The 121,896-nt window shown below is 33.6% G+C and overlaps 9 protein-coding genes, 1 long non-coding RNA gene, 1 other non-coding gene and 1 pseudogene across 18 annotated transcripts; 4 read left to right on the top strand and 8 right to left on the bottom strand.

The window, feature by feature from the left end:
* Window positions 1-1,095: 1,095 nt before the first annotated feature.
* On the bottom strand, window positions 1,096-11,764 carry LOC129899600 (general transcription and DNA repair factor IIH helicase subunit XPD). Of its 3 annotated transcripts, XM_055974609.1 has the most exons (12): window positions 11,073-11,755; window positions 8,554-8,834; window positions 7,982-8,058; window positions 7,487-7,890; window positions 6,853-7,046; window positions 6,501-6,681; window positions 6,221-6,345; window positions 4,074-4,163; window positions 2,913-2,991; window positions 2,759-2,835; window positions 2,356-2,464; window positions 1,096-1,719 (listed from the first exon to the last, which is right to left on the bottom strand). In XM_055974609.1, the coding sequence occupies exons 1-12, from the start codon at window positions 11,610-11,612 to the stop codon at window positions 1,600-1,602; spliced, it is 2,277 nt and encodes a 758-aa protein (XP_055830584.1). In that variant the 5' UTR covers window positions 11,613-11,755; the 3' UTR covers window positions 1,096-1,599. The 3 variants fall into 3 exon arrangements, 2 of the variants coding, with proteins under 2 accessions (XP_055830584.1, XP_055830585.1); XM_055974610.1 differs by lacking the exons at window positions 1,096-1,719; window positions 2,356-2,464 and adding an exon at window positions 2,580-2,610 and having other exon boundaries at window positions 11,073-11,761; XR_008769559.1 differs by lacking the exons at window positions 1,096-1,719; window positions 2,356-2,464; window positions 2,759-2,835 and adding an exon at window positions 3,721-4,010 and having other exon boundaries at window positions 11,073-11,764.
* Window positions 11,765-14,154: 2,390 nt separating this feature from the next.
* LOC129899584 (uncharacterized) lies at window positions 14,155-18,477 on the top strand. 2 transcript variants are annotated; one of them, XM_055974590.1, is made up of 6 exons: window positions 14,155-14,291; window positions 14,534-14,662; window positions 15,048-15,170; window positions 16,299-16,556; window positions 16,666-16,830; window positions 18,031-18,477. In XM_055974590.1, the coding sequence occupies exons 1-6, from the start codon at window positions 14,247-14,249 to the stop codon at window positions 18,310-18,312; spliced, it is 1,002 nt and encodes a 333-aa protein (XP_055830565.1). In that variant the 5' UTR covers window positions 14,155-14,246; the 3' UTR covers window positions 18,313-18,477. The 2 variants fall into 2 exon arrangements, with proteins under 2 accessions (XP_055830565.1, XP_055830564.1); XM_055974589.1 differs by having other exon boundaries at window positions 15,045-15,170.
* A 4,338-nt stretch (window positions 18,478-22,815) lies between these two features.
* On the bottom strand, window positions 22,816-23,845 carry LOC129900809 (protein FANTASTIC FOUR 2-like). The gene has a single exon (XM_055975870.1). The coding sequence runs from the start codon at window positions 23,599-23,601 to the stop codon at window positions 22,972-22,974; it is 630 nt and encodes a 209-aa protein (XP_055831845.1). The 5' UTR covers window positions 23,602-23,845; the 3' UTR covers window positions 22,816-22,971.
* A 1,594-nt stretch (window positions 23,846-25,439) lies between these two features.
* Window positions 25,440-28,712, bottom strand: LOC129901159 (uncharacterized). The gene is made up of 2 exons (XR_008769772.1): window positions 28,495-28,712; window positions 25,440-28,000 (listed from the first exon to the last, which is right to left on the bottom strand). It is a non-coding gene; the product is annotated as an uncharacterized LOC129901159 (long non-coding RNA).
* Window positions 28,713-30,993: 2,281 nt separating this feature from the next.
* On the bottom strand, window positions 30,994-33,434 carry LOC129900308 (uncharacterized). 2 transcript variants are annotated; one of them, XR_008769595.1, is made up of 4 exons: window positions 33,345-33,434; window positions 32,197-33,122; window positions 31,290-31,356; window positions 30,994-31,152 (listed from the first exon to the last, which is right to left on the bottom strand). XR_008769595.1 is itself a non-coding variant. In XM_055975258.1 (3 exons), the coding sequence occupies exon 2, from the start codon at window positions 33,064-33,066 to the stop codon at window positions 32,200-32,202; it is 867 nt and encodes a 288-aa protein (XP_055831233.1). In that variant the 5' UTR covers window positions 33,067-33,122; window positions 33,345-33,434; the 3' UTR covers window positions 30,994-31,356; window positions 32,197-32,199. The 2 variants fall into 2 exon arrangements, 1 of the variants encoding a protein (XP_055831233.1); XM_055975258.1 differs by having other exon boundaries at window positions 30,994-31,356.
* Window positions 33,435-38,611: 5,177 nt separating this feature from the next.
* On the bottom strand, window positions 38,612-39,520 carry LOC129900567 (nuclear transcription factor Y subunit B-4-like; annotated as a pseudogene).
* A 5,019-nt stretch (window positions 39,521-44,539) lies between these two features.
* Window positions 44,540-47,099, top strand: LOC129898671 (glutathione S-transferase). Its single transcript, XM_055973301.1, has 3 exons — window positions 44,540-44,758; window positions 45,445-45,493; window positions 46,406-47,099. Exons 1-3 carry the CDS (start codon window positions 44,612-44,614, stop codon window positions 46,849-46,851), a joined length of 642 nt encoding a protein of 213 aa, XP_055829276.1. The 5' UTR covers window positions 44,540-44,611; the 3' UTR covers window positions 46,852-47,099.
* A 1,055-nt stretch (window positions 47,100-48,154) lies between these two features.
* On the bottom strand, window positions 48,155-48,225 carry TRNAG-CCC (transfer RNA glycine (anticodon CCC)). Its single transcript has one exon. It is a non-coding gene; the product is annotated as a tRNA-Gly (tRNA).
* A 3,365-nt stretch (window positions 48,226-51,590) lies between these two features.
* On the top strand, window positions 51,591-54,274 carry LOC129898672 (universal stress protein PHOS34). Its single transcript, XM_055973302.1, has 4 exons — window positions 51,591-51,919; window positions 52,673-52,767; window positions 53,137-53,258; window positions 53,961-54,274. Exons 1-4 carry the CDS (start codon window positions 51,739-51,741, stop codon window positions 54,046-54,048), a joined length of 486 nt encoding a protein of 161 aa, XP_055829277.1. The 5' UTR covers window positions 51,591-51,738; the 3' UTR covers window positions 54,049-54,274.
* Window positions 54,275-54,650: 376 nt separating this feature from the next.
* Window positions 54,651-61,289, bottom strand: LOC129898633 (serine/arginine-rich-splicing factor SR34-like). 3 transcript variants are annotated; one of them, XR_008769415.1, is made up of 15 exons: window positions 61,148-61,289; window positions 60,250-60,338; window positions 60,081-60,146; window positions 59,909-59,983; window positions 59,404-59,530; window positions 59,275-59,321; window positions 59,117-59,174; window positions 57,700-57,749; window positions 57,532-57,588; window positions 57,335-57,441; window positions 57,151-57,249; window positions 56,065-56,149; window positions 55,798-55,979; window positions 55,581-55,614; window positions 55,335-55,433 (listed from the first exon to the last, which is right to left on the bottom strand). XR_008769415.1 is itself a non-coding variant. In XM_055973256.1 (14 exons), the coding sequence occupies exons 2-14, from the start codon at window positions 60,331-60,333 to the stop codon at window positions 55,019-55,021; spliced, it is 1,125 nt and encodes a 374-aa protein (XP_055829231.1). In that variant the 5' UTR covers window positions 60,334-60,338; window positions 61,148-61,289; the 3' UTR covers window positions 54,651-55,018. The 3 variants fall into 3 exon arrangements, 1 of the variants encoding a protein (XP_055829231.1); XM_055973256.1 differs by lacking the exons at window positions 55,798-55,979; window positions 56,065-56,149 and adding an exon at window positions 54,651-55,022 and having other exon boundaries at window positions 55,117-55,433; XR_008769414.1 differs by having other exon boundaries at window positions 55,798-56,149.
* Window positions 61,290-77,802: 16,513 nt separating this feature from the next.
* LOC129898553 (DExH-box ATP-dependent RNA helicase DExH8) lies at window positions 77,803-102,523 on the top strand. The gene is made up of 14 exons (XM_055973133.1): window positions 77,803-78,064; window positions 80,122-80,299; window positions 82,769-82,942; window positions 83,134-83,281; window positions 90,980-91,294; window positions 91,874-92,020; window positions 92,097-92,277; window positions 96,140-96,420; window positions 96,515-96,637; window positions 96,759-96,903; window positions 96,971-97,239; window positions 97,319-97,510; window positions 100,255-100,779; window positions 102,013-102,523. Exons 1-14 carry the CDS (start codon window positions 77,905-77,907, stop codon window positions 102,226-102,228), a joined length of 3,054 nt encoding a protein of 1,017 aa, XP_055829108.1. The 5' UTR covers window positions 77,803-77,904; the 3' UTR covers window positions 102,229-102,523.
* An 857-nt stretch (window positions 102,524-103,380) lies between these two features.
* LOC129899319 (aspartic proteinase Asp1-like) lies at window positions 103,381-108,243 on the bottom strand. 2 transcript variants are annotated; one of them, XM_055974244.1, is made up of 9 exons: window positions 107,815-108,243; window positions 105,735-105,852; window positions 105,366-105,592; window positions 104,848-105,081; window positions 104,615-104,753; window positions 104,343-104,537; window positions 104,183-104,255; window positions 103,806-103,902; window positions 103,381-103,713 (listed from the first exon to the last, which is right to left on the bottom strand). In XM_055974244.1, coding segments are annotated over exons 1-9 (1,257 nt in total). In that variant the 5' UTR covers window positions 107,988-108,243; the 3' UTR covers window positions 103,381-103,712. The 2 variants fall into 2 exon arrangements, with proteins under 2 accessions (XP_055830219.1, XP_055830221.1); XM_055974246.1 differs by lacking the exon at window positions 107,815-108,243 and adding an exon at window positions 106,448-107,808.
* Between the last annotated feature and the right edge of the window lie 13,653 nt (window positions 108,244-121,896).

The raw sequence follows: 121,896 nt of genomic DNA, 5'->3' as shown, positions 1-121,896 counted from the left end.
CATACATAGACCTTACGTCCATCATGTGCAGGTAGGAAGACTGTTTTCGATAAACTCTCAACTCAAATAAAGCATTTCAAAGAAGGTAAGAGAAGAAAATACAGTAATGAAAAAATCATGATTGAACTACTGGATAAAAGAACAACATTGCATAATAATCTAACAATTTAAACAAATGAACATGTTATAATAGTAATGACTGCAGGTTTCTAATGCAGCAGCTGGGAGCAGTGCCACCAACCCACATCCTCAGGGAGCAGAATAAAGTGGCTGACATGCTGAGCAAGGAAGGAGCAAAGTCCACCTCTTTTGCAAAACCCCCCATTTTGATAGTTCCACCTGTGTATGCGGCTAAAGCAGTGTGGACAGACACAATTGGAACTATGTACTCCAGAAAACTTTCTATCTGTAATAGTCATGTACTAAGCCATAATGTGGCACAAACTCTTCTACCACTTCTCCAAGCAGAACTATGTTGCTCTAACTCTTTATATATATATAAAAATATTGATAAGAAAAAGTGTACAACGTTCGACTACCTATTATGTACTAAGCCATAATGTGGCACAAACTCTTACTTCTACCACTTCTCCAAGCAGAACTCTGTTGCTCTAACTCTTTATATATATATAAAAATATTGATAAGAAAAAAAGTGTACAACGCTCGACTACCTATTATGTACTAAGCCATAATGTGGCACAAACTCTTACTTCTACCACTTCTCCAAGCAAAACTCTGTTGCTCTAACTCTTTATATATATAAAAAAATATTGATAAGAAAAAGTGTACAACGCTCGACTACCTATTAATCTTCTACCCTGATCTTCAATCCCGTTATCCTCCTAACGAGAAGTATAAATACATGTATGAGCCACCGCACAACAAACATAAAATGGTAATAACATGGACAAAAACAGAAGAAGATATCAATAACAACAATATAAGTGTAATCCCCCATTTAAAGTCTAGAGAGGTAGATTGTACGCAGACTAATACCCCTACCTTTGCGGAATAGGGAGACTATTTCCGAGACCCTTGATCAAAAGAAACCGAAAAAGATATCAATGATTGGTTATATTAGCACTAAACAATAGGTCTATTGTCCATACATTTGAAACATATGCATAACACATTTTCAAACTGGATTCATCAAGTTGATCACTTGAGATGCATTGCAATTCATAATTGATAAACAAAATTTTCATTTGCCTACAACTGAGAATCAAACCTTAAGCTACACTGTTATATTTTTGCACGACAAACTTCACGACAATCAGCTTAGGTAGAGAATAAATACTTCATTCTATGCCAATAGACAAGAGACATCCATGTTGTGTTTAACTTAAAAACCTATTCTGACTTTCAAAAAACCAAGAAAGTTTCTATGAGCCGGAAATGTACAAGTTTGCATCATTTTTCAATTAAGTCTGCTCTACACGTATAGAAGTAGCCCAAAACTGAAGGTTGCTGCAAATCTTTAACAGGAATCAGTTCACTTCAAATTTTAATGGATGTAGTAATCGTGCTGTTCAACATATAGACACTGAAATTTCCCGGGAACAGATTGGCAAAAATGATTTCTCACTTAGTACGAGCACTTAAAGCAACATCTCCCCGTCAGGGCCAGTGATCATATTTTCCAAGTCTTCTTGTGACAGTAGAGTTTTCTTGCCCAGCGCACCGTTCTTATCATATGGTTGAGCCATTTTTCTCAAAAACTGCATTCAAGGGAAGGGGAAAAGATTGAAAATAGAAGTGCCAGTATCTATTAATGCAATCAAATTTGAGGCTCATGTCATCATCAAAACAACTACTCCTCGATTCCAAGAAACTTGGGCTCGACTATATAAATCCTCATTGATTCATGTCGATCAATTTAAGTTCACATCAGTCCAATATTATACAACATACCCGGTGTATCCCACGAGTGGGGTCTGGGGAGGGTAGAGTGTAAGCAGACCTTGCCCCTACCTTGGGACTAAGTAGAGAGGTCGTTTCCAATAGACCCTCAGCTCAAAGATCAGTCCAAAAAAAAAAAGATAGCACTAGAAGTTCTCTATATTCTCTACCGTTTGAGGCTTCTGTCATAGAATGTACAGAAATTTAAACTACTATGCTATCTTCCCTAGAATAGTCCAACCTTAACAACTTTCCGAATCCCAGCCCGCTTCCCCGTACGACCAAAGATAAGGACAAAACAGAACTATTTTTTTAATCAAGCAGGACAAAAAAGAAGATCCTCTGAAAGATGCATAACACATTTGATGATCCTCAGAATGGTTCTCTGATGCATCTGACTATTAACGGCACGCCGGAAACAGTTAACAGCAAAACATAAAACTAATCCCACTCACCTCTTTTGCTATATACACGGCCATGTCTGTACTTAAGTTCAAATGAGCATCCCGTAAATGTGAAAGTATCCATCCAGGCAACTTGGAACGCTTATCATGACGGCTATATCTGATCACAGGATACAAGAGGCAAGGCATCATTAGTATCTTGTTCCAATATATTTTTTGGTGTGTGTGTTAGGGGGGAGGGGAGCTAGAACATATTCAAGACAATATTTTCTTGGCATATCGTAAATTTGTCAATGACGGCTATATCTGATCACCATAATATAGAGAGTAGGTTAGTAATAGATAAGAGGTCGGGTAAAACATCACCAGTTGCTTGTGCATCATTTCTAAATTTTGTTTCACTTCCTAGTTTTTCTATTATTATTATACAACTGACACGGACAAAGAAGCAAACCTTTTGTCAGCAAAAATCATCATGCCATAATCTGCCTTTGAACGAATAACTCGACCCACACATTGAGCAGCTTGCCTCTGAAAATATATGGTAAATAATTAAATAACGGGGAAAAAATACAGATTATAAGGACTATAACCGAGTCTGGAAGTACCAAAGCATCAAAAGTCAAAAAATCGCCCTCTTTTATCTGGAAAGTCTCCCTCAGATATTCCAATCGCGCAAGCAATATTCTGCAATTTTAACACAGCTCAAGATGCAATATATAGCCTAAAAAGATAAAGTTCACGCGTCTCTATCAAGCATAGATTATCTGATTAAAAAGAGACAGCATCATTTTGATATTACATCAAATGGACGTGCCATTGAAACTTCCTTCCGATTAAAAAGAGAAACACTCTTTCATCATTAGCAGTGTTTTGGGAAACGAGAAGCGGAAAAAAGCCACGAGGGCTCGCTTCACCGAAGCGAGAAGCGTGAAGCGAAGCGCACGCTTTTTTCAAATAAAGCGCTATTTAGTATAAAAATAAAAAATATTAGATATGCATAGATAAATAATCAAGAACTCAATAGAGGTAACATATTAAGCAAATCTTTCAATTCTTAGATTAAAAAGTAACAAAATAGACACTAGAAATAGATACTGAATAAGAAAATACAACTTACTGCTAGCAAAAACAAAATAGTGACTTAGTCATAGAACAACAAAAAACAAAGGAAAAAAATAGAGACAGAACAGAGTAGCAAAACAGAAAAAGAGAAAAACCGAGCATATGCAGTAGCATTACAAACAGAGGAATCTTAAATCAGAAGAAATAAAAACAGAGTAATACTACTTAAGTAGCATTATAAACAGCAAATTGAAAAAAAAAACAAAAAAAAAACTAGTTACCTTGCGCAGCAGAGAAACAGAAAGAGAAGAAGAAAAGAAGAGAAGAAGAAGAAGTAGAAGAAGAACTAACGTAAGTATTTTTACAGAGTCCAGCAGCAGTCACACAAGAGTCCAGCAGCAATCGACAAAGGAGGGAAAATATTTGGTAAAACTTACGTAAGTATTTTTACATAAATTAAAAAAAAAAAAAAAAACCTAGTTAGCACTTATCTCTAAAACGCGAGCTTTTTCTCGCTTTTATAAAAAGCACGCTTCTCGCTTCTGGGACAGAAGCGCACGCTTCTTCAACATCGCACCGCTTCAAGGCATTAGAGCGATAGCCTGTCGCTTCGCTTCTCGCTTTAAGCGAGCGCTTCAGCGCTTTTAACAACACTGATCATTAGATCATAAGGAAAGTGAAACTTAACACATAGTTATACTAACCTGCTTAGCGTGTATTGGAATGGAACGCCAAACATGATAACAAGCCTGCCATAGTGTCTATCAAAGTCAATACCTTCAGCCACTTTTCCCCTGCACAGTAACACACGGACATCGTTAAGTCCAATGTCAATAGAGATATACCATCAATTTTGCACTTCATTTCACATCGTCATTGCTGCTAAAAATGATATTTGCACTTTTGCAGTTGATATAAACATTGAATTAAGTGGTCTCACGGAAACCTTACAAAGTTATCTTTCTAAACAACTCTCTCTATAGTTTAAACAACTTCCCTACTAGATAGATGGCAACAGTGCTGTCAAAGGTGTGTTTAAGCCCTAAAGCGAGGCTCCAAAAGTGTTGAGCGCTTTGCCTCACTTAATGTAAACTTCAGTGTCATCATCAAGGTTCTAAGGCACACTTTTCCTTGCCAATGGAACTCTTCTGAAGAGGCGACACTAAACAATTGATATTTCACTTTATTGTGATTTTATTTTTATATTTCTTTGTTCATAAATTTATCATTCATGCTTATAATTATTAGTTTTGGACTAAATATATATATTTTTTGTATTGTTTCTCCCTTTGCGCCTTTTTTATTTAAGTCCATGCTGTATTTGCACTTTATGCTCAAAACCCAACGGACCTTAGAGCTTTATTGCGCTATTTTCTTTTGATAACACTGGATGACAACCATTCATAACTTTCTGAATTTCCCTTATAAAGAGAGGAATCAAAAGAAAGGAACTAAAACTACATCAGCAATAGGTATTTTCCCTTAAAGGAAACACGACAAAGAGAAAGATCGAAAGTAATTATGCAATGGCAGAATTTTCTCAGCAATTTGAGCTAAGAATAATTATGTAACAAAAGTTTTATTCAAGAAGTGCACGTTATACAGTTTACTAAAACTACCAATCAAACTGAAATTTGGTTTTTCTGTTCCAATTTTTCTTTACTTGGGCAGTTTTGAATACCTTTTTCAAAATCTTGAACTTCCAGTCCAGTTTCAGTTTGAAATTCTTTTTACCATTAACAGATACATAGATACGTGCAGTAGAGAGCTGCCTTAGGTTTCATGCATCTTTATTTTACGCCAGAAGTGTAATTGTCTAATAGAAGCAGTAAAACAAAAACAAAGCAGAGAGAGAGAGAGAGAGAGAGAAGATGCAAAACCCAAAAATAGATTAGGCAAAAAGAAAACCAAACCAGACGCCAAAAAAATGGAATGGCTTTGAACTCATGTTTGTTCAAACATCAATTTCCCATTTTCAGAAGTAGGAGTTGATTCAATTGCTGAACGGAAGCAACGGAAACTGGCAGAAACAAATGAAACGCTGATAGTTTCTATGATGGTGAAGGAAATAGGAATAGAACGGTCAAAGTTAGGAGAAAGAAAGTATCTTACACATAAATAAATCAAACAAAAAAAGTCTACCCCGGCATTTAAAATGAAAAAAAAAACTACAAAAAGAGTTCCGAAACTAAGACTTAAGCCAATGTAATTCCATATCTGTTACAACATGGCAAACTTAGCCAAGGTAACCTAAAAGTTGTCTTCCAATTTAAGGAGTAATTTTGAACAAATCCTGTATCATCATTTGGCAATTAATCTAGCCAATAAGCTTTGGAAGCAGTCCGACATTGAGATAGACGATAACAAAGAACTAGGTCTAGAACTCAAAATATTACTCCCTCTGTTTCAATTTGTTTGTCTAACTTTCCTTTTAGTCTGTTTCAAAAAGAATCTCTCTTTCATTTTTTGACAACTCTTGAATTTTAACTTTCCACATGGCAAGTTTATGACCACAAGATTAAAGGGCATTTTGGTACATTCCACGAATCTTTAGTTTAAGACCACAAGATTCCAAAGTCTTCTTTACTTTCTTAAACTTTGTGCCAAGTCAAAACCAGACAAACAAATTGAAACGGAGGAAGTAAAACTTTATCACTTTATTTCTATTACATTCAAAAAGAAGAATAACAACAAATACAAAGAATTTAGTACATGTTCAAACCTGAAACAACTCACTCACTCACTTGCACATTTGAAACAAATTTAAGACTGGAAATTTGTGTTTGGCACAGAAGAAACAAGGCATGGAAATATAAAATTGTTAAATGCATAAACTCAAAAAAAGATTCACCTAGCAACTGAGAAGAAAACTGCACCCCTCCCACTATCACAAGCCCTGCGATAATTATCCAAAGCCAATGTAGTCTCTACAACATCCTGGGTCTCGATAAATACGAGTTTATGCTGCATTATATCCTGCATCATATAATGATGATAAGAAAAACAACAGAGAAAAGTAGCCACATGTGTGATAAGGCATTGTTGTTAAGCATTAAACATTGTTTAGTTCATAAAAAAGAGTGCTCTATCTGAAAGTTGAGAGGAGAACATAATAAAAGGTATAGTGGCACCTTTAATATTCCTGATTCATGCCAACTATTGACGATTCCGTCCATATAAGAGTAACTGACAAAAAAACAGACAACTCCATCTGGAACAACAGAAACCATTTCTAGCAAAAGCTTCCCATAATTTTTCTCAACGCCCGGATCGCTTCTCAGGTCATACTTAGTGCTTACAGGAAGCTGATCGCTGCAATTTAAGAGAAATACAAAACAAATAACATGAACCAAATTCTTCAACATAATCAAGCTACGAAACACTCAAAAAAGATATATGCTCTCCTTCTCATCCGCATCTTGTGAGTGGGTTGGGAGTTGAGATAAGTATTGTCATGAAGTCAACAGCTAGTCAAAGGTTTACCTTCCCCGCGTAAGGACCATTGGACATATGCAATCCCTTGTCAATGACATCTTGAAGCTTCGACTAACTACCGGATTAAAATTGAGAAGACGAGGATAGAGATCAATTGGACTGAGGGTCCCAGAGGTAATCACAACAGACTGGAATCGTTCAAAAACGGGCTTTATGGCAAGAGAGGCATCGTGACAGGTAAGCTGGCATGCCAAAATATTTCTGAGGTAAGACAATTGCGCACTAATGGTAAAGCAACTTAAAAAAATATCAATGGCAACTTAGATATCTTCCCAGTAAAATGCATTTCAAAACAATATAGCAACATTTTTAGAGACAGAATTTCATTACAGAACACATGGACTACGATTAGACTAATTAGATGCAATCATTACAAGAAGATTAATTAAAGAAAGACAAATTGATTCCACACTAAGGTAAGAGGCATCAGAATAGTAAGTTTCTGAGAACAAATAACAAAACCAGTGCACTCGAAAATCCAACATCTGAATGATAAAATGTTTAGAAACTAATAACAATAATCTCCGATACAGATTATTTAACTCAAGACAGATAAATCACAAACTTAGACTAGAAAGAGGTAATATAAGACAAATATGTCCCAAGAGAAGCAAACACGCACCTGCAGGACAGGATCAGGAATATGTGGCATCCTCTCGTCATATGGTTCAATTATAATGGAAAATCCCCGAGAGTACGTCCCAACCAACGTGGCAAGGTCACAAACAGTTTGAATATGCAGAAACTCATCTGTATCAGTTATCTCCAGGGTTAACATAAGGGAGTGAAGCCTATCATAACAAAATTTTAACATCTTTTGGTCAATTCCAACTTGTGTATTAATAGAAGCAACAAAAGCAACAGGACCCTCCTTTTCCACATTATCAGTCTCCAGACGCCCATTAAGATACTGGACAAATCTTCGCAAAACAGACAAGAAGTGCTCTGCTTTCCTTATGTTTCCTGGCACTGCTTCCTTCATGATGTCATCAGGCAAGGCAGGATTAGCAAGCCATACATCCTGAGCTGTACAAAGAAGATAGATGAGCAAGGACCTTAGTTTACTATCACTAGCACAATATTAGAAGTACATCAACAAACAGTTTAATCAACATACCAGGCAGTCTTTGAGCTAGACCCTCAACTAGACGATTATACTCAACACGCAGTCGACCAGCATCAGTAGCCTTCAGCCTTCCTACCATGCAAGATGTCAGCCAAACATGGGTATCTCGCAATCCTTTACTTTTCTTTTCTTCTTTTTTCTTTACATAGTTTCCTTTACAGGCTTGTGAAAGAGGGAGGGGGTTATAATAGATCATAACATCATATATACTAGATTGAACAATCTCCAAGGTATTTCAAATCATTTTTAACCCATAAAACTACGGCATAAAACGGAATTCAAATGCTATTAGCAAATTTATACTTCTATGCACACACGTAAGAATATGCAAACCTTGGTTCAGTGTGAAGGGTAGTACGGACATAATGTCACAGAAGATAAATCACAGTTGTCCTTTGGATTATGAAATGCTTTATAATGTTTTGATTTGCTTATATTGCATTATTGTTTTCAAAGAATCGTGTCATCCTTGAGTCATCGACAAGAAGAGGTAATTGTTTTTTGCTTGGTTGTTAAAAGATTGTCATTGACAAGAAGTGGTAATTGTCACAGAAGATATTTACCTTTCAATTTCCTGAGACATCCTACTGAGATTCCTTGTTGCCCCTTCAAGTGTTTGCTTCCTCACACTAACACTAAGTGCTTCAATGCATACATTGTCTATATTATGGGCCTCATCAAACACTACAACACACTCTCTCTCCATCTCCTTTGATATGATACCAGCAACCTTGGGATCAAGCAGGTATTGGTAGCTGTAAACCACAACATTTGCCTGTTGCACCATATGCCGCGCCAGAAAGTATGGGCACCAACCCTTATCCTTACCATACAATCTTAGCTCCTGCAAAAGTGCAGTTTAATCATCGCACAAGATCAAATGCAAACTTGAGCACCACCATTGACAGAGGAGAATATAAACAAGAAAACTAGAATCATATAAAGGCAGGATAAATTTTCTGGTCAAGAATCAATCTCCAGAGCATATAATGCAATCAGTAAACAAGTAATATCTCCTTTCACCACTGCAAGTACAAGCGCTTCCATATAACCCATTCTCAAGCCAAACTACATTAGATATAACGGATGTCTTTGTATCCTCCACAGATACAACAGAAATCCTGCACAAATGCAGTCTAACCTTACACACACACACACACATATATATATACACTTGAGAACCCATGTTAACAGAGAGATGTATGAACAGAAAAACTTGTTTCAAATATAGACAGAGAAATTTCTAGTCAAGAATCAGTCCATATAGCGTGGAATGCAGTGATAAAAACAGTTATATCTCTTCACCACTGCAAATTTAAGCTCTTCTTTATACCTGATTCTAATTCTAACCATCTTACGGGAACATATGCACCATCCACTTTAACAGAAAAATATAAACAGATGTTACTGCATACAACATAAATGCAATGCCAAGAATAATCAATTTATTTCCCCACGGGTGCAAGCAAAAATGTGTCTTTCACTTAACTCCGCCTATGTGAGCTGAAGCATAACCTGTAGAAGCATAAACATAGTCTAAATATGAACAGGAATTCAGATAGCTAACCCCAACAAAATTGGGATCGAGACATAGTTAAGCATACATTGAATCAAGAATGACAGTAAAAGTTCTAGTCAAGAATCAATGCAGTGAATTAACTAAGTCATATATCTCTTCACCACTGAAAATTCAAGTGTTCCTCTATAACCCCTTCTCAAACCAAATTACATAAGATATAACAGATGTCATTGTATCCTCCACAAAAGCAATGTCAAGAACAACCAATTCATTGTCCCGCGGGTACAAGCAAAAAATGTGTCTTCCACTTACTATAACCAGCTGAAGCATAAAAATAGTCTAACTATGAACCAGATTCATGTAGCTACTCCAATTAATTTGAGATCAAGGATAGTTAATACGCAAACTGAGTCCCCCAGTTTAACAGAAAAATATAAACAAGGAAACTCGACTTAATCATGACAGTAAAAGTTCTAGCAAGAAACAACATTTAAAACATAGAATGCAAAAAAAAAACTCTTCACAGCTGCACAGTCAATTGTTTCACTCTAACCCCTCCTCCAACCACATTAGATTATAGGCATAATAATAGATACAAAGACACTCAAATTAAGTAAGCACTCCAGCTTTGAGTATGCACATCTAGACAGCTCAACTCGTCTCGACCGTGTCAGTTGAACACTCCAACTTACAAAATGATCATCTAGACACCTCCAAGAAAAATTATGTTTCACGTCAACATGAGGTGTCCACGAGACACAGTGGGGACGAGTTGGAGTGTTTAGTTGTCAGTTGAGGTGTATAAATCTGCACTCTCAAAGTTGGAATGCTTACTTGTCAGCTGAGGCCAAGTTTGAGTGTTTGTTTATATATTATGTCTAGATTATATAGCATATGTCATTGTACCCTCCACAAGCAATGTCAAGAATAACCCATTTACTTCCCCTCGACGCAAGCAAAAAAATGTTATCTTTCACTTAACTATAACCATTTGAAGCATAAAAATAATAAATCACATTCATATAGCTAATCCAACTAATTTGGGATCGAGGCATAGTTAATTATACATTGATTGAAGGGTGAGAGAGAAAGAACTTGCGTTGTATAAACACCAGCAGGCATTCCACATTGATTTTGTCCTCCCCACCCTCCGACACACCTCATCTTCACTCACACCCCATAGCCCCATCCCCACCATCCCACACCCTCCTACCTCCACCCCACATCCTATAGTATTTGTCTAAAAAAAAATTTTTGCTTACGTACTGAACACATGAAAATAGTAAGAAACTCATTTATTTTTCTACAACAACACACCTAGTATAATCCCACAAGTAGGGTATGGGGAAGGTAGAGTTTATGCAGACCTCATTCTTCCACTTCGGAGGTAGAGAGGTTGTTTCTGAAAACTCACTTATTTTTCTGGAAAACATTTTCCTTTCATACCGAACACACCCTTAGTCTAGCTATAAACCGAATTCATATAGCTAACTCCAACTAATATGGGATCGAGGCATAGTTAATTATACATTAATTGAATGTGTGAGTGAGAGAGAGAGATACCTGCAAAGTATAAACACCAGCAGGCAAAGTTGAAGTACCAGCCTTATCAGCAGCATCATAATTCTCATAAAAGGAACAAGTAGGAATATTTGGATTTTCAGCAGCAATTGCTCTAACCCAACTAGCGGTAAGTTTCCTACATCCAGCATCAACAGAATCCCTATTCTCAGCAGAAACCACAGTTGGGTTTACACACAAATTCTTTCTTGATGACAACCCAATTGCCAGCATTCGGGCACCCGGCCCGAAATGCTTTAACTGATAATTATACAACAATTTAAGCTCAGCTAATGTTTTCTCCATTTCATGTACAGTTCTTGTACAATAAATAAGCTTAATTGGATTTGATGGTTTTGAAAGTCTGTAACTTGTAATTAAAGAAAGTAAGGCAATTGTTTTACCAGTGCCTGTAGGCATTTCAAGAAGACAATGCCCTTTTGCATCTAAGGCTCTTTTGAGTTCTAACATGTACTGATATTGTTCTGGATATATGTTATCATATGGGAAATATATTGTTACATCTTCTAATTGGAATTTCATCTTCTGGGGTTTGATGATTTTCTTGTTTTGTGATGAAAAAATTGAATCTTGGTGAGTTTTTTTATTGAGACCTAAATAGGAGTATAGAGAAATTTATGACAGTTCTTTAGACCCTAATGTTGTATAGGATTTAACATTGAAGCGGCAAAGAGGAGATAGGGGATGCGGGTGCGGGTGCGGGGTGGGTGGGGGGGGGTCTATATCGATTTGTTCCAATTTTGTACACTTAAATAAGGTTAATACTTATGTTTCAATTTATGTGATCTAGAAGGGACCCAATTTGATATCTTGCCTACGAATTTATGTTGTCAACGAGGATCTTAGTCCTTTTTCTTGTTGTTTTTCCGTAAAAAAAAATGCCTTTTAGTGAGAGCAGAATGTAGAAACATATCAAATTAAGACCAATCAATATCTGAACGTAACGGATTCGAACTTCTCCTAGAATAGTTTTCATGAATCATGGGTGGATCTTAACAGATTTTCCATCAGAGGACTACTACGACTATCGGCCACTAGATCGATGAAGAATCTCTCCAAAATCGGCTCTTTAATTAAGCCCATCTGATTCAAAAAAATGCTTTTGTCATATCCACGGTTGAACTCCTTTTTGAAACTGCCTTTGATTTTAGACTCGCAGCCCGCCTAGAAGAGCAATTCACTTTGTAGTGTTGTCACACAAGATAAGCACGCCGATAAATTTTGAGAGTCAAATTTATTTATTTTTATTTTGAATTTAGGCAAATATTCTTTAAATTTCTTTGAAATAATTTATATATTTAAAAAGTATAATAAATCATAATAATTAATAATTTAAAATATATATAAATAAATCACAATAATTATTTTTATTTGACGATTGAAAAGTAAATATGTCGAATAAAGTTTAGCACAGAGAATATACTTTTAGACAAGTGCTTTGGATTTAGGAGGATAACAACTTTTTTATTGCAATAATGATAAAATATATCTACTTTAATCATATATATCAATCTTAGTTAAAACAAACTTGAAATATCACTAAAGAGATCAATGTGTATAATTAAAAGAGATGACATAAATGGTTTAGTAATAAAAACAAACTATCTAACTAAACAAACATCTCTACCATATATATTGAATCCCACTATACTTTTAAATGGTTGCATAATCTCTTCCTCTTTCTCCTCCCGTTTCTCCCACTAGCTCTCTTCCCCTCACTCTATCCCTCTCTCTCACACTCTCCCTCTTTCTCTGTCTCTCGCCTTATTCTGCTCTCCTTTTCTCGATTTCTCCCTCTTTCTCTCTTTCTCGAGATTTGTGCTACATAATTAATATCAAATAATCATTGAAGGGCCACTAGTTAAGGCATAATTATATATATATGAATCTGATTAACTACATCTTCATTTTTGTCTTTTTATAAGTATTGATCTATGAACAAGTACACTGAACACTTCACAAATTTGATACCAGATAGATGTATTAATACATACATACACTAAATACATCACAGATACTAGTGCCTTCTTAGAATCAATATGTAATTATATATACACACAGATATACTGGATACATCAATGCATTTTTATGTTTGATAGATGAACTTGATATTAGATACACTAAATAAATTGATATACACAGATATATTTGATATATTAGTGCATATTTGTCATTGGAGACCCAGATACATTATATTGTGATACACAAATAACTATAAAACACAATTACTAAGAAATAAAGGGAGGAAGAGAAGTGAGTGAGAGAGACCAGATATATTAATCAGATATAGTATATCTAGAGGCAAAAATAGGGAATCTAGAGGCAACTTGGACAAAATAAATAATTATAGAAACTATCGACGTGTTGAGTAATTAGCACATATACTAGTGTGCTTTATAAAAGTTGCTATTTAGTAATTGTGTAGTTTCCTTTTCTTCAATATATATTACTATCTTTTGCTATTCATTTACTGCATTTGGTTTGTACCTTGCTATTTTGTTGTCGTATATTTTTTTGCTATCATGCTTCAAATTATTTTATTTTCTTTCGAGTTGAGAATCTATCCAAATAACCTTTTCACCTCATAGTAATAAAAGTAAAATTTGTGTATATCCTACTCACAGACTTCACTCATTAGCAGTGGCAGAGCCAGAGCCACATATATTTGAGGGTTGTTGACCAACTCCCCTTCATCAAAAACTTATATGTTATATATTGACACTCTTTGACTTCTAGCGATTTTACTTTTTTATATATTGACACTCCTTAATTGAAATTGTGACTCTACCATTTCTCATGAGAATACACTATACACATTATTTTTTAATTATTATTTATTCACATAATAGACTCTTGAGAATGTATGCAAAACCTTTTTCAAAACTTAACATCAAAATATCCAATAAAAATATTTTATCTTATTTCATGTACTTAATTGGAATAAATACATAATTCAAATGTCTAAATAAAATACAAAATAAACTCAACAACAAATGCAAGACAACTCTATGCTATTTATAACGTTGGTGTCTATACACTCTCCTATTTAAAGACAACCTCATCAGCTCCTCCAATACTAGCCGTTACATATTCAACTTTCTCTCTCTAAAACTTTACTTCCCCTCTCTCTCTCTCTCCAAATCCAAGAAAGTTCAAATGACAATCTCAGTAGAATCTTCTTCCCCTACATCTCTTAACAAGGTACTTTATTCATTAAAGATTGCAACTTTAGATTTGTTTTTCTGTTAATTTCTCAGCATCACAAATTCCATTGATTCTTCTTCTTGTTGTTATTGTTCATGCTTGTTGCTACTGTAGTCTTTTTCGTCTATCGGAAACAATCTTTCTATCTTCTTGAACAGATTTTTCCTTTAAAACCCAACATTAAATTACAACTTTAGATTTGTTTTTATAAAAATTGAATTTTTTTCCCACCATTTCAGGGTTCACCAAGCTTGATGGGTTCTTCATCAATTTATAGTCCATCATCAGATAAACGATTCTGGAGTAATCTTCGCAGCAGGGTAGATACTATTCTTGAAAATCGCGAAAATCACAACCCTGCTCAAAAGGTAAAATTTGGGCTTAAACTATTTTTTCAAGATTTTTTTTTGGGTATCTTTATTGTACTTTGATTTCTGTTACTATATGTTGTTCCTTGTACCTCGATTATTTTATTGTTTTGTTGTAGTTTCTGTTTTGTTATTGTCTTTTGTTGTTATTAAGTGTTGTTTCTTGTAATTCGTTACTTCTTTTTTGGATTGCTTTAACTGTCTTAACTTGAGCCGAGAGTCTATAGGAAACAGTATATCTACCTTTGAGGTTGGGGTAAGTTGTGCGTACACGCCACCTTCCCAAGACCTCATTTGTGTAACTACACTTTGTTTGTGGTTGTTGTAGTATTTGTTATTGGGTCTCAATTTTTGTTTAATTTTGTGTGAAAATGGTTTGTAGCAGCGCGATGGAGCAGAGGATCGATCGAAGAGGATGAAAGAGGATGCTATGCTTTTACTAAGAGGATTTGATTCTGTTTCTTGTTCTCTTTCACTGTTATCTGACAATCTGGAAAATGCCCTTCAGGTACCTCTTTGTTTCACTTTATGATTAAGCTTATAAGAGGATTAAATGTAGGATTTTTCCTAATGGCTTTACATTTTGATAATGATGTGATTTGTTGAAATGGATTTTTGGTTTGTAAAATTGAGTTTTTGAACTTGAATTTGGATGAGCATTTGTGCTTGTTAACCTCTTTTTATGCTTTTACTGAGCTTCGAAAACAGCCGTCCTACCTTGGTAGGAGTAAGGTTTGCGTACACTTTACCCTCCCTCCCCAGACCCACGTTGTGGGATTTTACTAGGTTGTTGTTGTTGTTGTTGTTATTGTTGTAGATGGGAATAAAAGAGAAACTGCTCATAGATACTGTAATGATCTAAACCACACCTAAATTATTACCTTTTCGCGAGTTTCATACCTCAACTATCCATTGTTTTATTTACCTACCTAAAATATCACTAAACACACCTCGATATTGAGTTGGCCTACACGCTCTTGTTGTAGAGTGGGAACAATATTTGGCCAACTCAGTATCGAGCTGTGTTTTACTAAAAGGAACAATAGATAGTTAAGGTATGAAACTCACAGAAAAATGATACTTTAGGTGTGATTTTGTTTGTATATGCATGTATATAGTACATACAGGATTAATGGTGTGATTTTTCATAGGCTTGTTGTTTTAAGAAGATGGGATTTGTCAAAAGAAGTTTTATTTTGCAAAATTGAGGTTCTTTTACACAGCATTTGTGCTTGTTAATTTTAAGAAGCATCTATCTTTTTTCCTTGTAACAAGATGTTGCTCGTAAATACAAGCATCTATCATATGTTGTTGTTTTTTACAGTTCTGTAATGTAATGTTTTGAGGCTTACATATAACGACTATATTTTGTTGAAGTTGAAAAATTGTATATTTGAAGTTGAAGCTTAAGAAGAGTATTTGGAAGTAAATACACTGTGTAATATAGTTGAAAAAATATAACGACTATATTTTGTTGAAGTTGAAAAATTGTATATTTGAAGTTGAAGCTTAAGAAGAGTATTTGGAAGTAAATACACTGTGTAATATAGTTGAAAAAATAAGTGTACAAGTTGAAATTATGTTTGGAAGTGCATACATCGAGTTATTGATCATGCATCCTGTAATTTTCTTACAGGGAGCAAGAGATCTAGCAAAACCACCCACGTTGACAGATATACTTCATTGCACAATGGAGAAGGCAAAATGTGGAGAAAACCAATCAAAGGAAGGTAAACAGGAGGGAGACGAAGAAAAAGAAGAGAGTGAAGAAGGAAACAGAGGATTGAAGAGGAAATTGGATGAATGCTCGGAGGATTCACAACAAGATGATGATACCAAAAAAGAAAATGGGCAGGTCTTAAATCAGATTGGGAAGTTCAAGAAAGCCAAAAATGTTGGTACCCCGTCTCTCTCATTTTTTCTTGTTTTACATTTCTCCAAGAATGATTATAGTTACTTTTGCATTCGTGTTCACAAGCTAACTTGAAATTATCTCTGTGAAGCTTGCGATTAGCATGGCGTCAAAAGCAGCCACATTAGCTCGAGAACTGAAATCGATGAGATCAGACTTGCACTTTATGCAAGAACGTTCTACTCTGTTGGAGGAGGAGAATAGAAGGCTTCGTGATGGCTATGACACGGGAATACCACCAGAAGAAGATGACCTGGTAATACTTGACATCCCCACTCAAATTGTTTACTATTTGATCCCTGATGTAATGTGAAATAGACTTAAGTTATATAAACTGACAGCATAATATATCATATGGTAGACAACATTTGAGTGATACTACTTGAAGTGTGACACTCAACTAATTGAACCGTGACACTCAAAATGTTTACTTCTTGAAGTGTGACACTTAAATTTTCTACTTGAACCGCGACAGAATGTAAAATATGCTTTGCTATAAACTGACAGTATCAAATGGTAGATAACATTGAGTGATAACTACTTGAACCTGACACTCAAAATGCTTATTACTTTGAACCGTGACACTCAAATTGTTTACTACTTGAAGTGTGGCACTAAAATTGTTTACTACTAGAAGCGTGGTACTCAAAATGTTTACTGCTTGAACCGTGACGCTCAAAATGTTTACTACTTGAAGTGTGACACTCAAATTGATTACTACTTGAACCGTGACAGAATGTAAACTATACTTTGCTATATAAACTGACAGTATCATAAGTGAAATAACATAGAGTGATACTACTTTAACCGTGACACTGTTTATTACTTTGAACCGTGACACTCAAATTGTTTACTCCTTGAAGCATAAAACTCAAAATGTTTGCTACTTGAAGCGTGACCCTCAAATTGTCTACTACTTGAAGCATGTCACTCATTGTTTACTACTTGAACCGTGACAGAATGTAAAATAAACTTTTCTGTATAAACTGACAGTATCATATGGTAGATAACATAGAGTGAGTACTCAGCTTGAACCGTGACATTCAAATTGTTTACTACTTGAACCATGACAGAATGTAAACTATATTATGCTATATAAACTGATAGTATCATATGGTAGACAACTTAGAAAGATACTACTTGAACCGTGACACTCAAATTGTTTACTGCTTGGACCGTGACACTCAAATTGTTTACTGATTGAACCATGACACTCAAATTGTTTACTGCTTGAACCGTGACAGAATGTAAAATATATTATGCTATATGAACTGATAGTAGCATATGGTAGACAACTTAGAGTGATACTACTTGAACTGTGACACTCAAATTGTTTACTGCTTGAACCGTGGCACTCAAATTGTTTACTACTAGAACCGTGACAGAATGAAAAATATATTGAAATTACAAAAATGTCTGCATCTAACCTACTGTTTTATTTTTAAAATTTGCTTAGGTGAGGCTCCAAATGGAGGCACTTCTAGCTGAAAAATCAAGGCTTGCAAATGAAAATGCAAACTTGAATAGGGAGAATCAGTGCCTTAGACAACTAGTGGAGTACCATCAGTTGGCCTCAGAAGATCTTTCCGCGTCCTACGAAGGCTTACTTAGAGGAATGGGATTGGAAATTTCATGTTCACCTGAGGAACATCCTGAGGCAAATGGTGGATCCGGAGTACGCAACAAAGATATGTATGGAATTTCCAAATCCCTTGATGAGATCTATAATGAAGAATGAAGAAATAATGATTTGAGTAAAACTGTTTTTTGCTCCTAGTGTAATCGCGCCAGTGGAGTCTCTAGGCCATGTTGTAATTTACCTATATCAAATATTGTAAATTTTTTGTTGTACCCTATGTTGCAAGTTGTTTTCTATTCAATGAAAGACAACAATTATGTTGTTCCTCCTACCATGCTTCTTCCTTTGGAATATTTGATTTGTAATTGTTTGAAGAAGTACTCGTATACGAACGTATATGTGACTATAGTTCTTCGTATCTGTACAATTTCCCTACGTTACATGACAGTGACGAATGTCATTCCATATTTCTTGCCAGTTTTTAATAATGTCACATACCAAACAGGCTTGTCTTACAATTTCTCGCAATGCCTTAACTTGACCTCAACTAACAACTAAACATGCCAATGTTGAAGATGTACATCTAGACCTCCAACTCGTTTCCACATTGTTAGCCTCTTTACCTCATAAAAGATAGGAGTAAACTTTGTGTACACCCTACTTTCTTCAAATTAACAGTTATGGATTGCATGTTGTATGTTATTATTGTTATTGTTGCTTCAGTGTGAGGTAAACACTTTAAGCTCTCACTTCTATAGAAGTAAAGCAAACCCTTTATGATTAATTAATTAATTAATTAATGTAGTTTAATTATTCCCCAAAAATATATTGCCCTTACCATTTCTTTATAACATGATTTATTTTTTCGGCTCTTTCTTTTTAGATTTTATATATATATATTGCAAAATTTCTCAGCCTCAAACTTACCAAAAAGGTCAATTTGGAATTGGAATTCCCTCTAATGCAAATCTTTCTCATGTCCCATTCATAGTATTCTTGTCCCTTTAACACCTCACCATATAAAAGTTGATGGATTCATATAAAAAAATTAACAAAGCTAGTGGATAAATTATATATACTGATGACACACACAACATGCAATATATATATATATATATATATATATATATATATATAAAAGCTTCATATTCTAGCTCCGTCTTTACAGTAATATATTTTTAAATATTTAGTAATCCAAATATTTAGGATTTAGTTAAATTTTAAAATTTATGAATCCATAATTCTAATCATTTTAAACTATTGATTTCTAAATTAATAGTTTATATATATGAATTTCTTAAGAGATAGTTATAAAATTTAAATCAACGTTATTGAATTCATACTTTGATTTATAACTCCGCCATCGAAACAAAAGTTATTAAATTTTCGTAAACCTATATATTGTGGTCTTGAAAATCAAATGATGATGTATAACTTTAGTTACACTTGTGGGGAGAAATGAACTTCAACAAAAAGTGTTTTAATAATTAATTACAGAAGTAGACACACCACAAGAAATTGTTTGGATTCTCAAGTATCCAGATGGCACCATGACCCCCGCACCCCACCCCAATACTACTCCTTTATGCCTCTTTAAAAGTGACAAAATTATATTATATTTATATATGTATAGAGAGACACAAAAGTATTGCCACTACAAGATATAAAATTCCAAATAAAAGTCATAAATATTACTCCTAAGATTCTGAGAGAATAAATTGCATAAATAACATAGAATATTTTAATTATATACAATAATATATCTAATATAATTTCACATGTGAAATATGATAAAAATAAAATATATATAAATTTATCCTTATTTTTATAAGGTAAAGAGGTTATTTTCATAAACTCTCGATTTAAAAAAAAAAGTTGTGAAGTAGGGTTGCAAGAATGAAAAGATATGATGAAAAATAGTAATAGACAAAATAAATGTAGTAATAGAAAATAATAAATAATTACTAAGGTTGGTCCCGCTCATCCCCAAAATGAAGTACGACGCTATTCAGCTATCAGCTAATGTTCTATCCTAATTTTCGATCTCCATAATATTTCTATATAAGATAATGCTCTCAGTAAGTTGAATTTGTATCATATCCGCTCTAATCACCTTCTTTCTATACACTGATAGTGTTAAATCTGTTAGGCATAATACATAAACAAATACTCAAATTTGGTCATAACTGGCAAGTAAGTACTCTAACTTTGAAAGTACACATGTAGACACCTCGACTTGATCTCAATTGATAACTAAATACTTTAAGTCGTTCTCATGAACCCCCAATATTCTAGATATATATTTATATTCAAAATTAAAGTATTTAGTTATTAGATAAGGCTAAATTGAAATATCTATCTACCTATTAAGCCTAAAATGTTAAATACTTTTCATGATGTAAATTTTTTGCTAAAAGCGTACAAATTTATTGTAAAATTGATAATATCACACTATTATTAAGAATATGGTTGAATTGATTTTAGCCCAAACAGTATATGGCGCCTTATCCATTTTGGGACAATGACACAAACTTTTACCATTTGACTAGATATATGGACAAGAAGAAAATATAAAACTAAAATTAAAGGCTCAATTATACTTTTGAGAATATTAAATCTATGACACTAATGAGGAACCAATCAAACTTATTCTTATGGTTTCTTTCCTTTCAAGTTTTTAATTTCTTTTCTTTTTTAAAATTTCAACAGCCATTCTAGCCATGGAAAATATTAATTTGTTTTTTTTTCTTTTGTTCTTACTTTATATTTTCTTGTCCTAGCATATTATAACAACTTAAATAAAATCTAGTCATCCATGGAACTTATCCACATATATTTTGTTTCCTATGTATGTTTCTGTCTGTTGGTAAGGTTGTCCTATGGACACCTTGTCAAGTTGACGTGATTGGGATCCGGAGCCATAATTTTGACTAAAGAGATTTAAAATATAAAGAACTAGACACACGAATTAATCGAAAGGGGTTCGATATTTACCATATATATATAAAAATTTATTTTAATCATATATAAATAGTATAATTTTCTGCCAAAGGGTGATTCAGATGAAGCCCCTAGCCACAAGGTGACTCCGCCACTGATTGGGACCAAATAAACCCAACCAATAATTAGGTTTCTTTTTGTTCTCTCTTTTTTTTTCGGATAGTCCACATCTTCACAAATATATTTATATCATCAAACCTTTCTTCGAGATAATGTCCAGATCGTTACGCTTTTCTTGCAGGTCAAAAAAATACTCTTTTATCACTTTAACCATTATGTTAGTACTAATGGTATTGACGAGTCAAAAACTTAACATTGGGTGCATTTTTGGCGTGATAGGTGGACGCCGGATAATTTTGTACAAATCTAATATTTTAAGATAGTTTTGGCTTTTTTTAAAAATTTATATACCTATAATTTTTTATATACATAATATAATTTTTCAACGAAAAATATTCAACTATCCATCCTTTATTGTACGTGCTACACCATTGCTGACATACAATCAAGAGGATTCAATTGAATCTCCTTCATCAAACAGTTATACCGTAAATATAGAGTAAAAACAAAACTTTATATATATATATATATATTAGAATCCTCATAGCATAAAGAAAAATACATAGCTATATTTCAAGTTTGACCATTTTGAATAACTTTTAATCCTTTATTAAATTTTTTTACTCCACCATTGCTCATCATGCAAAGTTTTTGTAATATTAAAATAATTCTTTTCACAATAACATACCAATTTTAACTATTTTTAATAAAAATTTTCACTTCGCCGCTGATCGCCCCCCTCAAATTTATGTAGTAGGATATAGTCCAGACATATAAGCACATGGTCATATGTGATATTTTCTCATCAAATTTTGGTGTGTATCTATGACAGTTACTAGTCATAGATATGCAAATCTAGTACATTAGTCCACTTGCATCTCTATATTTATATCAATATATGTTTATATATTTAAATTTCGTGCACTATCGATATAAAAGAATAAATGATAAGTAACATGTTATAAGTTATAACATGTTCCGACTTTAACTATTAGTAATAGTTTTCATAAACTGAATTTGTTTTAAACATTTAATATATATATATTTAATAATTCATTCTTGGTGCATAAATTAGTGGAGTGTTAATTAAGCAAAATAAATAATAAATGATAGTTTTTTAAAAAATATAAAAAAAAATTAAAAGACAAATAATACGGATAAGACGAGATTGTATTGAATTTGTGACAGGAAAGACGAACTTTTTCCTTCCCAATGATTAACACATGCAACAATTACTGGATGAATGTGACCCTTTGAAATTGATGAGACATAGTAACATTTCCACCAAATAAAATTAGGAGTGTTATCCTAAAAAATGGACTTTGTAGTGCACGAAAATAAATTAGTTAGGTCATTAAATATTGGACATCAAATGAATAAAAGATTTTTAACCAAAACCCCTTTTATACATTTAGTGGCAAATTCAATAATGAGTTTGTGAATTCGACATAACTATTAATTTTAGGGTCAAAATCTGTATATATATGTAAAAAGTATGTATAATCAATAATTGTAATTCATTATATCTACGAGGATTATTGTATGATTAATATAATTTCTCTATTGTACAAATTTAAATTACTCAGAACTTCGAAGCAAATATCAAATATCAAGTAGAAAATCAAAATAAATGGTAACTCATCACCGGTGAAAAGTTGAGATACATTCCCTAGAAGAAAAAGGGATATTAAACAACTAAATATATGGTAGCATTACGCTAAGATGGTTCGAACAACACCGTTATAATATATAGTATTTTTAGGAAATGGCGACCCAAAATTGACCCCAACTTGAAATCCCTTTAATTCTACTTCCACTTTTTTCTTTGCATCTTCTTGGTATTCCAATTTCACTTGGTAATTTTCTCCAACTATTTGTCTCTTCACCATTTTCAACTTGAGCAATTTTTGCAACATTATGATTAGTACCATCATTTCGCCACGAAAGCGTGAGCGTGCCATTAGCACGCTCTGCTTTGAAATAAGAGCTGCAGGCATGTATGCTTACAGCTCTTAACACTAAACGATCACCTTCACTATGAGATCTTATTCTAGTCCTCTCATTTCCACTGATTGAAGTCAGGGGAGGCGGGAAATTCACTGTCCTTTTAATTCTTTTCTTGAATTCTCGACATTTTGATCGTTGAACGCCACGAAAAATGTCCCTTTCATCCACGTTTTCGTTGAAATAACAACCCGTCTCGTTTCCTAAGCTCTCTGTGCACATCTCTAAGCTTCTCGTGTTCATGACGAGAGAAGATAGCTTCGTTGAGGGGTGAATGTAGACGTGATCGTCTTCTTTATAATCGGGTTGATAATGGTAGGAAGAAGGCTTGTTGAGGAATTGTATGAAGCTCCAGCTATTCACGTCTTCAAGAATTTGAGACATAGTGGAAGTTTTGATATACTAAAAAAACAGGGGAAAACAGAGAAATTTTTCTGTTTTTTAACTTGAAAACTGTGCAGTTTTTTGGGTGTTGAGAAAATAATGTGCTTAAAATGAGGAATTTCGAGATGTGTCAGATTTTAAATGGAACATGAAATAGAGTTTCTATTCAAACCGATGTATTAAAAGAAGAATTTTGTAAGTATTGATGACAGTAGCGCGACAAAGAGCAGAGTAATGTTAGATGGATAGAAAGGATAGGACATGAAAGAGAAGTGGAAGGTGCAAACTTGAATTTATAGGAGTGAAAAGCTACCACTTGGGGGTTTTGGGGCTTGGGGAGAGGGGAGAAGGGCTCCTATGCGAATTCAGAATTGAAACCTTTTGGATTTGGTCTTTAAATTTACCATTGAACCTATTTTGACATTATTAGAATTATGAATTTATAATATAATATTTTTTAAAAAATATTGAATTCAATTGAACTCGTAAAGAAGTTTTTTTATTTGCAAGAGGAGCAAAAAGTATTGATGTCACTAGAAATATTAAGCCTTTTATTCTACCACACATTTTATAATGAGGAAAGGAACAAGAAAAAGTTAAAGAAGTGGGAGGCTAGAATTATTTGAAATGGTTTCTTTGTTTCTTTTCATTTTCCTTTTTTTTTTCTTGAATTGGAAGGAGATGTTGATTTTTGCCTGGTTTTAATAGTTAAAATTTGGTTGGTAAGTTTTTGAATAAATGTTAAAAAAATAAATTTAAATATTTTTAAAAAAATTCACAAGTTTTATACCTCAACTATTTATTATTCTCTTTATCTAATAAATCTATCACTTCTTTTATATTAAAACACATATTGATGTTAAGTTAGTTAAATATTTGTTTTCAATCGACTACATGCGCGTGTATAAGCAAATTTAGAATTGGGCTGTATTTTAATACAAAGAGAAGTGGCAGTTGAGGTATAAACTCGCGAAAAGTTAATAGTTCATTAACTAAAATAAAACAATGGATAGTTAAAAAATGAAACTCGTGAAAAGATGATAGTTTAGATGTGTGTTTTACGATTGACTCTAAGTTTTATTTTTTTGAAAAAATAGAATTTAAAAAACGTGTTGATTGGTTAATTCTCTTTTGTCCATAATAAAAAAAAAGCAACATGATAATTTTCTTTAGCAAATGGGAAAATGATGCTTTTGTCCCTAAGTTATCGCGTTATTCTAATTTTAGTTTCTGTGATATTCAACTAAACATGTTTAACCTTTAATTAAGTAATGCAAGTCATTTTGATCTAATAACAAATCTCATCAAACTAAGTAAGAACACTATACACATTTAAAAAATTATGCCTTTTGCCATATACATCCATCGTCTAATATTTAACTAGGTTAAATTTTTTTGATTTATGTATAAATATTGTATGCTAACTTTCATTTTATTTTTGTGTGTCTACTTTTTAATATTTCTGATATTCCTTAATAAAATTTCTGATTTCCTCATTGCTTCTTTATCCCCTAAATATATTCAAAGGACTATTTTAAAATTTCGCTCAACCATAAGGTACCATTTTTCTTGCATTATTATAGTCTATAGATGAAATAAATGTAATAATTGAACTGTGATTTGGCATCTGTTTAAAGTTTGAAATGTCTTTTAGGAAGTTGATTCAATAAAAAACGATATTCGCATGGAATATTTACACCAAGTCAATACATACTATCACTGAATAATACGCTTTTATAGCCACCAAAAACAATAGCACATTGAGGACTATAATTATATATATAAAAAAGTCATTTCTCTTTTAATCGTTGTAATCAATTAAATAAGATCAAACAAAATGAAACGAAAGAAATATTTTTATTTATTATATTGTCCGAATTAATGGGAAAGAAATGTTACAATGTTGCAAATAATGTATAAATGGTAGAAGGTAGTAGGTACCCGTGAAATAGTCAAAGGTACACCCTAAAAAATATACAGTAACATTATGAAAAATTTCTAACAAACATGTTCATTTTTTATAAATCAGTAATGTGAACTACCATAATCTACACCTTGAAGTAACACACATCAGTGTATCTATACCCACATAGCCACTCTGAAAAATGCTTCCGCACCCTTGTCGGATCCTCCTAAATGTGTGACTTTCAAAGGAACTCACGTGCATCCGACAGTATTTTTTGAAGAGTTGGAGCAACATAATGCTCTGGCCAATTCACAGAGTTCAACAACCACCAGGATACTTTTAAGCAGTCTTAAGCTGAGATATAGATGAATTTCACTATGTTATTGCCTTTAACTATGTTGCTTGGACTTTCGAGAAATGTTGCCGTTATCCATTTTGAATCTTTCTTTTGGAGGATCCGACAAGCACTGGTGACATTTTTGAAGAGTTCAAGCAATATAGGCGTCGACAATCATCACAGTAAACACAAATAAGGCAATAAATGAACAAGGAAAATGAACTATAAAGATGGTACCACTGTGGTATACTGAAACAAAGTGTGAAAGAACTTTTGAAACCAGATGAACTTTATGTTTAGTTTCAACAAGGCAACATAAATAAAGCTCTATACAAGAGCAGAACAGCTCAGATGGTTCATATAGTCGACCCCAACACAACTACTGAAAGCGAGGAAATAGACCTCAATCACTCAGATTCACATAGATCAAAATGTATCCCATTGCAAGGATGAGACACAAATAAGTAGAAGAAAATAAAAGAAGAACAATAACAACATAGCCAGTGTAGTCCCACAAAGTAGGGTCTGGAGAGGATAGAGTGTACACAGACCTTACACCCCAAGAGAGGATGTTTCCGATAGACCCTCGGCTCTAGAAAAAACAATCCAGGAACTAGCAGAGACATAAAACATAAGGTGATTTTTTTCTATCTACACAAGTCTTTTTGAGCTGTATTGGAGGGAGAATGCAGGTAGAAGATAACCTGAGGTGTGCACAACCTTTGAAATTCGAGATGATCAGTAAGTAGTCGAACGTTGTCTAATTTCCCTTGTCAATTTTATTGTTATTACTCTCCTACTATCTTATTGTTGGATTTTATTATAACATGTTGTTTCCTTTGCTTTAATTATCGTATTATTTGTTATCGCTACTGTTCTTTCATCCATTATTTTCAACATGGTTTCTTCACTATTGTATTTCCTTTCATACCTGATTTGATATGTTTTACTTGAGCCGAGGGTCTATCAGAAACAACTTCTCTACCTCAACAAGGTAGGGGTAAGGTCTACGTACACACCACTCTCCCCATACCTCACTTGTGAGATTACACTGCGTATTTTGTTGTTGTAACAAATAAGCAGCCCGAGACATGTGACTATCATGAAAAATAACTATGGTGTAGGAGATAGACCTCAGATAATCAAATATGCATGTCTATAGAGGTTAAATGTCATTCAAAACTAACATAGTTCCCACTTATATCCCACACATACAAGAATGATCCCCAATTATTCTTTTTGGATTGATAAGAATGATACACAACTAAGCAAAAGAAACAACAAAACAGAATTCTAAAAAAGAAAGAAGAAGGCCTAGCAGAGACACAACAAATAAGGTAGATTTCTCATCATCAACCTAACTCTTAGTGAGTTGTACTTCCGGAGAATGCAAACATGCAGTTACGTGCAAGCTGATCAGATACCACTGTTATTAAAACGAGTTTTACCTTGTATAAACTGATAGTGTCCGAAGTACTTTTACCCTATCAAGTCTCACAAAAGATACTAACAAGTAATTGTCCAGATTTGGTAAATATGAAAAAGTGAAGTAGATTACCTACCAAAACAACTTAATTCAAAATATATTATAGCGGAAAAATTCTTTATACTATCAGTGTTATGAGTTAAAATTCTATTAAAAGGGATATCATTGTACAAGAATATAAGATAAATAGGTTTCTAATGTTATTACCTAAATCATTGGTCTGAATAATGAAATGCAAGGAGTGAGTTTTTTTGTATCAAAGCATCGGCATCATAGAGGAGAGGACATAGGACAGTTCCTTTAAATTAATCACCATCCAAAATGATGAATCTCAAATATGAAGTACTCCAAGTATATAACAGCGAAAGAGACTACCACCAAAATTATTACTTCTCAAGTCCAGCACCAGCTTAGCAATGTTGCTGAAGAAATGTGGAACCAAGTCATTGTCGTGTGATAATTCCAGAATATCACATGACGACTGAAGTGACTCGGTTCCACATCGCTTAGCTATTAGTACTAGATTTGAGAAGTAATAATTTCAGTAAGAATTCTCCACAGTTATATACTCAAAACACTTGATACTGAAGACCATTATTTCTTGAATGGTAATCAATTTGAAGACACTGTCCCTATGTCCATATCATTGCTGATTCAGAGCTTCTTCTACCTGCAAAACAATCGAAGACCGCATCGAATCATAACATGATGTTATGCTAACTATGCACAAATGAACCTTCACTGGTTAAGCTTAGAAATACTACAAGAAACACCCTTTATAGCAATTTTGAAGGAAAAGATACAATTTTGATTAAGCAGAAGTAAATTTGTATTAAAATTGCATCCCAGATATCCCAGATCAAGAATCCTTTACAGCAATATGAAAAAAAACATATGATTTTGATTAAACAGAACTTAGTAACTTTATATCAGAATTGCAGAGAAATATACTGTTTAAGCCAAGATATCCCAGATCAAGAACCCCTTTACAGCAATTTGAATAAAAAAGATATAATTTGATTAAACAGAACTAGTTATATTCAAGATCTGGAAAAGGGGGTGTGAAACAAAAGAAAGGTAGGGTACAATTTAAGCTTAACAAATCCCAGAAAGAAAAATCCTTCAGCAATTTCAAGAAAACATACACAATTTAGAGAAACATACTGTTTATAAGTTAAAAGATCTGAGACAAAGAACCCCTTTATAGCAGTTTGACTAGAAACTAGAAAGATAGGGTGAATGCACTGTTTAAGCTAGCAAATGCCAGAAAAAGAAATTCTATTTTGCAATTTCAAGGAAAAAAAACATCTACAATTGATCAAAACTAGTAAATTAACTACCAAAGAGAAAATTGCACAAATATTTGTGTGTGTAGGGATGATGGAGTTGGGGGTGGGGGGGGGGGGGTCATAAGGGGGGGAGTTATAAGAAGCGATAAGGAATGGTTCTTTTTTTTCCTTCTTTTTCTTGTTATGGTTGGGGTAGGTAAGGGGTAGATTGGCCATAAATAATTTTTGGCATAATACATTAATAAGTAAACATTTTTACTGTAAATATGCATATCTAGACACTTCAACTCATTTCTACTGTATCAGTGGAACACCTCCAACTTACAAAAATGATCATTTAAACTTTCAAAATTTATGTGTCACAGCAGTGTATAGTGAATAAGAGACACAATAAGGACGAGAGAGTACTTAATTGCCAATTGAGATCAAGTTGAGGTGTCTAGATATGCATTTTTAAAGATGGAATGCTTATAACTTGCCATGAGATCAAGTTTAAGCGTCTGTTTATGCATTTTGCATAAAATTTTTCCTTATATAGTTTTTATAGACCGAACCATTATTGAGGAAGGGAAATTAAATAGCACATGACAAGTCTTAATTTATGAAGGGCATGGCCAACTTACAAAAATTTCACTACTTTACGGGTTAATTACTTAGATACACTCTGGTTTGTAATATTAGGAAGAAAAAATTACACGGTATGACAAACCTTAATATTATATTACGCATTTAGGGTATAGTTTAAAATAATTACGGCTTTCCGCAAACATAGCTATCTATTTACGCGGTATGACAAATATCGTTTGCTAGATATACAAATATATATGTATATCAGTTACCATTATATAATTTTTTCGACAAATATAAATATACAATTCAACATATATATATATACAATTTGTCTCTCGCTCGCCTCTCTCCTCCCTCTCTCGATCTCGCTCACATCTCTCCTCCTCTCTCTTGTCAGATATGCAAATACATATATATACCAGTGTTTGTATATTTCGGTATACACATAATTCGTGTTTATAGAGTTTGTGTAATTCGCTATAGTGGTTTTATAATGGCAAATTTATGTTTGCCTTATAAGTAATTAGGAAAATTATACCCATATGAAATAATTATGCTTAAAAAGTTTGTCATATTTGAAAATTCCTCTATTAGGAATCTTACCAGATTTTTATGCGTCTAGATATGTCCAGATACATGTATTTCAAAATACATAGGGTCAATATTAGGTATAATTTATTCTAGATACAATGTATTCAAATTGATTTGCATGCATACATACATAAACAAATGTCGCTAGCCTCCCTCGCCTTCCTCCTATCTCGCTCGCCACTCTCTTATGTATCTGATATCCCAGATACATGTAAATCATACCAAATACATACATATACATGTATCTAAGATACATGATTATTTCACTCGTCTCCCTCTTCATCTCGCTGACCTCTCTCCTTATTTTTAGTTTATCTAATAGCAAAAATATATGTATCTAGGTGTATCTTCCTCAATATTAATAAAAAATTCTTAATTAGTGATAAAATATGTAATTATTTAAAAATATAAATAAAATTAGTATATATGATGTACGTCTAATAAGATAGTTTCTACTAAATAAAAAGATAGAAAGATCACAAATTAAAATAAAATATTAATAAGTAATTGAATGTTATCTCATTTTCCCGCACGATAGACTTCTATGATAGAAATTGGATATAAAGAGCTACAAGAAGAGAGAAAGGAATGATTCAATGCATTGACTCTTTTGGTTTAGGGGATAGTTTTTTCTTTTTTCTTTTTTTCTTTTTCTTGTTATGGTTGGGGTAGGTAAGGGGCAGATTGGTCATAAATATGTTTTGACTGGTATGATTTATAGACCGGAGAAATATTGAAAATAAAATTAAATTAAATAGGACATAATATGTCTTTAAGCACATTACTTTTAGATAAAAAAATATGAAAATTAACACATTAGAATAGATAATTAACAAGTAATATTAAGTATTATTTCGCTTTTGTATAGAATAAACTTAATAGCAATTTGGTGCACAAAAACATATTTCTAGTAGTGTTTCCCAAGTTTTCAAAAAAAAATAAAAAAATAATAATAATAAAATAATATATATATATATATATATATATATATATATATATATATATTTAAACAACGATAGACTTTTTTTCTATCATATTTCTCTCATATTTATTTTAATATACTTTACTTGAACTAAAAATTTATCAATAACAATCTATCTATCTATCTTTACTATATAAAAATATACTTTACATGAATTAAGAATTAATCAATAGCAATCTATTTTTACTACATAAAAATAAAATTACATATGCATCATATTATTTAAATTCTACTTATAAAATTTCAATACATATTATATTATCGCCTTTTATATTTAAATGGCAATTTTTTTTAAATGAACCACTTGCACTCCTAACTCGGTCGCATAATACAACAAAGACTAATAAGTCAAAAGGACACTAACAAAGTCAAGTTAGATTTGATGGAGCAACAACCTTCCCTTTGGTCCACCATAGGTGTCTGTCTAGTCATGACTAATTGCCAAAAAATGGAAAAATAAACTTCATTCATATCCACTTCTAAAAGATGCCAAAATTCTTTGTTTAAGTGACAAAAACAGATTAGCATGAAAAAAAGAAAATTCATTAAATCATCATCCCCTTGATTTATGGCTGCAAATGGCCCCTCACAACCCTGCATGAATAAAATGGGAGAAAATCATATATAGGAAAATAGAAGAGACAAAGATATAGCAAATATTTTCTTCTCATTTGTCTAATATTATTAGTCTAAAATTATGAAATATACATTGCTCGTATAATGGACATAGTAGCCAATAAAATGAGTAAACTATAAGATAAGACCAAAATTCAAATCTTGTTTTACGAGCTAGTGAAAGATGAGATATAAAGTAAAATATAATTAAGATACCAACAAGCAGACTCAAACATAAGGAATAAAAATTAACGTAAATTCTTTTTATTTATGTAAATCTTGGTATAAACAAGTTACCAGTGCATAATATACAAAGACTTCTCTCATATAGAAGTCATTGATGAAAATTTAAAGACGTGGCTTACTAATCAATAAAAAATATAATAAGCGAACATTATGAGAAACTACGATTCATATCTCGATATATTAGTGGAAGCTAATACACATAATAAAATAATTAAAGTACATGCAGCGTGAGTTGAACTCAAATATTATGAAAAAAATATTCTATTATTACCACTAAACTCTGAGCCTTGATTCACATGTAAAAGCTACAAACACAACAACAATATATCAAGCGTGGTTTCAAAAAGAGAGATCTGAATAACATACACGATTAAAAAATTATTATTTTTTCACTGACTATTTCCATTGATATTTTGATTGAAACGATGAGCGGAAAATAATATTTTTATACGAAAAAATTAGAAAGTGTTAACACTATTTCAGTGAAAAAATTGTTTTCCACAAAGTATTTTCCAAAAAAAGTTACAAACACAAACAAGAAAAGAAGAATTTATTTCTCATACATGTACTTACATGTTAGATGTCTTTGCCCTGTGTGTGATCAACTTTGCAAGCATTCTCCCTCAACTTTCTAACTCCACAACAGCTCTCAATAATGCAATTATCAAATATATGAGTTGTTTTTGGATTAGGACCATGAATCATCACACAAGTGTAGTCCTCTGAACTCTCCATTTCATCAAAATCCCCATAAGAACAATTTTTCACCTCAATCGAACAAGGTATTTCAACTTTGAGTTTTGCTCCAAATATAACAAGGGATTTTTCACTAGTTTTTTTAGGATCAATGAGAGCAAGTCCAATACTTTCTGATTCCATCTTGTTATTTGAATGTTCTTTAGTTATGGGGTTTGATGGTTTTCTATCATAACCAAAAGGGTTCCTAAGATTGTGATTTTGCATGTCATCAAGAGTCGAATTTGGGCTAATGACGCATTCAGCACAATACAGCCAACTTTTACTTGTTTGGAATTGAGGCGTGGAGTGTGGTGGTTTTCTATCATAACCAAAAGGGTTCCCAAGATTGTGATTTTGCATGCCATCAAGAGTAGAATTTGGGCTAACGACGCACTGAGGTGTTTTTTTTGTGATTGTCTTAATAGTTGGGGGCTTTTTAGTGATGGGGTTTGGTGATTTTCTATCATAACCAAAAGGATTCCCAATATTAAGATTTTGCATGCCATCAAGAATGGAATTTGGACTAGTGACAATTTCACCCTCATGTAATCGATTCCGACTTGTTTGGATAGCTCCGATATCAGATAAGCTTCTAGTTAAAAGGCCATTAAAAATTCTTGGAGAACCTAAGAAGGATGAAATTGGTTTATTTGTGTAATTTTGTGTGGAATTGGGAGAAGGACAATTAAAACTTTGATCAGCCATATATGAACTTTTGTTTGTTAGTCAATTGTCAGGATCTCCTCTTCTTGATTTGAAAACTGCAAATTAAAAGCAAGTAATGTTAGGGGGGAAAAGGATTAATTTGTGGTAAGTTATTATCAGCGTAAAATTAATCAATTATATTCATTTCATATTGAGTGTAAAATTTAAGCGGAAAAAAAATCATGATATTTTAACATATATTAAGAGTTAAGCTGACTTTCGAAAAATAAAATATGTGAGAATTATTTTGAAACGAAAGAAAATAACAAGAAACTTACCAAAAACAACTACCACTATCACCTTCCATGAATACTTTAAACAAAAGAACAGACAAAGTATGATTTTGTTAAAGAGAATTAGGCCCCTTGAAAGCCAAAGCTCCAAATTTATATCCAACAATCTATTTCACAAAACATTATATTATGAGTCCGTTTGGATGGGCTTAAAAAAAAATAACTTTCATTCTTTTAAAATTTTGAAATGCTGAAAGTTATTTTTATAAATAAGTAGTTGAGTATTTGGATAAAAGTGCTTATATTGAAAATAAGTGTTTAAATTTTAGGATTAAAAGAATAAAAAGGATAGTTTAGAAATTTAGCTAAAATATAAAGGATATAAAAGTAGTTTATATGATCAAACAAAATGACTTTAAGCACTTAGAAAAAAAAAAATTCTAATTTTTCATTTTTGACTGACTTTAAGTATTTTATGGCTTAAAGTTAGCATTAGGCAAACACGTCCAAAAACTAAAAAGGGATTTTAAGTTGATCCCATCCAAACGAGCTCTATATATTAATGGTATAAATAAATTGTATTTTACTTTATTTTTTAGTAAATTTTAGTTTTCCTATTCTGAAAAAGGTGTTTGTGTATTTTTGAGTTGATTTAATAATGTTAGTACTTATCTCTTTCATCATTTCAAGCAGTTTTTGACTTATCCATATTTTGTCCACTTTCGTGGGCCAACTAGACGGAAATTTCACGATATTTTTATTAATTTATTATTTTATACTGGTATAATTTTATTTTATTATTATTTATGAGTATATTTTATTGAGATCTGTTATAATTCATTTGTATATTTTATTATATAATTTGTGTACAGTATTGATATAATTTACTATATAATTTTTCAGTGTTTGTATATTTCAATATACAATCATTTGTAGATATAGCGTTCGTATAATTCGCTTTACAATTCGCAGTTTTTATATAGCATATATATATTTCACTATACAATTCGTGTACAACGTTTGTATAATTCGCAGTGTTTGTATATTTTGGTATACAATTAATTCATAGGTATAACGTTTATATAATTAGCTACAGCTTTTGTATAATAACAAACATAAATTTGTCATTATAAGTAATTAGGAAAACTATACTCATATCGAGTTATTATGCTTAAAAGGTTTGCCATATATGAAGTTTTTCTTATTTATTATAAGTATCTGAATTATGCTCGTTAGATATAATTTATCTAATTACGCTTCATAGCTATAGTTTCATTTGTTATGGATATTTCCATTTATATATTTCGCTTGCCAATATACAAATAAAGTAAGTATATACAAATTTTGTATTTATACATTTAGAAATTTTACAGAACTCCGATGTATATTTCACTAGCCAATATATAAACAAGGTAAATATATATAAATTATTTATTTATACATTTAAGAATTCTTCAAAATTTATTCAAATCAAATGTATCAACAATTTATATACAAATAGGATAATTATATACATAAACTAAATTTATGCGATTATAATTTCTTCATAACTTATACAAATTAAATGTATCAATAAATCGTGCACAAATAGTAAGTGTATGTATATACAAATTCTAGATTTATATGATTATGAATCTAATTGTACAAATTAAATAGCAATATTGATTAAACTGTAACTGTAATTAATAATCAACCAAAACTATGGCTTAAATATATAATAACTATTAAATATTTGTCATTTCGCAAAATTTCTCCTAATCTTTATTAAAAAGTTTATTAAGTATTTATAAAGATATAATTATAAATTCAATTATTATAGTTTTTAAATTTTAAATTATTATCAAAATAAATTTTAAATTTTGAATCCGAAGCGACCAACACATAATGACGCAAAAATCCCTCCATCTCGAACTGCTTTCTCTGCCACGCATCTCACTTCTCTTGTAGGCACGAAAAAAACAGTGTGTTTATTTTTTGTAAGAAAAAATTAATATTTATTATGTGGATAAAAAAAAATTATTAATCTTATATTAATAATGCTTTTAGTGAAATCAAATGAATTCCATAGTTTTTCCCTCATAAAATTGTAATGTTGCTTATATAGTTTCTTGCCTTTAATTTTATTGCTTTCTGTTATTTTTCGTGCTTCAATTATCGTATTTTTTATTATAATTATTACTATGCTTTGCTTTGTTTTCACTTTTGATAATTCCTTTGGACCTTTTTTTTTTTTTTTGAATCGACTCCATCAAAGATAATATGTCTAAGGCAAGAATAAGATCTACGAATATATTTTATCCCTTGGAGATATAACTTTATGAGGCTACTTTGACCTCAAGTATTATTATCTTTTATTTAAAAAATTTATACATTAAATATTTGAAATATATTTATAAAAAAAGATCTCGTGTAGGTATATTCCTTTTATTATTAGTAATAGTAGTATTAGGATGTCTTACTTTCTCCGATTTAATTTATATGTCTGGCTTTCTTTTTTAGTTTGTTTCATAAAAGATTTTTTTTTTCATCGTAACTCTTTAATTCTAAATTTCCACATTATATGTTTAAGACCAAAAAATTAAAAGAAACTTTAATACATTCTATATATCTTTAATTTTAAGACAACAATATTTAAAAATCTTCTTTACTTTCTTTAACTTTATACTAAATCATAACCAAAATAAATAAATTGAAACAATGGAAATATTATATTGGAAAAATTACTTAATTGAGTGCTTTTTAAAAATTAATTACTGATTTTAGCGATATTTTTTATTTATTACAATTTATAGCAATACATAGCAATATTATGATAAATCTATACTTGTATTAAAAGTGAATTATGCATACAATATAAATGTATTATAAGTGTTTTAAAATATATATTATGTTTGTGTAGTAAGAAATTGATACAATGTATTATCTATCTATAAAACTTGTATTATATATGTTTTATATATAGTTCTCTGCAATATGTATTAAAACTGTATTATAAATGTATTATAAGTGTTCAATATAAAAAAAAATTATTGCTATAGATGATAAATATTTTTGTATATTTATATAAGTTTCCCTATTATATTTTGTGTTATGGGCTTATTACTAGACACGACAATGGGCCGGATGATAGGAAGACTACAATCAGACATAGTATGCCCAATAGCCCAAGTCTCAACTAATCAAGATTCACATCGTGTAAAGCATATTAAAAAACGAAAGCATTTTTCATCGGAAAACGTTCTGTTCCTCATGTTCAACTAATTCGAATTAGTTTTGTATATTGCTTATTAAAAAGGAGTTTCTATCAGAAAATTTTCTATTCCAAATCGCACGTCCGATAATTCTAATTAAGAATGAAGACATTGCATCCATCTCACTGTGTTACTTGAGTTAATTATGGGATAATGCAAAGTAAAAAGGACATAGTCAATAGAGAATATATGTCATGTTAGCAAAAGTTTTTTCCTTAATTATGCTCTTGAATTAATTTGGGAAATATATCCCATTATACTAACAAATTGATTAATTTAATAGTAGTGATTGATCACCACGTCATTTTTTGACGTTTCGGGGTCTTAAAATAAAATTTTATGATCATTAGTATTTTTTATGTGTACTAATACATGATAATTTTTTCAAATTTAATTGATAGATCTCGATTGACCTGAGATTTAGTCGATCCATAGCGAATGATCTGGTAACCATCTCACCATAAACCTAACATCATTTTTATGGTGCTTCTGGTCATGAAACATGAATTTAATTGATAGACTCTGATTGGCCTGATATTTGGTCAGTCCATAAAAAAATGACCTAGTGATTCATATTCACCACGACAAATACCATCTTCTTGACATTTTGAGGTCATAAAACACGAATTCACCAAACACTTTTAATATTAACCAAACGATAGGTAAATCAAAATATGTTTATAAGCAAATTTAGCCGGCTTATACAAAAACACATTATAAATCTTCTAACATATATATCTTTTTTAAGCAGAGGCGGATCCAGGATTTTGAATCTATGGGTGCCACACTGCTATGAACAATAACTTATGGCAAAAACTCCAGCGTAGAGCAAGATAATACTTAATATTTATAAGCAAATTTGTGTACAAAATTTAGATTTGTTCAGTTGATTTAGTTAATATTTTACTTACAAGAGGTCTAGAATTCTAATATATTTAGTCACAATTCTTTTTACAATAAATTAGTTAACGATTTCTTGCATAATAATAAAAAAATTAAGACAATACACCCATAGCAGGGCTCAAACTTCCATCCCTATGGTGTTAAACCTAAGTTTTAACCACTGATACAATAAGGCATATTATTTCTAAGAGTACCTTGTTTAATATTTATACATTATTTCTAAGGGTACCACATTTAATATTTATATTTTCCTTATAAATATATATACAAATATATATGTATATACAGATTTTTAACCGAGACCACTGAATAGAGTGGCACCCCCCTCCGATCTACATAGATCCGTCCCAACTTTTAAGATTATATTTATTGTACAAGAGTAGCATCAAAGGTCATGTTTAATTTGGATAAAATCTTGAAATCACAGATACATTGTAATTTTTCTGTTTTAGTCCCTTTCAGTAAATATAATATACACACTTATTTTTTTTTCCACCTATGAATCTATCCAAGAATGCAAATCCTCACTTGGAGGGAGTGAAAACAGATCTTTTAATTTAATAAGATTTGAAAAAAAAACTTTGATAAAGACTTTAATAGTGACAAACTAAGCATTTTTAGAACAACTCAAATTTGTGGTCCTGGATTCTATTCAAAAATGAAACTTGATGATGCCATTTTACATGCCTAGTTGGGTAGTTGTTGCCTTTATTTTGTGAGTTTGTCAACTTTTATTTTGTGTCTGTGTCAATTTGTGAGCACTTTAATTAATTATATGCTAAATCTCCTACCAGCACAAGGAACAAGTAACTCTGTCCATAAACATTTTTAGCTAGATAGATGAAGAAAAATTACTTAACGTTTTTGTGTCTCTGCTAAAATTAGAACCCTAATTTCTTATAATTTTTATTCACATTATTAATCGCTAGATCACGCCTTTTAGTATGGTAAGGCTGTAAGGTTTTAGGCTCATCCTAATTTTCTCAGCTTATGAAGGATATAAGATGATCGATAAAGAGAAAAAAAACATAAGAACCCAAAATCAACAAAATCATGATCAACTGGAAATTCAAGTTAATTTACTCATCAAATCACAAAACAAGATTAACATTTCAGATTGTTTATGTCATAGCTTAAAGAAGTACCTAAGGTCCCATGTTCGAGCCTTATTAGGAATAAACAAACTTCCAATAGAGGAAGCATTTCTCTAACTTTATACAACGAGAATCTAGATTAACAGGGCCAGTAGGTTTCAAACACAAGATGGTTAAACCAAAAGAAAATATAGAGAAGGAAAAGAAGAAGATCGAAGCCTAAAAGATAGAAGAAAAACACAAGTTTTTTTTTTTCCATGAAAAATCGTTTGGATCAGAAACTCCTGATAGATAGCGCTCTCTTCACATGGCGCAAATTCAAATTAGTCAAACCAATAAATTTCAGATACTGAATGGTTATGCAAAAAAAAGAAAAGAGAAGAAGCCTAATAAGGTCTTGTAGGGAGAAAATTGTTTCCCCCCTTATGATCCATATTGGTGATTTTGAATGGAATTGTAGATCCCCTTTGTGTTAATTCATCATCTCTTTCCCTTTGATCTTCAATATTATTTCCAAGTCCAACATCTTTACTTTGGTTAATTCTTTCACCTTCTAACTCTCTATGCTTGTGCAAATACCTCCTCAATGGCTCAACATAATCATCAAAACCTAAACTTCCCAAAGACCAACAAATATCATCACCATTCAAAGTCTTTCTCTTCTCATTGTGACACTTGTCAGATGCTTCACCAGTCACAAAGCTAATGAACTCACTAACACATTCTTGCATAGTCTCTTTGGCTTCTTTTGAAATCTTGGCATTTGGTGGAAGAATTTGCTTCATAATTCTCCCAACATTTGCTATTGGCAACAACCTATCTTGCTCCTTATAAATCACTCCATCTTCACTGATTGAATTGTAATTAGAGCTTTTTTCTCTATCATATTTAGACCCTAATATGTTGATATTATTATCAACCATTTTTTTTTCTTTCTTTCTATAAGAAGAAACCTATAAGTACTTTGCTCCATTATGTGTAGGGTTTGTTTCTTTATAAGCACATATCTTGTGTTTTATTATGTTTAAACAAATCGTTTTAACTTTTATATACTGACTGTATAAAGGAATATTTAATGTTATCAGATGAATTGTGCCTAAGCAACAAAATATATGTACATGTCATAATATTATTGGTGTGTGTTATTAATCTATTTTTTATATTGTCGATGTATATAGGCTAATTTCTTAAGTATTATATCAGAGTCGTGCAAAAGTTAAAAACTTGTGATGCATATTAGAGTCGTACAAAGTTTAAAAATTTATGATATTGCTGAGAGATAAAATATAAATAGCATCTATACGAAATGTAATGACAGACAGATTCTCAATGATGCATCTTAGTTAGGTTATATTTCTATATGACTATGTTTTTCAAGGATGCTAAAGATGGTTTTCTAGACTTTATAATATGTGTATATAATATTGATTTCATCAGTTAGTGATAATATGGTCCCCCTCCCTCCTAATTAAGTGCTAATTAATCTTTTAAGTTGAAACCCTATGGTTTGATAACCTACTTCTAAGTAGGTTTTGACAGGGAATTGTCACTTTGGTTTCCAAGGAACAAGGGAGGCAATAAGTTATAATATAACATATATAGGTTTAGCTAGGTGGCATCCATGTGTTTGAATGTGGCAGGCAAAGTTGTTTAAAATAATGAAAAATAGGACACTAATTATTGGTGTTGATTTATTAAGTTAATTACTCTGTCCACCATTTACTTTTACTTGCTACGTATGCTTTTCAAGAATCAAATTGCATGAATTATTTTAAAATATATTTTTCATTATACTAATATAAGAAAAATTGCATCTTATAATAATTTTCATATAGTTTTTGAATATCTATATTTTAATTATAAAATATTAAAATAATTTAATTTAATTTATATATGAAGATTAGTAGAAATGATTCTGAAAAAATAAAAAATAATGCCTTTGCCTTCTAAATTATCTATCAAAAACTTCTAACGTCTTTCTCTATTATTATATATATAATTCCAATTCCAATTCCAATTCCTTTTCTTTTATTCTTTTTAGTTGCATTCTAGACTTGATCTTTATGTGTATTAATATCATCATTGAACTTATCCTGGTCTAAACTTCGATCATATGAAACTTTCATAAATGACTATTCTGTTGTTTGTCAAAACTGGGTTAAATAATTGTAACAAATTTAAAATATAAATAAATAGCGGTGTCTTAACAGGTTATCCTGTCAAATGGGACTAGCCCACTATTTTTCTTGGGAAACGTACATAAATATACTATATTAAAAAAATATTTATTATTTATAGCAATAATATTTTTTTTTATTGGACACTTATAATATATTTATAATACAATTTTAATACACATTAGCAAGAATAACTTTTAAAACTCATATAATACAAGTTTTATTCATGGATAATATATTTATCACATATTTTAATACATTATAATATATTGTGTCAATTTCGTACCAAACAAGTATAATATATTTTAAAATACTTATAATACATTTATATTACATGCATAATTCACTTTTAATACATGACAGATATATCATAATATTGCTATGAATTGTTATAAATAGTAATAAATAAAAAATATCGCTAAAATCGATAATTATTTATTAAAAAGTGTTTTTCTTGATAAGTTTTCCATTTTTCTTCTAATTTAATGGCCCATTACTAATCTAGGCCCAAATATAAATTTTCTTTTATATGGGGACTGGACATATAAAATTTTGGCCCATCAACACATTGGCATGCCCAAGACCAATATGCATCCCATCTATTTCCACAAAGGGCTATTGACATGTACTCACTCCCGAGTCCTGACTATTTTACTTGTCGTCCTTATCAAAAATAAATAGTTCAAAATAATTGTTATTTTAGAAAATCTACATATAAGTGAATACATTATACTCATTTTGCCTTTAGTAATAATTATTCTTCATAATAAGCAAAATGGGACTTCATGGGTTAGGCTTTAATAATTGGGCCACTTAGCTTCTTCATGATGAATGGTTCAATTTCCATTATACCTCCTCCTAGTAGATGTATATAGTTATCCTTAACAGCTTGTTTGGATGGTTGTAACTTGTATCTATTGTAATGTATTTTGTTTTTAATTTAAATACAAATTTATTTTAATTGTTATTTGAATTTTATTGTGTCATATAGTTTAAGTAATGATGAAAAATCTCATATTGTGTAAAGACCAATTTGGCTGGTATGATCGCATCATTACATTCTTCTTTTTTCTCGTTTTGAACTTTACTTATTATTTAATAATTTTATTTTATTATTTATCCTATTTTTTAATACTAGTTTTATTATATCTCCTACTTTTTTTGGTAGGTTTATCCTTCAAATTATTGATTTGTAACATTATGTAACGGCAAAAGATGATACGATCTTTCCAAAGATTGTATATTGAAATAATATGATAAAATATAATACGCTACATTATGAAAATATATGTAACAACCATTCAACAAGGAATAAACTTCCATACTTAGTGGAGAAGAGAACAAAAGTGAAACTCTTGATGGTACTTGATGGTACCTTTTTGAAATTATAATGCGAAATTTGATATGCGGAATAAGGTCAAATTTATAATGTCAATCAAATATAGTATCAATTTAATTGTGATATATTTCATCTTATCCCATTAAACTTAAAAATTGTACTCCATCTTTCTAATAAAATAAATTAATTCAAAATTATAAACTTAAAATAATTTAATCCGACTTACTCATATTTCAATTGTATAAGTAGTAGAATAGGAGAGAGTAATATAGTCAAAGTTTGAGGAAAAGTGGAGCACATGAAAGAGACTTCCAAGCAAAAAAGTGAAGAAATAAGAAAATGCCAATTTGTATAACGACTTTTATCCACCGACGTGGCCATTAGGTTAATAAAAATAATCTTTTATTTTCAAAATTTAAATTCGAGATTTTTTTATAAAAGCACAAAATTAATGACTTTAATTTTAGAAATTCTAACCCTGATGGAGTTGCGTGTATTTAGGGGCGTCAATCGAAATTCTTTCGTCAAAAAATTATACTATGTAATTAGATAAAAATATTTTATATATATTATGTATTAACATCTCTTGTCTTCTTCGTAAATTAACTTCTTTATATTTTAATAGTCCTTAATAAATTTTTTGACTCCACTACTATTCAAACTCAAAACTTTGAATTAAAGACGAAAAAATATGTGCTATAGATTATAAACATTTATTATTTATATGAAATGATAAATTGGTTGGCTCCGACTATCTTGTGGAGCCAATGCAAAAAAGAAATTACAGTATAATTTATCTTATTATAATATGTATTTTTTAATAAATAAACATTTTGTTTATTATTAAAGAAGAGATTTTACCGCTCACAATTCTTCATCAATTATAATATGTAATTACAACATGTTATTATGTTATATAATTTTAACATGTTATTATGTCCTTAAAGTAAAGATAAGATTGTGATTTTTTTATGTAATTTATAATTAATGAATTCGAATTATAAAATCAACTATTTATATTAATATTATATTAGAAAAGATTGTTTGCATCACATTCTTTAAGATTAGTTCCTTCTTTAAATTCGACATAAATGCGATATTTATCATACAACACTATACTAGCATATTATTATTGTTATTATTATTATTAAAATTATTATTAATTTATATTTTTGGACGTAGTTGATGACATCATTGCATTCTTGATAATATTCTGGAAGTTTCTGGCCCCACTGACCACTTACTCCTAAAAAATAATATGAATGCAAAATTATTGACTTCGTAAAAAAAAAGTTTAATTAATTCTACATGTGAAAGACTTGAAAAGTCTTACCAAAATTGAACACAACTCTTTTTTCTTTTTCTTTTCTTTAAATATTATTTTTATTTATATTTACACTGGCTTAACTAAGGAATATAATGATTTTTTTAAGAAAAAAATTCATATTTAATCAGAATTGAAAAAAATATTTAAAATTTAGTTAATTCTGACAAGCATCAAAGTAAATCAATTGTATAAAAAAGTAATTTTATTTTAATATGAAATTGTTCTCAATAAATAAATGTAAGAGAAACTTTCAACAATATCACCACACGTGTAGGACAAATACAACTTCCACCTACCACTACTTTCCATTAGGTCATTCCAGAAGGAAGGAGACAACCTTTTTTCTTTTATATTCCATTTGTTTCGTGTTCGATATTCACATTAATTCAATTAAATTTAAATTTTAAAAATAATAATTTAATATTAATTTTAAATATATATAATAAAATAATTAATTTATAATAAATATAGTCATATTTTATTTGTAATAAAAAAATATACACTAACTAACAATATAGCTTGTCAAAAGTCATAAAAATATATATTAATTATACAATATAATTTATCTATATACGAATTGTACATTAATTATACATAATGATACATTCAAAAAGTTGAATATAACTTAATTATATATGAAGAATACATTGACTATTCTATCTCGATCAACTTAAAATCACCTTTAAACAGTTTCAAAAATTTAGAGATAATTTTTTTCGATTTTTTAAATTTTTTGATATACAATTCGTTTGAAACGATTCACAATTTTTCATTCGTTAATTTTTTTTAGAAAAATAAAATGAAAAAGGAAGAGGATGAAGAAAGACAGAGAACAAACTAGCCATTTTTTATTTTGGTAATTAAGTTTATCAAATAACCTTTTGGCGTAATTTTTTAGAATTGAACTTTAAAAATTACGTTTGATCATATAAAGCAATTTTTTCATAAATTAGAAAAACACTTAAAAATTCTTTTCACTTCAAAATACTCATAAAAATTCAAAATCGACACCTAATGACTAATGTTAAATACTATTTTTCGTTTTAAATATATATATATATATTTTTTAAATACTCATAATTTTCTTGACCAAAAGGACCCTTACTTATTGGATCTATATATACTATACTCCACATGCTTTGTACTCATCATTCCACATTTTCTTATACACATATTTCATTTTCTTCTCACAAATTTTCTCTCTCTCTAGAAGAAAAAAAAATGGCAATTAAGGTTCATGGCCCTATGATGTCCCCTGCTGTTATGAGAGTTGTTGCTGTACTCAAAGAAAAAGATATTGATTTTGAACTTGTTCCTGTTAATATGCAAACTGGGGATCACAAAAAGGAACCATTCATTTCACTCAACGTATGTTAAAATTATACCCCCTTTTCTTTTATCTGCTTTTTTATTTACAGTTATTGGGTAATCGATACGATTTATCATACACATCTTTCAAGATAAATACTGTGTATAATTGCTTTTCTTACAAATATAAGATAAGACCGTGTATAATAGATTTGTATAATAAATTTTTATGATTCGGCACTTGTACAGATCCATACTTAGCGGGACCTTAAGTATTTTATTTTTTAACTATTTTTTATTTCATGTTTATCTCTTGCACCGAACGAGTTATTAGTGTATTGTGTTTTTTTTTTATAAAAAAAATGCATGCCCTGTTTTACGAGTAGATTCAATTCATTACATATAGTTTATAAATGTTTACTAAGGTTTGTAATAGAAACTAAGATATGTTATGAGTAGTTTAGTTTGAGGTAGAAGGTATAATAATTTTGAGATAAAATATAAAATTATTTTATCATGAGATTGGGTGTTAGATAATTTATTTCATTATTTTTGTTTTAGATTATTTATCCAATAGTAATAAAATAAATTATTTCATATATCCGGTGGGATCAAATTGTAAATCGAGTTAGTAAAAATAAGTCCATATAGATTCGAGTTGGAAATGGTGAGTGTAATTGTATGTACATAGCCTAAATCTTCTCATGAGTCAAATTTTGAATTATAATTTTGTTTGATTTATGCAGCCATTTGGTCAAGTTCCAGCTTTTGAAGATGGAGATCTCAAGCTTTTTGGTAAGTTCTCTCCATAATCTATGTGTTAAAGGTTTGCTCAATTCCCGAAGGTTGAGGGAGGTACTTGTGTCTTATATCACAAGTTCGATCTCTATGCTAAGTGAACTATGTCTAGTATTTAAGTGAAGAACGATAGAAGGACGGGTACATTGTCCCGGAGTTTGGAAGAGTTTTGTCTCCCCTAATTGTCATAGAAAAATACCAACATATCTAGTAGAATGTGTGCTGATTTTTATTCCTATTTTATCTTGTTGAGGTAGAGATTGTTTCTTATAAACCATCGGCATATAAGTATCACAAAATCTTGCAACCAATTCAATGAAAATCATCACATAATATCGAATACACTTGAAAACACACTTCTTTCTCTGGTTTTATGATGTTGATATATGAATTATTGTCAAAATTATACCATAACTCATATCATTTACAAGATTCAAGTAAATATTACTTGTATACTAGGTTCACCTTTGATTTAGTTGAATCATTAATCATATACTATGTTTTTCTCAAACTAATCCAACTAATTTGTATTTGTGTAAACAATAACATCCTCCTCGAGCTAGTGGTAAGGTCTATGCACACTCTACCCTCCTCAGACCCCTACTTAGTGAGATTTTACTGAGTATGTTGTTGTTGTTGTCAACAACGTAGCGAATATAGAATCACACTTGTGGGTCTGGGAGGGTGGTATCTATGGCCTCACCTCGATAGACCCTCTGCTCAAGAAAATTGCTTTCAAACAATCTTATCAAGAGAAAACGCTCCTATTTATCTTTTTCCTTTGAATTTGTGTCAACGACAACGTATCGAATATAGTTTCATAAGTCTGGAGAGGGTGGTAGGTATATTCTTACCTCAGGAAAATCGTTTTCAAACTATTGTTGATTTTGTGAATTATTGGCAATGCAGAGTCAAGAGCTATTACACAATACATAGCTCACACATATGCAGACAAAGGGAACCAACTCTTACCAACTGACCCCAAGAAAATGGCAATCATGTCAGTATGGATGGAAGTAGAATCCCAGAAATTCGACCCCGTTGCTTCAAAACTAAGCTTTGAGATAGTCATTAAGCCAATGTTGGGCATGGTGACTGATGATGCAGTCGTGGCGGAGAACGAAGAAAAACTTGGTAAACTTCTCGACGTATATGAATCTAGACTCAAGGATTCGAAATATTTGGGCGGTGAGTGTTTTACGCTAGCTGATTTGCACCACGCCCCGGCTTTGCACTACTTGATGGGGAGTAAAGTGAAGAGCTTGTTTGATGCTAGGCCTCATGTTGGTGCTTGGGCTGCTGATATCTTGGCTAGGCCAGGTTGGTCTAAGACACTTGAGTTGATTAAACACTAAAAGATTTAGTGGCGGATGGGTGAGTAAATGCGTTGGAAGGGGGGGACAACAGTTCTGCTAATACCCCGTAGGTTGAGGTGCAAAATATGGCCTATGTATTACTTGTAGGTTAATAAAGTTAGGCCATAAGTAACACTCTTTTGTAATTTTTTGCTGTGTCCTTTATCATTTTGTTTTTAGATGTGTGATTTCGAGTGTTCGTTGTATCGTAAGTTCTCTTTTATTGAATGCAAGCTTCTTTTTTTCAATAGCTGATTTTTGGTCTACTCTATTTTAATTTTGCAAAAAAAAAAAAGTTTCTTTCTCCTAGGAGTTTTCTTGTAAATATTTGGAAAAAAATTACTTTCATAATCTTTAAGGTTGAATATGATGAATGTTTACGATTAAACCAACTTCAATTAACCATTTCAAAGCGTTTATAGAAGATTTTTTTGTACCAGCTCCTTCTGCCTAGCACCATTTAAAGAATCTCATTTTTTAAATATAACTGATTAAATTAAACTGAAATACAATGATTTTGGGATATTATTTTTAATGGCTAAGGCCAACTTTTTTTAAAGTGACCACCACCACTATTATTAAGTTCTGGAATCTGGACATTGCAACAATCAATCACACATTCACACTCAAAGCCACTTGGTCAAACTTTAATGTCCACATATAATTCTTCATGAAAAAACTAATTTTTCAAATATTTTTTAATTTTGAATTTTAGATACTCGTTTTTTCAAATTCCGTTTATATTAACTTGTTCACATTATCATATCTAAATCTGAATTTGAAAAAAAAAAAAAGAGGATTGTAAAATTATATACATCTTTACCTCCTTGAGAATTTTATGATTTTTTCAAAGTCAACGAGCGTTGCTCAGATCTCAAAAAGGTGAAAAGCTTTATTAAATTGAATAGCAGACAGCAAAAAACCACTTGCAATTGTTTTAGCAAAGTTAAATGCATTTAAAATTGTACTCTCATCATTAACTCCTTTTTTTTAGTTTAGATGTATAATTTTTGCACTTTATTCTTTAAAAATGCAAAGAAAATACTAAATTGTGGTATAATTTGTTCTTGGAATCTATTTCCAACCTCATATACAAAAAAAATTAGTAAATTGAGGTAGTTGTCCTCAACCTAATTAAGGAGCTTTCGGAATTCAATAAAATCTTTATAAAGTAGATCATTACGAGTGTAACGAAACCTCTGTACCTATTGCACTAATATATTCTCTTTTACTCTCTTTCTTCATTCAGAAACATGAGAAAAAATTCATACAGAATACACCGTTAATAAAACTAAAAATCAAATGCGCATCCGGGGAATCGAACCCCGGTCAGTACCGTGGGAGGGTACTATGATACCACTACACCAGATGCGCTGTTTGGTAGGGAATGCTAAACAATTTATATTAAAACTTCAAACATGAAAATAAAAATAAAAATTTTACTTGAAAAATTTAGAACTGGAGTTGGAGTTATGATTGACCATATCTTTTGTAATAAGTATGTAAAATTTGAATGTAGTTTTTAAAGAGCGTGAAATATAATTTAAATGGGGTTGTATAGCAAAAAAATATATATATTAAAAAAAAGAAAGTGAAAACATGGTTTTAGTGGTTTTCAATTTGAAATTTTTGATGGCCAAATGCTATTTCAAATAAAGTGGAAAAAAATGGAATTTTTTTTTTTTTTTGGATGTAAGGTTGGGGTGGCTTGCTGAGTGAGACTGATAGAAAGGATGAATGGGAGGCAACCATGTATGGTAATTCTCGACCCTGTCTCTAAGGCCTTAGTAGCAACACTTTTTCTATCGATCGGCGTGACTCTGTTGGATGCTCCTAATCAATTGAACATGAAGAGGAGGAGTAGGAGTTTACTTTAAGGGCTTTCTCTCGTGAAAATGGTCTCTCCTCTCGATGTCAGCCCGAGCTAAGAGTTGGGCAGTTCTATTAAGGTATATAGAAAGCTCCAACCAGCTACTATTGATCTCATGGTCAAACGGGTAAATATAGATTTTTTCCATCCAGATAACAAGTTTCAGTAATAAATAATAACTGAAAGCGATCGAGAATCAAACATATCTTTGACATTAAAAAATGATATTTTAACCATCAGAACAGAAGGGATCAATAAGTCATATTTTGTATATCTCGGTTTCAAGAATATAAGAGGTACATTTTACTTTCATACGCAATTCAATACATTTTATTTGCACTAAAATTTTTATATTAAAGTAACTAAAAATCCTAATCAAATAAATGCATTCAAAAAGTAGCTCAATTTGTTTTTTTAATAATAATACAAGGTAACTCTATTGACCATAGTTTAGACATAGACAAAAGAGAGGAAACAATTTACACTCATAATAATATCATTCAAACTGAAAATACATCCAAAATCAAAGCTCGAGCAAGAGTACTTTTTTTAATTACAATCTATATACTACGCATATTTATCTTAATTAATAATTAAAATTATCTTATTACCCCCGCCCCTCTGCGCTTCTTTTCTTTCTTTTCTTTTCTTTTATGTGTTCTTTTTCTCTTTCTTATTTCTATCTACTTTTTTAATTTCTTTTTCTCTCTCTTTCTCCCCTTTTTTTTAAAATAATAATTAATAATCCTAATTTAAAACTAATTTAAATTATATCAAAACATTTAAAATTCACATATAATACTTGTAATATATTTGTATTGAAAATATTTTAATTATATATTCACCACATTCGTTTAAAGATGCCTATAATATGTATCATGTATTTATTTCAAAATGTATTATAATTATTGTTTATTTTTTCTCTTATTAATGGTGCTAAAATATATTATTATATTAAAAATATTTTAATTATATATTCACCACGTGCTTTGAAATATGCTTATAATATATTTAATTCAAAATCTATTATAATTATGTTTTATTTTTTTCTCTTATTAACGAAATATATTATTGTATTAAAAATATTTTAGTTATATATTCACCACGTGCATTGAAACATGCATGTAATATGTATAATATGTTCAATTCAAAATGTATTACAACTATAATTCAATATTATACATTGTTATGAATTCAATTATTGTTATTTCAATAAATATAATACATTTCTAACAAAGTAAATTAATTTGAATAGTACTAAAATGTTTGAAATTCACACATAATACTTATAATGTATTTGTGTTAAAAATATTTTAGTTATATATTCACCACGTACATTAAAATATGCATATAATATGTATAATATATTGAATTCAAAATGTATTACACTTATTATTTATATTTATTTTTTTATTGTGTTAGAAATGCATTATATATATACATATATTTATATAAAAAATTATTTAATTTAAAAAATAATAAAAATATTATTTCTATAATATTTAATTTAAAATTAAATTTTAAATTAGAATAATTAATTATTATTTTTAAAAGATGGAGAAAGAGAAAGCGAAAAAATTGGATAGAAACAAAAAAGGAGGAAAAACAGATATAAAAAAAAAAGAGAAGAAGAAGAGAGAAAAGAGAAAGTGGAAGAAAAAGAGAGAGAGAAAAAAAAGATGGAAGAGAGAGAGAGAGAAAATGACTGAAAAAATGAGAAAGAAATAAAAGAGAAAAGGTGTATTTATTATTTTTTTTATTTTGGATAACAAATTAATGCTATTTTTGATAATTATATGTATTACCTTATAATTCGTAATTAATATAATATAATATACTATTTATGTAAATTGGCCAAAAGAAAACACCTAACTGGATAAATATATACATAAATTAGCTATAAAATAAAAAATATACATTAATCAAACCAAGCCTCAACTCCAAACTATTTTCTCAAGTCTTAATTTATGTGACAGATTTTTCTTTTTAGTTAATTTTTAAAAAAAAATCATATTTCTATAATTAGAAATAATCATACAAATTTATACTACACAAAAAAAATTATATTTTTTAAGGAATAAAAATTAAAAACCATCACAAAATAAAAGTAAAAATGCAAATAACCCTTACGTACGAATTCATATCTACTAAATATTTATTATAATTTCAGTTAATATTTATATTTTGCTTCAAAAATATTAAAATTAATCGTCAAAGCCTAACTTCATAGTCGAAGATCCAGAGTTGTGTTTAATTAATGTAGAACATTCTACATATCGCTAGAAAACTATTCTACCAAACCATAGTGTAATAAGTCTAGTAGTAATTGATATTAACAACATTGTCCCTTTCGTTATAATTCATTTACACAGGGATATTTTTAACATAGTCATTTATGTTTTATTGAGAATTATGTGGATAATTATAAAGACATATTAATTAATGTGGTTACTCATTTTTTTTATTTTTTTTTTATTTTTTATCTGGTGTTTGATATCTGTATTAGAATCTGACTAATTTGAATTTGCGCCGCATAAGACCTCGAAAAAGCGCTTCTTACCCAAAAAAAACTCACATCCAAATTCGAACCCGAAACCTGTGATTAAGGAAGGAGTAACCTTATTGGTTGTAGTTCAAATATCTAAATAAAATAATCTATCATATATTTAGATACTCAATTTATTATAATTTAAATGTCTAAATAAAATTTATTAATAAATTTAATAGATAATTATAATGTATTCGATGTTAATTTGTTCGAGTGTTTACTTCTTTTAGTTCTTTTCTGGCATCATATTCTAGGGAATTCTATTCTTATCTAACTAGAAACTGAATTAGATTCCATCAGATAAGAATAAGAATATAATAAAACAAACCGATAATAAAACCTTTATATTTCGTGTTCAAATAGCTCACTTTTACTTTGCTTTTTTTCCATCAAATATCTTAAACAAATATTTTATTTTATTTTTCAAAAATAAAAAAAGAGAGAGTTTTGAATTTCAAGAACAGGAAATATGGGAGAGGAAAAATCAGTGATGGTGTTTGGAATAGAAGATAATCAACATAGTTTTTATGCATTAGAATGGACTTTAGATCATTTTTTTACTAATTATAATACTAATTCTGATTTTAAACTTGTATTAGTTCATGCTAAGCCAACTCCTGCTTCTATCATTGGTCTTGCTGCTGGTCCTGGTATGTCTTACTAATTTTTTTAATATTTTTTTCGTTTTATTTTATATGACAATATTCAACTAGATGTTGATCAGTTTGAAAAAGGTAAAAAGAGATTTTCAAGATACATATTAAAAAGTATTCTGTCTATTCTATATTAACTGAATTTATGAAGCTATGCATATATATTAAGAAAAATATTTAAAAATATAATTTAAATCATAATTTTTACTGTTGCCCTTTTGTTTATTTTTAAGTAGCGCAATTTAAATAGTGCATCTCCTAAAAATATAAAATTTCATTAAAGGAAAAAGCAATTATGGAAAAATTTCAAATATTTCTTTTTAATTTTAAACAGTTCAATTATTTTAAAAATAATTTTAAAATCCTAAAAATTCATAAGTACTTTTTAAGACTTTGGTTGTGTTTGGTAGGATGGAAAATGTTCTCTTGGAAGATGTTTTTCAGAAAAATAGGTGTTTTTTAATTTATTTTTTAGTGTTCGATACGTAAGTAAAAGATATTTATATATAATCTATAGACAAATATTATAGGAGACGAGGTGGTGAGAATGGGGGTTAACATGTAGGGGCGAAGATGAGGTATGCTGGAAATCATTTCCATAGGGAGGATACAATCAGTGTAAAATACTTGTTGAACTTTGTTTTCTATATTTTCACTTTAAAAAAAAGGTCATTTTCCTCATGTTCAAAGAACTTATTAAATCTATATATATATTATATCTTGATTTTACTTTTTTGATGAATTTTGCAGGGAGTGTGGAAGCTTTTTCAGCCATAGAGGCTAATTTAAAGAAAATTGCCGCAAGGGTTGCGGAGAAAGCTATGGAGATATGCAAAGCAAAATCTGTAATTTATTATCTTTTTTAATTATTATTAACACAATTATTTATTTTTAAAAAAAGTTATATTTGTACTTGTACAATTTCAAAATGAGTAACTTTATCTACCGTTAAACTTTTGGTCTAGTCAAAAGTTGAATGGTAAATTTGGACTTTCTTTCTCTATGAAATTGAACACGTGGAGTTCATGCAAGGGCTCTGTTAATAGCAAAAACAATTTGCTAATGAAATGTTATAAATGGATTATACGTGTGTTTCTAAGGGCAAAATTGAGCCATTTCAAACGGTATATGAGGAAATTTGAATATATTTTTTTTACATTTTCTATATAAAATATTAATTCATTTTTTTAAAATGATTTTTAACTCTTTTTTAGGTGAATGATGCTGTAGTTGAGGTTGTGGAAGGTGATGCTAGGCATGTCCTTTGTGAAGCTGTAGAGAAATTTCATGCCTCTGTTTTAGTTGTGGGTTGTCATGGTTATGGAGTTATAAAGAGGTAAATTTAATTTCTAACGGTGTGTAGCTTGTTTATATTTCTAGTTAATGTGACCTACGATAACGAGTAATTCTTAACGATAATTACATTGTTGTCGGGTTTTACCTACTATTGGTTCCAATTTATATTAGGTTATCGGTTAATGTTTATTATATAGGTTTTCGCGTAATGACCTTATAGGTGGTCCGACCTTAGATTAGATAGGAGAGCTTGAATAATTAGGGTAGAAGATTAGTCTAATTAGAAGGTTAGTCAGTAGTCGAGCGATGTCGCTCTCTTTTTTACAAGAGAGCATGGTTCTAGTTTTTGAGCACCTGTTCTGCTCCCTCTTCTCCTTATCAGTACTATTAATATTATTTGAGTATTATCTTTAATTATCCTGCTACATTTGTTTTACATACTTTCCTTTTCCTCGGTATTTTCACCATTGCTTCTTCCCTCTTATATTTTTCAAACTTGTTTTTGAAAATGCATTTTTCGAATCGGGGATCTATTCAGAAACAAACCTCTCTACCTTACACAAGATGGGGATAAAGTTTATGTAAACTTTATCCTCTTCAGATCTCACTTGTGAGATCACAGTAGGTATGTTGTCATTTTTGTTGACTTCATAGGTGGTTCGATTGTATACAAATTTATTTACACCGCCGGTGCTTAGAACTTAAACGCGTTATTGTACTAAACTCATTATTGATTGTGCAGGACTGTTTTGGGTAGTGTAAGTGACCACTGTGCCCATCATGCCCACTGCAGTGTGATGATTGTGAAGAAGCCAAAGATTAAATCTTGAATTGTTTCTTGGTATTTGATTATTGTCCAAGTGAATAAATTTTAGAGATTACAAATATGTGATCAATATCATCAACTCCAGGAGGAAAGGAAACTGTGTATTTCTTTGATTTCTGGACTCAGTTGATTTGTAGTTGTTGTGTAAGATGTTGCAAAAATACTTCAGTCTTGTGTAGTGAATCACAATGTAATGTATGAAATAAGAGAAAAATGAGAGTTTTCCCTTTCGTCGATTCATTACCTAAATTCTAGGTCAATTGCACTTGAAAGAGACACTAAGTGGCGTTGAGTTAAGAGTTATTCGATGACATATCGTTCCATCATGTTTCTCATTGGAGCAAGGATTCGATACAATAATGTATGCCTTTTCTAATGGTTGTGTGCACTGTGCATGCAGCTTTACCCCAACCTTTAGGCAATAGAAACTAGACGTGGTTTTCGAGAGATCCTCAGCAAACTCAATAAAACCTTCTCCCTTTAATGAACAAACTAGTCAATTCTATTTCTCAAGATGGGACGAGGAGGGGATATAACTCTTTGCGACTTGTCGAGAAGGGGAAATAAGCATATCCTTCAATCGCACAGATTCGATGACACCAGCAAAAAAGAAACAAATCTTTGACAAGAACTTATGAAGTCTTAAGAGGGCAAATAATGTCATTACCCAAGTAGAGCATTACACCAGCAGGAAACAAATAACAGAATCTGCGAAAATCCAAAACATAATTTTTGATTTTTGTCATCATACAAGCTGCAAAGTTTCTTAAATACTAAAATACTGCAATCTTCCCAAGTCATAGACAAGGAAAGGTTTACAGTTAAGTTCTAATTTGGTCATGGATCAAGAAATTCAGAAGCTATTTTATCTGACTTCTTATAGGAAAAGATGACACCAACAGCTCAGCTGATCTTTTCCGGCACAACAGCACTCTCAAATCTCAGCAACTGCAGCACAACAGCTTAATCCAAGTTCACCTGTAAAATTGCAATCAAATGTCAACAAAATAGTTATGGCAAGGTTACAACGCCCAATGACTGTCCATTAATAAAGCCAGATGAGCAAGAGGACCTCGACAAACTCCCACTGCGACTCCGACTGCGGCTCCTGCTTGGGCTTCTCCTGGAATTACGTGGTTTTGGGCTTTTGCTCCTGCTTGGGCTCCTCCTGGAATTGCGTGGTTCTGGGCTTTTACTCACGCTCTTGCTTCTCCTGGAATCACGCGGTTTTGGGCTTTTACTCGGGCTCTTGCTTCTCCTTGAATCACGCGGTTTTGGGCTTTTACTCAAGCTCTGGCTTCTCCTGGAGTCGCGAGGTTTTGGGCTTTTGCTTGCACGTTTTGGGCTTTTGCTCACACGTTTTGGGCTTTTGCTCACACGTTTTGGGCGCTGAGACCAATCCAGTCAAATATAAAATGCCAACAAACAAAGAGAGAATTCCGAGTAAAAAAGAAAATGTAATCAAATAACTTTATGTGAATGTAACAAGACAAAATGGCTTTCATGTTTTTATCTTAGAAGAGTCATTTGACTTACAGATGGCACTGGGGATCTGGATCTTGATGGAGATCTGCAAAATGTCCAGAAACAACTCAATTTAATACCCAACCTTCTGCTTAACAACTTTCATCCAACTGCCTTGATGCCACTTCCACGTCGGAGTGACCATAATCAAAGTAGATATGCAGAAACCCGTAATCATTTCACCATCCCAAAGAGAAAACAATGACAAGTATGAAGCCATGCAAGTTACCTAGTTAAGGAAGAGTTCTAGTCAATAATTTAAGTTTGTGCTGTTTGAAGACCAATTAACAGGAAGTGAAAGAACCAATTAGTGTCTTATTAGCTTGGCAGATGGCGATCCCAAATTCAAAGTGAAGTTAAGTATGCCAGTCCAGCTTGACCATCAAAATCCATGATCTTCTTGTTCCCAATCTAGCATCGATGGACATTTCATGATGCTCATTAGAGGAGAGACACCATAAAAGATTCCGAAGTTGCCATCTAGAAAACAGCATACCTCCACAACAAAATTCGTTGTAGGCAAGAACATATCCACTCAAGATCCTAATATGCATTCCAAGATCCTCGTATATATCCAACATCTAGAAAAACCAACAATGTGATTTCTCATATTTACAAAGGAAATAATAAATGATCGTACCTTGACTACACAGAATATTTTCCGACGTTTCCAAAATGCAAAGTTACAAGAAGCATAGGAACAACCAACTTCTAAATCCAACACCCAACAACTATTTTGTTTCTAATGGATTCTGAATTGCAGTATCAAGACATCTTTTCATAACTGAATGACCAGTTAGCCACATATTTAATAGCAGAAGTTGCAACGACAGTTAGAAAAACTGAATAGCATGGTTAAAAGAAAAACAACAATCCTATGCACCGAGAACAGATGTACAGAACTCTTAAAAGTGCAGAGCACTATGGTGTTCCGTAACTTGTTTGGTTTATCAAATGGTTAGACATTGCTTTAGTTCAAAAATATCTATCATCTTGAAGCAGAATGATTTTTTTTGGATAGACACACCCTGAAACAGAATGAAATTAACATTAGGTTTCAAGAGGCAAGGCTTTACGTCCATATGCAATACACATGATTTATTGCTCCATTATACGGGAAAAAAGAAGGCTGTTGTGGGACCAAGACTTACCAGATCTATCTTAAAAAATATATGCTTCTCGAATCAAAAAGTAAGAGGAAACAACTACAATCATTTTGTAGATGAGCTTTGCAATTTGAACTTGTCAAATTTACAAGCAAGTTATGTGAAAACGTTAAATTAGTCAACAACTTTTGCTTCACATCCATCTCATGTCAACGACAATACAAAGTCTAGTCAAGATTGAGGGTGTTGGAAACAAAGTGCTCAGCTGCTTGCCCACTAAATGAATGAGGTGCAAGATGCAACAGTTAATTCCCAGGTAGCTCTCACAATGAAAAGATTAAAATGATTCAAATCAACTGATAGAATGAGTACAAATACTTGCATAAAAATATACATTAACCTTGTACTATAGGCTACTTTTACATAACTTGCCCCAACAGCAAAATGGGTAGCATATAACCAGTAAGGAATATTACCTTGACACAGAGCGCCCTTTTAACCCGGAACGGGGCTGAGAAGAGACAGATCTAGAACGAGATCTTCCACGCTTTGACGATTTAGCTTTAGGAGATTTGCTGCTAGGAAAGAGAATAGCAATGAAATCCATAGTAGCATTCAAAAGTGAAGTACATAGCTATAAAACCTGCAAACTATCCACACCTTCTGCTCCGGCTACGACTGTAACTTCGACTGCGGCTACGGCTACCACTCTTTCCTCTCGAGTAAGAACGGCTGCGGCTGCGGCTTCTAGAATCATGTTCTTTCACCTACAAGACGAGCAATATGGTATAGGATAATAAAAGAGAAGGCATTAAGCAGACTATAATCAAAGTATTCGAGTTATAATCACATCATACTCGAATTGTGGAACGAGAAAAAGCATTCCGAAACTCAGATTCATCAAGTTTTTTAATCTACATACAAAGAACATTAATTATACTTGTTAGTCGAACATAAACGCATTTCAAATATCTTGAACATAAATTGAGGATAACATACAGAATAATAAAAAGGAGATAACTTACAGCATATTTCATGTCATCATAGTTGGTATAATCCACAATCCCAGTGGTCCCTGAAAAGAGTTCAGGGGTCAGTTACTAAGCTAGATTAGCCTCTTTATAACATTTATCCAGCTTATTCAAGGTTGGTAACATGCAATAAACCAGATAGCAGTACTATCGTGTTTTGGAGGACCATTATCACCAGGGGGAATAATCCAGGCATTAGTTCCAGACATGTATCAACATTTATTAAAAGAGTGAGGAATAAGCAGGTAAGCACGAGATGTAATTCAACATGAAGAAAAATAAGCTCTCTTATTTACTTCTATCTTCAACTTATCGTCCACGGAGCTCCCACTTACCTCTCCAACATGCCCCAAAAATAACTGATCTCTTCTTCTACACCACCTGGATTGAGTCATTACTACCTTCCCTCAACCCTAAACCAAGGGTTTCTTTTAGATTTTCCTCCTCTTTTTCTGCTCTGTATTCTTTTTCCCTACTATTTTATTTTACTTTATACCTACCCTACAATTTTTCTGTAATTTTTTTCATTTGCTTTTTCTTGATGTAATACTCTTTTAACTTTCTGTTATTCTTTATCGTTTTATTATATTGCTATGGCACCAAAAGAAAACATTTGTATAGTTTTCTGACTAGGACGCATGGAATTACGTTAAGAATGATGTACAACCATAAACTTCAGCCAAAGGAGATACAGCATATCAACCCTGACCAGGATTAGTAATAGCACCCATAACCCCATCCGAACTGAGAGATGCTGTCACTTTATCCAGCCAAGTTGGATAATTTATAGTATAAACTAAGCCAAAAGTCATCAAATATATACTTAATGCACGTTACTGCAGCGTTCAGCAATTTTGTTCTCAACAAATAGCCCAAAACTTTCTAATCATCATTCTTTGATATCATCTATTCACGGGCAATAGAACAAAATTTGCAATGATTCGGTCTGACCGTCTGAAAAGATAATATTAGCTGTTATAAGGTGGGGAAAGACACATGCAGACCCAATGATGAACCACAGTTACATTCAACACAAAAGATTTAAGACAGGATTCTACTTTGAGAAAGCCCTTCTAATTGCATAATGAAAGATAGTCAAGCTAACTCAAGACAGTACGTTTTAGAACCGTCAAAACAATTAAGATTCAAGTTATCCAGCAAATAAATTGTTATTTTCAAAACAAAAGATCAAAAAACCTTCTTCTCCCACCCCTTCTCAAAGAAGAAAATCCAAAAGAAAGACATAGAAAAGAAAAAAGGAGAAAGGGGAGCTATAGAGACTTGACTCTTAATTTACAAACATAGGTCCTGATATAGGCAAGCTTCTTTGGTATAGTAAAAAAAAAACCTATATAACCAAAAGGATAATCAAGAGGAGCATAAAACTAGTATATGTTGCCTATCATCGTACCACTCCCCTCACGGAATACTTGTGAGAAACAAACATCCCCAGCTCGACGCATATGATCCTACATAAGAAACACATAATACCAATATTTAGCGGCTAGAAGATAAATACTGGAAAACGAGGATCACTTTTAACCATGGTCCTTATAATTTACCACTCACCTTGAGATCCTGCCAGGACGCTGAATGGGGCAATCCGGTAACTAAAACTGAAAATAAATAAGTGAATTAGATCAAGAAGGCATGAAATGCAACAAAGAATACTAGGCAAGCACATTAATACAAACGTGCCTCGATACTCAGTACGTTTGGGAGCTCCAAATTTGTGATTATTACGGCCACCATTATGGCCACTATTGCCACTATTATAACGATCATTTGATGATGAGTTACCACGCCCACCGTGTGCAAGTTCAACCTGTAAATATGTAACAATTTCAAAAAGCTTAAGCACCTCAAAAAAGAGAACTATTTAGCCCTTAGGTGTCTTATATGTATTAGATTTGTTAATTTGCCTTGAAAGACAAACTAACCTTGAAAACAAACGTGCCTGAATCAAGTAGGACAGATACAGAGGATTTATATAACTATTCCCAACTAATTCGGGACAAACATTTAAATAAAGAAACATAATGGTTTAGGTGAAATGCTAAGGTTAACGAAAATGCAATTAAGACATGGACTGAAACCTGTTTCAGAAAAATGCAAGTCACACATAGTGACATACTTCTCAAAGTACAGAGTATACAGTTGATTCATATGTGTGTATCCTATATGCTGTTAAGATTTTACTAACCCTCAAGCGATGCCCATCAAAATCATAACCATCGCGCCCGCGAATAGCATCTTCAGCATCGCGTGCCTCTTCAAACTGTTTTTATTTCCAACAAAACGATGTCAAAATAGCTTGAAATTTGAGAAGGAAATATCCAATGAAATTCATTTCAGCCAGTGCAGCCAAAACTCACCTCAACAAAAGCATAACCAGGGGGTCTTGGTGGAATTTTCAGATCAATATGTGCTATCGGACCATACTACAATTACACACCACACACATTTAAGTTTTAAGAGTCAAACAAACTGGGCATTAGTAAATGACATCCAACTAAAGTATGAAGCTAAGTGTACTACACGTACCTTGTAGAACAGATCCTCCACTTCGCGCTCACGAATATCACCAGGAAGATTACCAACATAAATTGTCCTACTTGAACGACTCATTGTTCCTAAAAAAATCAACAACAAAAAAATTACAATTAAAACCCACCTGAGAAACAAAAATTGGATAACACCCAAAAAGAACTTAGTCACAAACACACAACTTGAGCAACCAAATTGATGCACCCACGTACATACATAAAACAAAGTAACAAACATACATATAGGGTGTGTTCAGTATGAAGGAAACCATTTTCCAAAAAATGTTCCCCGAGTTTTTCATGTTCGATTGGTCAAATTTATGGAAAACATTTTCCCTAGGACATTAAAGTTGCTTCAAAATGACGAAAATGACCTCCTTAATATAAATAGGGAAAATAAATTCCAACAAATGACGTTCCACATTGATTGTGTTCTCCTTACCCTGCAACACACCTCATCTTCACCCCCACACTCGTAGCCCTCATCCCCACCAACCTTATCCTCCCACCCCCAACTCCAAGAGTATTCGTCTAGATTACATACAAAATACTTTCAATATAATATATTTTGCTTACCTACCGAACACAAATTAGTAAGAAACCCTGTTCTTTTCCTAGAAAATATTCATTTTCCTTCCTACCAAACACACATAATGGGTACACAAATTATGTATATATACTTTATTAATATTTTTCTTGTATGCAGACTGCTTCTATGCTAGATCTACCTCTAAACAAGGTTTAAACTGAATTGAAATACAGTTTTCGCTCGGAAAAATGAGCAAAAATGGAAAAAATTAAAATGTAAAATAAAAAAAATACAGATCTTTATAGCTATTTCGTTAAATTGATGCCGATTAAAAGGAACTCTATGAACGGAGACTGAAGAAACGTACCTTTAGTGGAGAATTGATGAAGGATGAAAACACAGAGCGCTTAGAGAAGGCGAATTTCGAAGGTTAGGGTTTTAAAGAATGAAGGGTTGAGAATATGTTGTGAAGCTTATAAATATCTTCTTCTAAAGCTTCTTGTCATCCATCCTATTAGGACACGTCCCCACCAACAGTGTACTAATTTGGGGAAAAAATATTATATTTGGTGTAGTTGCTCGTACCTCAATTAATTTCACCAGATATTTATAGGGGTGTGCAAAAATTGAATCTATTAATAAATTTAATTAAAAAAAATATTATTACATTATTGTTATTGGGTTATTGGGTTAACAATTTTTTACTAATTTTATAAAAAAATATTTCAAGTTATCAATTTGATTTTTACTATCGGGTTATTAGATAAACGATAACATATTAAAAATGTAATAATTTACTATTTTACTTCTACATAAATATTAAATATTAATATTAGTACTTTAGGGGCCGTTTGGTTACTATATAAGGTCAAAAGTTATTACATGAATAACTTGGTTATTCATGTATTAATTTTATACCATATTTGATTTTCATGTATTAATTTTATACCATGTTTGGTTTTCATGTTTTAAATTTTTATAGTGTTTTGTTGGTGTGTTTCAAAATGTTGTATAAAAATTATTTTTGTATTGATTTCATACGGTGTTTGGTTATATTTTTGTAATTCTACATAATTAATACTCATTTAACTTATGAGGAAATCTATGTATAATTTTATGCGGGATAAAAAATAAAATAAGTTACGAGGATATTAGTTATACATAAATTAAAATACTAAATTACATATTTACCCCTATTAATTTACTTTTAAATCTTTTACCTCAATATTTTAATAGTAAAAAATCATTTACCAAAACTTCCGAAGCGGTGAAAGACGAGATACGGAGAAGGTCGACAGTGAATTTTGAGCAAGCATGAGAGCCAAGTGGAAAAAGAAGCATGTGAGGAGACTGAAGAGGAAGCGCAGAAATATGAGACGCAGATCTAAGTAGAACATTAGGGGTCCAGATGCCTATGATGGATTCTTGGTTGAACGTCCATTTCCGTGGCAGCTCCATATAATTGTATTAAAGTGTGTGATAAATATATTATCTATCAATAAAATTTATATTGTAGATGTTTTATAAATTATTTTTTATAATATGTATTATAAGTGTTCAACGAAAATAAAAATATTGTTGCTATAAATGGTAAATATTTTGTCATTATAGTATATCTATGTAAGTTCCTTTCTTTTGTTTGTCTTGCACTTGTATAATTCTTTTCATGTTACTGTTGTTTATATTTTATGAGTATTATGTAAAATTATATCATTGTTCTGTCGCGTCAATTGTTGAGAAATCATATATTTATTTTATGAGTATTTTTTATTAGTTAAATCAAACTGTTAAGTACCAGTAACCGATGAATCAAAAAATCGATAAAAAATATCTTATTGATTTAACATATTTAAGAATCGATACATCGAACCGATAATACATTAAATTGAACCAAACTGATTATTATAACATAGATTGATTCCACGAGATATGTGTCACCTCCCACTAACAATATGTATTATTTTTAATTAATTTCACGGGGGCACTAGTAATAAGTACCATTTCAAAGCTTATGGTTCCACCAACAATAGGTACAAGATAACTTTGTTCATCGAGGTTAAACCATATGAGAATAAAATTATTTAGTGTTTTGTCTTTGTTGAAAATTGAATCTGAGATCTCATAGTGCTTAACTCACTTCATTGTTCATTGTTCATTAGTTCATACCCTTGAATGCTATATTTTGTGTATCACTAATTGCGGGAAATTTCTTTTATCGTTAGTGGATCAAAATTTTTACATTTTTGAATTTGTTTTATGTGATAAAAAGGAAGTCTAATATAATTATGAGAAGTATAAAATAAAAGAAAAACTAATTTTAATGTGTCAAGAGATATTTTTTCATAATTGAACTTATCTAATCAAGTGTTGATAAAGATATGAATATGAGTCGGTCTAAACCCATCCAATTTATGTGGTCCTTTTCTTGAAATTTGATAAGTTGGACCACCATTTCGATGGGCCTGATTAGTCCAATCCAACCCTATGTGAGTTGTACGTTGAGGTGAGTTGACTGATCATTTTTTCTTTAAAACATGTTTATTAATTTTTGGAAAAATTACTTAACTACACTTCATTACTTACTATATTTACTATTATTCCCTATTATTCTAAAATATTTTTAAAATCCCTATTTATATTCAAAATCCACCTTCATCCGGATACATCACTCTTGAAACCCAAGACAAGATTTTCTTTCCTATTTTCACTCCATCTCTTCCTAATTTCACTCACTCAAATCACTACAGTTAATTACCATTTTGAATTTCAAATTTTGTTCTCTCTCCACTCAATCTCAACTTTCTTTTACTATATAGGTAATTTTCGTTCTTCTTCATCTTCAGTTAGTCTATTTCAATTTTTTTGCATCTTCTTACTTCTGATACATATGGATGATGCACCTTTATTTAGTATTGGTATTACCCAATTAGACATGCATAATACTGATTGTCTTCATAATGTTGTTGAAAATGCTTTGACACAAATCAGATCCGAACCAATAAAGGATCAATTAAATATGGCGAAGCAGAATTTTAAGAAGGAGAAGTTGAAGAATGATGTATCTTCGTCTTTCAAAAGCAATGTGAAAAAAAAGGGTAGAAAAATTGGATCCCAGATTTCTCGACCTACATTACCCAAGGTATAGATTTTCATTGTAAATTTCTTAATTTTGATTTTTGATTCTAGAATTGCAGTTCATTGAATGCTGATTTTTTTTTTGATGTATCGTGTTCTAAATGGTGTTTGTTGATACATAAAAACCTTAATTTTGTTATTAATTTCGAATCTTATTACAAGTCGGACAACATAAGGATGTACAGAGTTTAAAGTTTTAAAGTGCATCTCGAGATGTTTGTAATCAAATTTATGTACTTTATACAAAAAAATAATACATGATACATTTTTTTAATTAAGGTCTTAAGGAGTATCAAGTATATTTTTTGGTTTGATGTGTATCAGATACATTGGAATCATCATTATGTATGAAATTTATAAACTGGTTGTGATACATGTTTTAGCTCTGTTTATCTGATATAATTTGATCTATTTTTTGATAAACAATTTGGACTAGTGTTTATGTATCATGAACATTACTTTTGTATCATTGCAGGAGATTTTGTAGAAAAATCCTCTACGGATATATCTTGTTGTTGCACTAACTTGGGCTTAGCAGATGATGTGGAAGACTTTGAATGTGAAACAAGTATATTACCATGTATACACCTAAATTAAAGGTGGCTGAAGAGAAACAATATGAAATATTGCCTAAGCCAACTAAACTTTCAGTCCCAAGTTTTGTTTTACCAACTTTTTCATCTTAATGTTCATAGATTTCAAGAAAATAGGTCCATTTCGAGGAACAATTTATTAGGGACAACGAATCTGCAAATGGCGAAGAGAAAGAATGTTCAATCTTCGAATTCTGGGTCGGAAGTTGATGAATCTTCTGAAAAAACTTTAAGAAAAGAGGGAAAAAATTGTTCCTGTAACTACACGCCCAAAGTTTATGTATCAGGAATCTTAATTATTTTTTTTTATAGTAGTAGAATGTACAATTTTGTTTTTGTACCAATAGTAAACATTTTTTTTTGGATATTCAACAATTTAGCAAACTATTATCAGATTCTCATGTATCAGATTCGAATTTAAGATGAAAGTTTATGTATCAGATTATCATGTATCAAGCTTTACTGCTTCTCATACATCTTGTTTATATATCAGATTCGAATGTATCAAGACTTAATGATTTTGATACATCTTGTTTATATATCAGAATCTCGTGTATCAAGCTTTAGTGCTTCTGATACATCTTGTTTATATATTGGATTCTCATTTATCGAGATTTAATGATTCAGATACATCTTGTTTATGTATCAGAATCTCATGTATCAAGCTTTAGTGCTTCTGATACATCTTATTTATTTATCAAATTCTCATGTATCAAGCTTTAGTGTTTCTGATACATCTTGTTTATGTATCAAATTCTCATATATCAAATTCTCATGTATCAAGATGTAATGATTCTGATACATCCTGCATATGTATCAGAATCTTATGTATCAAGCTTTAGTACTTCTGATACATCTTGTTTATGTATCAGATTCTCATGTTTCAAGATTTAATGCTTCTGATACATATTGTTTTTGTAACAGATTTTCATGTATTAAGCTTTAATATTTCTGAATTTTTTATTTTTTTAAATGTCATTTTTTTTGAAGATTTACTGGTTCTGATATATATAGTTCAAGTTGTATTTAATTATTTTTCATGTCAATGCTTCTGATACATCGTGTTTATATTTTTACAGGAATTGTGGTGTTTTCCTGGCTATTTTTGCTGAATATCTTAGTGATAAAATTTCTATTCCAACTACTCGACTACATGCCGAATTCTTCCGTTCAAGATATGCCGCACTATTGTGGATTTATGGTTCTCAAAAAGCCAAGGATGGTTATATTAGCGAAAATGATGATCCAAAAAAATCTAAGAGAGATTTTATCTCTCCTAGTCAAGGAGAATCGATGGACATCGAGTATTTTTTTTTTTGAATTTTGTAGTAGTAGAATGTACAATTATCTTTTTGCACCAATAGTAAACATTTTTGTTTGGCTATTAAAAAATTTAGCAGACTTTTAAGTTTTGCTCATGTATCAAACTCGAATATAAGATGAAAGTTTATGTATCATATTCTCATGTATCAAACTTGACTGCTTCTGCAACATCTTGTTTATGTATCACATTCTCATTTATCAAGCATTACTGCATCTGATACATCTTGTTTTTGTATCATATTCTCATGTATCAAACTTGTTTGCTTCTGATACATCTTGTTTATGTATCAGATTTTCATGTATCATTCTTTAATGCTTCTGATACATATTGTTTATGTATAAGATTCTCATGTATCAAGATGTAATGATTCTGATACATCCTATTTATGTATCAGATTCTCATGTATCAAGTTTTATTGCTTCTGATACATCTTGTTTTTTGTATCAGATTCTTATGTACCAAGTTATACTACTTCTGATACATCTTGTTTTTTGTATCAGATTCTTATGTACCAAGCTATACTGCTTCTGATACATCTTGTTTTTATATCATATTCTCATGTATCAAGCTTTAATGATTCTGATACATCTTATTTTTGTAACAGATTTTCATGTATCAAGTTTTAATGATTCTGATACATCTTGTTTTTGTAACAGATTTTTATGTATCAAGCTTTAATATTTCTGATACATCTTGTTTATGTATCATATTCTCATGAATCAAGCTTTAGTGCTTCACCTCGGATTGTCAAACTCCAGAATATCTCAGTAGTATCGCGATATTCATCTCGATTCGTTTGATGAAAATCAAATTTTGGATTGAATTTTTTGTTTGCAGTTATGCTCTATTTTTTGAGTTTTTCTTCATCTTCATAACTGTTACGTTTTTTAAGGATTATTTCCCTTAATTAGCTATGACACAAAATAGAATGAAAAAGAATATTGACAAGAAAAGAACTGAGAGGTAATTTGAAGAAGGAGACTGGGTATTCTTGAAACTTCAACCTTATAGGCAGACATCCTTGGTTGTAAGGAAAAGTCTCAAATTGGCTTCCAAATTCTATTGACTATATCAGATCATTAAGAAAATTGAACTTGTTGCTTATAAGCTCAAGATACCCCTTGTGTTTCACAACTCAAGAGAAAGGTTGGTAGTAAAAAAATCTCTTTTATAAATCCTTCTATTTGCTCACCCGAACCCATAGTTGTGCTTGACAGGAGAATAATCACGATATTCATCTTGATTCATTTGATGGAACTCGTAATTTGGATTGAATTTTTTGTTAGAACTTATGCTCTATTTTTGAGTTTTCTTTCATAGTCAGATCTATCTCTTTTTTTTAACGGATTCTTTGCCTTAATTAGCATGGTAATTGATTGAAACAACCAAGCAAAGCTTGAATTACGTTACTTACCATAAATAACCCAACAACATTAATTGTTTTACATCCAAATCCTGATATATCAGCGTAGTAAGTAATGTATCAGAAATTTGAAAAAAAGGGGTAAATCACGTAATTTAAATGAGGGATACATTGTAATTGGGCATTTTCACTATGGGATTTAGGTAAAATTTACTTAATTTTTAAGATGAACTTCATAAGTGACTACATTGAAGGTCTTATTAACAAGATGTACGTATAGCGGAAAATTTTGCCGCCGCGGTTTACCAATAATAGAATTATTTTTAGTAATAATGAAAATATGTTGTTGCAAATTTCTTTAATATTTTAAATTTATTGTAATACCCAGAAAAAATTGGCGCATTAAAATATTTACCAACAACAAAAAAAATGGCTAAAAATTTACTCTATACCAACAGCTAAAAAAATTGTTGCCATTTATTGATATTTAGCAATAATATCATTATTGTTGCTAAAGATTTATTGCAAATTCTATACTTTTTTTGTAGTGGATCATGCTTCAAACGATGCATGGACGTCTATAAGATATACAACAACAACAATAGTCCAGTGAAATCTTACAACGTGTAGTCTGCGGAGGGTAAAGTGTACGCAGATCTTACTCATACCAAGGTAGGACTGCTATTTCCGGGAGACCCTCTGCTCATTAGAAGCATAAAAAGAAGTCAAATAAGACTAAGAAGTTCAAAGCGATATGAGAAAGTAAATAACGAATAACGCAAATAACGAAAGCAACACAGATAAAATAGAGTAATCAAAGTATAGAAAGTAATAGAGAGATAATAACATAAGTCAGAGCAAAAGAAATTATAGTGCGCTGATGCGCCTACTAATACGGAAGATTAACGAGACTATGTACTAGCCTTCTACCCTAATATGGGTCCTCCACACCCTCCTATCTAAGGTTATGTCCTCGGTAAGCTGTAACTACGCCATGTCCTGTCTAATCACCTCTCCTCGATATTTTTTCGGCCTGCCCCTGCCTCTTTTGAAATCATCCATGGCCAACCTCTCACACCTCCGCACTGGGGCATCTGTATCTCTCCTCTTCACATGCCCAAACCATCTCAGTCGCACTTTCCGCATCTTGTCTTCCACCAAGTCCACTCCTATCTTGTCCCGAATAGCCTCATTTCTAATCCTATTGCTCCTGGTATGCCACACATCCATCTCAAAATTCTATTCACTTAAAAATACAGAAGATTATATTCATTCACTATTGTATTATTTATATTCATTTGCTCCAAATTTCACCAGCATTCATTCATACCTACTATTAAATGGTTATTGATTTTTTATGGATCGTATCTATTCACTTAATTATAATGTATCAATGCATATATATGGTGCATTGATACATGAATACAAGTGTATTTTTAACTCATGTAATGTGATGCATTAATACGTGAATACATGATGTATTGATACAAAAAATACAGGGGATTATATTCATTCACTATTGTATTATTTATATTAATTTGCTCCAAATTTCACTAGCATTCATTCATATTACTATTAAATGGTTATCGATTTTTTATAGATCGTATCTGTTCACTTAATTATAATGTATCAATGCATATATATGATGCATTAATACGTGAATACATGATATATTGATATATGATGCATTAATATATGAATACATATTGTTTAATAATATATTGAGTACGGGTTGTTTAATAGTGCATTGACACAAAGTACGGAAAAGGGTCAAAATTACCCCTGAACTTTGAAAAATAGTTTATTTATGCCCTTCGTTATACTTTAGAGTCAATTATACCCTTACGATTTTACTTTGGGCCAAATATGCCCTTGAGTATAATGGAGTGCCACGTGTCGGTCTTTCAGTGGCCAACTTATTTTCGTTTTTAAATCTTTTTTTTTATCTGTTTTTAAAATCTTTTTTTTAATCTTTTTTTTAAATCTGTTTTTTTTAAAAAAAATTATATGTTTTTTAAATCTATTTTGTTTAATATTTAAAAATATTTTTTAAATCTTTTTTTTTAAAATTTGTTTTTCTTTTAAAAAAATTATATGCTTTTTAAATCTTTTTTTTTAATCTTTAAAAATATTTTTTTAAAAAAATATTATATATTTTTAAAATCTATTTTTTTAATCTTTAATTTTAAAAAAAAGATTTAAAAAACATATAATTTTTTTTTAAAAAAAATAGATTTTAAAAAAAAGATTAAAAAAAAGATTTTAAAAATAGATTAAAAAAAAGATTTAAAAACGGAAATAAGTTGGCCACTGAGAGACCGACACGTGGCACTCCATTATACTCAAGGGCATATTTGGCCCAAAGTAAAATGGTAAGGGTATAATTGGCCCTAAAGTATAACGAAGGGCATAAATAATCTATCTTTCAAAGTTCAGGGGTAATTTTGGCCCTTTTCCGTACAAAGTATATACACATGTATTGATACATGAATACATGTCTTTTAATAGTGCATTAATTGATATATGATTGAACTCATGAGTACAAGTTGATTGTCGATACAATTGTGCTGGTCAACTTCAATTGTTCATCGTCAACCTTGACTTTTCTTTTAAAAAATCGTCAAATTTGTCTCAATTGCACCATAATTTCTTAAATCAAGATATGAACACTTAGTGATATATCCAATCTTTTAAAACAAATCTCATTTGAATTTAGTAATAATTTTGCAAATCCACAATTTTAAACTTAAGCTTTAAAATTTTCTACCATGACTACTAATGGAGTTTTGTAAACAAGATGAGTCATTGAAGAAACGGACCATCCACAATGAAGTTGGAACAATAGACATGACATCGTTGGATTTGAATTTGAAGAGAAATTCGAAGAAACCAGACATTAAAAAAGGAGGAAGGAAAAAAGATAAAGAATATGCATGAAATATGTGAAAATATCAAACACCTAAATTTGAAAGAATGAATATGCAGAGAAAATGGGATTAACGGAAAAAATTGTGCAAAGAAAATTTAATAATATTTGTATAACAACTAAAATTTAACTAAGGGTGTGTATGTATTTTTTTTTGCTACATATTACAAACAATAGCCATAATCAATGATTATTTTAAAGTATATCTAGGTATGGTAGATATAGTCCATATTTTTGCTGTCTTGTAGTTTTTTCAATTTAATCTAATTTCTAGCCTACAAATGTAAATATATATATATTGTGGTTCATCAAGTCTCAAGTCAATAATTATATTTGAATGATATTTTTTAAGTATTATTTATTCAATATTTTCTATTGTTAAGTAATACTAATAAAGTGAATGGAGGGAGTACTAATCAGGGGTGATATTATCATTTTTATTTATTATTTTTTAAGAGTTATGCAAATTCAAACACTACGTAAAGATTTTCATATTCATATGTTGATTCAATGTAATTTTAGCCGCAACAGGTGTCTTCTTAGTGATTTGTTGGTCTTAACACAAGTTAATTTATATTTACTTTGTTTTTGGCTTTAAACGGATATTTGACTGTAGTTTTGTGTCAATACCAGTTATGTATTGCGTCTTTAATCATAATCTATCCGTGTATGCAAATATCACAAATGCATAAGAAACTGATCTTGTTTAACATTTTTTTATTTATAAAACTAAAAACTTCTGAAAGTATTAACAAATACATGCTTGTATCACTCGAATCAAATAGAGATATTATTAAGAAAATTGACAGTTAATAATTACAATAAAACTAGTAATTTTCTTTATTCAGACACTGAGTTTGACCTCCCATTTTTGTTAGGAAAAATTACCCTTTTACACATATTCTAATACCATATTTACTTATATTCCCTATTATACAAAAAAAATTCCAAAATCCCTATTTTTCCTTTAACTCTCTCTCCCTCACTGATACATCACTCTTCCTCCCTAAATTCTCGCCCTAATTCGCTCTTCTTCATCAGTTTTTGAGATTTTGAATTTATGAGTACATCTGTTACTCAATTTCAAGGTTCTAACTAAGGTATATTTTAATTTTTCCTTATATGGAATCTCACTTCATCCTCATTCAATTTGATTTCTCCTAAAATTTGTATCGTTTGATTTCTTCTGTAAATCTTTGAAAAATCTTCTAAAATTGATATCAATTTCTTTCTTCTGTAAATCTTTCTGTTTTTGTAACTCATATCTTCAATGATACATATGGAATCCGTTCATGGTCTCAAACAGTCGAATAAAAATCAAGGAATTCTTGTTTTACCTGGTTCTGATTCATCTTGGGAAGGTTACGACGAGGTTAGATCCAAACATCGTAACGATCCAGCAGTGATGGATAAGCTACGTGAGAAATTGAAGTCGAAAGCTACAGTTAAACATGCATCCAAAGAACTAGACAACAAGATTGAAAGGGTTACAACACGCCCTAATCTCACAAAGGTATGAGTTCAATTAAGGTTTTTTTTAATGAAGTTTTTATGAAGGTTTTTTGATTCTGATACATATCGTTTATGTATCAGCGTATCATGTATCAAGCGCTAACTCTTCTGATACATAGTCTTTTTTTAAATGTCATTTGTTTTGGAGATTTACTACTTCTGATTATTCGTGTTTAAGTGTCAGTTTCTATTGTATCAAGTTTTAATGATTCTGATACATCTACATTTATGTATCAGATTATAATTTATAAAGTCTTACTTCTTTTGATACATCTTCTGTATGTATCAGAATCTCATGTATCAAATATTTCAATACATATGATACATCGTATTTATGTATAAAGTTCAAGTTGTATTTAATCATTTTTTATGTCAATGCAGGGAATGAAATACCTCATCAAGAAGATCCCGTCCCACCCATTGAGATTCGGCATGGCATATAGGGCTAATTTTCATATCGATTAATTGATGAAACGCGAAGTTTTTTTGAATTGATGCTCTGTTGTTTTCCTTGGAGTCGATGCTCTGTTTTTTGGCTGGCTTGAAACTTCATGTACATAACTGTCGCCTTCTTTAACCAATTAATCCCATTAATTAGATCAGTAATTGATTTAAAGAGCCAATCATACCTTATCTCAATTTACTATCCATAAATAACTGATGTGCATTAACTATTCTACAGCTAAAGTTGATGTATCAGATACATAACTTATGTATCAGCAAAACTGAAAAAATAATTGAAATCGACTTTGGTTTGAATTGATGCTCTATTTTTTCCATTCGAGACGATGCTCTGTTTTTTGGCTTGAATCTTCATGAACATAACAGTTGCTTTTTTTAACAAATTAATCCCATTAATTAGATCAGTAATTCAATTAAAGAATCAATCATACCTTACATTAAGATACTAACCATAAATAGCTGATATGCATTAAATATTCTACAACTAAAGTTGATGTATCAGATACATAACTTATGTATCAGCAAAACTGGAAAAAAAATTGAAATCGAATTTGGTTTGAATTTATGCTCTGTTTTTGGGCTTGAATCTTCATGTACACAACCGTTATTTTTTTAAACCAAATTAATCCCATTAATTGGATCAGTAATTGATTTAAATAACTAATCATACCTTATATTAAGATTCTATCCATAAATAGATGATCTTCATTAATTATTCTACAGCTAAATTGATGTATCAGATACATAACTAATGTATCAGAAAAATTGAAAAAAAAAGGGAAATCGGGTAATTTTGATACAATGAGGGATGTATAGTAATTAGACTTTTCCATTATGGGATTTAGGTAAAGTTTACTTTTTGTTATTCTTTAGTAATTCTTCTAAGTTTTAGATATTTTTAATTAAATATTTTTCACTCGGCACAGGTTCGTTGGTCTTATATAGATCTGACTAAAGAGTTTCGTTCTAAAATGAGCTTCAAAATTTTCAGTATGTCTCTGTAAAACAATATGCTAGGTCGAATCAGCCCAATCGACCAAATTCACATTGACGGCTTTAGATATGAAATTTTAATAATATCGATAATATTTATAAAAATATCATGAAGCTTTAACTGATATCCTAGTTTTCAGTCACGACCTAATTCAACATTTTCATAAATGATCTTCAACAACAACAACAACAATCCAGTGAAATTCCACAATGTGGGGTCTGGGGAGGGTAAAGTGTACGCAGATCTGACTTCTACCAAGGTAAGACGGCTGTTTCCGAAAGATCCTCGGCTCAATAAAAGCATAAAAGAGAACGACAAGGATAAAATAGAGTAATCAAAGTACAAAAAGTAATAGATAATAACAGAAATCAGAGCACAAGAAATTATAGTGTGCTATTGAGCCTACTAAAAAGGAGGAATAACGAGACTAAGTACTAGTCTTCTACCCTAATGTGGGTCCTCCACACTCTCCTATCTAGGGTCATGTCCTCAATAAGCTTTAATTGCGCCATGTTTTGTCTAATCACCTCTCCCCAATATTTCTTCGGCCTACCCCTACCTCTCCTGAAATCATCCATGGCCAACCTCTCACACCTCTGCACTGGGCATCTATGTCTCTCCTCTTTCCATGCCGAAACCATCTCAGCCGCATTTCCCGCATCTTGTCTTCCACCGAGGCCATTCCTACCTTATCCCGAATAGCCTCGTTTCTAATCCTATCGCTCCTGGTATGCCCACACATCCATCTTAACATTCTTATCTCGACAATTTTCATCTTTTGAATATGAGAGACCTTAACCGGCCAACACTTCGCCCCATATAACATAGCCGGTCTAACCACCACTTTGTAGAACTTCCCTTAAGTTGTGGTGGAACCTTCTTGTCACATAGCACACCGGAAGTGAGCCTCCATTTCATCCACTCTGCCCCAATACGGTGTGTGACATCATCGTCAATCTCCCCGCTGCCTTGCATGATAGACCCAGGGTACTTGAAACTACTTTTCTTTTGGATGACCTGGTCACCAAGCCTAACTTTTGCGTCAACCTCCTGAGGTGTCTCATTGAATTTGCACTCTAAGTACTCTGTCTTGGTTCTACTTAGCTTAAACCCTTTAAACTCCAAGGTATGTCTCCAATCCTCCAACTTAACATTAACTCCACTACGAGTCTCATCGATCAGGACCATGTCGTCCGTGAAAAGCATACACCATGGCACCTCACCTTGAATTTATCGCGTCAATCTATCCATCACCAAGACAAATAAAAATGGACTGGGAGCTGATCCTTGATGCAACCCCATCCCGATAGGGAAGTGCTCTGAGTCCCCTCCTACTGTACTTACCCTGGTTTTGGCACCCTCATACATGTCATTTATCCCCCTAATGTACGTCACAGGTACACCTTTAGCCTCCAAATATTTCTATAGTATCTCTCGTGGGACTTTATCATAAGCCTTTTCTAGGTCAATTAATATCATATGCAAGTCCCTCTTTCTCTCCCTATACTGCTCCACCAGTCTTCTCATAAGATGGATAACTTCTGTAGTTGATCATCCTGGCATAAATCCGAACTGGTTCTCTGAAATAGACACGCCTCTCCTGACCCTTATCTCCACCACTCTTTCACACACTTTCATAGTATGGCTTAGAAGTTTGATACCTCTATAGTTGTTGCAGCTCTGGATATACCCCTTATTTTTATATAGAGGGATCATTACCCTCGACCTTCATTTTTTGGGCATCGTTGCAGTCTCAAAATGACATTAAATAACCTAGTCAGTCACTCCAAACCTACCGAGCTCGCGCTCTTCCAAAATTCTCCAGGAATCTCGTCCGATCGCTCTTCCACAATGCAACCTACGAACAACACCCTTAACCTCCTCGATCGTAATACTCTGGCAACACCCAAAATCGTGACGCCTTCCAGTATGTTCCAAATCTCCCATCACAATCTCTCTGTCTCTTTTTTCATTCAAGAGTTTATGGAAGTATGACTGTCATCTCTGTTTAATAAGGGTTTCCTCTACCAATACTTTTCCATGCTCGTACTTAATGCACTTCACTTGACCCACATCGCGTGCCCTTCTCTCCCGCGCCCTGGCTAGCCTGAACAATTTCCTATCCCCGCCTTTCTCTTCTAGTTCAGCATAAAGGTATTCAAAAGCTGTCGTTTTTGCCGTTGAAATCGCCGACTTCGCCTCCTCCCTCGCTATCTTATAAAGTTTCCTATTTGTCCATTTCTCCACCTCATCCCTATTTTTTAATCAATTTGGCATACACCATCTTCTTTGCTTCCACCTTCCCTTGCACTTCTCCGTTCCATTACCATTCCCCTCGATGCCGACTACGACTACCTGTCGAGACTCCCAACACTTCCCTTGCTACAACCCTAATACAACTAGCTGTCCTATCCCACATACTGTTCACATCCCCACTACTATCCCAGGCCCCCAGATCCTTCAATTTCTCTCCCATCTCCAGGGCACTAGTTGTGGTCAAACTCCTCCATTTGATCCTAGGTCGGTCCTCCCCGACCCTCTTTTTCCTCGTCATCTTGATCCCTAAATCCATCACCAAGAGCTTATGTCGGGTTGTAAGGCTATCGATCGGAATGACCTTACAATCTTTGCACAGACCTTTATCATCCTTTCTAAGGAGTAGAAAATCTATCTGAGTCTTAACCACCGAACTACGGAAAGTAGCCAAGTGTTCCTCCTTCTTTGGGAAACTCGAATTGGGTATCACCAACCCAAAAGCTCTTGCGAAATCCAAAAGTGAAATTCCTTCTCCATTTCTATCCCCGAAGACAAAGCCTCCATGCACATCATCATACCCTCCCGAAATAAATTCGATATGCCCATTGAACTTCCCTCCCACGAAAAGCTTCTCAGTAGGAGGTATGCCTCCCACTAACTCATCAAAATCCTCCCAAAAACGCCTTTTATCCTCCTCACCTATGCTCGCTTGCGGCGCATAAGCACTAATAATATTCAACGTGGTCCCTTCAACAACCACCTTAATCGACATCATCCTATCAGTGACTCTCCTAACCTCCACCACCTGATCCCTTAAATCATTGTCTACTAAAATGCCTACCCCATTCATATACTTTGATCTACCAGAGAATCAAAGCTTATACCCGTCTACTTCCTTAGCTTTAGAACCTACCCACTTGGTCTCTTGGACATAAACTATATTAATCTTACTCTTCTTTAGAATCTTAACTAGCTCTATGGATTTTTCCGTTAACGTCCCAATGTTCCAAAAATCTACTCTCAGTCTAGACGCTCTTTTAACCCACTTGCCCCTCCTTACCCTCGTCCATGTCCCCATTCCTGAGCGAGAACATGACCCTAGTCTACCATAACTATCCAAAGCCACGAAAACGCGTATGAACTAATAAATTATTCAAAGGTCTAAAGTCAGCAAATTGTAACAATAAGTGTATGAACAAAGAATAGATATGAAAACCAGAGGTACCAACTCCAGTTGGAATGAACCTGGTTCACGTCGGCTTACCAACAAACTTCTTTTCCTCTTAGAAAATTTATCGAACAGATGGGGTGCATTCAAAATCAAAACTTCTAAAGATGGAGATGAACAGTTAGTTGTTGCTGTTAATGATATCGTGAAGATAAACAAGAAACAACAGTGAATCTGAAGAATTGGGTCTGTTTCAGCTGTAGTATAATTCCGAGTAGAACTGGTTTTCAAAAGTAATAATATTAATATCATTTTGTTAACCAAACACAATCCAGAGAATGTGACCTTAATTTCTTATCTTTTTAAGTTTTACTAATAAATATATTATTTCCTTATATAAGAAGTCACATACCATAATACGAAACTTTTGGGGATGACTTTTATCATTTGTTTGAGTTAAAAACAACAACTACTCTTCGCTTCATAACGTATATATTATAAATATAAGGCATGATGAAAGAAGGAATGTAATTAGGAAAGTGTAATTAAGGGAAGAGAGATCAACTTATAGAGTTTGCACGAGAATTACTATATAACCATATTATCTTTGCCTTTTAATTTAGGTAATACGAATTTATACTTTGTATTTTTTTAATCGAATATTAATTGCTTGAATACGTTTTAAATTCTCGAGAATTTTTTTAAAAATAAATTCTTTATAAATTTGTTTTGTGTCTCTAAAACTAACGATTCATTTATTAATAAGCGAATAAGACTCGCATGTGGTTGATTCAGACTTCACCACCTTCTTGTTCTTTTCTATATTAAATATGATATACGTGAAAACATTCATTACAATAGAATCTAACCTTACCCTATGGAAATAGCCATTAGATTTAGAGTGTTTTTAACTTAAATGATATTTTTATATTAATAAATAAATTCCAGTTACTCTGAAATCGTTTTTATACCTTAAGGGATATTTTTGACAATTTTCGATTTAATGAATAACATGTTAGAAAATGACATATATGAATTAGGATTTTATTATTAGACCCAAAAAATAATAAATAAAAGACGAGATTTGCATTAGGACACACAAACAATATTGTAAAAAAAAAAAAAAGGATTTAGGAGAGACAAAGATTGAAATAATTTTTGAATTTTGAAAAAAACATTGACCGTAATATTTAGTGAGCACGCACAAATTCACGAAATCTTTAAGCGCGTAATATCACCGCCGCACTATAAATACCATAGGCGGGAGCAGTTCCCTTTCCCTTCAACAAACAAAAAAGCAGAAGAATTTACATTTTTTTTCCCCATCGTTCTACTCGCTTGAAACTTGTTCGCTAAGTTTATTGTTTTTAGGGCTTTGATTTATCCGGCCAATGGCGTCTTCTCCGACTTCATCATCATCATCACCATCAGCGCCGGAGTTATCATCGTCCTCGGAGTTTCCTGTTTTACCAGTTGCCGCGTTGAAGAGTAAAATCGTTGAGAAAATTCAGGAGAATCGCGTCACTCTTATCATTGGTGAAACTGGTTGCGGTACTATTTCTCTTGCTCAATATCAACTTGTATATCCTTTTTTTGGACTCTGATTACATATGTATACACGTATATGAAATGTATCGATAGATGCTTTTATTTCTGGGAATCGGACTGTATATATATGTACATTGAAGGCTTAAAGTTTTTTTTTTTTGATAACCGTGGTGATCGGGCCAGTAGATAGGAAGAAATCATCTAGTGGTGGGATTTGAAGAAATTTTTATAATTTCTAGTGAAGTATATGTCTTATTAGATGTCTCATTTTCTCGAACTAACTAATGAAACTTAAAATTGTAGTTCTATTGGCTTACTTTTTAAATTTCAATGATCTAATAAATAAATGGCATACTGATGGATAATAAAAGTTGTACTGAATCAGTGGAGTATGGAGATTGGAGGGAGAGGCACTTTTAAGTTTAAAGTGTCGTGGAAGCAGAATAACATATATATGAATTTGCTATTTTTTATTTTTTTATAACTTGGTGATTGGGCCAGCTTGTGTTCACCTAGGTTATGTTATGTGCTATCTCACACCAGTAGTCCAGTCTAGATAGATGAGAAGAAATTACTTAGTGTTTTTTTTTCTTTGTTGTGGTTTGAAACTTAGTCTTTAAGGTTTGGTCCATTTCATAGACCTCTAGGCCAAGCCCTTGAGTGTGAAGTTGGTGCTTTATATTGTGGATTCATCTAACACGAAATTCTCAATAGAAATGCAAGTGTTTTGGCCCTTTAGAATTACCATAGGGTTGACTTTCTCACACTTCCTTTTAGTTGTGTGATCAGCACCAAGGGTGTGGTCTAGCAAAAATGGCATACTGAACTATTAAAAAAGGGCTTACAAAGTCCACTCGGAGTATGTAAGTAGCAATTTTAGAGTAACGTATATATGAGTTTGATACTTTATAAGTTTTTTATAACTTGGTGATTGGGCCAGCTTGCGTGCTGACTTATCAGCTACCTCACACAAATAGTCCAGTATAAGTATTTGGTAACTTTGCCCACCAAGGTCTAGATAGATGAGAAGAAGTTACCTAGTTTTTTCTTCTTCTCTTTTTGGGGATTTGGAACGTATAGTCTCTAAGGTTTGCTCCACTTCATAGACCACCAGGTCAAACCTTTGAGTGCGAAGTCGGTACTTTATATTGTGAATTCATCTAACACAAAATTCTCGTGAGAAATGCAAGTGTTTGGCCCTTTAGAATTACCATAGGGTTTAACTCTGTCACACTTCCTTTAAGTTGTGTGATCAACACCTAGTGTATGGTCTAGTGGTCAATGACGTAGGTTAGGAATCATGAGGTCCCAAGTTCAAATCTCAATGGAGTAAAAAAGAATGGATGATTTCTTCCCATAGCCTTGGTGGTTAGAAGTTACCCGGTATTTGGTGGTGGTTGGAGATAGGTGTATGCTGGTGGGAGATAGTAGGTACACTATCAAATTAGTCAGAGGTTGTGAGGTCAGGTTATACTACTCACTTTCACCTAGCTGACTGCATTGGTGTCTACTGTACATTTCATGATATTTCCTGGTATTTTGTGCCTTCAACTATGTATTCTCTGTATGTGCTCTAGACTAGATGCATTCATGACTTACATAGGAAAGAGACCTGCGATGTCCTCATCACTGGTTTCTTTCATGACCTTTAATTTTCTCATTGACAGCTCCTTTCAGTTTTCTATTTATGAAATGTTCTGTACTCCCGTGTATAATTTATCCATAAATGGTTATAATTTATCCTTAAATGCTTGTTATATTAATAGTGTGTCTTTACTTCTTTTTATGATACATGTTACTTAAGTATCTTATCCAAATCCTGCTTTAAACATTGGGGCTCCAAGTTAGTTGGTAAAAGTCAAATGAGTATTCAGATGTTATTAATGGTTATTAGATTCTTCTATGGTAAATTCTACCACACCATTGTTTGAACTTTGGGCATATTACTAGCTTAGTAATTTTTTGTGAAATGTGCATAACATTTGCTTAATGTCATGCTACTAGTTTAGAATTTATCAATTTGCTCGCTTTAATTAGTAACTTGTTGCTTGGTAATTAAGGAAAAAGCTCGCAAGTCCCTCAGTTTCTACTAGAAGAAAACATGGAACCCATACTTTGTACACAACCAAGGAGATTTGCTGTGGTTGCAGTTGCTAGAATGGTGGCGAAGGCTCGAAAATGTGAAGTAGGTGGAGAAGTTGGCTACCATATAGGCCACTCCAGGGTATACTCAGAAAGGTAGGTTTTGTTGGTTCTCTCTCAGATAAACTCTTCATCCATGCCTTGCTTGAGTTTCACCTTTTCACTCATAATGTTTGAATTGGTTACTATTCTTCTCCTAATCTGAAGTTTGATTGCATTATATCCTATAACATAAGCTACATATGAGACAGCAAAAGCAAAAGTTTACATAGTGTTAGAAGTAATAGAAAACCTTTTGGTGCACCTGCATGGGTGGTATGTTTATATAGTTGAGTAAAATAGTCTTTACTCTTGCCAAGGATTCACTTATGAGAAAACATTTTATTTGACGAAGATCCTTTAGTTTAAACACACATGCACATTTTTTAAAGTTAAGAGTCTCAGGGTGCGTTCCAACAGCTACTCATTATCTCAAGCTTGAGGTCGGTATATAAAATCTCACAATTTTGCCCTATTTGGTGTACTGTTTTATATGGGGGCTTCCCCATCCCCCTAATCACTAATAAAAAAATTACTTTGTAAAGAAATCCTATTATTTGCGCTTCTAAGATACTAGAAGTTCTCTACATTTAGTACTGACATGCAAATCTCTAAATAGACTAGAAAAGACTCCTAAGAACGCTAGCTGTAAGGTAAGCATAACATCATGACTACGCCTTAGGCACCATTAGTCATGTCCCATAAATGAATCTTTTGCATCCATTGTCTATGTTATGTTGAAAGATAGAAAATGTTCCCAACATGTTGAAACAAACTGAGAGATGCTCAATTTTGGCTGGAGAAAATTGCCGATACTGGATATCATCTAATGCATTGACGATTTCTATATGGCCTTGTCAAATGAGTTTTAATGAATTTTCAAAATATAAGAGCGACTTCGTCGTTACATCATGCTCAATTATGGTCATTTCTGGCATTTTATTTATTTTATTTTTTGTTTAATTTGGCTTTTTTTTTTTATTTTTTTTTATTTTTTATCCTCTGAAGTAATAGACTGAAGGGGAGCCTTGGAGTAACTGGTAAAGTTGCTGCCATGTGACCAGGAGGTCACGGGTTCAAGCCTTGGAAACAGCCTCTGGCAGAAATGCAAGGTAAGGCTGCGTACAACAGACCCTTGTGGTCGGGCCCTTCCCCGGACCCTGCGCATAGCGGGAGCTTAAGTGCACCGGGCTGCCCTTTTTCTGAAGTAATAGACTGAGAAGTAGAAATACAAACGCTTCCCTTTATTTTCTTTCTCTAATTCTTAGCTAATGTGTACGATATAAAGAAAGATTATTAGGTTATTTCTAAACTCAATATTTTGAAATTTAGAAATCAGAATACACCGCCAGTGTAAAGCTCATTTCAGTCGATATCATTTAATCTTCAATCTCCAACATAGTGTACCAGCTCCCTATGATTTAAACTAATTATTAGAGGGTATCTTTAAATTAGTGCTACTGGGACCTACAGAGAAATCGAAATAACTGCTAGTATAAATCTATTTCTATCTTCTTATTTCTTTGACATCATTTAATATTCTTCATCTCCAATTAAATGTACCAGCTCTGAAGGATTTAAGCAACTAATAGAAGGGAATCCCCTGCAACTGGCAAGTAATACAGTTAACTGATAGATTTAAAAGCCCATTCCTGCAACTGGCAAGTAGTACAGTTACTGAAAGATTTAAAAGCCCATTCCCTGTCTTGTTTTTATGTGTTAATGCAGTTTCATGGGAAATATATGCATCTCAATACACTATATTGTCACATTTATATAGTTTAAGTTATAGAGAACATAACCTCCTATTGATATATTGTTAGTGAGTCTGTATAGCCATTCTCAAAAATGAAAACTAGAGTTGTATACTTGTCTTTCTCCATACCAGAGCTTTAGCCACAATGTAATTTCAAAACAATTGAATCTAAAGAACCTAAGCTCTAAAAAATTAAAATAGAAGCACTATGTTGACATTAGTACATCTGCACATGGAACTAATGATGAAACGGGAAATAAAGTTCGTCTAAAATCAGAATAAGTAATTTATAACATACAGTAAACAAATTTAAAACATATATTCTACTATATATATAAGAAGCTAAGAGCAGCTTCATAATGAGACTTCCAGCTTAGATATCCCAGACTCAATACTAATTTGAAACAAATTACAAACGAATAGGAGAAAAAATTTCAGTAATTGCTTCTCTCGTCAGTGGTTATTGCATGGGAAGCCATTTTGGCACCTTAAGCATTGATTTGTTAAGATGCAGTTTGCATGGAACAGCATGGAATTATTCTGATGTTTGAACTGCGATGTTGTGGTTAAAAGGAAGTATACCTATCTTTACGTTTTCCTTGGCAATGTCCCCGCTCTTTTTGTGAAACAGTATTAATGAATGTCCGTAATGGATATATGAATGTGTTTGTGTTCCAATCATATCCAGCAATTTTTTTCAACTAATTATTGTTTCTTTCGTTGTGATGTATCTTCATTACTTAACTTATCAAGTCAATGTTATGTCACAGATCTAAGATTGTGTTCAAAACTGCTGGAGTTCTACTGGAAGAAATGCTAGAGAAGGGCTTGAATGCACTAAAATACAAAGTTATCATTCTTGACGAAGTGCATGAAAGATCTGTAGAGTCAGATCTCGTTCTTGTTTGCGTCAAGCAGTATTTGCTTAAAAAGACTGACCTGAGGTAACATTCTCTTTCTTGTTCTATTTTCTTCTTCTGTATTTTGTATATAATTGTCTATCTTTGTATGAATTGTTTGTGATCTCTCTGCCTTTTTACTTCGGAAACTTGATCTACTATGTTGCGTGCATCACAATCTCATTGGTGATAAACTGATAGTGTGCTTTGTGGGTCTATTTGGCTCAACTCTACAGGGTGGTATTAATGTCTGCTACTGCTGATATAGCAAGATACCGTGAATACTTTAGGGATCTCGATAGGGGTGAAAGAGTAGAGCTATTGGCAATCCCTAGTTCCGGACAAGACACCATATATCAGCGAAAAGTTTCATATATTGAGCAGGTACGATTCATCTACTTTAGAGAAAAGAATCTATTTCATTTACTTGTCCACAAAAAGGAAAATACATTCAGCAACTTGTTCCTTATATAGAAAATTTGTCATGCATCTATGGTTTTTTTTAAAGCATACTCCATCAACCACAGTTAGCGGAAAATCTGTAACTTTGGCATTCTCCTCTCTCCAGATTAAGTTTGTTTATTTATGTTTAAATTCATGGTTTACCGGTCAAAATGTAGTTTTGAAGTGTGCTGAGTCAACCTGACTTGGCTTTGTCCTACTGCCTTGGGTGGATACATGAATCTGTTCTTGTTCACATAGTCTTATTTGTTGAAAATTTTCTGTTAACGTTCAATTACAACTGTCAGTTCTCGTGTTCTATTATTTTACCCCTTTTCCCCTCTTTTTCTTAGTTATTGGGCTTTGTAATTGGCTGCAAAGATCTCTGCTAGAAATGAAGCAGTTGCATTGAATTCCATTATTGTTATTGCCTTTCCGAGTTGTACTTTTAAACATAAGCTTGAAGTTTGCTCCAAGGAAGCCATTCTGGAACATGATAACCTTTTGTTAGTTTAGCTTTCATGTAGACCAATATAAGGAATAAGAATCTTTCATTTCTAAATTAAAATTTTGATGGAAGGTCCTCATTTGAACGGTTATTTCTTGAGATAGTTGATTTGTTTGTGTTCTGATTTGTTGCAAATGCAATAACAACTGCTTAAGCCTTAACCCCAGCAACACACTATATCAACCCTATCCTTCCTTTTATTCCATCCTTGGTCAGCATTAAATTTGTAAAAAATGATATAAAAGTTGCGACATACAAATGATTTTTAAATAACTACCGTGTTCTAATTACAAATATAAAATCTTTGAGATAATTTACACCAACTAGGCCTTGAATAGGTAGATACATTATCATTTAAAAAAGTAGATGTTTTTGTGTAGGTAACTATGGTTCACTAGAAGTGAATATTTTGGATTTGACAAAATTCACCATATTGTTATGTGACACTATTGGCTGGATGATTCGGATTATACTCTCTTCATCTTAATATAGATGTCTCTCTTTGACTATTTGATGCATTACTATTTTTTCTATTTTTTTAAAATTTGTTGATAAAGTAAAGATATTTCATATCATAAATGTTAGAATAGGAATAGGTGTACACAATCCTATTTAGAATAGAAATAGAAATAAGAATAGTTTATAGTATCCTACTTGAAAAATGATTGTTTTACAGTGTATATAAATATGGTCTTTGTGTAATATTGTTCTTACACAATTCAATTAAATTTTTCTCCTATATTTCTCATCTAGTATCAGAGCAACAACAACAATAATAAGAAGCCCAGTATAGTCCCACCATGTGGGGTCTGGGGAGGGTAGAGTGTATGCAGACCTAACCTCCACCTTAAAAGGTAAGACGGCTGTTTCCGAAAGACCCTCGGCTTAAGAGAGAAGAACAAGGGAGGAGAAACAAGGAAAACAAGGAAAACAAGGAAAACAAGGAAAACAAGACATAGGTCAGTAGAGCCAAGCATATAGAAAACAATATAAAAATATGAATAATGAGAGCGATAAAGTCAGGGTAGTAAAGATCGGGGAGAAAGGAGCATTAATTACTATAGATAAATAGGATACCCAAAGTAAACCGGACCAACAAATATAAGCAGTAATCACATGCAAAAATCAAATGTTAATAAACAAATGAGCACAACTACGAATACAATAACAACAACAAACCCAGTATAGTCCCACCATGTGGGGTCTAGGGAGGGTAGAGTGTACGCAGACCTAACCCCCACCTTAAAAGGTAGGGCGACTGTTTCCGAAAGACCCTCGGCTTAAGAGAGAAGAACAAGGGAGGAGAAACAAGGAAAATAAGACATAGGTCAGTAGAGCCAGGCATATAGCAAACAATATAAAAATATGAATAATGAGAGCGATAAAGTCAGGGTAGGAAAGATCGGGGATAAAGGAGCATTAACTACTATAGATAAAATAGGATACCCAAAGTAAACTGGGCCAACTAATATAAGCAGTAATCCCATGCAAAATCATATGTTAATACACAAATGAGCGCGACTACAACTACTATGGAGAACAGATAGGCCACCTAGCCCACTATCTTAGTCTGAGTCCTCCATAGCCTCCTATCTAAGGTCATGTCCTCGGTGAGCTGCAACTGTGCCATATCATGTCTAATCACCTCTTTCCAATACTTCTTCGGCCTCCCTTTGCCCCTCCTAAAACCGTCCATAGCCAACCTCCGCACTGGAGCATCTGTGTCTCTCCTCTTCACATGCCCAAACCATCTCAGTCTCGCTTCCCGCATCTTGTCCTCCACCGATGCCACTCCCACCTTGTCTCGGATATCTTCATTCTTATTCTATCCATCCTAGTGTGCCCACACATCCACCGCAGCATTCGCATTTCCACGAATTTCATCTTCTGAACATGAAGTTTCTTGATTGGCCAACACTCCGCCCCGTACAATAGAGTCGGTCTAACCACCACTTTGTAGAATTTGCCTTTGAGTTTTGGTGGCACTTTCTTGTCACACAGCACTCCGGAGGCGAGCCTCCATTTCATCCACCCTGCACCGATACGGTGTGAAACATCGTCGTCTATATCCCCATCTTCCTGTATAATAGACCCAAGGTATTTGAAGCTTCTTTTCTTTTGAATGGCCTGGGTACCAAGCCTCACTTCCCCGTCAGCCTCACGCGGCAGGCCACTGAAACTGCATTCCAAGTATTCTGTTTTGGTCCTACTCAATTTAAATCCTTTAGACTCCAACGTCTGTCTCCAGCCCTCCAGCTTGTCGTTAACTCCGTTGTGAGTCTCGTCAATCAGGACTATGTCATCCGCGAACAACATACACCAAGGCACCTCACCTTGTATTTGTCTTGTCAATTGATCCATCACCAGGGCGAATAGAAACGGGCTAAGAGTCGATCCCTGGTGCAACCCCATCGTAATAGGAAAGTGCTCCGAGTCCCCTCCTACAGTCCTTACCCTGGTCTTAGCTCCATCATACATGTCTTTAATCGCTCTAATGTACACCGCAGGTATACATTTCGCCTCCAAGCATCTCCGTAGGACCTCTCTTGGAACTTTGTCATAGGCCTTTTCTAGGTCAATGAATATCATGTGTAAGTCCCTTTTTCGCTCCCTATACTGCTCCACCAATCTCCTTAAGATATGAATGACTTCTGTAGTCGAGCGCCCCGGCATGAATCCAAACTAGTTCTTTGAAATAGACACACTACTCCTCACCCTCATTTCTATCACCCTTTCCCACACTTTCATGGTGTGACTTAGCAGCTTGATACCTCTATAGTTGTTGCAGCTTTGAATGTCTCCCTTGTTCTTGTACACGGGAATGATTGTACTCCACCTCCATTCTTCCGGCATCTTCGATGTCCTGAAAATGACATTAAACAACGCAGTCAGCCACTCCAATCCTACCCTACATGCGTTCTTCCAAAATTCCCCAGGGATCTCGTTAGGTCCGGTCGCTTTTCCCCTGCTTATCCTACGAACAGGTCCCTTAACCTCCTCAACCTTTGTTCTCCTACAATACCCAAAGTTGCGACGCCTATCCAAGTGCTCCAAGTCTCCCAACACAAAGTCTCTGTCCCCTCTTTCGTTCAAGAGTTCGTGAAAGTATGACTGCCATCTCTGTCTAATGCTGGATTCCTGTACCAGTACTTGACCATCCTCGTCCTTGATGTACTTCACTTGATCCAAGTCGCGTGCCTTCCTCTCTCTCGCCTTGGCAAGCTTAAATAGCTTCTTATCCCCGCCTTTTTCCTCTAGTTCTGCATAAAGGCGTTCAAAGGCTGACGTTTTAGCCGCCGAAACTGCCATCTTCGCCTCCTTATTCGCCAACTTATACTTTTTCCTGTTCGTTCGCTTCTCTTCATCATCCTTACTATTTACCAACTTTACATATGCCTGCTTCTTTGCTTCTACCTTTCCCTGGACTTCTCCATTCCACCACCAATCCCCTCGGTGCCCACCATGGCGGCCTCGTGAGACCCCCAGCACCTCTCTAGCTGTTTCCCTAATGCAGCTGGCCGTCCTATCCCAAATACTGCTCGCCTCCCCCTACTATCCCACGCCCCCATAGCCATCAGCTTCTCCCCTATCTCTAGGGCACTAGACGGAGTCAAACGACCCCACCTAATCCTCGGTCGGTCATCCACGACCCTCTTCTTCTTCTTCCTTCTTATCTCCAAGTCCATGACCAATAGTTTATGTTGGGTCGTAAGATTCTCACTTAGTATGACCTTGCAGTCCTTACAGAGGCTTTTATCATCTTTTCTAAGGAGCCAGAAGTCTATTTGCGTCGCCGCCCTCGAGCTACGAAAGGTTACCAAATGCTCCTCCTTCTTTGGAAAACTCGAGTTGGCCACCCTTAAACCAAAAGCTTTTGCGAAATCCAGGAGTGAGGCTCCTCCACTATTCCTGCACTCGAAGCCAAATCCTCCATGCACCTCGTCATAGCCCGTCGAAACAGACCCAATGTTCCCATTGAAATCTCCTCTTATGAATAGCTTCTCAGTAGGCGGTATACTGACCACCACTTCGTCCAAGTCCTCCCAAAAGCGCCTTTTTGTCTCCTCGTCCAACCCCACTTGCGGCGCATAGGCACTAATAATGTTCAGGGTGAGCCCTCCAACGACTAACTTAATCGTCATCATCCTATCATTGGTCCTCCTAACCTCTACCACCTGATCTCTAAGCTTGCTATCTACTAAGATCCCTACTCCATTCTTATACCTCGACTTGCCCGAAAACCAAAGTTTGTACCCGTCCACCTCCTTAGATTTAGGTCTTACCCATTTAGTCTCTTGGACGCAAGCTATATTAATCTTACTCTTCTTAAGAATCTTAACTAACTCTATGGACTTTCCCGATAAAGTCCCAATATTCCAAGACCCTACTCTCAATCACCTCGGTTGGGGAGAAAAGCTTTTTTGTTGTCGGAAAATCCCTCTCCCCTTTATTAAACTCTTCCCTCAGCCCCCTTAGCCCCTCCAACCCTGGCCCTTGATCCCAACCGAGAACATGACCCTAGTTTATCATCGCTCACTAAAGCCAGAAAAGCAGAAATACGCTATTGAAAGGTTACTCTCAGATAAACGGGCGATCAATAGCATAGCACAAGTTAGCAATTGTTTAATAACAGTGAGACAGGTACTTAATTTGGCACTGCAATAAATATTTATAGGCTAAAATATCGGAAATGGGCTATTGGAGGTACCAACTCCAAGTTAGTAAAACCTGTTCTCTGTCGAAACACTGTTCACTGTCGGAAAAACACTGTTCACCGTCGGAGCACTGTTCACTCGCCGGAAAACTGGATACAAATATATGGTCAGCCTCGGAATGCAGAGGCGACCACCCTGGGAGAAAAAACAGAGCCGAAAAATGGCCAAAAACTGCCACACGCGTCGGCGCGTGCAGCGCGTGGCGGCGCAGATCTGCGGCTTTTGGCGGCACGTGACGGCGTGTGGCTGAGCAGATCTCAGAGGAGCTACCTGGGGTTTGCTCGCCTGAGTGTTCCGCACCTCGTGGTGTTGTTGGTTTTGGCAGCAGGCGCAGAAAAATTGAAGAGAGAGAGAGCGCAGAAAAATGAGCACAACTACGAATACTATGGAGAAAAGATAAGTCACCTAGCCCACTATCTTAGTCTGAGTCCTCCACAGCCTCCTATCTAAGGTCATGTCCTCGGTGAGCTGCAACTGTGCCATATCATATCTAATCACCTCTTCCCAATACTTCTTCGGCCTCCCTTTGCCCCTTCTGAAATCGTCCATAGCCAACCTCTCGCACCTCCGCACTGGAGCATCTGTGTCTCTCCTCTTCACATGCCCAAACCATCTCAGTCTCGCTTCCCGCATCTTGTCCTCAACTGATGCCACTCCCACCTTGTCTCGAATATCTTCATTCCTAATTCTATCCATCCTAGTGTGCCCACACATCCACCATAGCATTCGCATTTCCGCGACTTTCATCTTCTGAACATGAAGTTTCTTGATTGGCCAACACTCCGCCCCGTACAATAGAGTCGGTCTAACCACCACTTTGTAGAACTTGCCTTTGAGTTTTGGTGGCACTTTCTTGTCACACAGCACTGCGGAGGCGAGCCAGGCATATAGCAAACGATCCCCATATTTTTGGAACCAAAAACATCACACCAGAAAAACATGATGTGAAATTTGTCTTGAAAACAACAAGAAACACTGGATTACAGAGATTTGGTTGTCGGAAAATTTGGATCTCACTGGAAACAACCTGGAATTCGCTAGAACCCTAATTCCGGTGATCAAATCTGGTCACAAACTGCACGGATCTAGTCGGAATGGCTGGACGACTATAACTAAAAAAATTGCTCAAAAAAATCGTTCGGAACAACCCTCACTCACTGGCGCGTAAGCTAGATCTCGCCGGAAAATTGTCACCTTTGATCGGCGCGTGAGAGCTCGTGGGGTGATGTTATCCGGTGGTTCTGACTTGGGTTTGGTCGCCTGAGCCCTTCGAGTATCGTGGTGGTGTTGGTTTTCGCACAACACCCATAGAGCAAAAGATGACACAAATCAGTTCCAACAAACCATCAGAAATTGACGCACGGTGACTTGTTTCTACCTTTGAATTTTCTCACCAATGCTCTGATACCATGTGAGAAATATAGGAGAAAAATATTATTAAATTGTGTAAGAACAATATTACACAAAGACTCTATTTATAGACACTATAAAACAATCCTTTTCCAATTAGGATACTATGTACACCTATTCCTCTTCTAAGTAGGATTATGTACACCTATTCCTATTCTAACAATAATAAAATTATCCATTTAACGGGAGAATGCGCAAGTTTTCAAATAGTAAGATTACCCTAATTTAGAGAGAGTAGATCCATGATACCATGATTTGGTACTTCTAACTTTTCCTCTCAAGTAAGGCCTCCTCTTTGTTTAAAATACCAAATGAAATGTGTGAATATGAGTTATATGCTATGAGGATCACATGAAGAGTAAAGTGATATTAACATAGAATACTAATATTGTAAGTTACATTGAATTTTTACTGGATGGAGAGCTTTGCAGGTTGGGAAAGGGGTCAAGTAATTCTTAGCATATAAAAAAGGAAAGCGGGTCAAATAAATTTTAGTTATTTCAAGTTGAACTTGATGTTATCAAACTAGTCTATTTTCTAAGTTGAACTTGATGTTATCAAACTAGTCTAGTTTCTAAGTACTAGACATCAAAACTTCACACAGTAATAAAAAAACTAACCCCTTATTCACCTTACAAACTGTTCAGTATCTAAAATAGGACGTACATTTACTGTGGTCTTCCACTTAATTAATTTCCCTTTTCCTATTTGGCTTCTATGATGTATGTTGTTGAGAAAACTCATTGCAGTTTATGTAATTTCTAGTCACTGCATGGTATATTTTTATACTGCAAAATTTTTTATACAGGGTAATATTTCTGCTTTGCCTGCCAGACTATGGAATATTTTAAATTTATCAGCAAGGGAAAAATTATGAACATCCTAACTTCATCAAAAAGAGCAGCAAGTGATTTATTTAGAGGATATTCAAAAGTGCTTCCTATAAATTACTAATGTATTCCATTTTATATAAATTGGGATTTGCAATGAGTATTATTTTCCTAACAGGTAGCTGAACTCTTTAATATGGAAGCAGAAGAGGCGGCTCTGAAATGCTGTTCTGGTCCAAGTCCATTGGCAGTTGCTGCTGATATCGACCCTGAAATGTATCAGCTCATACTCAATCTAATTATACACATCCATAAAAATGAAATGGATATCGAAAAAGGAATTTTGGTCTTCCTTCCAACGTACTATGCACTTGAGCAGCAGTGGCGCTTATTGAAGCGTTTCAGCGAAACATTTAAGGTTCATATCCTACATCGTAGTATCGACACTGAACAAGCTCTCAATGCCATGAAAATCTGTAAGTCGCATCGTAAGGTATGCTTTCCTAACTCTCTTTTTTCAACTTCCATCAGTATCTCAAAAATCTGTGGAGATAGTCCTAAAAGCAGGCGGAGTACTGCACCCAAGGGTGTGACATAGTTGGTCAATAGAGTGGGGAGAACCATGAGGTCTTGGGTTAATCAAATCCCAGTAGAGACAAAAAAAACTAGGTGATTCTCATTTGCACAAGGCCCCAAGCCTTGGTGGACAGATTTACCCGGTACCTGTGCGGGTGGGAGGTAGCATGTACCTGCTAGAATTAGTCGAGGTGCACGCAAGGTGGCCCATACACCACCATCAAAAAAAGGGAACAACTAAAGTACTTATAACCCCCCACAGCCCCTGGCCTGCTCAAAAGATAGAGTAAGAGTTCTTGCAGGAAAGAACATTCTTATAACATCTCTTAACATTTCCCTTAACCCCGTTTCCTGGTTTTATTTCTGCAACTAGCTGCTGTAGATAGTCAGTAAAATGAATATGGTTACTCCATTCTCGTCTCTACAATGTTGATGCCTCTTGCTAGTTATCAAAAATATACTGATGCCTCTATCTGAAACTTAAACTTTTCCCCAGGTTATTTTGGCGACAAATATTGCAGAATCTTCTGTTACGATACCAAAGGTGGGCTATGTCATTGATTCTTGCCGTTCTTTACAAGTTTTCTGGGATAATAATAGGAAAACAGATTCTGCAGAGCTTGTGTGGGTTTCCAAATCACAGGTACCAAGTGCACCCCATGTTTGCCAATACTGATCTCTCTTCATGCGATTATTGCTTCTAATGTTTTGAGATGCAGGCAGACCAAAGGAGAGGGAGAACTGGACGGACTTGTGACGGCCATGTATATCGATTGGTAAAAAGATCATTTTACGGTCAATTAGAGGATTATGAGCCTCCTGCAATACTGAGATTATCGTTAAGGCAGCAGGTACTTCTCCTTTGCTGTGCTGAATCTAAAGCCATCAATGATCCCAAAGGTAATCAGTTAAAATTCCGTTCTTTTTTTTGCTGGATTCTGAGCATCAGAATTTCTTTTCTTTCCCTTTCCTTTTACATGATTATCTTCATGAAATTGCTTTGCTGCTTCAACTTGAGTTTTGTTGTGAAATTTTTCTGTAATTTAATGAAAATGAACAAAGCATGCTTAGGGATGGAAGAGATGTATAATTGTCTTGTTTGTCCTCCTATTTTCTTTCTACATCGTTAGTCTTGCGCTACTATGAATTTGCTTTACTGTTACGAGTGCTATGAGGATTATTATGAAAAATGTTTTGCCGACTTCTCTAAGGAGATAACAAGATTGTTTGTCAACAAATATCGAAACTTAAATATCACACCCCAAATTTGGAGGAGCACGTGACCCGTACTGGATGTCTTTTAACTTTCATGAAGCGAACCAACTGGACATGTCTACCCGCTACCTTGGACATATGTGCATCATTTTATAGAAAATACATAACTCTAAAAGTGAAACACAAGGGGAGCGGCCTCAACATAAGCTGTGAAGATTATAAATATGGGGTTGAATACATAGAGTAACACTTACTCTTGTCCGAATTTTCAGTAAGACACCTTAACTTAGCCAAGGCCTATTTAACACCTGACAATTACTTAACCTGTGCCTATAAGACAAGTCCTCTGATATGGTAGAGCGCATGTTTGTTCCACATAAGTTGAGCGTGTATTGTCAGAGTTTTAGCCAAAAAAGTTGAATCTCCGGCTATATTTGAAGTACTAATATTTCTCGGTCAATGCCACCTTCTTCCCCTAGTACCCATATTTATCAAGAAAATAGCTCATAGACCTAGCAGAACAAATGTTATTAAAAGGGGATGTAATAGTAACATCAAAGAGTTGGAATCTACCAAATTTCTTCATTAAAAGCTTACCATGTGAAGTATTAATGGTTGAGCTATGTTCCTCCTCCAAAGTGTTCTCAAGTCTCTTAATGACCCCACTTCTTCTTTTTCCCCAATGGGTTATTTTTATACTGCTAGGGTCTCTTGTGTTACTGTTGCCCAGTCTTGGTCTTCGCAAGCCCCCTTATTTCCCTAAGACCAGCTTCCACCGGTTGAGGGTTGTGTTGGCCAAAATATGCTGCAACATTATTATATTCAAAGCTGGGCCCCTGATGTCTGTCTCGCAACGAGCTCTCATCAGTGGCATGCCTTTCCTACTCAGGCTTGAACTCGTGATGGCGGCCATGATATGGGAAGTTTACTGTAAGCTTTCCGTGACCATTTCCTTGCAGAGGACACCTCCATCATTACACAAGGCCATCTCGACCGGTGCCTGGAAGCTCAGCTTGATTCCAAATTTGGTTTTCGGCCTTTTTTGTGTGACTATTTTGCCATTTCAGACCACTTCCAACTCAAATCACTCTTATGATATCATATCCCAGTGACTCCACTACTCTCATGGTGGTCCATACACATCTCGTGATTACCATATATTTTTTTTGAGAAATTAGTCCTGTTGTATTCTTCAGCATTGGAAATGCTGGCGTACCATCAAAAACATGTTACAGAGAAAGTAGACTCCTCTATTTCCTCTATACAGTTTTGTGTACACCAAAAAAATAAAGTCACTAGACAATTCCATTTCACATCATGGACTGATCTGATCTTGTCTTCAAAACACCTTCCATTTCTCTCCCTCCAGACTGACCACCATATGCAAGAGGGTATTATCCTCCACCATTTTTTCTGACATTTACTTCCCCCTTCTTTTCATCCAACAGCTCATTAGATCAGCTGTATGTTCAGGCATTGTCCACGCTGTCTTTGTGAGACTGAAAAGCAAGTTCCATAATTGAGCTGTGAATTTACAGTGTAGGAACAAGTGATTGTTTGTCTCCCCAGTCTCATTGCACAAAAAAATCTAGTCACCACAGCTCTCCCCTTCTTTTGTAACACTTCAAGAGTAAGGCATGCCTTTTTTACCACTAATGATGTGAAGCATTTCACTTTTGTAGGGGCTATGTTCTTCCGGACATTTCTCCATATCTTCAGCTCTTCCTCCTGCATAATGCTATTCTCCCTCTTGTATAGCTTATTTACTGTGAAACTTCCTTCTGAACTGTGTCTCCATCTAAGTCTTTCATGCTCCATTGTTGTCCCACCAAAAGTATCCACTTCTTTTAGCAAGTCGACTACTCTTTCTACCTCCCAGTCATTTAAGTGCCTTCTGAAGTTAAGATCCCAACCTAGGGGGGACCAGCATTCAGACACAACAATTTCAGGGTTGCTAGATAGTAATATGAGATCTGAAAATTTATCCTGCAGTGGTACTTCCCCTAATCCAGTTATCCTTCCAGAACCTAACATTGTTACCATTGCCCACTCTGATTTTAGAGTTCTCCAGGAGCTTTGACCATAGACCTCTGATAGCCCTCCATACGCCCACCCCATAAGTGCAATTCATTTCATTTGAGCACCGAGCACTGTTCTGTCCAAACTTGTGAACAATTACTTCCTTCCAGAGGGAAGTTTCTTCATCACAGAATCTCCAAAGCCATTTCATCAAAAGACAACTGTTTTGAATTTCCAGATTTTTTATTCCTAGTCCTTGTGCTTAACACCCCTTCTCGCAGGAATGGACTTTTGGCGTGTGGACAATATGATGTGGATGCCTAACATTGGATAAACATAGAATAAGGATGCATCTATCTCCAATACCATGTTAATAAAATGGACCTTGCAAAAGCTAACTCATGAACTAAGGATTTCCGAAGAGCTAAGACCATGAAAGGAGCTAATCAACCAAAGTGAGACTCTAACACCTCCCGTCTCCCGCACGCCTAGGACTATATATCTAGAGCATGGACACCATATAATGGGGGCCTAACATTGGGTAAATCAAGCGTTATTATGGGTTTGACTTTGATTTCAAGTTAAGAAAATGAATCTTGTGTCTAACTCAATCTCAAAAGCTAGCTCATACCATATAAAAAGATAATATTCCCTCAACCAATCTGGACCACTTAACTTTAATACACAATTTATTGCTATCATTCAGCTTAAAAGTTCAGATAGCCAATTAGCTATTTCATCATATTATTGATTGGTTGCTATATATTCTTCTCCATGAAAGTTTATATCCAAAGTGATGGTTAGCATTTTCAAAAAAGTGCCTGCTGATCTCCATGTGCTTGTTAACTGTAGCTACTGCAATTCACTATCAGCTTAGGAGAATGATTCTGGTCAGTTCTGTAAAATCTTCTATGGTTCTCAGTTGGTTTGAGAGCTCAGATCGTACTGTTGCTTGAGCTATAATTTGCTCTTCTGTGGAAACTGGCTGTCTTGAAGGTCAAAGAGATATGTTGGTTATCAAGGTCACAATGCAAAATGTATTCATTAACAATTTAATACATGTTATCAACTGAGAATTGAAATGTCTAATATGGTAAGGAGTGAAATCATGTAGAGTCCTTTATATTTATGATTTGTTTCTGAAGTGTGAAGACTTTCCTCCCATGCCTACAACCAAAAGAATGGGAATAATGACATGAGACAAATTTGCTGCAAGTATTAGAAAAAACTTGTCTAATCTACTCTATTATCTGATCCATGGCGCCCTCTACAGGGTGGGCTGGTTGGACCAAGAAGTCAAACCGACCTGCTCATTTGTTATCCATAGTTTAGGCACAAAGCATGACTAATCAATTTATAGATGGGCTGAACAAATGCCAGTCATCCAAATTAGCATGGTCTTGAGTGTTATTATCATCAATTTGCGTAAGTTTGTTGGCTATGTTCCATAATTCTCTCTTCCTTTTGTTGGTCTACTTCTGTTTGTAATGTGGGATATTAGAATTTAACTTATGGATGTTTGGTTTAGTTCTGCTACGGAAGGCTTTAGACCCTCCAGAACCTGAAGTGGTTGAGGATGCATTGAGTTTGCTTGTTGACATCCATGCACTACAAAAAGTACCTCAAAGGAGCCGTTATGAGCCTACTTTTTATGGACGATTGCTTTCCAGCTTTTCTCTTTCATTTGATGCTTCTGTATTAATAGTCAAGTTTGGAGCCATAGGAATGTTACGAGAAGGCATTGTTCTTGGTATATTGATGGATATGCAGCCACAGCCCATTCTTCGTCCTTTTGGCCAAGAAAATTTGGTACTATCCCTATATGCTTGGACATGAGAATGCCACATTTCATTGATGTTTAGATTAATTGAACATTCTTTGATCAATAATTTTGATTTTCCAGTTCATGAAGTACATTGACGACTTTTTCAGTGGAGATTCTAGGGCCACTGGTTTAACGGGTAGAAAAGAGGTAACCTGTATGGCAAATTCGTGCGCATTTCAGTTCTGGCAGCGTGCCTTCAAGGTAAAACCACATGACACCAGGATATTCTCCCCCCTCCCCTCCCTCTTATCCCTTGGTTCTTTTGCTTTATTTTGCTGGGATGTGGGTTTTCTTCTTCTTACATATATGTCTCCAAATGAAGGACAAACACCGCCTTGAACATTTAAGACAACTCTTCAAGTTGGATGATACAAAAGACAGAAAAATAGTGCTTCCAAAAAGTGAAGAAGAGTGGTGCTTATTCCATAATCTCTTGCAATCGGCACTGAACCAAGTTACTGAATCATGTATGTCATCCTGAATTTTACCAGTTTAGATCCTTTGTTTTTTTGTACTAAGCTTGTGCTGCTGCAGATGATGAAGTTCTGGACTCTTTGCATCGATATCGACCCCAATTTCTTGCTACATCAAGTGGCATACCATCTTATTATAATCCAAATGAATATCAGCACAAGTGCCATCTCGACTGTGAGCAGTATTTAGATGCTGATGCCTTAGATATGAATTATGAGCTCCGTGAACAAGGTAGTGAAATAAGGAAATGCATTTCTGTTCCATTTTTGGGCCACAATGAATCTTTAGCACATAAGGTGGCTCAAAATTTGGCAAGCGTAGTCAAAGAGGTACTGTATTGTGCTTTTACTTTGCTGTTTTATTTGATGTCAAGATTTTGATATCATCTTCCTTTTCGATGTTGACTAGATGAGAACTCGGTCTTCTACGGATGTCTCTGGAAAGCATGATTTGTTGGTCTATGGTAATGGTGGTTCCACCAGGGAAGCTTCTCTGTGTAAGTATTTTCTCGCAGGCATGTGCAACCGGGGTCCCCACTGTTCCTTTTCTCATTCTTTACAAGCACAGAGGCCCGCTTGCAAATTTTTCTTCTCTTTACAGGTATCACTAGTTTTATGGCTTATTCAAGTTTTTGCCAATAACAATGTTTTTTTTTTTTGAAACTGGCAACATGGATATAGGGGTGGCAATTTCAGACCATATTAGTGAAAATCAGCCCATTTTACCCATATTAAATGAGTTGGATCACTCATTTTTTAAATGGGTAAATATGGACTTCAGCTAATTTTAAAAGCCCAAACAAATATGGTTAAAATGGGTAAACTATGAATATCCATTTAAGACCCGTAACAGATCGGTCGTTTACTCCCTTGGATATTCATTATCCATTTAACACGTAAAAGTCTCCAATAAATTTGGTGCTTCCAACTGTAAAACAAAATGTACAATTAGACTCCTACTTTATCTCCTTCCTACACTTCCCTCATCAAACTTTTCTCTCTCTCCCTCTTTTTGTTTTGGAAATAAATAATTATATATAAGTTGTAGTTGATATTCTACATAATGTCAATGTATGTCCCACCTAAATTTAAGATGCATTTATTGCACCTTCTTCTGGGACCCAATATTAACTAAACAAAAAAGGGTCAAAAATACTCCTAAATTATAGTAAAACCCTCTTCTTCTTTTTTTAAAACTATTTATCATGAAAAAAATAAGTGGAGGTGGGATTTTTATTTCATCCAAGAAGAAAATGACACATGATAAATACTTTTAAAAAATAAAAAATAAAAAGAGGGTTGTTAGTTTCAAGGGTTAAAGTTGGCCAAAAAGATGGATGAAAGGGTATTTTTAGACCAAAAAGATGAGTAGAGGGTATTTTTAGACCAAAAGGTGAATAGAGGGTATTTTTAAACCTTTTCCTACAGTTCAGAGGTATTTTTGGTCCTTTTCCGTTAATTAAATTTATGTACCAAAAATATTGCATAAATTAATAAAATTAATAGAAAAGACAACCCAGAGCACTTTCCTTGCATCACTTGCAAGAAAAAATGACGGGAAAAAAGGGAAAAAGAAAAAGTAGGATAAAAGATTTATTATTTATTTATTTATAACCACTTTTGTAGTTTTCTGTTATTAATAAATATCACCCTTTTAATAAGTTACGAATATATTAGAATAAAAGAAATATTACAAAATGAATTGTGTTCAACATCCTTATTTTTGCATTTGTGATGCAAAAACTATATAAGTTCTGAATGTGACATTTCAAAATTTAAATATTGATGCATTTTATATTTGAATATCATTATGGAGAAGATTATGGAGAAGATAGAGACGATTCCCAGTTTCACTTACTCAAGGAAACATAGAGAGGTTTTAAATGGGTTAGAACCATTTTACCCAAACCATATTTGACCAAATCCATATTTACCCATATTTTATATGAGTGGATTGTAATCCAATCCATTTTGGGTCAATCCGATCCAATCCATCCAAATCCGATCCAATCCACCCATTTTTCACCCCTACATGGATAGCTAATTACAACAAACTTAGGAAATCCACTATCTGTATTTCATCTACTATACATTGCTCTTTACACCAAAAAAATAAAGTAGAAATACAGTTTCCTTTGATCTTCTTAATGGAATTTGATCTGCCTTTGAAGATTCTCTCATTCCTCTCCTTCCATATAGTCCACCATATGCAAGCTGGGACAGTTTTCCACCATCTCTTTTGGCTTTTCCTCTCCCTCCTTCTAATCCAGCAACTCAATAGATCAGCTCTGTGCTCTGGCATTGTCTAGCTTTCCCAGCCAAGGTGATGAATAAGGACCAGACCTGAGAGGTTACCTTGCATTGGAGGAAAGGGTGGCTGTTTGTTTCAATAGCTTCCATACAAAGAGGGCATATGGAAGCTAAGTGAGATTTCCTTTTCTGTAAAGCTTCATTGGTAAGACATGCCGTTCTTACTATCAACCAGGAGAAACATTTCACCTTATTAGGTGCCATGCTTCTCCAAATAGCTTTCCAGGGACCTCTGTCTCTTCCTGTCAGCTCTGAAAGTCCGGTGGTTGTGCGGAGGTTTTGGGATTGCAACCCAATCAACAAGGTGGTGCGATCATTGAGTCTTGTACCACTCGGTTGAACAACTGGCACATGGTTTGGAGACTCCAGCTTACTCACTGGATAGGTCCTTATTGGATTAGAAAGTTCAATCACCCCCCTATGACACCCAAAAAACCGGGCCGAACGTCTAAACACCTGCTTCCATTGAATAATATCATGGCAACTATTATATACCGACATACCGTGGATTTTAGTAGACCTAAGTAGTCATATTTGACCTTGGGAATCATCACAAGTATGGCCGACCTGCTTTTGAAATATATACCGTGCTACCATTTTAACTAAGTGAGCTAATTATTTGTTTTTAGAATAAGATTTCATGATCTGCAAGTGCATGTATTTTCACATTCTGTACGTGATTGCTCGCGAAGGAGGAGAAAGGGGAGTTTGGTGAAGGAGGGGAGTGGTGGTTTGGATTTGGAAAGAGATAGGAGAAGGTGTATAACAGAATGAGGAGGCAGAAGAGCTTGCATTAGTGGAAGGGAGGAGGAGAAAGAATGGGGAAGAATCGACAAAATGCTTCAGGGAGTTGAAAATAAGCATAGATAGAAGAGGAAAATACTTTTTGGGTGCTTATTTACCTTATCCAAAAATTTATCATATATTAAATGGTCCTAATGCATATCTTTGGCTTCTCTGTATTTTCTTCTTACCAAATTTTCTCAAGGTTATTGATCCTCCTATCTGACATATTCTAAATTTACATATCTATAGGGATGCCGGAATGGAGATTCATGTTTCTTTTCTCACGATTCAGTTCCATCTGCTTATTCTGGTGTTCTGTCAAGTTTATGCCTGCCGGAGAATGATGCTGCTGATGTGCGGTCACTTCTGCAATGGTTTCCTGTACCCTATCATGGGTGCATCCTCATACTGGATGACAATGATTTATATTTTTCATCACATCTTGCACGTTTTTATCCTCCATCTTCGATAATCTCCACAACATCCCTTCGAGATGAATCCACACTTGACCAGTTACCAGCTGGTGTCAGAATTCTGTGGGGCCATTCACATCCATACAACACGATAATATCCAAAACTGCAGGGAGTTCAGTTCCATGGAATGAAGTTAAATGTGTCCTGTGGTTCCCAAAATTTGAATCAGAACATAAAGAAGCGCATAGGAACATGATGCAGACCTTTTTTGAATATTTTGCCATCCGGATGCTTGGAGATGCCTTATATGAAGCTAAAGTAATTATCACCATGAATAACTTACGTTTCTCATACCTACAGGTAATTTACTCATACTGGCTTTGGTAATTCCCAATAGAACTATGTGAAAGGGAAGAACAGGATCTAATTGGACCAAGTCTTTTTTGTGCTTTCTACTTAAAAAGTTAATTGACAAGGGACAAGTTCGGAAGTTATTGCATATTTTGGTAATTTTGAACAACTTCCCGAGATTCCTTGAGTAGTTTCTCCCTGAATCTTTTCTTAACTTTTCCTAACTTTCTGACAGTTCTGTCGAAGTGCACTATTTGTGGGTGTAATGGGGATGGGGATGGAGGCAGGAAAGGAACCTGGAAACATAAATGCTAAATCTCTATCAATTAGTTATTAGTAATTGAGTTTTTCGGTAGTTGACATGAAAAAATATGCATTGTATGTGGAGCTGCTTGATATTTTAAGCATCTGCAATGGGAAATGAAATGAAAAGGTATTACATTTTTGTCTATTGAGGTATAAAATAGGATGTCTATGTGAAGGTATATGATACTATGTTGCTCGGTGTGCATTTCTGTGATATAAACGCACTAATCTGCTGTTGTTTTCTCATATTGTTCCACTACTCAATTGATATATCATTTTTGCCTTTACTTGGCATGATTGCAATACCTGAACTTTCAGATGAGAAAATATTTTCTGCTGTCTCATGAATAGAAACAATTATATTTTCCTCTGCCATACCCTTCGGTGCAACCCTCACCCCACCACTGAATGACAAAGGAAAGGAAAGAAAAGATAATTCATGGAAGCCTAGCATATTGACTTCATATTATGTGTGCTATCTAATTTTATCAATATATATATATATATATATATATATATATATATTTTTTTTTTTTTCTGTTAACCATTTGGTATGGGGGATCCAATCTTACTAATCCAGATTCATGCTGGGTAGGACCATTTTAAGGGGGGAAGCACTCCACCAGGAATATGAGTGCTATTTAATTGTCCCAATATTGTTGCATACAGCAATGCACATTTCGAAGAGAATGCCTGAAAATCTCTTTCGGGGAAAACTAAAGATGTTTCTCTGTTCTTTTCTATTGGCTGAGGCTCTCGAGTCATTTTGAACCGTTGTTAAATCTTGGCAAGTTTTGTAATATATTCTCCTTATAAAACCTAGTCCCCTTCCGTAAATCACATCTGTGCTAATAGAAATGCTTCATTGATTTAGATTATCCCCCCCCCCCCCCTCTTTACTTCACTGAAATTGAATGTTTGAGACTGTTGCCTCAGGTGGAAAAGCTGGCGAGGGAGTGCTGCTTTTTTCTCAACGATTCATTTCTATTTGACGAACAGAACCTTGGAGAATTATTTGATGAGGTTAAAGCCAGAAACCCAATGCTGAAGTCAAGGCCTGTCTCGTATGTTTTCTCACTGCATCCTCCTGTAGACGTCCAGTCTGGTGATTTTGCAACACTCCTTAATCAAAATGTGAGTAAGGTTGTCTAGATATAAGATCAGCTCCTGAATGATGTGCAGCTCGGGGAGAGTTAATGTTATGCAAATTCGCGTAGAAGTAGGGATTTTGACTTGTGAAATCATTTCAGTAACCACAGCGCGAAAAAGGTTTTCTCGTATACTCTTAAATTATCAACTATAGAGGGGTTTGTCATGTACATATTTATCTCATGAGGGAGACTGCAGAGTGTTCTCGTTTTGATCAGTTTTTTTGTTTAATCATTTATCTCCCCCTCCCATGTGTTTCTTGGTTATGATAATTAATGGTGAGCTTTATTTTAGTGTTTTTTTTTTGTGTATAACCATATGGTCAATTGTCATTCGGAATGGCTAAATTGGTTTGGAGGGTGGTTATCCATACGGATGACGCGGGATTGATCCCCCTCAATGTCTTCTTAGTCAAGCCTATTACATCTAGTGCGGTTTACATTCTCTATGTGATATGCAAGCTATTACACAATGGGGGTTTACAGAGCGCTCACTCGAATGACAGAGGTTGTAGCGACTGTGGATTTTCCAAAAAAAAAGTTCCATACGGTCAATTGACTTATTAATTTGATTTTGTGTTGCATAAGGAGGGTCCTTATAAGGGTAAAGCCCTCTTTCCTAGGATTTGTTTCTCTTCATTTTTAGGGCTCAATCACTACTCATAAGGCTTCTAGTTAAGGACAAATAAATTCTATTCATTCGACCAAAATTCAGTATTTGAGTTGTGGGTTTAAGTTCAAATATTTTCACAATTTTAGTGGTTTTTATATAGATAAATTTAGGTCTAAACTAAAAAGTAAGGGTTCAATTGATTTTCACCCTTTCATCATGTGCTTTAAGTTTTAAGAGTATTTTTTATCTACTACCAATTGTTTACTTTGGGTCTTCCCATTTTTAGAATAGTAATAACAAATAGATGTTTCACCATTTGTGTAGGTCCACTTTTGCGACAAGGAAAATTTTGCTACCTTAGAACAATTTGAGTTTTGCCATTTAATAGTTCCTAATGATGCTCGATCAAATATCCTTGATGTTCAATAAGTACACGACCAATAACATATCCATACAACCACGCAATGATATTCATTCTCTTTATTTCTCTCAAACCTCCTCTGGAAGTGAGATGTGATATTTATTCAATCATGAGCATGTCCGAGTTGATAAGTTTATTTTATATTGGCCACATCCACTTCTCGAATGAATTATAGAGTTACGAAAGTGACTTCAGTTCGCTAGTTCAGACTCAACTTCTCTATTTACGTTGTAATCTAGAAGACAGATTTGGGGATAAATCGAATATAGATGAACTGGCTGCTATTATATATATATATATATATTCTATGGGTGATTACAGTGAATTTTCTGTATTACCAATCAACTAAGATATGTTCCTCTGTAATATACCAAACATTGTAATACTGACATACTTTCTGCCTGCTTGTTCCTATGATATGTCACCAAAATCTTCACTGTAATCATTGATATATTCTGTCAATTCAAGAACAAAAATGGTATCTCGTGAGCTCTGGTGGCAGCAGTAATATGAAAAAGCAAGATAAACGTATGTCTGGACGAACTACCAGGACAACGATGGAAGCTTGTTGCAGTTTGCTGGAACCCATCCAATCTGTTGTTTCTCGTTGTCGTAAATCACCATTTTGTCTAACATAGAAATATCTGCATACGTAAATCCAGAGAAAAAGAGGAAAGAAAGTTATAATGTGGACAACAACTTCGATACTGATGTCCTCCTCCTCGGAGAAAATATTGGTCATGTGTGTTCTTTTGTTGCACATTTTTTTGTGAGAAGACAACCTCATAACGTGAGGGACTAAAAATGGCAAGATGAATCCACTTATTTCTCCAAAGAGGACACTATTTTTCGATATCTAAACGAGGAAAAGGCAACACTAACTTTGAACAGTATAAAAAAGAAAGATGACTCATTCTGTCATACCTCCGATGATATTAATATTTCCTAATCCAACCTCCGAACCATTCAATATGCCTAAGCATACATTGCCTTGATCCTGAGAGGAAACGAATATCAGTATCGTGATCTACTATACTTTTGAACTGCATTATAAGATTCACGGAGCAATTTAAAAGGTACTTACAGTATGAATAAGATAAGCCTCAGGTGTCAGTTGAAGCTGAATATTCTTAGCTTGTGTGAAACTAAGTGTCAATGGCTTGAAGTAGCGTGTGGCATCTTTAATGGATTTGAAAGGTTTGGAGCCTTTCCAGCAGACTGGCAAGCTTTTGTCGTTCACTGCATCAGTCAGCTGTTTTGCGTCTATGTTTTTCTTAATCTGAAATTAGCAATATCATAAGTCCTAAGCCAAAAAGACGAATAAGCATATAGGATGGAGGTTTTTTCTGATCTTACCGAAGACAACAGAGTTTTGTAAGCTTCGGAATTAAAGTAGGTAAAGGTACTTCCACTGTCTAAAATTATCGGTAGACCCTTTATTCCAGTTGCCTGCCCACCGAATAGGAGATCTGCTGGTCCTAAAGAATAGTGTTGCCTGAAATCATAGTAATCCAGAAAAGTTTATTTACATCTTGTGTGCAAAGTGCAAATTTCCATATACAAAAGCACCAACTACAGACAGAACATACTCTGAAGATGCACGCACGATAGGTGTCCAAACAATCCCAGAAGACGGGAGAACATCATCTCCAAAGAAAAGAAAACCTCCACCTTGCCCGCTTAAACAGTGACCTACTACATTCCGGATAAAACCCAAGCTACTCATCTGTGATACTAAGCTTGATTTTCCATTTCCTAGACCAAGAATTCCATCCGTATAAGGTGCATGCGCAGAGGCTGGCACTTCTTGATCGTACCCACAACTACAGAAGGGAAATCAAGCTCATGAATCACAAGCATCACAATTTCAGAAACAGAACAAACACTACAAAAAAACTGGAATTAGCTACAAACTTCATTGCTAAATTGCTAGTAGCTAACAATTTGTTTTGATAATCCGTCCCTAATTCATTGCTAATTAGAATTAGCAATAGATTTGTTGTTTAGCTAGAAAACTTGTCTGTTGATTCCAATCTTTTTAGTAGTGAGTGGAAGAAATAGCATTTGTTGGTTGTCAATTTTAAAGGGTAGTTTTTCAGTTTCTTACCCAAACACCAGAGGAGGAGCAATGGAGCTACCATTGGAGAATTTTACTGGAAATGCGTCTCTGACCAGCACTCCCAAGGATGAACATTGATCCGCATACTCAACCTCATAGTCACATTGATCATCAGGAGTGTGACGGGGAGGGTTTGCAGGCGAGTGAAGGGATGCACATATGGGATCCTTATGCTTGACAACATTTTTATTCGGTTTGTAAGGACTGTGAGGAGCCTGCAATGTCGTACATTATTGCAGAAATTAGGACAGATATTTCTGACTACTTAAGGATGATTTTGGATTTGAATGCATATTAATAATCTTTCGTGTAACTTGAAAGAGCTAAGCTGCAGAAGGAATAAAAAAAGGTACTCACCGGAACACATTTGACGCAAGGTGCATCACATTGGAGCCAAGTGAGATCACTCCCTGTGTCTATGTCAAGAAAGTAAGGTTTGGGGGGTTGGCCTACATTGAGTGTCACCTGATAATACCTGCACGTGAATCGAATATCCGAGTTTAAGAGACAACGAACAGGAAACAAGTACTATAAGAACAGGAAACAAGTAATATGCAAGTTTTACAAATTTCATACACGAATATAAAAGGAAATTTAAATTCTACAAACTAACAACAAATCTTCTCATGGTGAACCAAGAATTCATCCCCAACACTAAAACTCGTATAAAATTGCTAGCTGATGTAAGTTAGAATGAACAGAGGAATGTTTTGTGTAAACAAGTCAATTGCATCACCGCAAAACCCAGATACATCTGTCCTTTCTCAACACACTTTAGACAAAGACTCCGTTTTTTCGGACGATAAATCCTTCTCCCATCATGGAGTGTGAATCAAACCCATGTTCCAATTGAAATATTAATGCAAGTTCTTTCTTTTCGATGGAGATGAGAAGTCAGTCTTCTACGGATGTCTCTGGAAATTATGACATGTTGGTCTATGGTAATGGTGGTTCCACAAGGGAGGCTTCTCTGTGTAAATATTTTCTCAGAGGCATGTGCAACCGGATGCTTATCCATCAAGTACATTGTTAAAGGCAAATACTTGAATAAGCCATAAAACTACTGATACCTGTAAAGAGAAGAAAAATTTGCAAGTGGACGTCTTTGCTTGTAAAGAATGAGGAAAGGAACAGTGGGCACCCCGGCTGCACAGGCCGCTGAGAAACTATTTACACAGAGAAGTCTACCATGTAGAACCACCATTACCGCAGACCAACATGTCATAGTTTCCAGACATCCGTAGAAGACTGACTTCTCATCTATTCAACATCGAAAATCCGGATACATCTGCTCTCTCTCTCTTTTTTTTTTTTTGACAAAGGTAACAAAGATACATCTGTCCTTTTTCAACACATTTCTTTAGACAAAGACTCCATTTTTTCCTCTTTCCGGACGATAAATCTTTCTCCGGACATGGAGTGTGAATCAAACCCATGTTCCAATTGAAATTGAAATACTGATGCAGGTTCTTCCCGTCTAAACATAAATCAGATGGATTCATATCTGAAAGACATTGACAATACATTCTAACCTTCAGGTCAGGTTAAAGTCTTAGGTACATAAACTAGGAAATCATAGGTTTTCATGCAAAAATGCCGAAAAAATTGCAAGATGATTATCAAATCAAAGAATACGCCGAAAGAGCCCTGCGAATATTCCCATCTACAAAGGAAAGCACAACACATCACAAATAAAAAATCAATACACAAAAATAGAGAAAAAGTATAGATAAAACTACTTATATAATCTTCACCAGCATCAGTAGCAAATGCAGCTATTTAACTGCGGGTTGCATCTGAACCCAATACTTTCCACACGAAACATAAATTTAGGTATAAAAATTCACCAGAATTGCCCATAATTTTAGAAGTACAACGGGTCCAATGCTAAAAATCTTAAAAGTTGAATCTGTAGAGATTAAATCCCGAATCCGTCTCTCACAATAATCATGTCCTTATTGCTACACACAGAATAACAAAACCCTTTAAAAATTTGTGAATTTTTTAATCAGCATTTTATTTTTGCTTTTTGCAGAAGACTCATTGACATCTATTAGCAATTCAAGCAGATACTACATAGATACAACAATAACAACGACAAACCCAGTGAAATTCCATAAAGTTGGGTCTAAAGAGTGGAGAGTGTTCGCAGACCTTACCATTAGCTCTCCGTGATAAACAATTTGTTTCCAAAATACCCTCGGCTCAAGCAAACATTACAGTTAATAACAAAGTAGTGCGGATCATATATATGCAAGGAATCGTAACAATAATTTAACAAAGTAGTGTGGATCATATATATGCAAGGAAGATTAACAATAATATAACAACGTAGTGCGGATCATATAAATGCAAGGAAACGTAACAATAATAACAAGGTGCAGTCACCCGAAGAGAGTAGATACTACATAGAAAGATCATTGGAAAAAGAAAATACCCTTTTGGATACACATTCCCAACAAGGGGATAAACAACAGAAGAACCAAAATTTGACTGTTTCTTCCATGGTGGACGAGGCAGATTAAAAGCAGAAAAACATCCCTGAAAAAACCCACATAGAAGAAGACAGTATAACACCCAAATTCTTACTAAATCCCATTTTCCTCTCATAATTGATTTTGCGATCAAACAAAAGATATTTATTCCAGGTCAACCAAAGATCAAAAAAAATCTCAAAAATCACCAAAAAAACAAACAAACCCGGGTCAAGCAAGTATGTATGTATATATATATATATAGAGAGAGAGAGAGAGAGAGATTGTAGAAAAATGGTAGCTGACAAAGGTGAAGTTTGAACTGAAGCTTTAATGGCGAATGAGAAAAATGCAGACTGCGTCAATTTCACATGTAGAGAAGAAAGCACGGGGAAAGAGATGACTTTTTGTGCATTGCACTACTTATTTTACGGGGGTGGGTGTGTGAGATTCTTGGAAGTTTCCTAGTTGTGGGGTCCTCATTTATATTATTTATTTACACGTAAGCCGAGCAAGCCAAGTCGAGTCGAGTCAAGCACAATTGTATCGAGTCCAACCAAACTTGTTATAATATCGAGTTAAGTTGAGTTGAGTTGAGTTAAATAAAGTCTTTATCACTAGTGTCTAATAAAGAATTGGAGAGTTATTGATTGAGTTTTTGAAAGTTTTCTTGTTGTGGGGTCCTTATTTTTATTATTTAGTTACGACCTAAGCCGAGTTTAATCGAGTCGAGTTCAACTAAATTTGTTATGATATTGAGTCAAGTCAAGCTCAAATGCTAAACTCGAGTTAAGTTAAATACGTTTTTGTTACTAGTCTTGAAAGTTTACGAGATGCAGGATCAAGGTGGGTGGGATGGGATGGGGGATTCCTGATTTTTGTTTATATTAGTCTCTAAGTGTATGCATGTGTAAGTTTGCACGGTAAGGAGAGTGACCTGAGCTCAACTGTGTCGAGTACAATCAAACTTGTTATAATATCGAGGCAAGTCAAGATAATTTTGGCTCGAGTTCAACCAAGTTTTATTACTTGTCTCTACTCTTATTTGGTCATAGATTTTGAAGACGGAACTTGAAAACTTGAATTTCTGAAGTTGTGACTTTTTAAACTTGAAGTTGTTTTTAGACATGTATTTTACTGGGGAGTTTTATGAGTAAAAGTTTCAAAAACTCAAAAACTGTTTTAGATCTGTTTTTGAAACTTGATTTTTTTTTTCAAAATAGATTTTCAAAATCTTTTGTCAAATAGATATTTGAAGAAAACCGTTTAAAACTTGATCCAAAATCTATTATCAAACATCAACTAAATAAAGCCGACGATTTGTTGGTTGAGATTCTTAAAAAAATATTAGGGTTAGAGAGTCGATCGAACTTGATTACTAGTTTCTGAATATGCGCATGAGGACTACATAAAAAGTACAAGATAAAGTAAGATGGAATTGAAAATATACCCTTTAGGATAGACATTCCCATCAAGGGGAAAAACCATAGCACCAAAATATGATTGTTCCTTCATTGGCAGAGTAAAGGCAGAACAACCCTGAAAGTACCCACATAGAAGCACAATGTACCACACTGATAACACCCAAGATGGTACTTCCCATTTCCCTTTCATGATTGATTTGACTAAAAAGATCAAAACAAAAGGCTAAAAATCAACAAAAAATGTTTGAAGTTTGTAAAAAAAATGGGAGAAGACTTGGTGAGACTAATTAGAACAAGTAACATATATATATATACTAATAAGAAATGAAGCATTGGCTTGTTTTAGGGTTTGGGCTGGGGGTGGGATAGGGGGTAGGGGGAGTGTATTTACTTGCTAGTCTCTAAATATTATTATTAAAACTAGGGGTGTTAAATAGTATGATCCGATCGCTTGTTTTATAAAATTTATGTGGTGTTAACTTTTCAGTTAGTTTATTTTTTTAGAATCGTTCCATCATCTTGATTCCTTTTTTGTATTGATACAATTTGATTAACTAAATGTTTTAATTATTCAATACAATTATATATTTATAGAAACTTATGATTTTATTGAAAGAAATTTAATAATTGATTTAATCCGTTCAACCGATTTTTAGAAAAAAAAAACATTCACACTCCTAACTAAAAGGATGTGTCAAAATAATTATCCCCTTGTTCCAATATATATGATATTATTAGAATTTTGTGAGTCAAATGATTATTTTTTAACCCCAATTTTATTTCTTATGGTTTTTAATTTTTTTGGGGAAGTGTTAACTATTTTGATTTATAGTTCTTTATATAGTGTTCAAATATGTTAATTTCATTTAAGAAAACTTAAAATTTCAATTTTTGTGTTTACGGACAAAATTAAAAAGTTTAACGCTTGAAAGTTAAACCGTTATACAGAAATTAAAACAAAAAAAAATGTTAAACAAAAAGTACGAAAATATAAATCTTCTCAAAATAATAATGTCGATCATATCTCTTTAACTCAATCATATAAAGGAAGAAATCTTACTTCCAAATTCTTAAGTGCTTTTTTTTTTCCAGCTTTTCATTCGGTGTTCAGTATACGTATTGAAGCTCGATTATTTTAAATTCACACCGCACAGAGTTCTATTCAGAAGGAAGTGCTCTCTATCAAAATTTTTGCTATACGACTCAGAACTTAAATTCGAGAACTTTGATTATGAAATGAGCAGTCCCATTCCACATCCTTTGGTAGTAATTCTTAAGTGCGTTATTATTTAGGGGGAAAAGATAGTAATCACGCCATCCTACATTTATTTATCACCTACATACGACTATAATAGGTTAAACAAAATTTTATAAATTATAACTATACAAAATAGTAAAGAATATTACAATTTTTAGTAACATTATCAAGATAACAAATTTTTAAGAATATTGCAATTTATAGCTTATTTGAAACCCACTGAAATTAAGATCGATTCCATTAAAATAGAGATAATAAATAACCATTCTTAATCCTCTCATTCTTTCCCATTTTTTTGTTTTATTTTTGGGGATATTCCTAAAAATGGGAAAAACAATAGATGAAAACATACTGTATAATTTCTATAAAAATAAATAAACAAACTCCCTCTTTTTACGGATGTCCTATTTTTTAAAGGAAAATTTTATGATTTTTTATACCTCAAATATACCAAAATTGATTTGGAAAATTTAATATTCAAATAACAGAATTTTTAATTTAATAAGAGGGTGTAGATTGTGTATTGATGCAGGAGTAATAATGATGGATGCTTAAATATATATGTGGAATAAATATATATTCATAATATTACAATAGTTTATAGTTATGTAATATGTATATATACGCGATATAACTAAATATATGCCTAAAATAAATTTATATACAATATAATTAAGTATATACATTAAAATGACCATATTAACCTTAACTTGTTTGAAAGCCTGTATGACCAGAAAAAAAAAATAGAAACATAAAACAGGAATAAGACTCCATAGTATATTTAGATTTTATCATACAAATAATTGGATTGAATAAGAAATTTTAATCACAACTAAAAACTTGTTTCGAAAAAGAAAACTTTTTGAAGGGTCAAAAATTAAAAGAGTAATTTGTTTTACCCAACATGAAAGGTAAATTATCATATTATTCAAAAATATAAACTTGATCAAATTTTCATTTCGAGATTCCATATTTTTATATCGAAAAAGAGTTAAAATTACCTCTCAATTATGTGAAAATGGTAATTTATACCCTTCATTATATCGTCCGTCCATCACAATCTTCGTCGTTATAAAATTGATGCAAAAATACCATTTGCCGTTAGGACCTCCACAATGACATTACCATCTCATGTGTCTTCTTTTTTTCTCGAGGAGGGGGGTTTCCATCCGGTGTTATGTATATATATATATATATATATATTAGAGCTCGATTATTACAGAGGGTCCCATAAAGGTTTTTAAAAAAATAGACCAAAAGCATAACACCAAAATATTTATAGGCTAACACACACAAAAAAATGAGAAAATCGCATAATTCCGCTTAGTGACCCTTAAATGCCATAAATATGTTATGGATCGTGCCGAGACTAGGCGAACTGCTCCCTTGGGGTACTTATGGAGGGTTCCATAAAAGTTTCGAAAAAAATTGATCCGAAGGCATACCACCAAAATATTCATAAGCTAACATATACGAAAAATGAAAAAATTACCTAATTCCGCTTGAGTGGCAAATATGTCGTGGATCGTGTTGAGTCTACACGTACTACTCCTCTGGGTACTTACAGAAGGTCCCATAAAGATTTAAAAAAAATATTGACTGGAACCCATACAACAAAAATATTAATGTGCTAAAACGCATGAAAAATAAGAAAATCGTCTAATTCAGCTTGAGTGGCCCCAAAATGCTTTAAACATGCCTGGATCGAGCCGAGGCTACACATACTTCTCCCTCAGGTACTTATAGAGGGTGCCATAAAGATTTAGGAAACAAATTAACCGGAAGTTATACTATCAAAATATTCATGGTCTAACACATATGACAAATGAGAAAATCGTTTAATTCTGCTTAAGTGACTCCTAAATGATATAAATATGTCATGGATCTTGTCGAGACTATACATATTGTTCCCTCGGATACTTACATAGGGTCACATAAAGATTTCAAAAAAAATTGAGCGGAAGTTATACCACCAAAATATTAATAGGCTAACCCGCACAAAAAATGAGAAAATCGCTTGAGTGGCTCCTAAATGCTATAAATATGTCATGGATCGGGCCAAAGCTACACTTACTTCTTCCCCGAGTACTAACGGAGGATCCTATAAAGGTTTTGAAATTCTTTTTACCGAAAGTCATACTATCAAAATATTCGTGGGCTAACACACGAAAAAATGAAAAAATTGCCTAATTCCGCTTGAGTGGACCCTAAATACTATAAATATGTCATGGATCATTCTTAGCTACACGTACTGCTCTCTTGGAAACTTATGGAGGGTCCCATAAAGATTTCAGATTTTTTACCAGAAGTCATACCACCAAATATTCATAGACTAACATACACAAAAAATTAGAAAATCGTCTAATTTCGCTTGAGTGACCCTAAATTCTATAAATATGTCATGGATCTTTTCGAGAATACATGTACTACTCCCCCGAGTACTTATAGAGGGTCATGTAAAGATTTCAAAACAAAATTGATCAAAAGACATACCACCTAATTATTTAAGGGCAAACACACACGAAAAATGAGAAAATTGTCTAATTCTGATGAGTGGCCACTAAATACTATAAATGTATCGTGGATCATGCCAAGGCTATATGTACTTCTCCTTCAGGTATTTAAATAGGTCCGCGTAGAATTTTTTTTTAAAAAATTGACCAGAAGTCATATCACTAAAATATTCATGGGCTAACACACAATAAAAAAACGAAAATTGCCTAATTCCACTTGATTGTCTCTTAAATGCAATAAATATGTCATGGATTGTGCCGAGGCAACACTTACTTGTCTCCTGGGAACTTATGGAGGGTCCCATAAATATTTCAGAAAAAATTGACCAGAAGTAATATCACCAAAATATTCATTGGCTAACACACATGAAAAATGCGAAAATTACCTAATTTCGCTTGATTGGCCTCTAAATGTTATAAATATTTTGTGGATTGTACCGAGGACATATTTCTGCCTTGGGTACTTATGGAGGGTCCGTAAAGGTTACGAAAAAAATTGACTTGAAGCCATACTACCAAAATATTCATGGGCTAACCTAAATTAAAAAAATGAGAAAATTGACTTATTCCGCTTGAGTTACACCTAAATGCTATAATATATTTTGTGGATCATGCCGAGTCTAGACGTACATCTCCCTTGGGTAATTACAGAGGGTCACATAGAGGTTTCGAGAAAAATTAACCTGAAACAATACTACCAAAATATTTATGAGTTAAAACACACAAAAATCTGAAAAACGTCTAGTTCCACTTGAGTAACTCCTAAATGTTATAAATAAGTCGTGGATAGTGCCGAGGCTATAAGTACTTTTCTCTAGGGTACTAACAGAGGGTCCCGTAAAGTTTTTGGGAAAAAAAATAAATAAAAGCCAGACCACCAAAATATTCATGGAATAACATGCACGAAAAATTGAGAAAATCACTTAATTCAGTTTGAGTGGCTCCTAAATGCTATAAATATAACTTGGATCATTGTGAATTTACATGTACTTCTCCCCCAGGTACTTACGGAGGGTCCTATAAAGGTTTCAAAAAATCGACCAGAAGACATACCACTAAGATATTCACAGGCTAGTACAAACGAAAAATGAGAAAATCTCCTAATTCCGCTTGAATGGACCTTAAATGCTATAAATATATAGTGAATCGTGCTGATGCTACGTATACTGATCCCCCAAGTACTTACGAAGGATCTGTAAAGGTTCAAAAAAAATTGACCAGAAGTCATACTACCAAAATATTCACAGGTTAACACACAAGAAAAATAAAAAAATCGCTTAATTCCGCTTGAGTTCCCCTAAATGCAATAAATATGCCAAGACTACATGTACTGCTACTCTAGGTACTTATTGAGGGTCTCGTAAATATTTTAGAAAAAAATTAGCCAGAAGCAATATCACTAAAATATTTATAGGCTACACAAATAAAATAAGTAAATCGATTAATTCCGCTTGAGTGGGTTCTAAATGTTATAAATATTTTATGAATTGTGCCGAGGCTACATATACTGCACCCCTGGATACTTACGTAGGGTCCCGTCAAGGTTTTAGAAAATTTTTAACCTGAAGACATACCATCAAAATATTCATGGTTAATACACAGAAAAATAAGAAAATCGCCTAATTTCACTTGAGTGGACCCTAAATACTATAAAACTTACTGAGGATTCCGTAAATATTTTAGAAAAAAATTGATCAGAAGCTATACTACCAAAATATTATGGACTTACACACACGAAAAATGAGAATTTCCTAATTCCACTTGAATACCCCTAAATGTTATAAATATATTGTGGATCGTGTCGAACTTCATCTACTGCTCCCCCGGGTACTTACAGAGGATTCCATAAATGTCTAAAAAAAATACACCGAAAGCCATACCACCAAAACAATTCATGGGCTAACTGTAACACCCCTCAAAATTTTTCCTTAAGATTCGGACCTTTCTTGTACACGTGTAGGGTCAATCATATTTATTTTGAAATATGTGCTTGAATTAAGATGAGTCCCTGAGAGATTGAAGAGTGTTGGAGGTGATGTGGGGTCATGAAGGACCCCTAGGATCAAGCTAAGTCCAAAAGATCCGTCGTGGCTAAGTTTTAGGATGAGTTCGTATAAGGGATCGACTTTTAATGACCCTATCTTTTGAAAGACGTCAATTTGGGTGACCCACGACCTATCCAATTAAAGGTCATCGAGACTTCTTTCCAACGCCACCAAGAACGTAAATTTTGGAGTTCGGAGTCAAAAGATATGACGATCCTAAGATGAACTAGCACAGCAGGAATTTCAGGCCTCGGTTATAATTCCTGGAAAACTGGGCTTGGCGACGCAGTGGCGCGACGCGCCACTATCGCGCCAGAAACATGCCTTAGTAGTTTGGTCCCTGGCGCGACGCGCCACTAAAAGTTGTGCAGGATTTTTCAAGCCAAATTCCCAGAACCCAGAAAAAATGGCCTTGGCGCTGTAAGGGCGCGACGCGCCACTATCGCGCCAGAAACATGCCTCAGTAGTTTAGTCTCTGGCGCGGCGCGCCACTACGAGGTATGCAGGTTTTAGGCGTATTCAGCCTAGCGCTGCAATGGCGTGACGCGCCACTATCGCGCCAGGTGCATTTTTAGCCTATTTTCAGAACTTTTGAGGAGGGGCAATTTGGGAACTTACCCAAATTATATATGTATTGCCTTTGGTCTTTTGGGAACACATTTTCTCAGCCTCACTCTCTCTCTAAAAAGCCCTAGGATCTTCTCTCTCTCTTCTTCTTCTTCCCCATTGCCAACAAGAAGAGTTCCAAGAGCTTCAAGATTTGAGCTCTCCATTGAAGACCCAACATCAAGGTTTTCTTCAAGTCTTCACTAAGGTATGTAAGGCTATTCAAAAAATGGGTTGAGTCCACCCATGTGCCTTACTCTTGCTTTGAGGTTAGATGTTCATGAAAATAGAGTTTCTTGGTATGGTTTGTGTTTGTATGAACTTTGTCTCCTATTTATTTGATGATATACGTGTTGATGTTGTTGAGCTAAGAAGTCCCTAAAATCCTTCATGTTAGTATGAGTTGATGGAGATGACTCGTTGTTACGTCTTGTTGATCTCTTTAGCCATGTGATTATGTTGCTTAAGTCAATTTCCTTAAATGTGCTATTCTACTTGCATTGTTGAGTTGAAGTCATAGAGTTGTGCTGAATCTTGAGGAGATGTCATAAATATTTATATAAATGAGGCTTGATTGAGTTGATTTGAGGATGGAATTGACGAATGGACAAGGTCCTTAATGAGACTTGCCATTAGGACTTAATTGAGTTGAAATGAGAACCGAGTTGATGAGGTGGCAATGTACCACATGAAACTAGCCGTGAGGGCTTGTTTGAGATGATTAGAGGAGTTTTCTGAGCATGGAGTCATGGGAGGAGTATCGAGCACCGAGGTGGGTGAGAGTACAGTCCATACTCAAACCCCCGAAACTACGCCGCCAACGTAGGTAGGGATGGAACCGTTAAAGTCGGATGCTTCCCGTGGGATCGAACCGTTAAAGTCGGATGTTTCCCATTTTTATTGTCCTGAAATGATAGGACCTGACTAATCGATGGTATGCATGATTAGGGAGGCGTTCATGCCCTGGCAAGGTATGGACGGACGTGGAAACGACGTCTGATTGTTGTACTATCACCGGCTCATAGGTGATGGTTGTCGGTTAAGAGAAACTCTCATTTAGGTCTTGATAGTGCTCTGAGTCAGTTGAGTTGAGTGGTTTATGAGTTAGTCCCGTCTAAACTATTCTTGTTAGACTTAGGACATTTGAGTGAGTTGTCATATATTTATATATATATATGTACGAGTTGAGGTGCTGAGTTGATGTTGATGTCTTCTTGATGTTTGTTTCATCCGGCCATTTTACATACTCGTACATTCCATGTACTGACGCCATTTGGCCTGCATCATTTCATGATGCAGAGACAGGTACTACAGATCATCAACCGGCGCTCCGTTGAAGATCCACATACACTTCCAGCTAGTTGGTGAGTCCTCCTAGTTCCCGGAGGATATTGAGCCTTTTTGTACAGTTTTGTTGTCATTTCTTTTATTTTGAGTGTTGGTAGCCATGGACTTGTCATCAGCACCTTTTAGACTTTGATAGAGGTTTCAGAGACTAGAGTGTGGGAATGTTGGACTGTTATTTTGAGGAGTCCTATTTTACTTGTTTTGTTGGAGTTGAATATGTTTGGCCTTCGGCCCTGCAATGTGAATAGTATGCTATGATTGACCCCTCCTTTGGGTTAGTGTGATTGAATGATGAGGTGACTGAATCAGGTGGTTTGCTTGAAGGTCAGAAATGGCTTTCAAGTGTCGGTCACGTCTAGGGTACCCCCCCAGAGCGTGACACTAACATACATGGAAAATTCAAAAATTGCCTAATTCCACTTAAGTGGCTCCTAAATACTATAAATATGTCATGGATCATGCAGAGGCTATACGTATTGCTTACCTTGGTACTTATGGAGGTCCCTTAAAGTTTCAAAAAAAAAGACCAAAAGTTATACCATCAAAGTATTCATAGGCTAATATGCACGAAAAAAATAAGAAACTCGCCTAATTCCACTTGAGTGGCCTTAAATGTTATAAATATACCGTTGATCATGCCGAAGCTACACATACTATTCCCTTGGGTACTCACGGAGGGTCTCGTAAAGGTTTTGAGAAAAAGTTGAAGTCATTCCACCAATATATTATCAAGCTAACACGCATGAAAAATGAGAAAAATCACTTAATTCCGCTTGAGTGGCTTAAAAAGGCTATAAGTATATCGTGGATTGTGCCGAGGAAATACATAATGCTCCCTTGGGTACTTACAGAGGGTTTCGTAAAGATTTTGAAAAATAATTGATCCGAAGTCATACCACCAAAATATTCATGGTCTAACACACACGAAAAATAAGGAAATTGCTTAATTCCGCTTGAGTGGCCCTAAATGCTATAAATATGTCGTGGATCATGCAGAGGCTATACGTATGGCTTCCTCTGGTACTTACAGATGGTCCAGTAACAGTTTTGAAAAGAAATTGATCAAAAATCATACTACCAAAATATTCATAGACTAACACACACAAAAAAATCGTCTAATTCAACATGAGTGACCCCTAAATGCTATAAATATGTCATGGATCATGCAGAGGCTACACGTGCTGCTCCTTTGAGTACTTACGAAGGTCCCGTAAAGGTTTCATAAAAAATTGACCGAAAGTCATACCACCAAAATATGTAAAGGCTAACACACGAAAAATGAAAAAATCTCTAATTCCACTTGAGTGGCTCCTAAATGCTATAAATATACCGTTGATCATGCCAAAGCTATAGGTACTGCTCCCTCGGATACTTATGGAGGGTCTTGTAAAGGTTTTGAAAAAATAATTTATCGGAAGCCATTCCACCAATACATTCATATGCTAACACGCATGAAAAATGAAAAAAATCATTTAATTCTACTTGAGTGATTTATAAATAGTGTAAATATGGAGGTGATTATGCCGATTCTACATGTACTGTTCTCCCGGGTACTTGCGGAGAGTTTCGTAAAAGTTTTGAAAAAAATTAATCGGAAGTCATACTACCAAAAAATTTCATTGGCTAGCACACATAAAAATGAGAAAAACATGTCTGATAATACTTGAGTGACCACTAATTATTATAAATATGTCATGAATTGCGTCGAGCCTATACGAACTGATCACCTGGGTACTTACATAGGATTCTGTATGGTCTCAAAAAAAATAGATCAGAACTGATACCACAAAAATATTCATACGCTAATACACACGAAAAATGTGAAAAATCGTCTTATTCCACTCGAGTGGCCAATAAATGCTATTAATATACCCTGAATCGTGTCGAGGATACACATATTTCTCTCGAGTATTTACAGAAGGTCTCATAAAGGTCTCTCAAAAAAAAAATTGGAATCCATACCACCAAAATACTCATGGACTAACACGCACAAAATATGTGAAAATCACCTAATTCTACTTGAGTGACTTTAAATTCTATAAATATATCGTGGATCATGCAGAGACGATACATACCTTTCCCTATGGTACTTTCCGAAGTCACATAAAGGTTTTAAAAAAAATTTGATCAAAAGTCAGTCCACTAAAATATTCATAGGCTAACATACACGAAAAATGAAAAAATCGCATAATTTTGCTTGAGTGGCCTCTAAATGCTATAAATATACCATTGATCATGCCGAAACTACACGTACTACTGCCTCAAGTAATTACGAAGGATCTTGTAAAACTTTCGAAAAAAAATAGATCGAAAGCCACTCCACCAATATATTCATAGGCTAACACGCACAAAAAATGAGAAAATCATTTATTTCGCTTGAGTGGCCTCTAAATACAGTAAATATATCATAGATCGTGTTGAGGCTATACGTTCTGCTCCCCTAGGTACCTACAGAGGATCCCATAAAGATTTCAAAAAAATTGATCGAAATCCAGACCACCAAAATAATAATGGGCTAACACATACGAAAAATAAGAAAATTCCCTAATTGCGCTTCGGTTGACTCTAAATGCTATAAATATTTCGTAGATCATTCTGAGGCTACAAGTAATGCATCATTGATTACGTATGAGGGTTTCAAAAAGGTTTTGAAAAAAACTGATCGAAAGCAAAATATTAATGGGTTAACATACACGAAAAATGAAAAAATAGTTTAATTCTGCTTGAGTAGCCCCTAAATACTATAAATATATCGTGGATCATACCGGAATTACATGTACTACTCCTTCGGCTACTTGTGGAGGGTCCCATAAGGGTTTCAAAAAAAACTTGACCAAAATTCATACCACCAAAATATTAATCAGCTAATACACATGAAAAATGAGAAAATTGCTCAATTCATCTTGAATGACCCCTAAATGTAATTAATATGTTATGGTTCGAGCCGAGGCTACATGTACTGCTCCACCGGGTACTTACAGAGGGTCTGATAAAGGTTTCTGAAAAGAATAAATCAGAAAGCCAGACCACCAAAATATTCATGGATAACACAAGTGAAAAAAGAGAAAATCACCTAATTCCGCTTAAGTAGCCCCTCAATGCTATAAATATATCGTGGATCGTACTAAGGTTACTGTCACGACTCAACCTCGTAGGACATGACTGGTGCCCGAACTGGACACCCGTACAAATATCTATTGCCTATAACCAATTCACAACTAAACATGATATGAGACTTAAGGAAATAGAATGTCATATCAAAACTGTCCCATATTTATATATTAATGCGACATGTCTCCTGAGAAGTTATAACATCAAAGGTAATGTGGTACGTAAGCCGACAAGGCTGCCACTACACATCACATTCTAAAATATATATGTATATACACAAGCCGACTAGGCTGCCACTATGAATAGAACGTTCCAAAATATATGTCATACTAGTACAGCTGGATAACATCTATATACCACCCAAATATATGTCTACAGACCTCTAAAAATATCAATAGTAAAATATGATGGGACAGGGCTCCGTCGTACCCTTGGATAAATAAATATATATATCAAAATATCTGTACCAAAATTCTAGGCTCCGGAACAATGGAGCACTTTCGAAATAGCTGAGTGAAAATTCTAAGCTGGCGGGTCCCCAAAATGAATATCTGTACCTGTGAGCATGAAACGCAGCCCCCTCGAAGAAAGGGAGTCAATACGATATATGTACTGAGTATATAAAGCATAACATATCATAAATGAGATCACATCTGAAGTAGAGATTTAGGAGACAAGTATGCTACTCAAGAAATCACTGTACCTGTGCCTTATGAAATAAAATCATGCATGATCATATCATATATCATATCCAGCCCATTATGGACTCGGTGAATCTGTCACATACATGTATATCATATTCAGCCCATCATGGGGCTCGGCATCATCATCATATCACCATGTTATCATATCATATCATCATATATATATATACATATATATATCGTACCCGGCCCTCTAGTGAGGGACTCAATGAATAATACAATAAAACTGTGCACGAATACATATCCAACCCGAGATTCGATGAAAGATACATTAAGGCATGCACGAGTAGAGTAATGAGTAACCATATGCATTTAAATCTTTATTTGAGACTCAATACAATAATTAAAATGGACCATCATTTAAAAATCAAGACAATAGTCATTTCAAGTAACCTTCGATTGCCGTTATAAATCATGCCAAATATGAATTATACCGAAGCATGAATTGTACTAAAATATGAATTTTACCAACTAGGATGGCTGGAACCATACATATAAGTCAAGGTATATCGATCTACATTCTGAAAATTTAGAACATTAGCCATCCTAGTATATCCTAAGAATAAAAGTTTCTTTGGAATTTATACTTTCGTCGTTCGTTTGTTTCATATGGATCATGCCAAAAGAGAGAAAGGTTAGCTTTACATACCTTTAGCATTTATATATATATGATGCCTAATATTATCTCAACCTATATTGAAACGTTAAGTACTATGGTTAAGATATAGATAGGAGTAAAACGTACTCTATCGTTAGTAGGTTATTTCTAAAAATAATTGGACAGCACCACCCCTATACCGCTCACTTTCCCACTTCCAAACCAGCCATATAATCATCAAGTAATATCAACAATCTAAAATATTGACATAAAATAAAATTTATTATTGACAATAAGCCTAGAATGTTGCCACCCAAATTATGTTATCAAAACAGTAATTTCAGAAAGTCGAGTACCTCAAGTTATATCTAAATTTTAAAATTAAAAATGACAAAACTGGACTTAATGTCATGAAACTTTTAGATCTCTGTATTAAGCT

Source organism: Solanum dulcamara, chromosome 8 (genome assembly GCF_947179165.1).
Source record: "Solanum dulcamara chromosome 8, daSolDulc1.2, whole genome shotgun sequence".
Classification (NCBI taxonomy): domain Eukaryota; kingdom Viridiplantae; phylum Streptophyta; class Magnoliopsida; order Solanales; family Solanaceae; genus Solanum; species Solanum dulcamara.
Note: the sequence above shows the minus strand (reverse complement) of the source record. Positions and strands in the feature narration are given on the sequence as shown.

Coding starts and splice junctions, on each gene's coding strand:
- LOC129899600 (XM_055974609.1), bottom strand. CDS start 11,612: ATGAAATTCCAATTAGAAGATGTAACAATATATTTCCCATATGATAAC. Junction 6,346..6,500: donor ATGAATCAGGAATATTAAAG/GTGCCACTATAC, acceptor TATATGATGCAG/GATATAATGCAGCATAAACT. Junction 2,465..2,758: donor ATGATTTTTGCTGACAAAAG/GTTTGCTTCTTT, acceptor TCCTGTGATCAG/ATATAGCCGTCATGATAAGC.
- LOC129899584 (XM_055974589.1), top strand. CDS start 14,247: ATGACAATCTCAGTAGAATCTTCTTCCCCTACATCTCTTAACAAG. Junction 14,292..14,533: donor CCCCTACATCTCTTAACAAG/GTACTTTATTCA, acceptor CCACCATTTCAG/GGTTCACCAAGCTTGATGGG. Junction 16,557..16,665: donor AGTTCAAGAAAGCCAAAAAT/GTTGGTACCCCG, acceptor ATCTCTGTGAAG/CTTGCGATTAGCATGGCGTC.
- LOC129900809 (XM_055975870.1), bottom strand. CDS start 23,601: ATGTCTCAAATTCTTGAAGACGTGAATAGCTGGAGCTTCATACAATTC.
- LOC129900308 (XM_055975258.1), bottom strand. CDS start 33,066: ATGGCTGATCAAAGTTTTAATTGTCCTTCTCCCAATTCCACACAAAAT.
- LOC129898671 (XM_055973301.1), top strand. CDS start 44,612: ATGGCAATTAAGGTTCATGGCCCTATGATGTCCCCTGCTGTTATGAGA. Junction 44,759..45,444: donor AACCATTCATTTCACTCAAC/GTATGTTAAAAT, acceptor TGATTTATGCAG/CCATTTGGTCAAGTTCCAGC. Junction 45,494..46,405: donor TGGAGATCTCAAGCTTTTTG/GTAAGTTCTCTC, acceptor TTGGCAATGCAG/AGTCAAGAGCTATTACACAA.
- LOC129898672 (XM_055973302.1), top strand. CDS start 51,739: ATGGGAGAGGAAAAATCAGTGATGGTGTTTGGAATAGAAGATAATCAA. Junction 52,768..53,136: donor AGATATGCAAAGCAAAATCT/GTAATTTATTAT, acceptor ACTCTTTTTTAG/GTGAATGATGCTGTAGTTGA. Junction 53,259..53,960: donor GGTTATGGAGTTATAAAGAG/GTAAATTTAATT, acceptor TTGATTGTGCAG/GACTGTTTTGGGTAGTGTAA.
- LOC129898633 (XM_055973256.1), bottom strand. CDS start 60,333: ATGAGTCGTTCAAGTAGGACAATTTATGTTGGTAATCTTCCTGGTGAT. Junction 59,531..59,908: donor TTGATGGGCATCGCTTGAGG/GTTAGTAAAATC, acceptor ACATATTTACAG/GTTGAACTTGCACACGGTGG. Junction 57,442..57,531: donor TTTCTCGTTCCACAATTCGA/GTATGATGTGAT, acceptor CTCGTCTTGTAG/GTGAAAGAACATGATTCTAG.
- LOC129898553 (XM_055973133.1), top strand. CDS start 77,905: ATGGCGTCTTCTCCGACTTCATCATCATCATCACCATCAGCGCCGGAG. Junction 96,638..96,758: donor TCTGGCAGCGTGCCTTCAAG/GTAAAACCACAT, acceptor CTCCAAATGAAG/GACAAACACCGCCTTGAACA. Junction 97,240..97,318: donor TGGCAAGCGTAGTCAAAGAG/GTACTGTATTGT, acceptor GATGTTGACTAG/ATGAGAACTCGGTCTTCTAC.
- LOC129899319 (XM_055974244.1), bottom strand. CDS start 107,987: ATGAGAGGAAAATGGGATTTAGTAAGAATTTGGGTGTTATACTGTCTT. Junction 105,082..105,365: donor GCTCCTCCTCTGGTGTTTGG/GTAAGAAACTGA, acceptor TCCCTTCTGTAG/TTGTGGGTACGATCAAGAAG. Junction 104,754..104,847: donor ATCGTGCGTGCATCTTCAGA/GTATGTTCTGTC, acceptor CTATGATTTCAG/GCAACACTATTCTTTAGGAC.